Source organism: Artemia sp. Qi Xiang Cuo, chromosome 7, assembly GCF_049724085.1.
Source record: "Artemia sp. Qi Xiang Cuo chromosome 7, ASM4972408v1, whole genome shotgun sequence".
NCBI lineage: Eukaryota > Metazoa > Arthropoda > Branchiopoda > Anostraca > Artemiidae > Artemia > Artemia sp. Qi Xiang Cuo.
In genome coordinates this window covers 22,589,902-22,734,080 of record NC_142800.1, presented here as the reverse complement: position 1 = coordinate 22,734,080, position 144,179 = coordinate 22,589,902, and the positions used below count along the sequence as shown (strand labels likewise).

Here is a 144,179-nt window from a genome sequence, read left to right as displayed (position 1 = left end):
TTACATGTTATTAATCCCTCAAAGGCTCATTGGCCTGTACAAATTTGGTTCTGACGTAATTTACAAATTAACTTACATAACCCTAGTCAATACCTTGCTCTTTAACCTTAAAGTTCGAATTTTGTTACAATTCTTTAAAAAGGACCCCTTAATCACAAAGGCCGTTAATTAGAATAAATAGCTCTTATGAAAGTACTAAAACATCTTTGGCTTAAAGAGCGAGCCATTGACTAGAAGGTGAACTCAATCATATAGCTAATATTTTTTGTTCGTTTTAAGTTTTGATATTGCTCCTTACTTTCAGTTGAAAAACTTGTTTTTTTATGTTTAATTTCTGATTTTTGTTTTAAATAATGATGGGAAATCCGGCTCCCCCTTCATAGCCATGTCCCTTCCCCCATGAAAACTTCCTTCATGAAAAGATCCTCCCATATAACCTTTTAGGTTCTTTAACCTTTAAGGTTCTATAACTTTTAGGGGGTCTTTCCCCCTTTTTTCAAAAATCAGCCAAATTTTCTCAGGCGCGTAACTTTTGATGGGTAAGATGAAACTTGATGAAACTTATCAATTCTGATTTGAAATCAGAATTAAAATCTGATTCTTTTGATGTATCTATTGGTATCAAAGTTCCGTTTTTTAGAGTTTCGGTTACCATTGAGCCGGGTCGCTCCTTACTTAAAGTTCGTCATCTCGAACTGTTTGAAAGAAAAAGCACTCGAATAAAAAACATTACTTCCCTCGTTTGGAGGTTTTTGGAAAATAACAGAGGTTTTAAGAATTTTGACCCTTCCCATGTAAGCCCTTTGGAGAAAGAACGGACAGACGCTTTTAAGTTTTGTGTACCTGATCCCCACCTTGGCAAGGCTTTTTAAAAGGAACTAGACGAAAGGCCCTCAGAGCCTACTAAAAATCTGGGCTTTATAGTAACTTTCTCTAGCGTCTGTGAAGTCATTAGAAACGTAAAAAAAATACTGAAAGGGAGTTGATAATATTTGTGGCTTTCATCTGTTGAAAGGCAGTCCAATGTTCTTTTGAGCACTTAACTTTACTGTACCAAATAATATTCTCGTTTGGCTTAGTGCCCAATCCTCTTGGTATCGGTATTATAGCTCCAATTATTAAAAAGGGGAAAGACCCATTTCAGTTAATTTTCACAAGCCAATTACTGTTGCTTCGGTTCTCTGTAAAATCTTCGAAATATTAATTATTGATGAGATAAATCGAGTGTGTTACACGTAAGATAAATGAGTATCTGTTGCTATTACAGGTTTAGATGTAGATCAAGTATTCGATTCCAGTATTACTATTCAACTCCTGTTAAGCACATATAACCAAGGCCTTGACAAGTCGGTAGTTCTTACGTTCTGTGATTTTTGTCGAAAACTTACGGTGAAGACTAAAATTAGGCTACCGAGCGGGACAAAAACTCCTTCTACTATTATCCCAGTTTGAAAAGAGATTCGTCAATGAACTATCTCTTCGCCACCTCTTCTCAATAATAGTGTAGTTGAGGCTCAGCGTAATCGAGCTTTCTGCATCTTGGTCAAGATCTTTCTTTGTCGAATTATTCCTACGATATTGTGCATTCAAGTCTTTCTTATTCCGGTTTCGAAGAGAATTTTATGGCGCTGAAAATTTCATATGTGATAATAGGTCTGTCTTTCAATGAGACTAAAACGAAGTTTATTGTCTTCAATCGTAAAGGAAGTGTTCCTGCCCCAGAAGTAAAATTCTGTGACAAGAAAATAAAATATTCTTCAAGCACAGTGCAGCTTGGTCTACTTGTCTGTTGTAATGTTAAATCGACTCGCCCTTTGTTAATAAATGCTCTTACTAGTAAAGTCCGAAAAGCTTACGGTACTTTTATATCTTCGAAAGCTTCATATAGTCGACATATTAGGGCCCAGCTATTTTCGGTGATGGTTACACCCCATGTGTTGGCACTTTCTCCTTTTTGGGTTCTCTAATCTGATAAGAATAAATGCACAGCCCGTTCTTGCTACTACCATTTTCGTAAATTCTTTTGCATTTGCCTACTTAGAAGCGTAACGTAGTTATTAGTAACCAATATAACATACCGCAACCGTACATAGTTGCTTAGAAAAGACTAGAGAAGTTTTATACGTGTTTAAGGGAAAATAAACTGTGTGATGCTTTGCAATATTGGTGTCAATTTGCTGTTTTGTTTGTATATATTTGTGCATTTCTTATTTGATACTTTTTTTTTGCTATATTTGCTTTTATTTGTCGGCTAGTAGCATTATGTCTTTTTAGTGGGAAATAAAGTTTTTTCATTCATTTCATAAACAGTTTCAGCTGACAATTTTACTGTTTAAAGCTAATTCACATCAGTAGAATCGTTCTTTTTCAGGCATCGTTTAAAATACTTTACATCCCAGTCTAATTACCGTTGCCCTTGTTCATTCCCTCCAAATCATTGGAGACAAAAGGTCAGTATCATAGTCACTGCAATAGCACAGCCTAAGTAAAGAACGATGATGGCACAATGTATTATTTATTTATTTTTGGGTTTGTTTGGTTTGGTTTGTCTTAGACCAGGGCACTTCGCATCAAAGGAGTTGTCATAGAAACTTCAAAAAGGGCTCATTCGATTGGAAATTGAAAGGGCTAGTGCCATTTTTAATAGCCGAAAGTGATTGAAGGAGCCCCCCCCCCCATGCCCACCATTTTTCCAAACACATCCAATAAAATTTTTGAGATAGCCATTTTGTTTAACGTAATTGAAAGATCCGGAAATTATGTCTTTGAGGATGACACCCCCCCATATCCCTCAGAGAAATGGTTATAAGTTATACCCTGGAGGCATATAAGGTTTTTTTTTAGAAAGTGTTGCTATAGAAATTTAAAAAAGGGCTCATTCGCCTGGAAATTGAGAAGGCTAGTACCCTTTTTAATAGTTGACAATGATTGGAGGGTGAATTACCATACCATTACGCCCATCATTTCCCCAAACACTTCCGATGAACATTTTGATAAAGCCTGTTCGTTAAACGTAGTTGAAAGGTCCGGAAATTATGTCTTTGAGGATGATAACCCCCCTTCCCCCCCCCATAGCCCTCAGGGCAATGGTTGTAAATTATGCCCTGGGGGTATATAAGGTTTTTATAAAAAGTGGTGTCGTAGAAACTACAAAAAGGGTTAATTCGATTGGAAATTGAGAGGACTAGTGCCATTTTTATTAGTCGAAAGTGATAACAAGCTACATTAAATATTTAAACTAATTGGGTATCATTTTCATGTAATTGAAATACCATTGAGAATCTTGTTGCCTTAGATTTGCAATAAGAGTTATGTATGCCCCTACAATCCTTTTTTGTCTGAAGAATGGGTCTCAACTACCGTTATCGTTCTGGCGTGGAATTTTTTAACTTGCATACGATTGGGAATTAAATCTGTGAGGGCAAAAAGAACAAACACCTAGTGACTGTTCAATCAGGGCATATGCGCAGTCTCATTCGGGTCAAATTTAAGTATTCTCTGCTCACATGGAGTGATCTCCCTTGAGGAGAAGTATGTAAGGGAATTTATATCAAGTCACAGACTGCGCCCAAACCCAATAAGGAAGATCACTCCATTTTATTAAACAAAAGTAGTTGCTTGTGTTTAAGAGCTCATAAATGTTTCTTTACATTAATTAAAAAATAAACTTACCGAAAAATAAGTTTTTTAAAGAAAAGTAAAGGCTATTTTAAACTTAAGCTCAGCAGATACAAATACCTTTTAAAGTTCAAACTCAAAACGACCAAAAATTACTTTTAAAGATTAAATGACACCCAAAACGAACAGAAATTAAATAAACAATCATAGCAAAAACATACAACAAGTAGTAATATATATGAATAAATCGATCTTAAAGTGAGTAATGCTTAGATTGAATATGAAAATCAAGCTTAAGACGAAAAAAATATTTTCCTATTGAAGAACAAATGAAACTTAAAACGAACAGAAATTAAATAAGCAGTCAATGTAAACAAACATACAATAGATATTAATGTAAATAAATAAATAAATCTTAAAACGAGTGAAAATTAAATTGAATATGCAAACCAAGCTTGAGAAGAACAAAAATCACCAAAAACAAGAGTTTGTGTCACTCCGTCACTGGCGCTTTACTGAAAACCCATTTTTATTACAAATATTTTCTTTTGTGTTTAATATTGAAAGTAAACATTGAAATTATAGTAATATTTTGAACTGATGAGTTTTCAGCAATTAATATCATTATACATAAAATATTAAGTTTAATTTATTAGCTCTTTTTAAAGTTGTTAAAGACGAATATAGTTTCACTACAAACAAGTGTTTGGATACTGCCTCCTTTCCTAACTGCAAATAAAAACCAAAAACCTACTGCGTTTTTGGTGCTTAACTGAAAACGGATTATATTACAAATATTTTCTTTTCCAGTTCTTACAGCAATGAAAATAAAAATACAGTTACAGTGAAATAAATTCTTGAACTGATGGATCTTTCAACAATTAATATAATTATGCATCAAACATTTAATTTGATGTTGTTTATGCTTTCCAAGACTGTTCAAGACGCATATAGTTTTCAGTAAAGCACCAATGACGCAGTAGGTTCTAGACTTTCACAGTGAGAGAAGAAGGTCATACCTAAACTCTTGTTTGTGGTGATTTTTATTCGTTTCAAGCTTGATCTGCATATTCATTTTGAGTTTCACTCATTTTAAGATTTATTTATTAATTTACATTAATATCTATTGTATGTTTGTTTGCATTGATTGTTTATTTAATTTCTGTTCGTTTTAAGTTTCATTTGCACTTCAAAAGGAAAATATTTTTTTCGTTTTAAGCTTGATTTTCATATTCAATCTAAGCATTAATCGCTTTAAGATCTATTTATTCATTTATATTATTACTTATTTTATGTTTTTGCTATGATTGTTTATTTAATTTCTGTTCGTTTTGGGTTTCATTTATTCTTTAATAGTAATTTCTAGTCGTTTTAAATTTGAATTTCAAAAGGTATTTGTATCTGCTGAGCTTAATATTAAAATGGCCTTTACTTTTCCTTGAAAAACTTACTTTTCGGAAAGTTTTTTCTAATTAATTTTTGTTCATTTTTTATTGCAAAAAATTTAAAGTTTTTAAAATTTTATTATTTCAAAATCAAACTAAAAAAAAAAAAATCAAATATTCATCAAAGTATCAAAACTGATATCAACGTATCAATATCAAAGTGAAAAAAATGGGTTTGTGTCAACCTTGGAGTTTTTATTATCTGATGTTTGAACTATTTTTAACAAAATTGCTATCTCAAAATTTTTATCGGATGGGTTTGTGGAAAATGGTTTGGGGGACTAGATTAAGCTTCGGTCTCTTTTGACTCTTTAAAGTGAACTAGAGCTTTCTATTTTCAATCAAATGAGCCCTCTCTGAAGTCTATATAATTATTTCTTCCATAAGAAGCATTTATATCCCTAGTGTATAACTTAAAACACCTGTCTCTGGGCCCTGGGAGGTTGCGTCGACCGCGGAGTTTTAAAATCTGATGGTTGAACTATGTTTGACTAAATGGCCGACTGAAATTTATTAAGATGGGCTTATCCATCCGATACAACCAAAGACGTGAAGCGCTGGAGGGGCTAGTTGCGCTTTGATCTTTTTTCACTCTGATACAGTGAGCTGCAACTTTTAATTTCCATCCAAATGAACCCTCTCTGAAGTTTATACAAGCTCACCTTCCATAAGAGCCATATATGCCCCCAGAGCAATACTTACAAAGTCTGCTCCAGCCCTGGGGGTGGTGGTGTCGACACAGGAGTTTTTCTTATCTGACCTTTGAACTATTTTTAACTAAATGACCATACGTAAAGGAGTTTTTGTTATATGATCTTTCAACTATTTTTAACAAAATGGCTACCTCAAATTTCTTATCAGATGTATTTGGGGAAAAAGGGCTTGGGGGCCAGTTGCCCTCTGATCACTTTTGACTCTTAAAACGGGCACCAGAACTCTCGATATCCAATCGAATGAGCCCCCTTTGAAGTTTATATGACGACCCCTTCTATATGAAGTGCCTCTGGGAAAAAATATAGAGTGTGGGGGAGGCTAGCTCCCGTCCAATCACTTTTGACTCTTAAAAAGTGAATTACAACTTTCAATTTCTAATCAAATGAGCCCTCTAGGAAGTTTATACCAGCATCCCTTCCATAACAACCATATATGCCCCCAAGACATAACTTACAACGCCTCCCCATGGCCCTGGGGGGGCTGTGTCGACACCGGAATTTTTTGTTATCAGAACTTTGAACTATTTTTAACAAAATCTCTATTTCAAAAATTTTATCTGATGCATTTAGGGCGTGGAGGAGTGGGGGGGGGGGGCTAGTTGCCCTCCGATCTCTTTTGACTTTTAAAAGTGAACAAGAACTTTCAATTTCCAATCAAATGAGCCCTCTGCGAAGTTTATATGAGCATCCTTCAATAAGAACTAAATATACCCCTAGAGCATTACTCATAACGCCTACCTCCGGGCCCTGACGGGTTCCCTCGGCACAGAAATTTTTCTTATCTGATATTTGAACTATTTTTAATGAAATGGCTATACTAAATTTTATGGGATGGGCTTGGGGAAAAAAGGGTGTGTGTGGGGGGGGGGGTTGTGGCCCTTGGATGTCTTTTGACTCTTAAAAACTAGAACTTTCAATTTCCAATCAAATGAGCCCCCCTCTGAAGTTTATACGAGCATCCCTTTCATAAAATTCATATACGCCCCCAGGACAATACTAACAACGCCAATCCCCTGGGCTGTGGGGGGAGTTTTGTTATATAATTTTTGAACAATTTCCAAAACATTGGCTATCTCAAAATTTGTAGCGGAAAGGTTTGGGAAAAAAAGAGCGTTGGGGGGGGGGGCTAGTTTAACTCTCTTGACTCTTCAAAAGTGAACTAGAACTTTCAATCTCCAATAAAATGAGCCCTATATGAAGTTTATACGAGCATCCCTTTAATAAGAACCATACATGCCCTTAGGGCATAACTTAGAACGCCTTCCCCTGTGCCCTGGGGGGGTCTATTGACACCGGATTTTTTCTTATACGACCTTTGAACAATTTTGAACAAAATGTCCATCTTAAAATTTTCATCAGATCGGTTTTGAAAAAGGCGTGGGGGGGGGGGGGGGCCCAGACGCGCTGCCCACATATTTATTTTGACTATTAAAAAGTGAGCTCGAACTTCAAATATCCAATCAAATGAGCCCTCTCTGAAGTTTATGAGAGCATCCCGTTCATACGAACAATATATGCCCCAAGGCATGACTTACAACGCCTGCCCCCGGGCCGTAGGGGGGTGTGACGACACCGGAGTTTTTTGTTATCAGAACTTTAAACTATTTTTAACAAAATCTCTATTTCAAAAATTTTATCTGACGCATTTAGGGCGTGGAGGAGTGGGGGGGGGCTAGTTGCCCTCCGATCTCTTTTGACTTTTAAAAGTGAACAAGAACTTTCAATTTCCAATAAAATGAGCCCTCTGCGAAGTTTATATGAGCATCCCTTCAATAAGAACTAAATATACCCCTAGAGCATTACTCATAACGCCTACCTCCGGGCCCTGGCGGGTTCCGTCGGCACAGAAATTTTTCTTATCTGATATTTGAACTATTTTTAATGAAATGGCTATACTAAATTTTATCGGATGGGCTTGGGGAAAAAAGGGTGTGTGGGGGGGGGCTTGTGGCCCTCGGATGTCTTTTGACTCTTAAAAACTAGAACTTTCAATTTCCAATCAAATGAGCCCCCCTCTGAAGTTTATACCAGCATCCCTTTCATAAAATTCATATACGCCCCCAGGACAATACTAACAATGCCAATCCCCTGGCGTTTACATTGTTATCTCATTGGTTATCTACATTGGTTATAATAGATAACATTGGTTATCTCAAAATTTGTAGCGGAAAGGTTTGGGAAAAAAAGAGCGTGGGGGGGGCTAGTTTAACTCTCTTGACTCTTCAAAAGCGAACTAGAACTTTCAATCTCCAATAAACTGAGCCCTATATGAAGTTTATACGAGAATCCCTTTCATAAGAACCTTACATGCCCTTAGGGCATAACTTAGAATGTCTTCCCCTGGGCCCTGGGGGGTTATATTGACACCGGATTTTTCTTATACGATCTTTGAACTATTTTTAACAAAATGTCCATCTTAAAATTTTCACCAGATCGGTTTTGAAAAAGAAGGCGTGGGGGGGGGGGGCTAGCTGCCCTCATATCTCTTTTGACTCTTAAAAAGTGAACTCGAACTTTCGATTTCCAATCAAATGAGCCCTCTCTGAAGTTTATACGAGCATCCCTTTCATACGAACAATATATGCCCCAAGGCATAACTTACAACGCCTGCCCCCGGGCCGTGGGGGGTTTTGTCAACACCTGAGTTTTTGTTATCTGACTTTTGAGCAATTTTTAACTTAATGGCTATCTCAAAATTTTTATTGGATGCATTTGGGGGAAAAGGGGCGTGGGGGAGGCTATTGGCCCTACAATATCTTTTGACTCTAAAAAACTGAACTAGAACTTTCAATTTCCAATCAAATGAGCCATCTCTGAATTTTTACGAGCATCCCTTCAATAAGAACCATATATTCCCCCAGAGCATAACTTACAACACCTGCCCTCAGGCCCTGGGGGGTTGTGTTGACCCCTGAGTTTTCGTTATATGGTCCTTGGACTATTTAAAAAAAGCTATCTCAAAGCTCATATCGGATGGGTTTAAGGAAAAAAGGGCGAGGAGAGGGAGGAGAGCTAGGTGTCCTCCAATCTCTTTTGGTTCTTAAAAAGGGAACTAGAACTTTCAATTTCCAATCAGATGATCCCTTTTTGAAGTTAATACGAGCATCCCTTCCATAAGACCCATATATTCCCCCAGGGCATAACTTACAACGCCTGCTCCCGTGCCGTGGTGGGTTGTGTCGATACCAGAGTTTTGTTATATGATCTTTGAACTATTTTTAACAAAATAGCTATCTTAAAGCTTTTATTGGATGTTTTTGGGAAAAAAGGTTGGGGGGGGGGGGGCTGGTTACCCCCCAATATCTTTTGAGGCTTAGAAATTGAACTAGAACTTTCAATTTTCAATAAAATGAGCCCTCTTTGAAGTTTATACGAGCTTTCCTTCCATAAGAACCATATATGCCCCCAGGGCATAACTTATAGCCCTTGGCCCTGAGGATTGCGGGGGGAGTGCCCTGCTCAAACATATAATTTCCAGAATTTTTAATTACGTTGAAAAAAATGGCTATATCAAAATTTTTATCGGATATGTTTGGGGAAATAGTGGGTGTGGAAGGGGTGTTAGTTGCCTTAGAATCACTTTCGACTATGAAAAAGGGAAATAGACATTTAAGTTTCCAATCGAATGAGCCCTTTCTGAAGTTTCTACAATAACATTGTCTATACAAAACCTTATATGCCCCAGGACATAACTTACAACCCTTGCCCTGAGGGCTGTGGGGGTTGTCATCCTCAAAGACCTAATTTCCAGAGCTTAAAACTACGTTTAATAAAATAGCTATCTCAAAATTTTGATTGGATGTGTTTGGGGAAAAGGTGGGCTTGAGAGGGAGGTTAGTTGCCCTCCAATCACTTGCAACTATTAAAAAGGGCACTAGCCCTTTGAATTTCCAATCGAATTAGCTTTTCTGAATTTTCTACGACAACGCCTTCTATAAAAACCTTATATGCCCCCAGGGCATAACTTAAAACCCTTGCCCTGAGGGCTGTGGGGGAGTGTCCTCCCCAAAAATATATTTTCTGTCTGGAAATCAACTACGCTGAAGAAAATGGCTATCTCAAAATTTTGATTGGATCTGTTTGGGGGAATAATGGGCGTGGGGGTGGGGGGTGGGAGGGGGCTGGTTGCCATCCAATTACTTTCGACTATTAAAATGGCATTAGCCCTTTGAATTTCCAATCAAATGAGCCTTTTTTGAAGTTTCTACAACAACCCTTCTATAAAAACCTTATATGCCCCCAGGGCCTAACTTAAAACCCTTGTCCTGATGGTTGTGGGGGAGTGTCCTCCTCAAAAACATATTTTCTATCTGGAAATTAACTACCATGAACAAAATGGCTATCTCAAAATTTTGTTTGGATGTGTTTGGGAAAATGGTGTGTGTGTGGGGGGCTGATTTTCCTCCAATCACTTTTGACTAATAAAAAGGGCACTAGTCCTTTGAATTTCCAGCTGAATGAGCCTTTTTTGAAGTTTCTACGACAACGCCTTCTGTAAAAACCTTAAATGCCCCCAGGGCATAACTTAAAATCCTTGTCCTGAGGGTTTTGGGGGAGTGTCCTCCTCAAAAACATATTTTCTATCTGAAAATCAACTGCCCTTCACTCACTTTTTACTATTAAATCGGGCACTAGAACTCTCGATTTTCAATCGAATGAGCCCCCCTTTAAGTTTCTACGACGACCCCTCCCATATGAAGTGCCTCTGGGGAAAAAAATAAATAAATAAATAAACAAATCATAGGCAGCGCGATAGCGCTACCTAAGTAAAGAACGATGTGGGCACTATGTATTATTTTTTTCTTTCTCCATACCCGGGGACTTCGTATCGAAGGAGTTGTCGGATCACAATTCCAGATAGGAATTTTGTTTTTGAGGAGGACACTCCCCCACAGCCTTCAGGGCAAGGGTTGTAAGTTATGCCCTGGGGGCATATAAGGTTTTTATAGAAGGCGTTGTCGTAGAAACTTCAAAAAAGTCTCATTTGATTGGAAATTCAAAGGGATAGTGTCCTTTTTAATAGTCGAAAGTGATTGGAGGACAACTAGCCCTCACACGCTCATTATTCCCCAAAACACATCCAATCAATTTTTAGATAGCCATTTTGTTCAACGTAGTTGATTTCCGGATAGAAAATAGATTTTTGAGGAGGATACTCCCCCACAACCCTCGGGGCAAGGGTTTTAAGTTTTGCCCTTAGGGCATATAAGAACGATTTTGGCACAATGTATCATCTATTATTTTTTTGCTTTGGAGCAGGGCACTTTGTATCGAAGAAGTTGTCGTAGAAACTTCGAAAAGGGCTCATTCAATTGGAAATTGGAGTGGCTTGTGCCCTTTTTAATAGTCGAAAGTAATTGTAGGGCAACTAACACCCCTTCCACGCCCTTCCATCCCTTCCCTCTGAAGTTTTTACGACGACCCCTTCCATATGAAGTGCCTCTGTAAAAAAATAATAAATAAATAGATAAATAATAATATTTATTTATTTATTCTATATTATTTATTACTTATATTTATTTATTTATAGTATGGCCTTTACTATAGGCAACGCTATAGCGTTGCCTCTGATTCCCTGTTTCCCTGTAAAACTACAATTGATGCATCTGCTGTGAAGGGGACAATGTTGTATCAACTCTCTGCAGGATATTTATTTTATTCGATATGTAATAGTAAATGAACAATGCGGTGTAAATATGCCTAATACATTAAAATATAACAATTGTAATTCTTTAGTTTCTCAAAGTCTAATTACCATTAATTCAGACTATTGTATATCTCATTAAATCGAGAATTACTACTTGTGCACGCACTTTCATCCATGTACAGAAATTTCACTATTTTCGTGTGAATGATATGCCCTTTATCTTAACACTAAGGTCTCCGCTTATCATAGGCAGCGCCATAGCACTCCCTAAGTAAAGAAGTATGTTGGCACAATGCATTATATAATTTATTTTTTTGGGGGTTTTTTGGTTTTAGACCAGGGCACTTCGTATCGAAGGGGTTGTCGTAGAAACTTCGAAAAGGGCCCATTCGATTGGAAATTGGAAGGGCTTGTGCCCTTTTTAATTACCGAAAGTGATAGCAAGGTATCTAACACCCCTTCCACGCCCACTATTTCCCCTAACTCATCCAATCACAATTTTGAGATATCCAGTTTGTTCAACGTAGTTTAAAGATCAGGAAATTATATCTTTGAGGAGGAAACTCTCCCTACAGCCCTCAGGGCAAGGGTTTTAAGTAATGCCCTGGGGGCATATAAGATTTTTATAGAAATTGTTGTCGTAGAAACTTCAGAAAGGGCTCATTCGATTGGAAATTCAAATGACTAGTGGCGTTTTTAATAGTCAAAAGTGATTGGAAGGCAACTAACTCCCCTCTCACACCCTGCATTTCCGAAAACACATCAAAGCAAAATTTTGGGATAGCCATTTTTTCCAATGTTGTTGAAGTTCTGGAAATTAGGTCTTTGAAGATAAAAACCCTCCACAGCCCTCAGGGCAAGGGTTGTAGGTTATGCCCTGGGGCATATAAGGTTTTCATAGAAAGCGTTGTCGTAAAAACTTCAAAAAGGTCTCATTCGATTGGAAATTGAAAGGGATAGTGCCCTTTTTAATGGTTGAAAGTGATTGGAGGGCAATTAGCCCTACTTTCACGCCCACCATTTCCCCAGACACATGCAATCAAAATTTTGAGATATCCACTTTGTTCAACGTAGTTGAAAGTTCTGGAAGTTAGGTTTTTGAGGATGATAAACCCCTCAAAGCCCTTAAGGCAAGGGTTGTAAGTTATGCCCTGGGGGCATATAGGGTTTTTATATAAATTTTTGTCGAAGACAACTTCAAAAAGGGCTTATTTGATTGGAAATTGGAAGTGCTAGTGCCCTTTTTAATAGTCGAACGTAATTGGAGAGCAACTAACCCCCCTCTCACGCCCACCATTTCCTCAAACACATCCAATCAAAATTTTTAGATAGCTATTTTGTTTAACGTAGTTGAAAATTCTGGAAACTAAGTCTTTAAGGATGACAATCCCCCCACAGCCCTCAGGGTAAGAGTTGTAAGTTATGTCCTTGGGGCATATAAGTTTTTTTTACAGAAATGGCTATCGTAGAAACTTCAAAAATGGCTCATTCGATTGGAAATTGAAAGCGCTAGTGCATTTTTTAAAAGTAAAAAGTGATTGAAGGGCAATAACCCCCCTCTCACGCCCACCATTTTCCCAAAGACATCCAATATAAAATTTGAGATAGCCATTTTGTTCAACGTAGTTTAAAGTTCCGGAAACTAGGTCTTTGACGATGGCACCCCCTCCCCCCCGCAACCCTTAGGAAAAGGGTTGTAAGTTATACCCCGGGGGCATATAAGATTTTTATAGAAAGTTTTGTGGTAGAAAATAAAAAAAGGGTTCATTCGGTTGGAACTTGAAAGGGATAGTGCCCTTTTTAATAGTCGAAAGTGATTAGAGGGCAACTAACCTCCCTCTGACACCCACCATTTCCACGAACACATTCAATCAAAGTTTGGAGATAGCTATTTTGTTCAACGTAGTTGAAAGTTCTGGAGATTATGTATTTGAGGATGGCAAACCCCGCACAGCCCCCAGGCCAAAGGTTGTAAGTTACGGCCTGGGGGCATATAAGATTTTTATTGAAAGGATTGTCTTAGAAACTTCAAAAAGAGCTCATTCAATTGTGAATTGAGAGGGCTAGTGCCCTTCCTAATAGTGAAAAGCGATTGAAGGGCGAATCCCCCCCAAGCCCAGCATTTCCCCAAACACTTTTAATCAACACTTTGATATGGTCATTTTGTTGAACATAGTTGAAGGGTCTGGAAATTGTGACCCCCCCCCGCAGCCGTAAAGGCTAAGGTTGTAAGTTATACCCTGGGAGCATATAAAGTTCTTATAGAAATCGTTGTCGTAAAAACGTCAAAAACGTCCTAATAGTAAAAAGCGATGGAAGGGCGAATCCCCCCCCAAGCCCAGCATTTCCCCAAACACTTCTAATCAACACTTTGATATAGCCATTTTGTTGAACATAGTTGAAGGGTCTGGGAATTATGACCCCCCCCCCTCAAGCCCTAAAGGCTAAGGTTGTAAGTTATACCCTGGGAGCATATAAGGTTTTTTATAGAAATTGTTGTCGTAAAAACGTCAAAAAGGACTCATTGAGTTGGAAATTGTGAGGGCTATTGCCCTTTTTAATAGTCATGGAATGACTATTTTAATAGAATGGCAACCCTCCCCATGACCTTTTTAATAGAATGGCAACCCTCCCCCCATAGCCCTCGGGACAAGGATCGTAAGTTATGGTCTTGGGGTATATAAGGTTTTAATAGAAAGGATTGCCTTAGAAAATTCAAAAAGGGCTAATTCGATTGGAAATTGAGAGGACTAGTGCCTTTCTTATCAGTCGAAAGTGATCAGAGGGCAGATGCGCCCCCCCCCGACGCCCATCATTTCCCCAAACACTTCTAATAAAAATTTTGAGAGAATCGTTTTGTTCAACGTATTTGAAAGTTCTGGAAATTATGTCTTTGAGTATAACAAATCCCCCCACCCCTCAGGACAAGGGTTGTAAGTTATGCCCTGGGGGCATAGAAGGTTTTTATAGAAAACAAGGTTATATAGACTTCGGAGGGGGCTCATTGGATTGGTAATCAGACGCTCCACAACTCTTTTTAAGAGTCAAAGCGATCGGAGGGCAGTTACGCCCCCCCCCCCCCACCACTCACACTCACGCGCGTCATATTGTCTCGAAATGCTTCTAGTAGAAATTTTGAAATAGCTATTCTATTCAAAATAGTCTAAATATCATATAACAAGGCCTTTTGGGGTTAAAAAAAAAATCCAGAGATTAGGGGCAAGGGTTGTAAGTTATGCCCAGGGGATATTTAAGGTTTTTATGGAAGACATGGTTGTTTAACTTTAGAAGAGGCTCAGTCTTTTTCCACGAAAAAGACTATGTCAATATCAAACGAATAGAAATTAATTCTGTTCGTATAATAAAAATAAAAAATTTCCACAAGATAAGTCAATTTGGAACTCACCAGCAACTAAGATTAGGTTTCAACCAATTACATCGAAGATAAATGGTGAGAAATTTGACACGAATGGAGGTTGAGTAAGCGGCACAAATATGAAATGGCATAAGAGTTGATTTTCTTGGAGAACTTATTATGTATTTTGAAAAAAATATTTTTGCATGATAAGACAAATAAAACTTACAAGAATACTTCAATGAAGTAAACAATCTTCTTGGCTCTTCTTCTTCTTCTTCTTCTATTTCACAGCAGGCGGGCTTTTCAGTAGATACTATTTAGCCCTTTTCCTTTTGCTTCACTCCCTGGGCTACAGAGCTACTGGCTTGGTTGTCTATTATTTATTAGATATTCTCAGATATCTTTCAGTAGATCTTTCGACTCAAGGAGTTCAAATACAAGATGATAGATGTCGATTTCTATGCTCTGTGTGCAGGTATAGTTGGCTAGGCTCTTGGCTGATAGTGAGATTTTGTGGTGTTTGAAGAACTTTGACAGTTTACAAAGCAAGGTATGCTGTGCAGATGTCAGCATATTACATTCGAATAGGCAGTGGTCAATTGTTTCATTATACATATTACATTACCTGCAAAGAGGGGACAGGGGAACAGAACCACTTGAATTAGGAAACTGATAAGAGAATGCAAGAAAATTTAGTCCATTTGTTCCAGAACGAATTCTATGATAAATTTTAGAAATATACTTATTGGGAAAGGGGGAAAGAATAGGACTATTCTTATTAAACATAATATCTGATAGTCTCCATAGGTAAATATCTCTAATGGGGCTTGGTCTCCCACTTGGTTGGTCAATATTTATAGCATTTTTTTCTATTTCATCAACCTGATGATTACCCCTTATACCAGAGTGGCTAGGAATATACTGAAGATAAGTTCTTATGCCACTTGAGGCAAGATTATCTATAATACTAAGACAATGATAAGTGTCAATATCCAACTTATACTGAGGAGCTGAAGACAGCAACTCAGGGCTTGATAAAGAGTCAGAATAAACTATAATATTATTTGAATTAGTAATCAAAGGTTTATTTTCCATAAAGTGTTCTAATGCCATGATTATGACATTTAACTTTGCAGACATTATAGATACATTATTATACAATCTCTCACCTATTGCAATTTTCTGGTGAGTAAGGAAAGCACCTCTTGCTACCTTCTCATTCATTTTGGACCCATCAACAAATATTTGGAAATGGTTTTTGTAAGTAATTGTATTAAGTTCAGCAATTTTTTTCTGGATAAAAGCAATGGGGGTTACATCTTTAGTCCACTTTGAGAAATCAGTATTTATTATGGGGATTAACCAATTCAATGGAGGGGATGGGGAGAAAGTAGGTGCAATAGACTTTGCGGGTACAGGAAACTTCTTCTGAATATTGGCATACTCATCTGCAATGCCTCTATACATGGCTGGATTTCTTAAACAATTATGTATGGTGTGTGAGCTATTTGATTCAATTTTTGTAAGATGTTTTATCAAGAGAAAGCTGCGTCTCTCCCTTATTGTTGTTAATCCACTCTCCATAAGCAGAAACTTGGTGCTTGTGGGTTTCCTAAGACCAAATATGAGACGTATTATATCGTTTTGTATTGTTTCAATTTTTTGCATCTGGGTCTTTGCACATGCACCGTAGACGATGAGCCCATAGTCAATATGGGGTCTTATATGTGATTTATGAAACTGGAGTAAGGTTTTCTCCTTACAGCCCCAGGGTGTGGAAAGAAGTCTTTTTAGTATACTTGTTTTTCTATAACATTTTTTTTATTGTGTTTGAAATGTGGAGGTGGAAATTAAGTTTTTGGTTGAGCATGAGACCTAAGTAATTAATATGATTATCTTCTGGAATAGTTGTTCCATTTAGAGTTAGTCTTGCATTAACATGATTTCGCTTTCGTTGAAATTGGATTATTTTCGACTTGATAGGTACAATCGGTAAATCTGAATTGTAGCGATTAAAAATTTTATTGTTTGTAGGGTTGAGAAATTGGTGGGCTATACTAAGTGTGGTACTGAATACTGACCGCGTCAAAGGCAATATTATACCCAAAGGTCGTGAACTTACACCTTGTACTTTCTCCAATAGCGCCGCTTATAGCGCTGAAGATTGTGCCGACAAGGCCTGCGCCACGCTCAATTATTGGGTGAAAATAAAATGAACAGCCATGTAAACGTGACCTTTTTTTCTCGGGCTATCTGGATATCCGATTCCCTGGGAGCGTTTACCTTGGAGACATGCGAAACAATTATCTCCTATTAGGCTGGATTCAGACATATAAAATGAGATAAAAACAGAAAAAAAAGGCAATAGAATCATTGAGCTTACATACTCAGGTGCGCAGCATTGGATCACTTCAAATGACAATAACGGTGACAACGACGAAAGAATATAAGAATTTTGTCTGAATGATCTTGTCTCTCGTTTGCTAATCCTTCCAAATCTGATTTACGAATAATAGTAATAATCTCAAAAAGCACTTCTACCTTCTTATCAAACATAGCTTTTCAGTCCTGCGCCGTGAGGACTGACTCATAATTGGCCCGAGTGGTTCAAGGATGCGAACCTTTAATCCAATAAATTCTTTTAAATATTTTTGATGATTCAAGCGTTCACACGGTTTTTGCCATTTAAACTTCCTTAGAAATATTGTACGTAGCATATTTTTTATTTCTCGCTCTCTTAGCGAAATCTTAAGCCTTGATAGCGCCGTTCTTTGTCTGGGTTGACTGCACTTTTTCTCTTTGCTGATTGAGGACTTCATTTTTGAAACTAGGTTAAACTTAATTATAGGAAATCGGAATTATCTTTAGAAAGAAGGAACTTTATTTTGGTATTTTAAATACATCGCATCTCACTCGTGGTACATATCACCCTTCCCATCAATTAATGACGTCCCGTCATTAGTAACTGCTCGCCTTTGGGCTTTTAAATGTTCGCCATTTATTAACTATTTCTTTTACATAATTATTTTATATTTATGTTATGGCTTAATCAGGAGTGCTAAACATTTTCTCTATTACTTTTCTTTTTCTTTTTTTTTCTACCTCCCTATCTAAAATTCATCTACCGGACTAAGATTATTCATGGTTCTAGGCTAGCTACTATACTAAAGATTTTTTTTTTCTAAATCTAACACTGATTAATTTTATATTTCCAACAAGGTTGGGGCTCCTTTACATAAGTTTTTTTTTTTAATTCACTTTTTTTTGCTGTCTATATGGCATACTACATTCTATCTACACTACATTGAACGGATAACATGATAACACTACACCTAATTCTACTTGAACATCTAGCGGTACATACATAAATGATTTATAACAAACAATATTGGGTTTACCATATTCACTGGTAACATTAAAACACTTTCACTATTGGCATTTTTGAATTGTCAAAGTTATTAAGAAATAAAATCTGTAGATTCACCTTTATTCGTCACTTTTGAGCCTTTAGTGCGCTATATCCTGCCTTTTTAGATTATTGTCCATCATTCACTTTGAATAGTTAAAAAGATTGAAGTATGTGAGAGATGTTTTTGTCATAGAAAAGTTTGAGCCTAGCTATCATTACCCTACAAGTTTTCTCTAATAGTCAACTGGGAAATGATGTTTCCCGTTACAGGTGTTGGCATATTTCTTCTCAGCTTATCATTTTTAGGATTTTTTGAGGCACATAGAGAATGTATTCTCGCGTAAAATTGTTCATTTGTGCCTTTTATAAAATTGTTAGCTCATGGCTTGCGTCGATTAGCCTTTGCGGTGATTCCTATGTTAATCACGGGGTAATTGAAGTTTGGATTTGGAATGGGTTGTCATCAAACTATAGTGATTCTTTTAACATATTGTCTTTAACTTGAACTTCAAACATCTTCAAATATCATTTAACTTCATATATCGTTAAATATCGTTTATCTTGTACTGATCGATGGGGTTCTCAGAATTAAACTTCAAATTGTCTTTCGCTTCAACTTCAAATATCTTCAAATGTCTTTAAATATCATTTAACTTCAAATATCGTTAAATATCGTTTATCTTGTATTGATCGATGGGGTTCTCAGAATAAAACTTCAAATTGTCTCTAACCTCAGCTTCAAATATCTTTAAATGTTTTTAAATATCATTTAACTTCAAATATCTTTAAATATCGTTTATCTTGTTCTGATCGATGGGGTTCTCAGAATTAAACTTCAAATTGTCTTTAACTTCAGCTTCAAATATCTTCAAATGCCTTTAAATATCATTTAACTTCAAATATCGTTAAATATTGTTTAGCTTCAAATATCATCACTATACTGTCAAATGATTCTGGGGTCCATAACGAGTATCAAAGGCGGTATCTATGTTTATATTTTGTACTGACCGATGGGGTTCTCAGCATTTATGTGATTATATAGTTCGTTAAAGTACTGGATACTGAGATTTAAATATAGTGTTACCTGATACGTAATATGGTTCATGGTCGAAGAAACAACGATCGAAGGTAACTGATGTTTTCGTAGAAGAGGCTGGGATGAAAATTGCCTGGAGTCTATGGTGAGTACTCTTCGTTGGTTGAGATATGATGAAAATAGATGCTACTGGGTTGTATCTGTACTGGGCAGCTCATTGTAATGCTCAATAACCAATGTATCCATTTACTTCCTTTAAGAAAAGTAACGAGGCAGAATCACACATTCTTTGAAGTAAATACTCATACAATAATTCACGCATTAATTGGGTTATAATAAAACAACATACTTCCCATTGGGAAATTCAATACATAGAAGTTTCTTCTAAGTTGCTATAGCCTAACGATTTCATGAAATATTAATTCTTCAACTTTAAGTGTGGTCTCTTATTATACTTTCTAATATACACTGCTACATACACTTTATTTTAACTTCTTTCAACGCTTAGTTAATTTTACAATATATTTAAAATAATCATTTAAACAGAGTTTATGCCACATGGTTAATTTTTGAGGTCTAATTTTACAACTTATTTCATGCCTGCATTGTTCACGCAAGTCCGTGCTTTTTAAGAAACGCATGTGCAGCGTCATAACCACACAGTTTTACGTAAGTGATACTACAATGAGGGAAAAAGACATAGCGAGGACGAGTGGAGACCACTATACCCACTCGTTTTCTAATGTCTTCCCTATTTTTTGGCTTAGACGTTCTCCGGAGGCTGCGGGCTTAACCTCTTCATTTCTGCTGTTTCCCCGTGTTCTTCTCTTGGTTTTTTGTCTTCTTAATCTTAGGATTTTTCCGTAATTACAAGTCAACATTGGTGCCTCATATTTGTCTTTCGAACAAGATAATTAGATGCAGGATTTCCAAGCTTGTCCGCGTATATTCCAGTTGATGCTTGGCAAAGACTATAAGCGTAATGAAGAACCGACACCGAAGTCTTTTTAGAAGGCTATTTTTTGAGTAAACCCTTCAGCGCTAAATAAATAAATATGATATTAAAGTCTTATTAGAATCCGTTAAGCGAAAAACACCTTCACATTAATAGGGAATTCCTTGTGGGTTTTACTTAGTCGCTATTGGACATACACAGGGTTTCAATCCATATATCTTAACTGATCAAATGGTTTTAAAATTTTACATATTATTATTGAGATATAATTCCACATCCGCCGTGAAATTCTACATATAAACGTACCAATAGCCAACTATAGATAAAATTCGGATCGGATTTTTTGTATCCCTCTGTTTAAAAGTATTTCTTTTTGCCCCTAATATTGACCGATGGCCCATACATTAGGACTGCCTCTATACATTCTCCAGCTTATAATGTGTAACCCTAATGAGTCATACTTAGTTACCATTTGATGTATACAGGCTTTTCTTACGCAAACTTCAACCAATCAAATGATTTCAAAATTTAATAATCAATTCTGAGTTTTACAACAAATACCTGAATGCTCCATTTGTACTAGATTTATCTCAATTTATTATAATTAAACTGTTTTAATCAAATTCAATTCAGCTTAAAAAAAAATAAATACGTTATTTCTTATTATATAATCATTTTGTGGCCTTGGCCAAAGAAAACTGATTTGTAGGCGTAAAACATAATAAATATTTTATGATTAGATAGGTTAGGAAAGTAAAATTAGGACTCCCAAGCTTCATTCTGGTCGTGATATACCTCTATGACTGGTTGAGATATAACTTTAAAGCTTAGCTAGTAATTGTTATACAATTTAATTTTACATTTTATTTCTCGAGTGAAAAACACATGAATAAGCAAGCGTGCAGCACGTAATTACACTGGTATCCTATTTTTATGTGTAGGCCTAAAATAATTATAATCTGCACTAAGACAAAATATTTGATATAATTAGACGCTTCTGTACTGATAATTTCTTGTTTTGGATAATATACATCTCGGTTAGGACATGGGTCGATTTTTTTTTATAGAAACTCCCACGGTACCTGAGTCAGTATAAGTAAGATCTAACGTGACTGACTTGCTAAAATATGTCACAAAAATTATAGAACAACATATGTCATAGATAAACCAATGAAATTAAAGAACATTTTTTCACATAACTATAGAACGGTGATCTCTCTGTTACTGTATACGTCATAGATATAAACTAATAAAATTAAAGTTTTCGCAAAGGAGCTAAAGACATTAATGTCTCTGTTTCTCTTTGGAAGTAATGTTTAACACAGAGCTGTAGGACAGCATACGTCATAGGTATAATATAATGAAATTAAAAATCTTTTTTTTTTCGCCTCGGAGCTATAAGAAAGTAAACTCTCTGTTTCTCTTTCAAAGCATTCTGATCAAAAAAACGAAAACTTAACTAGCTCACAGAAGTTTCTATTCAACCTTTAAGTATTGTTTTGATTGTCCTTGATTGGCATAAAAATACTAATTTCTTACACTTGAAGGACTGAGAAATATCCCTTCCTACGGTCGTTTAAAAAAAATTACAAAAAACCATCATGGGCCTTGAGTTCCTCCCCGGGCTTCCCACAAGACGTGGTCCAACGCCACTTGTCGTTTTCAGTCGTCCACGATCTTCCTACCTTTGGTTATTTTGTGTTCCAACTTCTCTCTCTGATAATCAGTGTTTTTACATCAGTCTTATTATTTTTTTTTAATTAATATTGACTTGGTTAACTTTACTTGCACACTTTTAAATTTATTATGGTGTTAAATTTAACATATTTGAAATTTGTCTTTACATTAATTAGGGATATTTCCATCTATCAGGTTTTTTAACCGTTCTACCTTACTATGTCGTTATTTTCTCCTCTGTTTCTTGCGGTTTTTTCTTTTTCGGTTTTTCTAACAAAATAAGGTCAAACTTTTTGTATTGTTTTTCCAAAATTCTTGCCCCTTTAATCTTGTTTCCTTCGCTTGTGCAGCTGCTGAATTCGGTTTTGATTTCCCTATTTCTTTAACTACTATATGGTCTGATTCGTTGTCAGACTCTTCTGAACTGGTTTCCGACGAATCCGGATTAGAAATTTTAGAGGTGGCACTTTTTGAGGTATCACCTGCCCTTCCTTCGTAAATTTCTACTCCTCTGGAAGTAGAAGGTTTATTTCCTAAGTCCTCGTCTTGAGTCTTCAACTCGGGAGATTTGAAAGATTCTTGAGAGCTTTGGGAGGAATCAAGAGTGTTTGCGGGGTTCCTCCATTGTTTGAATGCCATGTCCTCAGAGGGATAGGGCATTTTTTGCACTAGGGTTTCCCTCCATGAAGTCCACTGTTTAGGTTTGACCTTAGACACAGTTATATCATGATATTGACTTTGCTGGTCATCCTTTGGAGTTTTATTCTCGGGCAATGTACTTTGACTCGTTTTTATGGGAAAATTTATGAAATCCATAGCTTCTCGCAGGTTTGTTTTAGTTAAATCTTTGGGAGGAGTTTTCTTTACAGTAATGCTGGGGGTTTCTACAGCTCTGTTTAATTTATCCAGTAAAGACATGGGCCTCTCTATTGGTGTTGCAGGGGAAACCATATCATCATGGAATCTTGGAGGAGGACATTGGGTATAAATTCGCTTGGGGGAAAATTGGGTTTTTGGAGATATTGTATAATCTAAATCTCCTGTACTCGCTGATGAAAAGTTTTTTGGACTTAATTGTGTTCTTATTTCAGGAAAAAATTCTGGTCTTGGGGGGTTCTCCTTAAGAACAATTAGATTTTCTATAGCTAAAAATTCTTCATAGTTTTGTTCATCACTGCCATTTTAAAAGTACACTTGCTTGAAATTAAAGGGTTTTAGCTCTGCCAATCTTGACCTAGGGGGCTTATTTTCTGCATCTGACGAATCAGTAGAGGAGGGATGTGATACCCATCTCTCTGGAAATTTGGCTCTTTTTATTCGGCTAACATGCGCCTTGTAAGTTCTTCCGCTATCGGGGTTCTCCATTTTAAAAGTATATTCGTTATCGTACTTTTTGACTATTCTGTACGGTCCAGAATATTTGTTGGAAAGTTTTTTGCCTTCCGTTTTTGCTTCGTTCTTTAGGTAGACGCAGTCTCCTACTTTGAAATCTATACTCCCCTTGACTTTGGGTTGGTTTCTTAGCTCTTGGTTTATTTTACATTTTTCTAACTCTTGCCTATCTATTTTATAAGTTTTCCTCATCCTATTTATGAATTCTTGTTTGTAATCTTCCGAGCTATTATAATACTGCCGAGATTCAGTAATCTCATTATACGGGATTCTAAAATCACGACCAAAAAGTAAATAAAATGGATTGTCTTTGGTTGCTTTGTAATAAGCCGTGTTGATTACGTTAGTTAAATAAGGTAAGAATTTATCCCAGTCGCTTCTATTGTTTTTTTTATAAATAATTAATAAATTAGAAAATAATTTATGCCTGTCTTATATTTTACATTAGCTTGTTTGTGGTAAAGAGCTGTCACCAATTTTTATATATTAAGAAAACTCATCAAGTCTTTTGTTTCTTTCGAAACAAAATTGCTCCCGTTGTCACTCAAAATTTTATTAGGAATGCCAAATTGTAAAAATAATTTTGCTAACGCCTTACTTGTGGCATACGCATCTTGATTTTTTAATGCTTTTGCAAAAGTAAATCCGGAAAAATGATCTATAACCGAAAGAATACAAGTATGGCCTCTGCTAGAAATAGGTAAGCCTCCACTTGTTCCGTATAGGTCATATGAGATAATATCAAAGGGGTACTTGGCTATCGGGACCCTTCCCATTGGAGGATTTGGATAAGCTGGGGGGATTTTTCTTAAGTTACATGCTTCGCATGTACTTACTAATTCTTTAAGTTTTGTCATTGCCGACGGGACGTAAAAGTATTGTTTTAACTTATGGAACGTTTTCATAACTCCTAAATGTCCACCTGTATCCGAATGAAAATATTCAAATGCAGGCCCTATCAAGTTTTGTGGTAATACAGGTATTATTGAGGTTTGGTTTCTGTTTGTCTCAGAAGTCATGATTCTACACAGTATCTCTTTATCAAGATCATAGTAAAAATTATCTATATCTTTTCTAAGAGTTTTTAATTTATCCGGTAACGCATCATCATTCACAAACTAATCAATTAGTGCTACACACATTTCGTCCTTTTTTTGCTTTCTTTTTATATTTTCCAAAGACAAGGGACAATAGTTAATGTTATTTTCTTTTACTATGTCTTTGACTTTGTTTTTCTTACATTTGTGTTTGCTTTTAGCATTGATAGCATTAACTTCATTTTTTTCAGTTTCCGACGGAATATTTTCTGGGTATCTACTCAAAAAGTCACAAGCTGCATTTTGCTTACCTTTTAAATGTTCAAATTCGTAATCTAGGTCTTGGATTTTCATAATCCATCCAGCTAGAATGCCCGTGGGGTTTTTAAATGTGCGCAGTTACTGCAAGCTTTTATGGTCTGATCGTAGTATAAATTTTCTACCAAGTAAATAATGTCTAAATTTGTCCAAGTGGTGGATAATAGATAATAATTCTAAATTTGTGGCGGAATAACTACTTTCATCTTTTGATAAAGTTTTACTCGAATACCATATAACTTTTTCTATTTGTTTTTGCTTAGGCGTTCCCTCTAGAGGATTAGGGTTTTCTACCGGGATTATTTGTGAAAGAATTGCGCCAATGCCTTTTGAACTAGCATCCGTTGTAACCACAAATCTTCCGTTTTCGAAATCAGGGAGTGCTAATATTGGTTCAGAAGTGAGTGCCTTTTTGAAACGGTCTAGGGAATTTTGAGCTTCCTGGGACCAGGTAACACTATGGGAGTTCCCTTTAGTTAATTTCGTGAGGGGTTTCGCAATTTGGGCATAGTTGCGTACGAATTTTCTAAAGTAGCCAGTAAGACCTAAAATTCCCCTTAATTCTTTCATAGTTCTGGGGGGCTTGAGGTTTTCAACACATCTTATTTTATCAGGGTCTGGGGATATCTCTCCTTGGGTTACTACTACTCCTAAGAATTTAATTTTAGGTTGAAATAAATTTACTTTCTCAGGCCGGCATTTTAAATTGCCTTGTCTGAACTTCTCGAACACCTTAGCTAACGTTGCTAAGTGTTGTTCAGTGTTTTCCCCCACGCATATAATATCATCAAAAAAATGAATTATATTCTTTAATCCTCTTAACAGGTACAATAGGGGTCTACATAGCGCGCTTGAACTTGTTTTTAGTCCGAATGGTACCCTCAAGTATTCATAAGAACCATATTCGGATGCTGAAAATGCAGTTTTATGGACATCCTTTTCGGCTATTTTCACTTGTTGGTAGCCTTGGGTAAGGTACAAAGAAGTAAAAATTTAGTTTTTGCTTGAAATTGAGTCAAGAATTTCATATATTCTTGGTAGATGAAATTTATCTCTAACTACTTGTTTGTTGAGGGCTATGTAATCTACTACGAGTCTAAGATCTCCATTCTTTTTTGTTAATAAAATCTCTGGTGCACTATACGGACTTATACTTGGGCGTATAATTTCATTTTTTCTAATTCATGGATTTTATTTTTTAACCACTCTTTGTGCTTATACGGCACGCGATATGGCTGTTTTGCTACGGGATTACCAGTCGTTAAAATTGAATGTTCATAAAATTGTATTAACCCGATGTCATCTTCAGATGCAGAAAATACATCTGTAAAATCCCATAATAATTCACATAATTTTTTCTTAAGTTCCAAGTCCGTAATATGATCCATATTAAATTTGTTTTAAAATTGTGATTTAGTTAGAGGATATTAGTTTTTTAAAGTTTTAATACCGTTAACTAGGTTTCTTTTAAAATTTTCCCATGTATTTAAATCATTCTCCGTTAAAACTTGGATTTGAACTAAACATGTCCCCTTTTTAATTGTAATTGTATCATTTTCGTGATTATTAGTTACCCAAATAAAACCTTCTCCTTTTTCATAAGATATAATCTGTTCCTCGCATAGCAGATTTTCGGGTATTTCAGATGGTGTCGCAAACCATATTTCTGATTTGCTAACCACTGGCTCAATCATTTATGATATTTGGACTTCTTTGCATCGTTTTGGGAGGGATTTTTGTTTTCCTTATTATGAATCCATATTATTTCTCTTCATTTTTATTATCTATTAGACTCATAGTGGTACTCTGCTGTGCCATTGTGGTATTTTGTAGCGTTGTGGTGGATTTTGTTATGTTTTTCCATAAGTTTACTATTTTCTTGAATTCGTTTGACCTGTGCTGTTATATATGTTCTATTTTCATTTTCGCACGTTCAATACTTTTATTATTAAAGTTTACTTCATTTCTGCAATGTCTCCAGGGTATTTAAAGAAATTTCCAATTATGCCATGTGTTTGCGAGATATGAGGTTCAAAATACTGCGACATTATACCACCAGATATTTTGTTTACTGTTACATTGTCTTCGTAACCTCTGTTACGATTTCTTAAGGTAGAAATTTCTTCCCCTACCTTAGCTGAGTAGACAAGCTTCTCGTTAGCCAGGTCTAATAGTATTCTATTAGACCTTAGGAAATTTGCGCATATAATAGCCTCATATGGGAAGTTATCGCATATTATGAAATTTGTCATAAAGGTTCTATTTTCTCTTTTTACGTTTAGGCAAATTGAACCTTTTGCATTTAAATTATGACCTGTCACACTCGTTAAATTTGGATTATTAGTGTTCCTTTGTCACCTAATATGCAGAGGCAACATATTAAATACGCAAGAGTTTATGATACTAATTTTTGCACCTGAGTCAATCAAAGCTTTAAAACAAACATTGTCTACACAGAAATCATTAAATATAGGTAACTTGTTATTAATATCACTACAAGAAGGCACTAATATTGTCTTGGACCTATTAAATATTCCTGGCACCCTCGGGGTCCAATTTATATTTCTGAGGGGCCTGAAACGTTTCCCTGAGGATTTATTTCATTTGCCGGTGCCTGTAATAGATATTGAGACGTATGAGGTTCCGTAAGCATATTTAATTGATTTACATCTGCCTGCCTTTGCCATGTATTATTATGGTAACGTGGATGTCTCGTGTCAGTGCAGTTTGCTGGCGCTGATTGCAAATGCCGTTGGTTTACAAAATTTTCATTACCTGTCGGCAAATTTTCGCGATTTCTGTATGGTATTTTTGCATTATATTGGCCATTGCAAGTATTTGGGTTTTCAAATCGGTAATTAATTTGTCTGTTGGGGGGAGGGTTATACAAATTTTGTTGGTACGCATTGTAAGGTACTGATTGGCGCAATCCCCCTGGCTATAGCCTATTGCACGACCGGTGCTAAAATTTGTTCTTCCGAAAAAATGGTTGCCATAATTTTGCGTATTTCCGACAGCAATTCTCGGTATGCGATTGGGGACATAATGGCACTCTCTCGCGATATGGCCAACACGATTACAATTATAACACCTTATTATTGTAGGGTTATTTCCGAAATTAGATTGTTTAGTAGGCTGAAAACGTCCTGTTTTCTGCCTAGCGGTTTCTGGCGTTTTATTTCTTTGTGGCACAGGGGAGTTATCCCTTGAAAAGAAATTGGGGAATGCCTGATCGCCCTTGAAAATTAGGTTCGCGTTTGAATCGCATAGGCTGTTTATTTTTGCTTTACTATGATTAGCGACCATCGTATCAACTTCTATCAATCGCTCTACCTCCTGAACTGCAAGATCCAATGTCTGAATATTTTTGGATATTACCACTCTATATAGTTTTGGGGGTAGCCCTTGCAAAAAGGTATTTAGTATGATTGTTTCATACAGTTGCCCCGAACCTCTTCCGTATTTTGCCTCTACCGAAATGCGTATATTATCAAGGTATTCTCTTATATTCTGTGAAAAGTCAAAACTCACTGCTCCGTGTTTTAATTTATTTATGGAACTGGTGTCTATAAACCTATATTTAAATGCTTTTAATAAGTCATCAACCGTATATATTGGCAAGTTGGCGTTATTGCCTTTAATCTGTTGAATCTGTTTTAGAAAGGTTAAGGCCTGGCCTTTTAATCGTAGTAGGAGCATGTCGACTAACGCTCCTAGGTCAGTTTTTGTTAGTTGTACAAACTGGGTCAATTGGATATTAAATTCGTCAATATCTGATTGACCATTGTACTCCGGGATAGATTTTGCTATTTCTATATTTTTCGCGACTAATTTCTGCACTATTAATTTTTCTTCTAAATCTTCAGACATTTTTTTGCGTTTATATCAACTTAAAATAAATTTATTATTTCACTGAACTCCATTCGGGGTAGGCTATTATCTCCTATGATATATTCTAAGGTGGTTCCCTATCGTAGCCTAGTGGCAATAGGCCTAATCACTTCATTTATATGTCTCTATCTCCCCGTCAATTAAATTCAAATTACAAAGTTTTAATAGCCTAATTAGTTTGCAGTTTTCCTCCAATTTCCGACTCGCGCCATTTGTAGCGATGAAAAATTTATTTATTTGTAGGGATGAGAAATTGGTGGGCTATACTAAGTGTGGCGCTGAATACTGACCGCGTCAAAGGCAATATTATACCCAAAGGTCGTGAACTTACACCTTGTACTTTCTCCAATAGGGCCGCTTATAGCGCTGAAGATTGTGCCAACAAGGCCTGCGCCACGCACAATTATTGGGCGAAAATAAAATGAACAACCGTGTAAACGTGACCTTTTTTTTCTCGGGCTATCTGGAGATTTGGCTCCCTGGGAGTATTTACCATGGAGACTTGCGAAACATTTATCTCCTATTAGATTAGATGCAAACATGTAAAATGAAATAAACACTGATAAAAAAGGCAATAGATTTATTGAACTTACATACTTAGGTGCACAGCAATGGGTCACTTCAAATCACAATAACGGTGACAACGACGAAAGAATATAAGAATTTTGTCTGAACGATCTTGTCTCTCGTTTACTAATCCTTCCAAATCTGATTTACGAATAATAATAATAATCTCAAAAAGCACTTCTACCCCCTTATCAAACATAGCTTTTCAGTCCTGCGCCGTGAGGACTGACTCATAATTGGCCCGAGTGGTTCAAGGATGCGAACCTTTCGTCCAATAAATTCTTTTAAATATTTTTGATGATTCAAGCGTTCACACGGTTTTTGCCATTTAAACTTCCTTAGAAATATTGTACGTAGCATATTTTTTATTTCTCACTCTCTTAGCGAAATCTAAAGCCCGGATAGCACCGTTCTTTGTCTGGGGTGACTGAACATTTTCTTTTTGCTGATTAAGGACTTCATTTTTTAAACTAGATTTAAATTAATTATAGGAAATCAGAATTATCTTTAGAAAGAAGGAACTTTATTTTGGTATTTTAAATACATAGCATCTTACTCATGGTACAGAATGTTGAGAGAATTGTTCAAATTGGAAAAGTGACTTTTGCAGCTTTGACTGTGCAATCTCAAAGGTGTTGCCAGATGACCATAGTACCAGATCATCAGCATATTGTAGATTCGTGTGGTGGAGGTTCACGTCCCAGAGATACAGGGCAAAGAGGAGGCAGGTGAGGACTGCTCTCTGAGGAAGACCTTTGGTTATTGTTTTTTGGGGTGAAGAGGCTGAACCTACACAAACAATGAAACTTCGCAATTCTATGAAAGGTTTTATAAAAGATACTAGCTTGAGGGGTAGTCCAAGGATTGTAATTTTATTTAAAAGGATTTGGTGGTTCACATTGTCATATGCCCCTTCAAAATCTAGGAAAGCTGCAACTAGGACATTATTTTTTTAGAATGATTCATTTATTGCATTTGTTAACAATATGAAAGCATCTTTTGAGGAATGGTGTTTCCTGAAAGCAGGTTGACTGTGAGGGATCATATTATTTTTTTCAACAAACCAGAGGAGTCGGTAATAGATCATTTTCTCTATTATTTTCCCCATCACAGGAGTAATCATTATGCTCCTATAAAACTCAGGGTTATTTTTTAGTTTATTTTTCTTTAGGATTGGTAAGAGGGACGAACATTTCCAGATATTGGAGAACATAGATGAAGCCCAAGCATGATTATAACAATTTAGAAGTTCCTGTTTGTATGAAGGGGTGAGATTCTTTATCCATGTAGGGTTTTTATTGTCATAGCTGCCGCTAGTCTTGGTCCTAATATGATGTATTGCGTTATTCATTTCCTGTATTGAAAATGGGCTGGTTATATACTCGGATCCTGGGCGAGGTTGGTAACTTGGGTTCATAGGAATTGGGGACATTTCCTGCAATTATTTGATGTTAGCTTATTAACAAAACGAGGGACAAATAGCTTAGATTTTTCATTATCATTGTCATAATGGGTATTGTTATGAATAAGCTCGTACAGAAGTGGGTTGGTGGAAGTTTTTTCCCCACAGATATGGCTTATAACTTTACGTGTAATTGGCTCATGTGTTTTTCTGGAGATATTACTAGCAAAATTATTGCAGTAGGTATATTTAGCATTTATTATGGTTCTTTTTAGATTAGATTCTGCTTGTAATTTTTTAAAATATATAGTAGGTGATGGTTTTTTTTAAGAATTTTCTCCAAGCCACCTTTTTTGTTCTCCATTTATTTCGACACTCATTGTTCCACCATGCTTTAGGAATGTGTTTGGAAAAGGTTTTCCTGGATGTTGTTCATGGGATAGCATGATTAGCTGTATTTATTAATAAAGAGGCCAAAACTTCAGCATGTGTGTCAGCTGTTGCGTTTGAAATGCAAGAATTTTGGGTGAAAATTGTAATTTCATAATTTAGCTTATTTTGGAACATAGACCAATTTGCTTTAATGTTGATATATTTGGAGGTATGTGATAGGGTTTCAGCAGGTTCATTTAGGGAGCAAACGTGGTCAGTACAGAGACTATCAATTTTATTTATATAAATTTTATTCAAAATATTTAAAGACACAATTTGTAGGTCAATTGTGGAGAAACTGCCACTTTTGGGGTTGAAATATGTATTCAGGTTTGAAGATTTCCTTGGTCCTTGGCTTTTTGAAGATTTCTTTGGTCCATATCCTTCTTCTTCTGTTTGTACCAGCTTGGCTTGCAATGAGCATATATAGTCCCAATCCAAAAAAAACTCCACACAAAAACGCTAAGGCCTGGACCTTTTCATACATATTTTTCAACTTCCAATTCATGTGCCAAATTCACAAGCCATGATTGGCCTGTTTCGTCAATCCAGGTTCAGGAAAGAGCGTTCTATGTGAACAAAGAAGCTTGGAACCTAGATGTGACTATAACTACGCCTAAGCCCCGTGTGAATGGCTACTTATGTTTATGAAATTGGGCAGGCTACGGCCGAATTGCATTATTATCAACTCTTTTGAAGAAACTTGGTAGACTAGTAAGTCTTTACCATTCCTTAACTTGGTTTGACAGGGAAGGAATCATTCCTTAATAAAATAAGAAAGTTTGCCTTTTTTCTTTTTTTTTTTTTTGTTAACTAACATTATTTCTTAACAAAACGTAGAAAGTGTAAAAAAAAATCTGTGACGCTTTCTTACTTTCTTAGTAAAATAGCCTTAAAAGACCTGCTTCGGAAGCTTACTGGCAACCATACAAATTACTATTCATATAGAAAAATTCCAACCAATAATAGCTGAGAAAAATGGAAGACCTTATCCAAGAAAATTGGGGAATACAGCTTGTAACACTGTACAAATTAGCAACAAAATTTTGTAAAGGTTTGTTTTTTGATATGCCAACCAGTTCATAGTTTCGTCTCTGAATAGGCTACAAACTGAATGCCAGTGGTTTCATAGGCTATCAGCTGGCCTAGGCTAAAAAACCAGTATCCAATTGAGCAAAATTATGTAAAAATAAAACCCTCACACCTTATTACCAAAGAAGATTTGAGAAGAATTGTATATATATTTATATCAATGAATAGCCTAGCTAAAAATCTAAGCTAGGCTATGCATCAAGATGGTTATTATTAAAATTGTTTAAGATCAAACTACTACTACTTCTATTATTACTAACAACTCACTGCAACAGTAAGCTGCCTGAGGCCAACACAGCTGCACAGACTCCTCCTCTATCCCAATCTATTCAAAGCCTCTCTTTTTACACCCTAGCCTAATGCTCATTTTATGACTCCCTTTTTACTAATTGTTCTTTTTATGACTGAAAAGTTCAGGGTATCAGTTATAGTAGTAGGCCTATGTGCCCCAGTAAAACTCTACTTTAGCTACTTTTGGCTGTCTTGGAAAGGGGTTATGTTAGAAAAATGAAACTTTCAGGGATGGGTCTATAGGCTACAGTATGTCTTGAAAAGATATTTTGAAGTACCTGCCTCCACTCCTTCTCCCTCCAGAGGGTCTTGAAATTTTCCTGCATGACAGGTCTATAGGGCCTACATACTGAAATTTTCACAGAACAACATTTTACCATAATTTTCAGTTATCAGTTTCTTTTTCTCTGGCTTTTAATTCTGAAAATGCAATTCCTGTTATTTGAGTAGGCTAGAATTTTAAGGCATATCAATGTTGTTTCTTCAGAATTTAGGAAATATATTTGCATATCTTTATAACCTTATAAATTAGGATTGAACAAAGTTGTGAAGCTGAAAACTATTTTGTTGTACTTTGTTTAAGCAGAAGATCTATTTTGCAAGGTTTCACTTTTATAACACACAGATTTTTAAAGGTCATCAAAGACCAGGACCCTCTAGAGGGAGATGTGTACTTCAAAATACCTTTCTGGGACATACTTTAGCCTGTAGACCCACCCCTGAAAGTTTCGTTTTCCTAACCTAACCCCTTTCCAAGATAGCCAAAAGTAGCTAAAGCAGGATTTTACCATTCAGTGTCCCAGGTAGAAATATGATGTTTTTACTAGGAGATTTTAATGCCCAGGTTGGTAGAAATAGGGATTCTAATGTAAATTTGGTGTAGGAAAAGAAAACAGTAATGGATACAGACTTTTGCAATTTTGTAGGTATAACATTCTAGTTATAACCAATATGGTGTTTGGTCATAAAATGGCTCATAAGTTAACATGGTAAGACAGCAAATCTTATTGATTATCTTATAGCAAACCAAAGACTGGTAGGATCAATACAAGATACTAGGGTGTATAGGGGTGCTGTTATTGATGTTAAAAATAAAGATCACCATCTAGTTTGAGAGAAACTTTCCAGGAACAGTTGAATACTAAACTTCAGAGTTTAAAATTTGATAATGTGGAAGATGGTTGGAATAATTTTAGAAAAATAATTTGTAAAGTTGCTGAAGGTGTCTTAGGGAAGAAAGCTAGAACTGCAGCTAATTAGTGAAAAAGCTTTATGTTTAATAGAAAGTAGAAAGGACTTGTACAAGAATTATTAGATTGATAGATCATATGAAGACAAAAGGAATGTAAAGAAAGTGGAAAAAGCATTAAAATATGAACTAAGGAGGTATGAATAAAATTGTCAATGATCTGGAAGATGCAGCTTGACGGCATAATAGTAAAATATTGTACTGGCATGTTAATAAATTGAGAGGGAGTAGTCAATCCAGACTTAGCCCAGTTACAGATAGGAATGGGGACACAATTAGTGATAAGGAAAGAATTAAAGAGAGATGGGCAGAACATTTTGAGAATTTCCTCAACTGAGATATAGTTGCAGGAAAAGATATAGAGGAAAGTAAAAAAGTTTGTGATACCTTGGATGTGAAGGGAGATTTGTTCTGTGAGGAAGACTTAGTGACAGTAGGGAGTCAAAGGGAGAGTTAGGGGGATCATACCTGTGTCATACTGAACTGTGGAAGTAAGTAAGCAAAACTAATTGGTTAAATTTGAAAAGGGTTTTTTGTCTATAAGATTTACTACTACTACTAATAACTCACTGCAACATCAAGCTGCCTGAGGCCAACAACACACACTCCTCCTCCATCCCAATCTATTCAAAGCCTTCCTCTTTTCACCCACTTAGGAACTTCCCATTTCCTTTAAATCCTTCTTTATGACATCCTCTTGCCCAAATTGTACACAAACAGCTTTCCATTTAGCATTAGACAGATGTCCAACAAGGACAATCTTTGGCAATCTGTCATCCTTCATCTGCAGCATTTTTTTTTTTTTTTTATTATTTAAGCTTGAAGTACTAAAACAATTAAAAAAGAATAAGGCTCCAGGTGCTGATGGGGTGGTAAATGAGTTTCTTAAATATGGTGGCTCTGAGGTTAGAAATAAGTTACTGAAGATTATGAATATGATTTTTGAAAAGGGGGAAGTACCTAATGATTTTAGGAAAACCTTAATTAAGCCACTTTATAAGAAAGGTGATAAAAGTGAGTGTGGTAATTATTGAGGCATTAGTCTGGTCTCTGTAGGTAGTAAATTAATTAGTAACATGATACTTTTTAGACTAAGAGATGCCATACACAAAGTCTTAAGAGATGAACAGTGCAGTTTTAGAAAAGGTAGAGGATGTATTGACCAAATTTTCACTCTTTGGTTAATAATTGAGTTGCAGGAAAAGATATAGAGGAAAGTAAAAAAGTTTGTGATACCTTGGATGTGAAGGGAGATTTTTTTTGTGAGGAAGACTTAGTGACAGTAGGGAGTCAAAGGGAGAGTTAGGGGGATCATACTTGTGTCATACTGAACTGTGGAAGTAAGTAAGCAAAACTAATTGGTTAAATTTGAAAAGGGTTTTTTGTCTATAAGATTTACTACTACTACTACTAATAATAATAACTCACTGCAACATCAAGCTGCCTGAGGTCAATGCAGCTACACACACTCCTCCTCCATCCCAATCTATTCAAAGCCTTCCTCTTTACACCCACTTAGGAACTTCCCATTTCCTTTAAATCCTTCTTTATGATATCCTCCCACCCAAATTCTACACAAACAGCTTTCCATTTAGCATTAGACAGATGTCCAACAAGGACAATCTTTGGTAATCTGTCATCCTTCATCTGCAGCATTTTTTTTTTAATTTATTTATTTAAGCTTGAAGTACTAAAAGCATTAAAAAAGAATAAGGCTTCAGGTGCTGATAGGGTGGTAAATGAGTTTCTTAAATATGGTGGCTCTGAGGTTAGAAATAAGTTACTGAAGATTATGAATATGATTTTTGAAAAGTAGGAAATACCTAATGATTTTAGGAAAACCTTAATTAAGCCACTTTATGAGAAAGGTGATAAAAGTGAGTGTGGTAATTATTGAGGCATTAGTCTGGTCTCTGTAGGTTGTAAATTACTTAGTAACATGATACTTTTTAGACTAAGAGATGCCATAGACAAAGTCTTAAGAGACGAACAGTGCAATTTTAGAAAAGGTAGAGGATGTATTGACCAAATTTTCACTCTTTGGTTAATAATTGAGAAGTGCCTGAGTTGTCACACACCTTTGGTCCTCAGTTTTATAGATTATGATTAAGTGGTTGATTCTATTGATAGAAGAGCTTTAGTAAAGGTTTTATCCTTGCATGGTATGCCAGACAAATACATTAAATTGATTGATGCTATGTACAAGAATAACACTGCTGTAGGTAAGGTAGGAACTGAGGTTAGCAGATGGTTTTGTATTAAATCAGGAGTTAAGCAGGGTTGTGTTCTATCCCCCTTTATATAGATTATTTTGATGGACTTGGTCTTAAGAAGCATAGGAATGGCAATGGGAGACCATGGAATCAAATGGGGAGGAACATTTCTCCTGGACTTATGCTGGATTATGCTGATGATTTAAGCATCCTAAATGAATGAACTTTTAGAGGTTTTGTGAGTTCAGGGTGCTAGAATAGGTTTGAAAATTAATGTTAAGAAGACTGAGTCACTAAGGCTAGGAATAAGTGAAGATGAAAAGGTGATGTTGGGTAATGAAAAGATTATGGGAAGCTTCACTTACCTTAGTAGTATTATTAGTAAAGATGGTGGGAGCAGTGAAGATGTTAGAAGTAGAATAGCCAAGGCTTAGGGTGTTTTTCACAGTTAAAAAAAGTTTGGAAGAATAGGAAGATAAGTCTGCAAACCAAGATTAGAATTTTAGAAGCTACAGTGATGAAAGTGGTCAAATATGGCTCTGAAGCATGGACACTCTGAAAAGCAGATGAAGATTTGCTAGATGTTTTCCAGTGAAATTGCTTGAGTCCAGTAAAATCGTAAAGAGCGAGGCGTTGAGGAGGGGACAGCCCCTTTCATATACAGAATAATTATTCCAAAATTATTCCGTATTTTCACTGGAAAACATCTGAAATTGCTTTGACTCCAATGGTAACTGAAACTCTATAAAACGGAATTTTGATACCAATGGATACATCAAAAGAATCATATTTTTATGCTGATTTTAAATATATAAGTTTCATCAAGTTTAATCTTACCCATCAAAAGTTACGCGCCTGAGAAAATTTGCCTGATTTTTGAGAAAAGGGGGAAAGATCCCCTAAAAGTTATAGAAGCATAATGAAAATCACACCATCAAATTCAGTGTATCAGAGAACCCTATTGTAGAGGTTTCAAGCTCCTATCTACAAAAATGTGGAATTTTGCATTTTTTGCCAGAAGAAAGATCACGGGTGCGTGTTTATTTGTTTGTTTGTTTTTTTTTTTCCCAGGGGTGATCGTATTGACCCAGTGGTCCTAGAATATCGTAGGAGAGCTCATTGGAACGGAAATTAAAAGTTTTAGCGTCCTTTTTAAGCGACCAACAGAAATGGAGAGCATCTGGGCCCCCTCCCACGCTCATTTTTTTCCCAAAGTCACCCGATCAAAACTTTGAGATAGCCATTTTGTCCAGCATAGTCGAAAATTTAATAAATACGTTTTTTAGAATGACTTAATCTCTCACAGTTCCCTGGGGAATGAATGCAAGTTATAAACTTTGCCCATTGCTTACATTTTGTATTGGTTATTGGGAAGTATAGACGTTTTCAGGAAGAAGTTTTTTCTGGTAGGGGGGGGGCTGAAAGAGGGGGTTACTCGGGAGAATATTTTCGTGGAGGATGTTTGTTTGGGGTAAGGGACATTTCTATGAAGGGGGCGCTGGATTTCCAAGCATTATTTAAAATACAATCAGAAATTAAATTTAAAAAAACAAGTTTTTTCAACTGAAAGTAAGAAGCAACATTAGAACTTAAAATGAACAGAAATTATTACGTATAAGAGGGGGTTCTCCCCCAAGTCAATACCTCGCTCTTTACGCTAATTAAGTAAAGCTAATCAGCTTTACGCTGATTAAGGGATCATTTTTAAAGAATTGGAACAAAATTTGAACTTTAGCTTAAAGAGCAAGGTATTGACTAGGGGGCAACCCCCTAATATACGTATTAAAAATATATGAATATAGAAGTTCGTTACGTAAGTTAATTCGTAAGTTACGTATATTTATTACTAATAAAAACGTTCGTAAATAAAATTCAACAAGTTTCGAGAAAGCCATTTAACCAAATAAAAGTAAAATTAATATGCAAATTTCGTTTTAATTATTCATGCACGGTGAGCCAAAATCAAAACCTGCACTAATTAAAAAAACGTTCACAAATTAAATAAAAAAAACAAGTTTTTTAAACTGAAAGTAAGGAGCGACATTAAAACTTAAAATGAACAGAAATTATTCCTTATATGAAAGGAGCTTGTCCCTCCTAAACGCCTGGCTCTGTGCGCTTAAGTTTGACTCTTACTCACAAGTCCTCTTAAAGATAACAAAAAACTTTAGCGTAAAGAGCGAGGCGTGGGGGAGGGGAACGCCCCTTCCATATGCAGAATAATTTCTGTTCGTTTTAAGTTTTAATGTTGCTTCTTACTTTCAATTTAAAAAACTTGTTTTTTTTATTTAATTATGTTTAGAGACGAATACGACAACAAAAAAATTCGAGGGCAACTTGGCCCCGTCCCACACTCATTTTTTTCCCAAAGTCACCCGATCAAAATTTTGAGATAGCCATTTTGTTCAGCATAGTCGAAAATCTAATAAATATGTCTTTGAGGCTGACTTAATCCCCAATAGTTCCCAGGGGAAGGGCTGCAAGTTATGAACTTTTCCCATTGTTTAAATGTTGCAGTGTGTATTGGGACTTGTAGTTGCATTTTGAGGAATAATTTTTATCTGGAAGGGGGGGGGGGCTGACGGATGGGCGACCATGGGAGAATCTTTCCGTGGATGAGGGTTCTTGGGGGGTGAGGCTCTTTCTATGCCGGGGACGCCGGATTTACCATAATTATTTAAAAAACAATCAGAAATTAAATTTTAAAAAACAAGTTTTTTCAACTGAAAGTAAGAAGCAACATTAGAACTTAAAATGAACAGAAATTATTACGTATATGAGGGGGTTCTCCCCCAAGTCAATACCTCGCTCTTTACGCTATAGTTTTTTTTAGTGCTTTCAAAAGAGCTATCTATTCTAATTAACGGGTGATTAAGGGGTCATTTTTAAAGAATTGGAACAAAATTTGAACTTTAGCTTAAAGAGCAAGGTATTGACTAGGGGGCAAAGTATTAAAAATATATGAATATAGAAGTTCGTTACGTAAGTTAATTCGTAGGTTACGTATATTTATTACTAATAAAAACGTTCGGAAATAAAATTAAACAACTTTCGATAAAGCCATTTAACCAAATAAAGTAAAATTAATATGCAAATTTCGTTTTTATTATTCATGCACGGTGAGCAAAAATCAGAACCTGCTTTAATTCAAAAACGTTCAGAAATTAAATAAAAACAACAAGTTTTTAACTGAAAGTAAGGAGCAACATTAAAACTTAAAACGAACAGAAATTATTCTGTATATGGAAGGGGCTTTCCCCTCCTAAACGCCTGGCTCTTTGCGCTTAAGTTTGACTCTTTCTCACAATTATTCTTTAAGATAACAAAAATCTTTAGCATAAAGAGCGAGGCGTTGAGGAGGGGAAAGCCCCTTCCATATGCAGAATAATTTCTGTTCGTTTTAAGTTTTAATGTTGCTCCTTACTTTCAGTTTAAAAAACTTGTTTTTTTTATTTAATTATGTTTAGAGACGAATACGACAACATATGGCAGTATAACTTATAGAATCAGGAGGAGTTATAGAGGTTATAAAAGTAAATGTTTTACTTTTACAACTTTTATAAATCAAATAATATTAACATTTTGATTACTAAATATCAGTATATGTATATTAAACTGACAATGCAAATTCATTTGTATTTTTCTCAGTAAAGTGTAAATTATGTTCTGGCCTTGGAAAGGCATAAGGGGTTTGAGTCCAACCTTTGTTAATTTCTGCTCGCTTCGAGTTGGACTCGGTTATTCATTGTAAGATTGTTCTGGGTACCTGGCTGACTGAAAAATGTGGTTCAATACTGCTTTCTAGGGCAATACTGACAGAAAGGTTAAGATGGCTAATGTACGTTCTGTGGATGAAGGATGGCAGATTGCTGAAGATTGCTCCGTCCAAAACAGCTCTGTTGGATTTAAGGAAAAATCTCAGTAAAGTGTAAATTATGTTCTGGCCTTGGAAAGGCATAAGGGGTTTGAGTCCAACCTTTGCTAATTTCTGCTCGCTTCGAGTTGGACTCGGTTATTCATTGTAAGATTGTTCTGGGTACCTGGCTGACTGAAAAATGTGGTTCAATACTGCTTTCTAGGGCAATACTGACAGAAAGGTTAAGATGGCTAATGTACGTTCTGTGGATGAAGGATGGCAGATTGCTGAAGATTGCTCTGTCCAAAACAGCTCTGTTGGATTTAAGGACTTTGGTGGGATGATTTTATGAGCAATGCAAGGTTACTTCTGCTCACCTTCCAAATGCTGTTCTCCATCCCGATAGCACAGCGCACTCTCAGGTGGTTTGGACACCTCCTATGTATGCCGACGACAACCCCAGCCAGAATTATTTATGATTTCGACCCAAAAGCTCATGGCTGGTCCTGCCCAAGAGGCAGACCCCGGACCAGGTGGAAGGATAGTCTCAATAAATTCCTGGAGATGGCCAACATTGCTGTCAATGAGGCCCCAATCTTGGCACCAAACCAGTCAGCCTAGAGGAGCAGAGTTGCAATGCTCTCTACACCGCCCCCAACATGGCAGGAGCCCTAAGTCAAAGTCAAGTAAGTCAATATATATATATATATATATATATATATATATATATATATATATATATATATATATATATATATATATATATATATATATATATATTATTATTTATATATAAATAGATAAGTAGATTATCCAAAGATCGAAAAATGGTTTATATATATATATATATATATATATATATATATATATATATATATTGACTTACTTGACTTTGACTTAGGGCTCCTGTCATGTTGGGGGCGGTGTAGAGAGCATTGCAACTCTGCTCCTCTAGGCTGACTGGTTTGGTGCTAAGATTGGGGCCTCATTGACAGCAATGTTGGCCATCTCCAGAAATTTATTGAGACTATCCTGTCACCTGGTCCAGGGTCTGCCCCTTGGGCAGGACCAACCATGAGCTTTTGGGTTGAAATCATAAATTATTCTTGCTGGGGTTGTTGTCAGCATACATAGGAGGTGTCCAAACCACCTGAGAGTGCGCTGTGCTATCGGGATGGAGAACAGCATTTGGAAGGTGAGCAGAAGTAACCTTGCACTGCTCATAAAATCATCCCACCAAAGTCCTTAAATCCAACAGAGCTGTTTTGGACAGAGCAATCTGCCATCCTTCATCCACAGAACGTACATTAGCCATCTTAACCTTTCTGTCAGTATTGCCCTAGAAAGCAGTATTGAACCACATTTTACAGTCAGCCAGGTACCCAGAACAATCTTTAAGCAATTTCACTGGAAAACATCTAGCAAATCTTCATCTGCTTTTCAGAGTGTCCATGCTTCAGAGCCATATTTGACCACTTTCATCACTGTAGCTTCTAAAATTCTAATCTTGGTTTGCAGACTTATCTTCCTATTCTTCCAAACTTTTTTTAACTGTGAAAAACACCCTAAGCCTTGGCTATTCTACTTCTAACATCTTCACTGCTTTCACCATCTTTACTAGTAATACTACTAAGGTAAGTGAAGCTTCCCATAATCTTTTCGTTACCCAACGTCAACTTTTCATCTTCACTTATTCCTAGCCTTAGCGACTTAGTCTTCTTAACATTAACTTTCAAACCTATTCTTGCATCCTGAACTCGCAAAACCTCTAAAAGTTCATTCATTTAGGATGCTTAAATCATCAGCATAATCCAGCATAAGTCCAGGAGAAATGTTCCTCCCCATTTTATTCCAGGGTCTCCCATTGCCTTTCCTGTGCTTCTTAAGACAAAGTCCATCAAAATAATCTATATAAAGGGGGATAGAACACAACCCTGCTTAACTCCTGATTTAATACAAAACCAGCTGCTAACCTCAGTTCCTACCTTACCTACAGCAGTGTTATTCTTGTACATAGCATTAATCAATTTAATGTATTTGTCTGGTATACCATACAAGGATAAAACCTTTACTAAAGCTCTTCTATCAACAGAATCAACCACTTAATCATGATCTATAAAACTGAGGACCAAAGGTGTTTGACAACTCAGGCACTTCTCAATTATTAACCAAAGAGTGAAAATTTGGTCAATACATCCTCTACCTTTTCTAAAATTGCACTGTTCTTCTCTGAAGACTTTGTCTATGGCATCTCTTAGTCTAAAAAGTATCATGTTACTAAGTAATTTACAACCTACAGAGACCAGACTAATGCCTCAATAATTACCACACTCACTTTTATCACCTTTCTTATAAAGTGGCTTAATTAAGGTTTTCCTAAAATCATTAGGTATTTCCTACTTTTCAAAAATCATATTCATAATCTTCAGTAACTTATTTCTAACCTCAGAGCCACCATATTTAAGAAACTCATTTACCACCCTATCAGCACCTGGAGCCTTATTCTTTTTTAATGCTTTTACTACTTCAAGCTTAAATAAATAAATTAAAAAAAAAAAAAAAAAAAATGCTGCAGATGAAGGATGACAGATTACCAAAGATTGTCCTTGTTGGACATCTGTCTAATGCTAAATGGAAAGCTGTTTGTGTAGAATTTGGGTGGGAGGATATCATAAAGAAGGATTTAAAGGAAATGGGAAGTTCCTAAGTGGGTGTAAAGAGGAAGCCGAAAAACTGATGTAGGGAGCCATTACTCCAGAATGGTAAATAAAAAAAAAACATACTTAATATCTCAAAAGAAAGCCAATGTTGTTCTTGAAACTTTATATTCTAAACATAATTGTTGTCATTTTATGGAAAACATAGCTACAACAGTCTTTAGTCCCAATAACGCGACCTGGTACCTTTAGAAGCCAGTTTGGGGTATTCTAAAAATTTTACGGGTTTTTGCATAATCTGTCTTGGAATTAACTATTTCTTATTAAAAATTATTTTGAAACTCAATTTTCAAACATAATAAGCCTTTAGTTCAAATTTAATCTTTTATTCTATGGGGATTACCTGACTAGTTTACCAAAGAAAATTCCTCTGGACAGATAAAAAGAAAAAGGAAACACAGCATTAATATTGAGCCTGGTAGACAACATCTACCAGGAAATTGGAGTCTTGGAGAAAATGAATACCCCTGAAGAAGCTGTAGAAGATCCAGGACCATCGGAAATCAAGAGGATGAAAGTTTCATTTGCAAGGGGTGTTAAAGACATTTTAAACATGAAATTGTTCGTTTTGTTAGGTTGATGTAAGTTATCTGACAGAAATGCCACAATAATTTTAATAGCTACTCTAGAAGCACTAAATCTTAACCCTCTTGAGTACAAAGTCTCAAAAACTTCATTACACCTTAAAAGGCAAATGATCAGAGAACAATATACTAAAAAAAAAAATTTATAAAGTAAATATTACTGAAAAAGAGCCCCTAGTTGTCGATGGGGGCAGTAAACTTTTACCAGGTATTTTAAAAAATGAACAATGCTAGCAAATAGCTACTGCAATATCATATGGCGAAAAGGAACAGTCGGTGGGAGTTCCTATAACAGCAAATAGCTCTGGAGAGGAGCAAGCCATAGCTGTATGTGGAATGCCTACATGAATGGGGTCTTTCCAACACATGTCAAGACAATGTGCTTCAACATTACAGCATACAACAAAGGAAGACTCAAAGGAGCATGAGTCACATTGGAGCAAATTTTAGGAAGAGAGTTGTTATACCTAACTTGCCATTATCATATCTTGGAAATTCTGTTAAGAGGCGTATTTGATACAAAAATATAATCAACTACTGGGCCTCATTCAGACATTACTAAGAGGTTCCTCACTGCATGGCCCAAGACAGACAAAGGGAAATACAACACAGGTATCAGTGACAATCTAGTACAAAAGCGGTTAAATCCAGAAGTAATTGAAAATTTAGCTGATGAGTTTGAAACTAAATTAACTGAGAGCCACCCCAGGGATGACTTTAAGGAGCTATAGCAGTTGCCTCTGGTACTTATTGGATCTTTATACTGCAATGTTGCAGGTATAAGAACTCCAGGAGCCATTCATCATGCTAGGTGGATGGCAAAAGCTATTTACTGCTTTAAGATGTTCATTTTTGACCATCAATTTAAGATATCTGAAGAAGAAGAAAGTTCTATGCGTGCCATATCTGTTTTTCTAATGAAAATTTATTGTAAAGCTTGGTTCAATGCTCCAAAGCTCATGTTGCACCACAGCAATATTTAGGTATTTTGTCTGCTAGACTATAAAGAATATGAGAACAACATTGCAGAAATAGCCCTGACCAAAATTTTAACCATTTGTGGTATTTGAATGCAGAGTTGATGGGATTATCTTTTTGATCCCACCATTACAGATGACAAAAAGTTGTTGATGGCTAATAAATTGCTCAGTAGCACTGATGAACCATCTGAGCACACTAGGATTGTGAACTGAAAAGTCAGGAAACAAAAATTAAATCAGGTAGTTGATGGAGGGTTTATAAATTTACTAACCGAAAAAACGTTTACATTTTTTACTGATTTAATATAAAAGCAGATAAAAAAACATGTAAAAATTAAAAGTAGTTAATGATATGGCTGAGCGTGGTGTTTAATTAATAAACGGCTTTAACAACCTTCTGACAAAAGATAAAGGCCAAAAGCAACAGGTCCTCCAAGTTGTGAGTAAATGCCGAGCATTACATCCTGACGTTTCAAAAACTACTTAAACAAAAGCTCTAGAATAGATTTAATAACTATGTAAAATTATCAACTCATGATTGTAGGACTACTATATCTGTATCATTTTTGGGTCTGTTTTGTGTCTATTATATACAGTACCTGACTTTTATATTTTAAAATAAAAAATGTCATTAGACTTATCAGTATAATTTTGTTTCTTATTTTTCCACTTGAAACTAAAAAATATACCAAAAAAAGCGAAATTTATCAGTTAATAACAAAATACACAAAGTGCAATCCTAGTGGTACCGGGTCATGTTTTGGGGTTAAATATTGTTGTAACTTGGTTTGACTTAAACTAACAACATTTATGCATAGAAAATGAGTTTAGAAGAACAATATTGGCTTTCTTTTGAGATATTAAGTTGATTTTTATTATTTACCATTCTGGAGCTATGGCTTGATATGTTAGCTTTTTGGCCAAAAATTTAATTTTTCCAAAATTTGAGCAACAAGCAGCATGGGTTAATGTCATTTAATCAAACTCAAATTTCTGCTATCTCAATATCTGGAAAGGGCAATTATTTTTTGGGGTTGAGACAAACGAAATTCAGAAATATTTTTCCTCCCTTTATGAGATCTGGTCACCCTAATAAGCATGTACATGTCAGATATAGACTTTTACCTTTAAAAAGCACCTCTTTAGATGAGTAGCAGTCCAATCATTAAAGAAGCTTATGTATCAAGTGTTTGAGGCTTTTGTGCAGTAATAACAGGAAATTTCACTTTAAAATATGACATCTCTATGCTTTTATATGTATTTAACCAACTTCAAAAAATAGCCAGTGTCATGTTTTACCACATACTGTATTGGTAGCTCTTGAAACTCAACATTTGAGATATGATTTCTCCAAATAATGAAAGTGTAGATATGCACTTTAACCTTAGGAGGGATGTAGTCTTTATGCAGGATAAATGTCAGTGTCCTTCGGAGAAAGAGATTGAAGTAGATGCTTCAAAACACCTTATGAGGCATAGTTTTGGCTCTAGAAACATTTCTGTAAGTTTCATCTACCTAACTTGACAACTTTCCAAGATAGCAAAAAGCCCCTAATTTATAATGGTATAAATCTAGGGAGTATCTCTTCTAAAGGAAAAAAACAGAGGTACCATTTAATTCTTCAATTGATTTTCCTTCAAAATATAGTATTTGCTACTCTGATAATACACCCCCCCCCCCATGATGGTCCAATATAAAGCCTTTAACAACACATTTATATGTTGTTTCTCATTGCTTGATGTATTGTAGCCTATGTTTTTGTAACAGGATATTCATATTCTTAACTCACTGACACCATTATTTCATTACAAAAGAATTTTCATCAGTTAGATAAGTATAATATAAAAAATAATTTAGAACTATGGATAACAATGGAAAGAAACATTACAGTCATATTAGACTAATAGAAACACGATTTCATTATGTTAGCACTGTTATCTTTTAGTTGTGTGCATAGTATATTACACTGTTTCCTTTTAGTTGTGTGTTTATATTTGAGACTATCAATGAGGGGGGGCAGAGGGAGGCATTGTCACAGTATAGCAAATATTATATTTGGAAGGAGTGTCAATTGGGGAACTGCTGCTCTCTTTATTATATGGTAGTGTTTCCTGCAGATCAGCGGCTATCCTACATTGTTTAAATACAAAAGATTCCAAAACTCAAGTAGAGACAAAGTGAGGACACCAATTGTGCTATTTTATGCTCTTTTCAAATTTAACAAATATTTAAATTTGCAAATCTAATTCCCTTTAATGAACCCTAAAGTGACATTACTTCCTTATTTTGGCACAAGAACAGTGTTTAGCAACACATAAAACAATTATAAATCAGTCCTTTTCAAGTTATATAGGTTATTCAACAGGCATTGACTAAAAACAATTAAATTACAATAAACTTAATAATTTGTAAATCTTTATTAACCCCATTTTGGACAGCTTTTGATGATGCTTTCTTTTCTTTGTGAACAGGTTATTTGACCAGTCAAGACCATTAGATCTATAAGTGACTGTAAAAGAATTTCAGATCTCTTAAGATATCAAATAATATTTAAAAATTGATTTATGAATGCAAATAACAATTAAACTAAACCTGATAATATATTTCGAGCATACAATTACTTCTTTTTCGATAGAAACACTATAAAACTCTAAGAACAGTTTTTAAGAATTCTAACATACTTACTTTTATGATTCCCAAAAGCTATTTACTTTGCTTTATCATCTCCTAACCACCCTCAACCCTAATGTATATCTACACAGCCTAAATTGTATATTTTCTATTCTTTTTTTTATTTCTTGATTTTGTTAACAGTACTATTTGAAGAAAAGTGTTACATATAGAAAAACACACAGAAAATATAAAATTTTGGATATATATTTGCATGTTAGTGGCGGTGGGGTGTAGTAAAGTGAATGAGTTTTAAAAATGATTAAGTAAGTATGTTTTAAATTTTTATAAGATTTTTTCAGAATTTTATAGCATTTCCTTCTGGGGAGGAGCAATGGTAAACTAGGGCCAACTGCCTTATGTCATTAATAAAAACATGATACATAAAGTAAGAATTTTTTTGTTTAAGAGTTTGTTTTTTAGTCTTGTATTGATTATTGGATTCAAGAATTATGTCTCCTAGTGAAACAATCAGTCTATTACGTATATTTGGAATGCACATAAAAAAAACACATTAAGTACTCTTCACCTTGCCTCTACCTCACTTATGGAGCCATGTATATATTTAACCTAAATTGTTACCTCTATAACTTTACAGATAATTGAATTTTTCATAAAATATGCTGCAACCCCTGCTGTTAGGTTAAGCAGTAGATTTGAGGTTTACAACATAATTTAGCTAGGATGAAAGTGAATAAGCTATATCTCTTGATGATATATGTCAAATACAAACTAGTCTTTGAAAGACTTGCCAATGTCAATTGGGAACAGCTTATCACCAATAATATTGATGAGAGCTAGTTTAATGTGAAAACTGTAATTGTGCATGTTGAAAAGTAGAGCACCAGAACCTTCTGAGTTAAACAGGCCAAAAGTCTACCTTTTTTAACTACTGAAACAAGTAAGCTAATTAATAGGAAACATTGAGCATGGAATAGCCTAATTAAAGGAAAAAGAAAACTTTGGAAAATGATCAACTCTTCAAAACTTTTCATAACCAGACCAACAACCATATCAAGCAGTTGAAGAGAAGGTTTGAGGAACAATTGGCTGAGGGTGTTAGGAATAATCCTAAATCTTTCTGGTGTTATGCCTCTCAAAAATCTCACAGCAGATGCACAGTCCCTGATATCCTGCACAATAGCCGATCTGATTATTGTCCCAAAAGTAAAAGGCAATCTTATAAAACATGTATCTTTAACAAAGGAGAATTGTCCTACTTTTTATTTGCTGAAGCACAGTTGTAATTTGAGTCATTATGTGATTTGAATTTGCTTTATATTACTCCATGTCTGTCTTTTCATTTTTCTACAATTACATTGTGGTGTTCTGTCTCTTGTCCCTCACCATTCTACATATTGTCCATAATCATGATAATGTTTGGATTCCATTCAGTCCATCAGTCAGTTCAGACTTCAACCTCCTGACTATATGTCTGTAATATTTTACCTGAATTGGCTAGAAAGTGTCACTTGTTTGATGCCTTTAGAAGAATTGTAAAACCATTTTTCGATCTCTGGATAATCTACTTATATATATATATATATATACATAATGTATATATATATATATATATATATATATATATATATATATATATATAAACCATTTTTCGATCTTTGGATAATCTACTTATCTATTTATATATAAATAATATATATATATATATATATATATATATATATATATATATATATATATATATATATATATATATATATATATATATATATATATATATATATATATATATATTGACTTACTTGACTTTGACTTAGGGCTCCTGCCATGTTGGGGGCGGTGTAGAGAGCATTGCAACTCTGCTCCTCTAGGCTGACTGGTTTGGTGCTAAGATTGGGGCCTCATTGACAGTAATGTTGGCCATCTCCAGAAATTTATTGAGACTATCCTGCCACCTGGTCCAGGGTCTGCCTCTTGGGCAGGACCAACCATGAGCTTTTGGGTTGAAATCATAAATTATTCTGGCTGGGGTTTTTGTCAGCATACATAGGAGGTGTCCAAACCACCTGAGAGTGCGCTGTGCTATCGGGATGGAGAACAGCATTTGGAAGGTGAGCAGAAGTAACCTTGCATTGCTCATAAAATCATCCCACCAAAGTCCTTAAATCCAACAGAGCTGTTTTGGACAGAGCAATCTTCAGCAATCTGCCATCCTTCATCCACAGAACGTACATTAGCCATCTTAACCTTTCTGTCAGTATTGCCCTAGAAAGCAGTATTGAACCACATTTTTCAGTCAGCCAGGTACCCAGAACAATCTTTAAGCAATTTCACTGGAAAACATCTAGCAAATCTTCATCTGCTTTTCAGAGTGTCCATGCTTCAGAGCCATATTTGACCACTTTCATCACTGTAGCTTCCAAAATTCTAATCTTGATTTGCAGACTTATCGTCCTATTCTTCAAACTTTATTCAACTGTGAAAAAAACACCCAAAGCCTTGGCTATTCTACTTCTAACATCTTCACTGCTCCCACCATCTTTACTAATAATACTACTAAGGTAAGTGAAGCTTCCCATAATCTTTTCATTACCCAACATCACCTTTTCATCTTCACTTATTCCTAGCCTTAGTGACTCAGTCTTCTTAACATTAATTTTCAAACCTATTCTAGCACCCTGAACTCACAAAACCTCTAAAAGTTCATTCATTTAGGATGCTTAAATCATCAGCATAATCCAGCATAAGTCCAGGAGAAATTTTCCTCCCCATTTTTTTCCAGGGTCTCCCATTGCCTTTCCTGTGCTTCTTAAGACAAAGTCCATCAAAATAATCTATATAAAGGGGGATAGAACACAACCCTGCTTAACTCCTGATTTAATACAAAACCAGCTGCTAACCTCAGTTCCTACCTTACCTACAGCAGTGTTATTCTTGTACATAGCATTAATCGATTTAATGTATTTGTCTGGTATACCATACAAGGATAAAACCTTTACTAAAGCTCTTCTATCAAGAGAATCAACCACTTAATCATAATCTATAAAACTGAGGACCAAAGGTGTTTGACAACTCAGGCACTTCTCAATTATAAACCAAAGAGTGAAAATTTGGTCAATACATCCTCTACCTTTTCTAAAACTGCACTGTTCTTCTCTTAAGACTTTGTCTATGGCATCTCTTAGTCTAAAAAGTATCATATTACTAAGTAATTTACTACCTACAGAGACCAGACTAATGCCTCAATAATTACCACACTCACTTTTATCACCTTTCTTATAAAGTGGCTTAATTAAGGTTTTCCTAAAATCATTAGGTACTTAGGTAAGTGAACTACTAAGGTAAGTGAAGCTTCTCATAATCTTTTCATTACCCAACATCACCTTTTCATCTTCACTTATTCCTAGCCTTAGTGACTCAGTCTTCTTAACATTAATTTTCAAACCTATTCTAGCACCCTGAACTCACAAAACCTCTAAAAGTTCATTCATTTAGGATGCTTAAATCATCAGCATAATCCAGCATAAGTCCAGGAGAAATGTTCCTCCCCATTTGATTCCATGGTCTTCCATTGCCTTTCCTATGCTTCTTAAGACCAAGTCCATCAAAATAATCTATATAAAGGGGGATAGAATACAACCCTGCCTAACTCCTGATTTAATACAAAACCAGCTGCTAACCTCAGTTCCTACCTTACCTACCTTACCTTACTACCTTACCTACATTTTCGATCTCTGGATAATCTACTTATCTATTTATATATATATATATATATATATATATATATATATATATATATATATATATATATATATATATATATATATATATATATATATATATATATATATATATATATATATATATTCTTCCTACATTTTATCACCGAATTTATTTGCTGGATATTTTTCAATAAAGTCCTCTGCTATAAATTTGCAGCTCAAATTGTTATATTAGAAGGCTTCAATTTAATTTGGTTGGTGGTCCTGCTACTTTATTGCCCTTTCATCGTTTAGCTCATTCCCAAGAACAGCCCTTCAAATTCTGACTTGATTTTATAATTTACTGTGATTCTTACCTAATCCTTAACAGCAGAGGAATGTAGACTTGCTACATGACAAGTTTTCAACTTTTGTGGGAAGTCTCAGGCAATTATTCACATTTCTAGGAAGGTTGAATCAAATTAAACCATATTCTAAACCAATTCTGAATTTGAACCCAATTCTGAAGGTATTTTTTCTACATGTAGCTTATGAGGCAATAGTTGTTTTTCAACTGGTTGTTGGAATTTCTACAAAGAAACAATCTTTGCTTTGATTTGTATTCTTTGCTCCAATATGTGTTGTAAATTGTCCAGGATTCTTTATTAGAAAAGTTCAGTGCCAGGTCTGTCACAAAATGGACACTTCTTAACATCTGTATCAAATTTATCTTTTTGTGAGCAAACTCGTTTTGGAGTAAGGTCAGCAGTAGATGTTCCATATTTTCAACTATTTTTCATGTCTATTTTCTCTATTGCGTTCCTCAGACCTTGTTGCTACAGCATCAAGAACAAACCCAATAATTGCACTACATTAATAGCTTTGCAAAGAGTATTCCTGACAGATGGAAATTTTTCAACGACAGAACTTCATTGAAACCTGCTATAGAAATTTTATGAGCATTCTTAGTGACATTGAACATGATGCCTCAGACTTAGACATGAGAGTAAACCCTTCTGCATCACTATATATTATTTTATGAAACATGAAGCAAGTCAGTTTAATTAAGTGAAGCTTTAAAATAAATGTCAGAAACATTCTCCTGCAATTAGAAGGGAGGTATCACTCTACAGCACCCATTTTCAGGCTTATTCTAAATGAAGGGAGATGAGAGGTTAATTTCTATGCCATCTGCACCCGTTTTTGTATTCATCTGAAGGATCATGTAGATTTAGACAATTTAGGTGTTAAACCAGTCCACACAATGGCCCACTGCCATGCTTTCATAATAGCTTATGAACAGTTATGTGTCACTTAACATAATTTTGTGAAAAATCAAGTGAATCATCTTAGTTACATCAAGCATTAAGATAAATGTGCCATTTATCTTGTATAGACTAGATGAATTTTCAGGATACCATGTGGCATTACTTCATGTGCAACTTGGAAGATCATTATAAAGTTTTTTAATACTTTTAAATCCATTAGCTGTCACGGAATTTTTCATCATTATCAACTTGGTGCCCTTTGGGGTAAAATTGTTGTTTTCAATTAAGTTCAGATCGGCTTTAATAATACATTACATTTAAACTGCTTACACTCACAAATACTTTTCAAAATAAATTCTTGCCCATAATCCATATTAATTTGGCCCTTTAGGACAATCCTGTTGAAGAACCACTAAATAAAACTGTTAATTACATCACATAGTAGTGGCCCTCCATTTGCCAGCCAGCATGAACTCAAATTGCCTCCAAACAATTCAATTGAAAACACTAAAACATAACTTAAATTTCAATCTCAATGGGAGAAAACAAGATCTGATATCTCTCTAAATTAATACTAAAATAATAAATAATTATCTTCTTTTACTTTTGTTGGATATCATTTAAATTACTTGCTTATTACTTAACGCTTCTTATTCAGATGTTTTTCTAGATTTATTTTAAATGATGCAAGACATGGTTTACTTCTAATTGCCTCTGGTAGGCCATTCCAAACTTACGAACATAAAATGTCAAGTGAAACAACTGACAGGACATATAGCGTATACAGAACAACCAACATACGTCTATCCCGTGATCTTCCCTGGCGTGTTTCAGCCGCATAAAAAATTCCTGAAAAGCAATTTGGTAGTAGAGAATGAATACATTTGTAAACAAAAACTGAGCAATTAAAAACTCCCAAACTATCTAAAGAAAATAAAGAATCTGTTTCGTTAGTTACGTTTAATGCTTTTGATTTATTTTGTTAATCATATTTGTATGGGATTTAAATGTCGCCGTCCAGAAAAGAGAGCAGTATCTGATATGGGACTGTATCAGCGAAAAATAAAAAAGATCAATGATCTTAACAGGAAAAAAGTGCTTAGGTTTTTTTTTTAATATTCCCACATTTCTAGAAATTTTTAGGCCCACCACTGCAGAATGTTGTTTAAAAGAGAAATTTTCATCAATGCACACACCCAGATACTTTACAAAGCCATTTTCTGGTCTCTGAATCATGCCTCTAGTCGTTTAGATACCTGTGAAATAGGGCTAGAGTTTTCCTTCTCGTGAAAATAGCAAAACGTGGGATTTCTTAGCATTTATAGTCACCTTGTTAGCTATCCATCCACAAGTAAACATGCTCCCTCGTCTATTGCTGTCAATAAACCAGTACATCAAAATCACCATTAGCACATCCAAAAACTGTGTCATCTGTAGGCCTAAAGCCCTGTAACATTTCGTCAGAACTCGATTCTGAACTTGGGCCAGACAATGAAATCTGAGGGCACAAATTGCAGCAACAAACTGGAGGGCGGTTAAAAATAAACTGCAAGTCGTTAATGTGAATAATAAATAAGAGAGGGCCAAGAATCGAACCTTGGGGCACTCCGCAATTCATTGTCTTTGAAGATGTATGATAATTCCCAATTATAATTACTCTGTTTTCTACGTAGATAACTTTAAAACCATAAAAAAAGATGGCCTCTCACCCCAATATGGTCTAACTTACCAAGCGGGATATCATGGGACATACAATCAAACGCCTTCTTTAGTTCCAAAAGTATTGCCATAGGAATTTTACTCTGATCCTTCATTTTATTTATAAAAAGGGAAAGCGAAGTAAGAGCATCTTCTGAACAGTGCCTGGGACTAAAGCCAAATTGTCTTGAATTTGGATATCCCTTTAGTTCCAAAAAAATCGAAAGTTGTTTATGCATTGGTTTTTAAAAAATTTAGAAAAAGTAGACGAAAATGACATCGGCCTATAATCAGATAGATCTGATGCATCTCCTCCTTTAAAAATAGGAATTACTCTTGCTTATTTTAGATCATTTGGAAAAGTACCTGTTTTGTACAAGATGTTCAACAAAAAGTAAGTGGCTCAACTAGAACTTGAGCAATTTCCTTCACAATTTTAGCATTGATTCCATCATATCCTAGAGAAGAACTGTTTTTCAGATTCTTAATTTTATTCACAACATCATAATCAAAACTGGAACGAACCCCATCAAACCCCTACAAAAAGGAGGAAGGAAATGTTTATAGCAGTGATGGGAGATTGGAACTTCATCTATCGTTTCCCTCCCAACCTCACTAAAAAAAGATGCTAAAGCCACTGGAATTTCCCTTTCATTCTCTATGCCTACACCCTTTTGGATTATTTTTTTTTGGAATATCAGAACTTTTAGAACCTGGTTCAAAACTGATTTTGTAACACTCCATATTTTCTTACCATTGTTCCCATAAATCTGGAATCTATCAAAAAAAAAAATGCTTTTCCTTTTGATTTCTTAGAATTTTACGAAGTAAGTTATTTTATTTTTTATATCCTTCCAACGTATATTTCGTTGGTTCACTTAAATAATCCTTCCACATTCTCATCTTCTTGTTTATACTGTCAAGAAGACTTTTAGAAGGCCATGGATACCAAGGGAAAAAATTTCTGGAGTTGCAGACTACACTCTCTTCACAGCATTCTTTCATTTTTTTTTTCCCTTAAAAATACGGTGAAACAACTGGAAAGCAATATCCAAATTTTTTTCTTCATACAATGACGACCAATCTATTTTACCCACTTCCTCTTTAAAAAGTTTTACATAATCATCCGATAAATTCAGAAATTTTGAATTTTGATTAATCTGGTGACTTAAAATTTCATGTTCTTGAACTGAATACGATGCCAAAATGGGGTAATGGTCAGACACATCTGAAACTAAAACAGAAGCAGAAGTTGTGAAACTTGAACAAAAAATATTGTCAATTATCGTATGAGATGTTTGCGTCACACGTGTCGGAATAGTAATAGACGGATATAATCCAGATGGAGCCATCATCAAAAGAAAATCAACTGCATCTTTTTTTAACGGAAGGCTACGATCTATGCTAAAATTGCCCATTAAGAACAACTCAATATATTCTGATTGGGGTATCCTTTCAAAAATGCTTTCCAGATGGGCAGAAAATTCCAGGATTGATCCAGAAGGAGGTCGATATATCTCACCAATTAGAACCTTTTTATTATGAACTATATTGACTTCAATAAAAAAATATTCAAAAACTCTTTCTATATTAGTCAGAAGTTTATCACTTTGAAACAAGTCTAGAGAGCCTCTTATATAAAATGCTTGCCCCCCTTTTTCTTCTATTTACGATGAAGGAATTCTGACTAATTTGGAAGATCAACCAGAGTAGACATCTGTTGTCTTAGGAATGTTTCACACAAACCAAAAATTTAAGGGTGGGGCAACCTCACTTATAAGCTGAATGTCACTCATAGAAGAGCATAGCCCTTGGCAGTTTAGTTGAACCATAGAAAAATTAGACGAATAAAGGAGGCTGGGCAATTTTAGGCTGGGCAACCTCACTTATAAGCTGAATGTCAATCATAGAAGAGCATAGCCCTTGGCAGTTTAGTTGAACCATAGAAAAATTAGACAAATAAAGGATTCTGGTATATAAATTAGACGAATAAAGGATTCTGGAAGCTGCAAAACAGTAATGGGATTTGGGATATTTCATCACCTTGAAAAATCTGAAAATTATTACCTCTAAAATTCCATATTTTAATAAGTGGGAGCTTGAAACCTCTACACAGGGTTTTTTGATATGTTGAACCTAATGGTGGGATTTTCATTATAATCAAGTACCTTTTTTGGAGGGGATGGGGGGGGGGCCCTCTTTTTCAAAAATCGGGTGAATTTTCTCAGGCCTTGAATTAATTCTTGACAGTTTCATTGTTCTCCCAACTCAACTACTTTTCAAGATAGCGAAAAACCTCTCATCTATTACTACACAAATGTCTAGTTCCAGAGGAAGCCGTTATTCAGTTGAATGGGTCCTCCCACCCCTCAGTATAGCCAGATATAGTCCAAGGCCTAGGCTGTATACACAAGTTATCAAGAAAACACTATGGTAACAAAATTTTCGCTTTATATTATGCTGAAGATTTCTATTAATCATACTTTTGGGTCCATTTTTCCAAAAGTTCTTAGGGTCGTATTTTGCTTAATAGGGGGGAGGGGGCGCGATTTTGACTTGCAATTTCTTTTCACCTTGAGTTTTATATCTGATATAAACAAATTTAGGCTAGTTTTCAATTTCAGATTTAATCTTTACCTGTTGTTATGATTTTTTTTTTTTAATTTGCTTATTTTCCAGTACACATAATTTGTGTGTATTAATACTATCAATCTTGGATGATAAGCATTGAATAATACTAGTTAATATTACTAATAGTAAAAGTTTCACAGCAGTAGTCATTGTGGGAATAGTTTTGGTAAAGCAATTGCCCTTGCATCAATCATCGTAGGAAAGGGCATAGGAAGAATCATAGTAGGAAGAGCAGTCATGTTGGAAATAGTTTAGGTAAGAGTAATTACCTTAAAAAGCTGCAATAGCTTTGACTGAATCTAAGGATTCACTAAGTGAATCTAAGGATTCCATCATTGTAATATCTTCTGTAAATCCATGATGACTTCTGTAGGTTGTTTGATGCGTTTGCTTGCTACACTTAGGTTGAGGACTCTGCAGCTTCCCAGTTGTACAAGAACTTCTGTTGTAGCCATTTTTTGTCAAGATTTTGCTTGAATCCACCAGTCAAATCAACAGTCACTGTATCTTCCGAGTGTTGATTCCACACGTTTGTTACTTGCTGGCTGAAGAAATGGTTTCTTTCTCGGATTGAGGAGTGTTTCTTGAAGATTTTCTTGGAATGCCCTCTAGTCCCAAAACGTTCCTGGGGGTAAGGAGACCAGGAAAAATAACTCTTTCGGCCATAATCATGTCGCCACGTTTCCTTCAGTATGTGAGAATAGGAAGCTTTGAATGACATAAACGCTCTTCATATGGCATTTGTTTGAGGCCTTTGACCATTTTGGTTGCTCTTTGCTGTACTTTTTCTAGTATTTCTTTGTCCTTCTTGAAGTAGGGTGACGCCAGGGACATTTTAACCTCTAGTCACGGGCGAACTAGTGCCTTGTAGAGCTTCATAAATACTTTTTGGGCGTCTGCTGGATATAGTTCTTTTGATCATTCCAAGAGCGGAGGACAGACGCCGCTACAGATTTTGCATGGGTGCTGCTTAAGTTGACGATCAACAAAGTGACTCCAAGATGTTTTTCTTCAGAAACTGGACAGAGGAGGTTACCTTGGAGATGGTTCTGCTGATGTGAATTGTGATAGCTGAAGTGGATTAAATGGCATTCATCAGTGTTGAAAGAGAGGAGTCATGTATCAGCCCAAGAATCTCAAGATCCTTTGGGATAGATTGTAGGTCACAGGGTGTAGTTGTCCTACCAACATGTTTTGAAATATCAGCTTAAAGAGGCAGGAGGTTTGAGAGAAGGTTTTTGCATCATTTATATAGAGGTTGAAGAGATTTGGTCCAAGAATGGTTTCCTGGGGAACGCTGCTTAAAACAGTTGTAGACAAGGTGAAATGAGGGGCACCTTGAGAGACATGAACTCTTACAACTCGTGTTCTTTTTGAAAGGAAACTGTATCTACTGGACGATATCATCAACAGCTGCTGCTTTTAGTTTGGTGATGAGGAATTCATGACAAACCCTGTCAAATGCTTTTAAGAGGTCCAGGAGCACCATGTCAACAGGGAAATCTTTATCCGACAATGATTTGACATTCTCATATGTCTGTATTAGGTCATTATCAATGGATCTTAAAGATTTAAAGCCAGCTTGAGTTGTAGTGATTATGTTGTTAGCTTCAAAGTAATGCTGATGGGATGGTAATTTTCTCCATGATCTTTTGGTCCTTTTTTTTGGATTGGTGTGATATAGAAAGTTTTCCAATCTGACGGTAGTTCTCCATTTTGTAGGGACAGCTGGAAGAGTTTGCACAGGGGAGAACTGAGAGCATCTCAGCACTCCTTAAGATGCCTTGGGTGTATCTCATCTGTTCCTTTCGATTGTTAGCATCAAGTTTATCAAGGCTAGTTAAGACCAATTCTTCAATAACTGACAATTCGGGTAATTGTGGCCGAAGTAGTCATGAATTGAGTTGCAGTAGTCGAAAGAAAAATTGAGCTGTAAGAAAATTTGTTTTAAGAGTAGTTCTTGTTGAAGTAGTTGTGGTAGGAGTAGGCCTAGTCATTGTAGAAATTCTGGTTTAGAAACTGGTGAGAGTGGAATGAGTTACATGCGTGGGTCGTAGTTATAGTAAAAGAGCTAGATTTATGTGCAAAGCAAAGATTCTATGACATATTGGTTGGATACTTTCTGTGAACCAAAATTTTCTGACATATATCAAGTTGTAACTTGGTTTATTGCTGCATTTGATTTAATTAAAGAATTAATTTTTAATGATGTATTTTAAACCATTTAGACTAATCCCTAAGTAATTCTAGAATGAAAAGAGTTGACAGACATGCAATATGTCTATATACATTCATTGCTCTCCTCTAAGTTTGCACTAAGACATAAGCTATGGTTAATGTTTAAACACTTAAAATTTCCAAGTTCAATAGAAATTGAACACTATTTGTCAGATATGTATTTACTGTCTCTGGCTCTTAGCGTGGCAACACCTGCCTTGTAATCAGAAAGCTTAGAAATCAATAAATACTGTCTGTGGTAAAAATTGGAAGTCATTTTAAAAAATACAGGTTACATACTGTTTTTGTTCTATCTACTTTGCATTATTAGGCTCTGATCTGTAATGAACAAGCTCACAATTCTTTAATAGCCTACTAATTGTGGTGGAAACTATAAGTTGTCTGTTGATATAGTGCAGTTTGTCTTTAGATGTCCCTGTTGCATAGCGAATGAATCTTTTTGAATTTATGAACTTAAATATCTACTTAAATACCTCTAAATATTAGCTTAAGTTGAAATCAAATACCAAGTGTCAAACAGATATTTGTCGCCTTTTAGTCTAGGACACTTGTTTGATCACTCAAGACCATTTCCTAAATGTCTCTTGAATAGCCACATGTCCAACTAGGCGCAATGTATTTTAGTTAGGTACATTATTGCCAATTTCCATAAGATTTGTGCTTTTTATGGCAAAAGCACGGAAATTGGCACACATATGTAGAAAAATACATAAAATTTGACCGGAGGCAGAACCACATTTTCCGAGCGCGTTTCACCGCGTTTTCCCGCGCGGAAAATCGTATATTTTTGAAGTGGAAGGATTTGGATGTATGAAGGGTCATTTCTATTTGATTCGGGTCTGCTGATTCTGAACGTGTGCCCACTTTTGAAATCACATCAATAGTTTCTGAGTTATCGTCATTTTCATCATCGCGGGTCGTACTCTTTTCTGTATACTGCGGTAGTGGATGCGCTTAGGGGATATTTCATGGCTAAATCGAGAATGCTGAGTCTGAAAATGTGCTTACTTGTAATATCCAACCATCCGTTACTGAGTTATCATCACTTTCATCATGTAGACTGTCTTTCATACTTTTACATTACAAACTCTGGTTCACCTTAATGTGTAAGTGGCGACTGTGGTCTGAATGAATGGACCGTTTGCGGGTTTAAAAACGCGACTAGAAATACTCCATATCGCTAGCAGGTTTAATGAAGAAAAGAAGAAAATTCACATGGCACGTACTTCTTAAAGAGAAAGCACATGAGAAGAGAACAAGTAACGTGCAATTTACCTCTAATAAGTGCTGTTTTCTTTTTTAAATGTCTTCATATCATGACAAACAATATTCAGTTTCAGTGAATACGCTCGCTCGGACTTTGCTACCTACATTAGAAAGCAACAGTCCCAAACCGACGCTCAAAGGATTGATGTCGTCTTTGACATCTACACTTACGACAGCCTAAAAAACGGATGCGTGAACACAGAGGAACTCCGTCTTATGCCGTGAAAACCACAGACCGAATCCCTGTTCCTCGGGGGAACGGGCGTGACTTTTTGAAATCAACTGAGAACAAGAGTCAACGCTTCCGTTTTTTGGTGACTATGGTAGTCCAGGAATTGCAGGACATCTTTGTTGTGGCCACTCTTGGAGACACAGTTATTTTAACGCGCGATATCGCTTTTCGCGAAGACCTAACACTTACCAACCACAAAAAAGGTGACACTTCTGAGCTGCTCCATGCCTTCCATCAGGCCCAGTGTGACTATAGCTTCATAGCCATCAGAACTGTGGATTCTGATGTAGTTGTGATTGCAACAGCTTTGTTCCAGTTCAGATTGAAAACCTGTTTGTCATCTATGGGCATGGAGCAAAGACGAAAATACTACTCATTCACGATATTACTTATGGTCTAGGACCTGCCAGGTCTCGCAGCCTTCTCTTTTTGCATGCCCTCTCTGGATGCGATATGACTTCTTTTGCTTTTCATGGAAAGTATGGTGTTTGGAAGACCTGGAAAGCTTTGGAATACATTCTTTCGACTTTCGTTACTCTGAGTACATAGGAGCCCCGCTCCTAGATTGTCACTTTACAGACATCCAGCGATTCGTCATCATTCTTTACGAAAAATCAAGTGGCTTGTCTGAAGTGAACAGTCTATGGAAGGAGCTTTTCACACGAAAAAAAAAATCCAGAATGGAAAGACTGCCCCCCACAGCGGCTGCTTTCGAGCAGCATACCAAACGCCCTTACTTGCAGGCCCAGATATGGGCATCATCGTGTTGTCCGAAACTTTCCCCACTGGGTCCAGGCTTATACGGCTGGGTGAAGCATGACGGAAACTGGGAGCCTTTCTGGACTAATATTTTTGAGGCAGCGACAATTTGCAGAGAACTGCTCAAATGTGGCTGTAAAACAAAGTGCAAAAACAGGTGCAAATGTGCAAAAGCTTCCCTTAAATGCACAGATCTCTGTTCGTGCAAAGGTTGTGATAATCAGTACAATCAGTAATTGTCAGAAGCCAATTTTGACATGTATCCTGTCCGTGAGAACCTCATTTTCTGTTTTAACAATCTTTATGATGCAACAAGTCGAAATCGGCCATTTCATTCCTATGATCCATGGGATGTTGTAACTATTTTGAAATACCTGAAGTAGTTTAGTATTCTACATTTTATCATCATAATAGTATGCTTCTTACATCCGAAGTTCCGTAAGTCAAGCTGTTTGAGTTGAATAAATATTTTTTTTTTTATTTACTGAAAGCTTATTGAGGAGATCTGAAATTGTAATTAATTACTTACAGTCAAAAACGTATGATCTCCTTCGGAGGGTTATAGGGAGGGCATGAGTTTTTGTTAGAGTATGGCATAGAAACCGGGACTATGAAACTGGTAAATCCTGAACAAAGAATCCGATTGCAAAAATAACCGTATTTTTGGAATCAGGAGACTCGAATTAGGCAGAAAAGAGATCTTTAACTCGGTCATCGCTCATTCTCAAAATTCACTTTTTTTTTCTTCGCTCAGAAAAGCGCAAAGTAGCACGGAACCGCGGAGACAAATTTGAATTTGGGACTTAGTCGATTCTTAACATTTCCTGTAACATGTTCACCAGTTTCTATGCGATTACTATGAAAATACAAAGTCAGAAAGTGGAAATTACTCAGAAGTGCATGGAGCGTAGTGATGAAAATGATGATAGCTTAGTAACCAGGTGTCGGACAAAAAAAGTACGCATATTTTTGGGATCAGGAGAGACAAATTATAGGAGGAAGGTGAGCAAGTTCAGCCTTAAGGGCCTTTCAGTTATCTTCACTAATTACTTAAAAAATTGTGAGGAATCTCAGATTGTAGGGCCAAGTATATAATCCATATTCTAGCTAAAATATTTATATCATGCCCTCTATTCTTCAAAATGTGGTCTTTGAAGCCTTTGTTTTGATATAGACTATTTGGATAATTTTGGACCCTTGTCCGGGTGGCTGCAGTCAAATATGCAGCTAAAATTGGAATTTTGATCCTATATTTCTAATTAGCAACTTCAAAAACTCTTGCATATCCATTTTTGGTTGAAATCAAGCATCAAGTGGGAAATGTTTGCCTACTCTGTTTTGATTTAGGACAGTTGTCTGATAATTTAAGACAACTAGGCTCCAAGATCGTGGAGTTTGTTGACCAAACTCTTTGCACAATTCAGATTGCAACTAGATATAGTGCCTCCAATTTCTGCTGAAACTAAAATGTCCACCTTTCTACTTTGTATTAAATTTTGGGACCCTTGCCCCCAACGTTGAAAGGATTATGTCACTTTTTGATCCATTTTCCCATGCCTCTGACTATTCTTAATGAAATGGATAGGTCTATCTTGAAACTTTGATCTGATGCCAATTGGGTCCTCAGGGGGTGCTTGGTGGCACATATGTCCTTGAATGGCTGGCTGGTTGCCCTCCAATGAGTTTTGACACTCAAGAAGGCACTAGAACTTATAATTTGCTGGTGAATCATTCTTCAATGGCAATTCATTCTACATGATCATTCTACATTTTACTTGACTTTATCACTTGCTAAATCTACAGACGGTGCATCCATTGGAGGGAAACTTGTCGACAAATTAGCGTACGCAGACGACATCGTGAAAATTAACAGTCATGAACATCTCCTCCAAACAGACACAAACGAGATAGTGTCAGCAACCCGAAGCCCTTGGGATGGTTGTCAACACAACAAAAACGAAAGTCATGCGGGTATCGAGAGACTCTGCACCCAGAGCCATACAGCTAACCATAAAAGGAGAGCAAATTGAAAATCTAGAATCTTTTGTCTACCTTGACAGTCTTGTTACCTTTAACAACGATTGCTTAAAATTGATTAGATTTACTTTCATAAACCTTTCATCGATTTGGAAAAGTAAATTACTATCAAAATCACTAATGGTCCGTCTCTTTAACTCTCTCATAATCCCCATTGCTATGTATGCAAGTTAAACATGGTCATTTAAAGCTGATAAAGAAAAGCGAGTCTCCGCATTTGAAATAAAATGTCTCCGTCGCATAGCAGGGATCACCTAAATCGACCGAGTATCTAATGAATACCTCCGGAAACTTCTCCACTGCTCATAAACTATTATGGACCAACTTAGAAGTCAGAAACTCCGCTGGCTTGGTCATATCCAACGAATGTCATCAAATCAACTCCCCAAAATCACGTTTGAAGGACGGGTACATGGCACACAACCTCGTGACCGACCTCGCAAGAGATGGTACGACAACTTAAAGGCCAGAACCTCACCCAACTCCTGTGTCTTGCACCAGATAGAACCGAATACCGTCGCCCGAAGCGACTTGTTAGTCGTTTCAACGACTAGTTAGAAGTGAAAAAGCCCCAATACAGCCACAAAGGCCGGATGGGATATAAGTCAAGTAAGTCAAGATGAGGTGAGTAAAAAAAAAATCTGTATTTGGTAAATACACTGCTCTTAATTCAATACTGTTGTGCTATCTATGATAATATTATCTGTTATTATCAGGTGACACTTATCACTGTAAATAATGGAGATAAGACACTGCAAATGTACCTGGAACCCCTCCCTGTCAAGGACTAACCTGCCCATAAAAATATTGAAAAGTGTTGGGTTAAAGTTTTCTGATTTAACCAACATCCTCTCGTGGGAAAATTCCTCTCACTCACTCTCTTAGGAATGGGCCTGTGTACACCTGTGTGTATCACCCTAAACACACTCGGATGTCACTCTAAGTGGAGATGGGTCAGAGTGGATTTTCTAAGAGAGGGGAGGAGGCTAACACATGAAAGAGGTGCATTTAAGGCATCTTTTATTTCAATGGGGACCTGATAGAATTTCCATATCCCCCTATATTTGGGTATGTATTTCACCTTTTACGATTGCAAATTAACCCTTAAATTGTATTATTTCAAGATTCACTAATTTTAGCTGTGCCTTTTTTGTGAGAAGACATTACTTTGGCTCTTGAGAGATGAGGCCCACTCTAGTTTTTCTATTTATTTTAATAAAGGTTTTACATCTTTTGCAAAATCTTGTCCTAAGTTTGTATCTGACGGTATTGTTTATTTGAATTACAGAAAAAGAAGGGAAAGCCATTCAATTGACATATCAAGAAAAGTGCCAACTTTCTGCATATGCTCAGCAAGCAGTTAATGGTAAATATATACCTGAAAAGCATGGTGTGGCTGGAGTACTTGACGTTGTTGGTCGTGATCGTCAGTAAGGATTTATATATTTTCTAGTCTTTCTTCTTTTTTTATTTAAATGCTTAAGCATAAAATATTGGTATAATAATCTCTCTAAATGGTTGTTCCTGGAAGTTTATAGAGCCTTTATCTGTACCACTGGTCACAAAGACATCCTTTGGATTTCATAGCATTTATTATCTATATTTAAGCAAATCTGGAATTCTTGTGTATATTTAAGTATAGGTCAAATCTTTAATGATGGAGGGGGGGGGGTATCAGGACGGATTTGCTGATGGTTCAAAGCACAAAAAAACTGTAATTTTCGAGGTAATGATTTTGAGGAAAGAGGGGACTATCCTCTGATGTTTAGGTACATTCTTTGCACTAGACTTCCCTTGCTTAAAACTCTTCACTTAGCTTCCCACTAAACAAAAATAATATTTTTTCATTGACCTCTTTTAACCTAGATGACATTGCTTAAGCCTTAAAATCAGCCAAAGAGTATATTCCCAGGACAAAGGATTGTCAGGTTTTAAATCGGGGCTAAAACTAGGATTTTGCTTTCTATGTTTCATGTTTTTTAACATTGTAAATTCTCAACTGGTGGAACGATATGTATTTTTTTTCTTTCTGATAATAGGCTACAAAAAAAAATCTTGCTTTTTTTAAGCGTTTGTTTCTCGTTTTTTTTCTCTCTCTTTAAACTGGGCTACCTATGTTTTTGTTTTTTCTGTCTTTGGACTCCTTTTTGTTCAGGCTTCATTTATTGTTATGTTAAATTTGTATTCTGTTGCTACCTATTCAACCAGACATGAGAACTAATATTATCTCTTAAGTGTTCCTTTTTTTAATCCAGTAGAGTAAAGAATTTGTGATCTACGACTATTTGAAGTTTTGTTTCAGTATTACTTCATTTTTAGTGTTCTTAAAATAACCAAAAATACAATAATCCATTATTTGGTCAATTTAACTTAAATCTGCAGTATCATAGTTATCATTATCCATTAATTAATAAATCCAATTAGACTTGGAAGAACTCTGCTAATACATTCTTGGTTCAAAGTAGTGCCACAAGTATGGGAAATGTCTTTTATTGGGGAGGGGGGGGGGTGGGAGAAAAAAAAAGTGTCGGCAGAGAAATGTCAGGCTGCTATTGAATCAGTGCCGATTTTTAGGGGTGGCAAGTGGTGCAACCGCACAGGGCCTTGCGCTAACAGAGCCAAATGGGTTACGAATTACAATCACGTGAGTAATTTTGCAACTTTGCTAGGGGACTCACAGAAAAATCCGGGGAATGTACGGCTGGGGTTTCCAAACTTGGCCTCCTTTATATGGTGCAAGGCCAGTGGTTGTAAAACTGTCAAAACTCCCTTTGTTAGGGACTTTTGGCCCTTGTTACCTGGCTGTACGTACGCAATACAAGGCTTGCATGTTTAAATCCGTTAAAGCGCCAATGAATGAGCATTCATAAAGAAACGGACTTATCTTAGAGAGTACAAAGTTTGCGATGCGATAGCTTTCACGCTGGAGTTTCATGTCACAAGTTAACGTTATAGAACGTTTCTGCACTTGCAATCTTAATGCTGAATTTAGCTAACTGAGTTTACATTATATCTTACTTTTGTTTTACTCCAGCGCGGAAGCGTTTTTACACGCGTAATTCATTCATTTTATATAAGGCAAGATACCGCGGTGCAAACTCAGCTGTTAGCGTGAAGGATAACTTATGAGAGATAGAACGCATGCAGGATCCTTTGTCGTTACGCGGTTATTATCTGTCGTCTTATCGAAACCACAACGTTCCTGCTGAACTCTAGGAATCACATTGTTACCGCTTCCACTGGAGGCTACATTATGTTTGCTTCTGCTACGTTATGATTACGACGTGAGGCCCGCGCGGTGGCGGATGACAAGGCCCGCGCACCAGTAAGCCCGCCTCTGTATTGGCATTCATAGTACTTAGATTAGTTTAGAGTATAAAACTTTTGTTTAGATTGCAAAAAACGGGTTGATAAAATGGATTAAAACTCACTAGGAAAGTTCTGTTCATTAATTATTGCAAATTCAAAAGGGGAGCATGTCTTTCCCATATCTTCCACGTGTCCCAGATATTTTTTTCGAACAAAAGTTTGTGAAAACAAGTCCGAAGCTGAGAAGGTGTCTTCTTGGCTTAGTTTAGGAACGTTGTTCTTTTGTTATTCTTGGCTACCTTAGCTGCAACCTGCATTTTCATATGTAATACCAGCCACTCAAGCGTGGAGCACTCCTTAGACCAAGCCTGAACCAGCAGGGGATTGGGAAAAAATGGTCAGGGAACAGTTTAAGCACACATCCAAAGAACTCTGAGTAAAAACAACGGGGTTGTGGTGTAACAGAAAGTGAAATATGCTAGCAACTCAATATGTATTACTACCTAATTTGCCATTCACTGGGAGCAGCTGAAACTTTTGCTGCCCAAGCACAAAACACTCGACATGGGTCGCAAGCGAATAGTGGGGCCAGAAGTAATAAGCTTATGAAAGTTTGAGCACCTGACCAGCTTTGGCTAGGGATTTGGCATGAGTGCAATCAGTCAAAAACTGGGGTCGACTGTGATTTATGGATGTATAAAAAAGACAGTTCGTGAAAGAGCTGTAGAAACACTGTGGTAACCTTAAAAGTCAAACAGCATCAAAAATAATTGAGGACCATAATTTGTTCTGAAAGCATCTGACCAGGCCTGTGGAAAGGACATGACAGAATGCTGGCGATATATATGAGGAAATCTAAGTGGATTACTTTGCTGCTGAATCCTCACCACTTGATCAAGGGAAAAAATTGGCCAGCTTATAATCAAGGAGCTTGATTATCTTGTATCTAGTGCAAAGTTAACCCTCCTGTATCAAAAACTATATGATCGATTATCTGCCACTTGGCTATTGACCAAATCTATGATCTAAACCAACTGAATTGTGGTTCAATGTGATTTGGACAAAAAAAAAGGTAATTCCTCATAGAATGTTTATCTATTCGATGTACTAAGGTTTAATCTCTGTGTGAAAATTTGAGCCAGTAATAGCATCATATTAGAGATTAGTTTAATTCCTGTGTGAAAATTTTAGCCAGTAATAGCGTCATATTAGAGATTAGTTTAATCCCTGTTTGGAAATTTGAGCCAGTAATAGCGTCATATCAGAGATTAGTTTAATCCTTGTGTGAAAATTTGAGCCATTAATAGCGTTATATTAGAGATTAGTTTAATCCCTGTGCGAAAATTTGAGCCAGTAATAGTGTCATAGTAGAGATTAGTTTAATTCCTGTGTGATAATTTGAGCCAGTAATAGCGTCATATTAGAGATTAGTTTAGTCCCTGTGTGAAAATTTGAGCCAGTAATAGTGTCATATTAGAGATTAGTTTAGTCCCTGTGTGAAAATTTGAGCCAGTCATAGCGTCATAATAGGGACTAGTTTAATCCCTGTGGAAATTTGAGCCAGTAATAGCGTCATATTAGAGATTAGTTTAATCCCAGTGTGAAAATTGGAGCCAGTAATAGCGTCATATCAGAGATTAGTTTAATCCCTGTGTGAAAATTGGAGCCAGTAATAGCGTCATATTAGAGATTAGTTTAATCCCTGTGTGAAATTTGAGCCAGTAATAGCGTCATATTAGAGATTAGTTTAATCACTGTGTGAAAATTTGAGCCATTTATTGCGTCATATTAGAGACTACTTTAATCCCTGTGTGAAAATTTGAGCCAGTAATAGCGTCATATTAGAGATTAGGAAAAATCGGCTAGTGAAAAGTTTTGCTGAAAAAGTAACTGATGTAAATGGAAAAGTTTCTGCTACAAGTATTGTTGTTCTCTATGCTATATGATGCTTTTATTGTTTAGGGCAGCATGGCAAATCCTGGGGGACATGACCTCAGAAGTAGCAATGAATAGTTTTGTGGAGCTTCTAAATGCCAGGTGTTCACTTTTTCGACCCTTCATTGATGCTTATGTGGCTGATCAAAAAGAGAAGGAAAGGCAAAGGTTTGTCTATTTTTTTTTTATAATTTGTGTTATTCTTGTTCTTTCTAGTTCCATTCTGGTGTTGAACGCCTATATTATTTTTTGCTAAAACTATTGTAATTTTGAAATTGTTGTTTTATATTCAAAAAATTTCGTATTCAATTTCGGTAACGACTTATACCTATTTAAGTTCTTTTTGTCAAAGCTAAAAATATGATATTTTAATAACATATTTCCTTTTCTGACGGTTTGTTGGCAAAGAACGGTGTAGGCGTTTCCCACGGGGATTCGCGAGTCTTATAGGGATGCGGAATCTCTGGATTTTAGTCCTGAAATCCTAGATATAGTCTTGAGAATATTATTAATATATTTTGTGAAATTAACGTGAAAGAGGCAAATAATTAGTGAAAGAGGAGGTTCAGTGCTACATATTTTGCAGTTTTCCAATTCGCTAATCATACCCTCATACCAGTTGGGCCGTTCGTGTAAATGTAAGTTTTTTTTACGTCTTGAAGTTTAATATACAAGTTTAATTTTTAAAAAAGCGTAAAAGGAAATTTTCCGACATTAAAAAATTCCTTCCCGGGATCCAGTCCTGGTTCTCAACAGTCCTGATGTACATGGGAGGGATTCTCTATCGAGAGGAATCAGAGGTAGAATTTCTGTGAACCCTCTGAAGGATTCACAGGGATATTTGAAGGGAAAGGGAAGGGAATTTAAGAGCGTTGCTGACGATTTCTCCTGGTACCAATTGAACATGTACCTCCAGTGGCGGATCTAGAGGGGGTGGGGGTCGCCCCCCCCCCCCCTAGCGTAGTCTAAAGTAGTGTAATTTACTTAATTAACTCAAGTTTGCGTTAATTAAACTTGCTCCTAACGCAAGTCTATTGGATTAACCTATTTTGCCCCCCCCTAAAAAATTTTTTGGGATCAACCTATTTTGTGCCCCCTCCCCCTAAAAAAAATCCTGGATCCGCCCCTGTGTACCTCTCAGATTAAAGTCATCTTGTGACTAAATACTAAACTCTCCTTTAAAAGACTTAAGTTTGCTTGATTAGGAATATTAATTATATCACCATTGAAATTAAAGATGGAATTATTCTAGACGATTATTCTAGGAAAATGATAAAACTAGAAATGTAACTACATGACGCTCCGAAACATATCCCTTTTTTTCTGACTTATTAAATTATGTCTTTGCAATTCCCTAGCATGAGCTGAATGTTGATCTCTTAATGAAGCAATAAATATAGCAAGCAAGGAAATGAAACCACTTCAACGTAACCACGGTAAGGTACCATGATAAGAAATACAGCAGAGAGGGGAAAAGAGAGAGAGAATTCATAATATCAGGTTCAAAAACCTGGTGCCCTTGTTGAGTGGCAAGACCTATTCAAGGGCACCCAACTACTATTTATGTCCTCTTGCGCCTTCATGGTCTCAAATGGTCTGACTTTCCCTGAAATATATGATAGAATTTGCATATTTTGTATCTTCTCTTTGTTCAGTAATTTGTTCTCAAATTCTGTTACCTCATTCCCCCCCCACCCAAATATTAATTAGTTTTACAATTCTTTTAATACATGTTACTCTGAATGTTTCATTGTCGCTGCAGGATATACAGTGAGGATAGTTTTTTAAAAAGAAAGATGTGAAGCAATATTTCAGTCAAAATTTTTTTTCAAAAAAGTTAGAAGGATTTGGGAGACATCTGACGGCTTTTCAAAGGGGGTGGGGGTGTGGAAAGTTCGAAAAAACAGATTTTCTCTTAGGAAATCGTAAAATCGTCCCATAACATTGCACACATTTGCACTTCTTGCATACTTTTGACTTTCCAAGCGGGGGCGGGGGGCTCCTCAGCATAATCAACTTAATTTTTTTGTTTTTTTTGTTTTAGTTATCTAGGGAGGAGGAAGTGTGATTCCCTAGCATCAGTAACTTGAAGGTCTGTTTTTTATTCAGTTTTTTTTTTAATTAAATCAAAACGCGCATACTTCAAAACCCATTCTCAATGCAACTAAACCTTGTTCTCAACTCCCGGCTTCTTAATTAGTTTAATAATTTTATTAGTAGGCTCTGCTCTGGATGTTCCTTTGTTGCTACTAGCAACTTATAATTGAGTCAAGCATTTTTTTTTCTCTGAAGCCTTTAAGTCATATTGAAGCCAAAATTGTGTTATCTGGTACGAATAATAAAAAAATTCCAATCAAGACGCCCTTTTGTTGCTGAAATTCATGCTAGTTGCTATTTAATTGTGTTACTTTAAGCTTTTATTTTGATTTTTTTACCATGGAAACTGAGTCTATTCTTTCACTTTCTTCGGCACTATATTTTAGTTTTTCTCATCTTTTTGGACAGATGTGATAGCCACGGGAAGTTGTTGAAGTATGTTTTTTTTGTATATAATAAGTTACTATGCGTTATACCAATTCAAGTTTCTCAGGGAAAAGTATTGAAGACTAATATTAAGAAATGGTGAAACGGAAATGCCAACTTACAATGTTCAGTTGAAATTCTTTTTACTTTTCGTCCCTAGTTTGATGCCGTCCCTAGTTACAAGGGCCAGATTAAGCAACTCTAATTGGGGCCGGATTAGACATTGTGATCAAAGGTGCCTCAGCATCTTCCTAATAGGGAGGGGGAGGGGCTGGATGACTAGATTTCTGGGGGATATTTCTTTATCTTATTAGAATTTTCCGTAATTCTTTACAGATAATTTCTCTAATAGGCTCTGGCAGATACCTGAGAAAGTTTCCTTAGATGTTTAGAAAATCACCATGTCTATTATATTTGGCACATTAGGAGCAGCGTAGCTTCACCGCACGATCCATGGATTTTTTTTTAATACCTCTTGAGTGTGGAGAGGTATGTTACACCTCTCCCCCCTGAACACGCTCTTTTTCAGTACCACCCGGCTAGAATTTAATTGCTTTAAAAAATATTTAATTGCTTCTTAGATAAAGCATGTTTTCTTCAATTCGGCAAAGAAAGCTTAAAAGGAACCCAAATAGAAGCCGTTGATGTAAAACCAAAGATTCATGTTAAGGCTCCTCGGGTCTTAGTATGAGATTCAAATTTGAGGTCCAAGTTACAACCATTTTTTTTTTTTCAGTTCTCATGTTCCTTGGTTTCGTTTTCTTGAAGTATGAATTTAATCTGAACTAAGTGGAATAGTCTGTGGTACAAAGTTTAAAAAACATTAACTCATTGCTTTAAAAAATACTGTATTATAAATATGAGGCCCACTCTGGCTTGGTGGCCTTATATGCTGCAACCCATAGTAGTCTATTCATAAAATTACATGGGCATTAATATGTTTTCATCAGAATTGACTATGCACATAGATATATGCATGTCGGATCCTTTGTGAGGGGTGGGGGTTCAAGGGCTTTTCTTAGAGGGGCGTTGAAATAAAAAGTTTTTTTTTTTAAACCACTAAGTTTTCTATTTATCTGGGTATCATTTGGACGCTTTTATGCATGAGTATGCTTGTTGTTGAATGAATCTAAACTTTGAATTCAATGCAGATTTGATGAGCTGAATCCCTGAATTGTGTCCCAGCATTCCAAGCTAGCCAAATAGAAATTTATTAACTGGTGAAGATGGAATTTATCATAAGGGCGTATTTCATTGATGTTACAAAGACTTAAATCCTCCGACGCCTACTGGCGTATAGTGTAGCAATGGTTGACCTCCAATTTGGACGGTCCTGAGCCAGAGACCACAGTTCTTCGAGCGATTATCGTAATATTCTTGCCTCAACTTCAAGAGAAACGCCAATGGTGATTTGTTGTCTACCACTCCTTCGGTGGTCTGGAGGATTCCAGTACCAAACGTTGCATTGCAAGTCGTCCTTGTCCCATTCGAGCCATGTGCCCCCAGTATTGCCACCTTCCAAGTTGAACTTCATCGGTTATTAGAGGCTTCTGGGTCAGAACCCTGATCCTGGTGTTGGGTACTCTATCAGCCCAACAAATAATAAGTATTCTTCGCAGGCACTTATTCTCAAATCCAAGTAGTCTTTTCTCTACGACTCTAGACAGGCTCCAGAATTTGCATCCACAGATCAATATGAATTACGTTGCTTTTAAACAGACGCAGTTTTAACTTAAGAACATGCTTGCTAGATCTCCAAATGCTATTTAATTGACAGATTGCTGCATCTGCATTTGCAATTCGAAGGATGATCTCTGCCGTACCTGCCGTTTTGAGTTAGTGTACTACCTAGATACCTGAATCCGCTGACTATCTTCAATTTACGTTTCCCCAAGCTTACGACCTCTAGATAGTGAAGTGATAACACCGTTTGGCTTTGCCTTGGTCTTGTTCGCATTAATCTGCAGGCCTGTTTGGGAGGCTTTCGAAGCTGGCTCATTAATGTTCCGTTGCCTATCTTATGTAAAATGAATAGCAAGAACTATGTTATTGGCGAAGTCGCAATTGGAAAGTTGGCTCTGTAGGTTCAACTATACCGCGCCACAGAAGTTGCAAGAATTCAGAACAAATTCGATAATTATTTCAAATAAGATTGGGGATAGGAGGCATCCTTACCTCACACCAGATTCAACAGCAAACCATTCCGTCTGCCCTTTTTCAGGCTTTACTGCGCACACTGCTCTTCGTACAGGGCTTTGATCATCTTTACAACTTTTCCAACGATTTCGTAAAACCATAGCATTTTCCACATTGCTCCATGGTGGACTGAATCAAAAGCTTTTCGAAAGTTGATGCCGATATTACCATATTTGCTTTTTGGCTATTTATTTGTGAGTGAACTTTAATTGTCAGCCTGTGACCTATTTATCTTAAATTAATTATTCTAATGTTATTCAAAACAATAGCGTTAGTTTTTATGGTGTTTTATTTTTATTTTTTGGCCGTAAGTTATCTATGAATTGCTAGTTTAGAAAGTGGCTACTGATTTCCTTAAAAAAATTTCATGTTTAATCAAAGGAAGTATTTGAAGAAGCCTGGATTTTTTTTTCTCCAAAGATTACAGAATGATAAATTTTGCTTTTAGTAGCTGGTTGGTTTTTTAAAGTGATAATTGAGTAAGATTTAAAGTCGATACCACGAGTGCTCGTGACTTGTATTTATAGGCTTACTTTTATTTACTTTTTTTTTATCTTTTTTAGACTAGAAGAAGAAGAAAAATTGAAACAAGAAGAAGAAATGAGGTTACTAGAAGAACAACGGCAGAAAGAAGAAGAAGCAGAAACCTTAAGGCAGGATGCCAAAAAGTAATGTTTAAAAATAAATATTTTCTGTTTTAGGATCTTGGAAGTGTATCATAAGCGGGTAACCAGCCAAACAATTATTCAAATTTGATGCATAATTGTCGGAAGTTGCTCCCTGTCTCCCTTCTAAACCTAGGGATTTCTGCAATTTTTATTGAAAAATGTCTAATTTTTTCTATAATTTTTGTTTCTCATTTTTGTACGTACCTGTTTGAAACAGGTACGTACACAGGGGAAGGAGGAGGGACTGGTCAGACAAATTTAAATGTACGTTACAATTTTTTTCGACACCCATTTGCTGCTCTGAATCATTGTATTCATTATTTCATTTGTTCTCTCGACAGCAGCTCGAGATTTATTTCAAACTTAAGTAAGCTCAAGTGTAAGTCTGAATTGCCACCTGGGTATTAATATTTCGAAACTATATGAATAAATTCAGCCTGTCTAAAAATCTTTGATTTTGTCATTTCGTTTTCTTAAACATTAGTCTTAAGTCTTAAGTTTTCTCAAGTCTTAAAAATAATTGTTTCCTTCAATTCTCTCTGAATACTTAAGCAATTTCTGCTTACAAATTAGAAAGTATTCAAAACCAAAGGTAATACTGGTATCTGAATATAAAATTCGATGTCTGCTGTAACCTTTATTGAAGGAGATTTAAGGCATATATTCTACATAAAAAATAAAAAGAATGCACTAATAACAAATAATAAAAGTAATAAAAAAAATATATTATAATAACGAAATAATGGAACAAAAGAATATAATATAATAACATGATGCAAATAAATTACATTTTAAATACATGTACCATTTTCTTCTAGCGTTTTGGAGCTTACTGCACGACAGACTGCTATTTGTTTTTTATTTTTGCCGAGAAGTTTGTATTTTGATGGCAACTATTTTGAATTTGCGAAATATGTGCTCTCAACGAATATATTATACCAGATCAAATCATTAACATTTAGCTCGTTCAACGAGAGAGAGTAAACTCACACCATCTACCTCAAGGAATTCCTCAGATAAAATCTTTCAGATGACTTCAAGCACTCCAAGTTCAGAAAGCTATTAGAAAACTAGAAAATTTTCAGGGCCAAAGCTGATGATATGTTTTCATGGCAACTTTACGCGATCAGTATAAATGCAATATGTGTGATTGTTTTTTTGCTTGACGAGCAGAATTCTTTCTTATAGATATAAACTAATTCTGCTTTTAAACGGAATATCATGGTATGTTTTTGGTAAACGGTTCCCAACGTGTATTTCACAGCCTGATTTTTGTTTAAACGAAATCATTTATGGCTTGTTAAACTAATTTAAAAGAATTACTTTTTAAAATAATTAATACTACTTATTTAAAACAAGCTCCAGCGATGAAAGATAGCTAAACAAGCTCCAGCGATGAAAGATAGCTCTTCTTCTATTACAAAATACTGCATTCGTCAAGTCATAATTGGCTGTTCAAACGTTCAATAAAGTGCCTAAAGTCAGTTACAAAACAGTTTTATTGGCCCTGCTAGGCCGCTCCAATGACATAAAAGAAAGACCATAAAGTAGCTCTTGAAATCATTTTTTCGGTTCTATAGGGCAACTAAATGAACGTCAAAAAGATTGTAAAGTTGTTCATGAAATCGTTTGAGTGGCCCTATCAGGCCACACAAACAGAGTCAATAAAGTGTATAAAGTCGTAAGTTAGACAGAAAGCTTTTTTACTAAGCTTTCGTATAGTTGCACCACGGCATTCCTAAAAAAGGTTGACTGTGTTTGACTTTTCCATAAGCTCAGCGAAGGTAACTCGCAGCAAAATTGAATTGAAGGAAAATTTTAAAATGGGAAAATGTGGCATTTTAAAGCTAAGCATTTGCTTTTTATCCTAATTTAAAATAAGCTTAAATTTTCGTCGGAGCAGTCACAAACCTCATGGCTTGTGCTAAATGCCGAGCTCTTTATTGCTGATAAGTATGTAATAGGTTACCTACTCTATATAAGTCTAAATATGTACACTTACCTGCGATTCGTATTTTTAGGCAGCAAATCCAAGAAGTTTTAAATAAACAAACTTATGCCCAGTTTAAAGCATATGCTGAACAGCAGTACCCAAATGATCCTGAACAAGTAAGTTTTTTTGTATACATTTCTTTTTTTATTTCTTTTCTTTTTTTTCTTCCAGTTATTTTATTTTTTTTGATGCTGTTGTTTTCACTTAAAGCAATTCCATTTCGCTGAAACACTTGGCTGCCCTTCGATCGGTTTTGGCCCTCCCTAAAAAGGGAACTAAAACCTATATTCTCCGATCGAATGGGCCCTCCCTAATTTTAACGGTCATCCGTTCTAAATAATAAGACTAGGAAAAAAGAGCAGCTAATCTGTCTTTACTAAGTCAGCATTACTGCGTTGAATAATATTATTTTAGTAATTAGCTGCTGTTGTTAAGTGATATTGCAAACTTCACACTGAGCCGTATGCTTTAATAGCTGGTTTTAGAAAGATGTTTTGCCGTTAGCTCTCGTTTATTCCTGGTGTAAAAGGGGAGGTGAAGAGTATTCCCCTGGTCTAAAGTACGGGCATACTACAGTTAGGTCATTTTAAATATTTCATTAAGTAACTATGTTTCCTGACTATTTAAATTGTGCAACAGTCAAGTAAACACACAGTTTACTTGTAACTTGTAAAATGTAGGAAGCTGGATGAATCGTCTATTCAGAAGCTGAAAGTTACACTGGAAGAACGGGGTTTTTCTGAGATGTATTCCAGTTCAAATGCTAATGAGACAGGGCAGTTTTTGTCCAAAGATTCAAGGCAGTTCTGGATGAAATGTGCCCGCTGAAACCGTTAGCGTGCCGGAAGTATAAAGTCCCGTTTAAACCGTAGATTACGAATTGAGTTTTAAAGTGATTAAAGACAAAAAATAAGTTATATGAGCGCTTTCTCCAGCATCCTTCTGATGAAAATAAACGGATATTTATAAATCATAAGAATAATGTAACAAAATTCCTCCGATCTACACATTAGATATATTACTCGAAATCTTTTGACAATGCCCAGGGATACCCTAAAGAGACATGGAATCTAATCAACTCCTGCCATGGAAAAAAATAATGACAATTCACTTCCACAGGAGATGATGTCTCCGGATGGAGTAAACAGAGATTCAGGCAAACAGGAGGTTATTAGCTTGCTGAACAGCCATTTTGTGACTATTGGCGAGAGAACTGCTACACCTTCCCCACTTTCACCATCTTCTAATTCTACAAGTGCAGAATCACATAATTTTTCTACTTACCCACCTTCCCCCAGTCAAGACTCGATGTTTCTTTCCCCGATAACAGCACAAGAACTTATTAGCATAACAAAGCTGCTAAAAAATGGAGCTCCCGAAGAAATGGATGGGTCATCAACAAAGCTGCTGAAGGCAATAATTCCCTAGGTTGCAGTTGCACTGACGCACGTGATAAATCTATGTTTTACCACTGGATCATTCCCCAGTATTTTTAAGTCGGAGGGGTGATAAAGGAGGTGACCCCCTAGACCCCACAAATTACGCCCCATATCTATCTTGTCGGCATTTTCAAAGTTGATTGAGCGGTGTCTATACAACAGGATAGTATCTTATCTGTTGGCGAAGGAATTTTTCTCCCCGTCCCAGTCGAATTTCGGAAAAACCACTCGACTTAGCACGCAATTTTAACTACTACCCAATTCCTTGTTAAAATTTATTCCTGGTTAAAAATTCACTCCCTAAAGTTGTTCAAAAGAAAAATCCTCGGTATATATTAAATAAAAGACAAGGAAGTAGTATTTCCAGAAATATTTGTCCCCAGTTTTCAACTGCCTATATTATTTACTTCCAACATTATATGGTACTGGCTTTACCACTTCCACCGATGGACGCACTTGCAGGCTTCTTTCTTGGTTGGGGTGATTTCGAGGGTAGGGGCATAATCTTCGACAAAGTGCTAAAAAAACAGGTGGATTATCTGGAAGAATTACGAGACTGTTGGTAAAACCGTGGGATTTTCAGATTTGAAGGACCATCCCTCTCCCTGCCTCTGTAATAACATTTAATGATACCGTAAATAAATGAAGGTACTCTCATGCCATTTAAATTATTCTATTAATTCTTATACGTTACTGAGTATTCGCTTGGGTAGTCGGCTGGGGTACCATATTAAGCTACTTACCTGATTTTAGAACCCAAAGGGGAATAATATTTTTTAGCCTATTTTTGATCGAAAAAAGGAAAAAAGTATGAGTTTCGTTCGCACCACGAACGTTCATAATCCAATTATAATTCATGTAAAAGTTGGCTTTAAGCTTGATGCACCTTTATGGTAATTGATCCTGATACATGGATTAATAATATCCGCTACTTAAATTTATCTTTTTTAAATGTATCGCTTTTCCAAACAGAATAATTGCTATCGTTCTCCATGCAAGTTCGTAATTTGAACTGTGATTTCTTCACAACTTGAAACTTGATTTGTATAGCCCCTTCTTGACCTATACACTTGCCATTGTTTAGAGCTATAAGTAACTAAAGACGTTAAAGCGGTTAATGATCTGCATGGCAAACAAGCTTTATTCCTTTTTCTTAGGTACTACAAGATAATTTTATTGAAATATTAATTGATTTATTTATTTAAGAGAAACTCGCTTAACAATAAGATGAAGAACAGGCGAATCATTAGACAAAAAAGCGCAAAACAACCTCTAAAGATACAAAAAAATAATATGTTTACAAGTTGCCACACAAATTGCCACTCAAACATTCAGGAGGAACTCTAAAAACACATCCCAAGTAGCTCCTACTGATTACGTCTCCAAATCAAAGATAGGTCAAACTGGGACGTCCAAACGATGTTTTCTGAAAATAAATGGATTATATAAAGAAAATGAGAGGCACAGCAAATTTCTCAAGGATTTACAATCACCTGAATAGATACGGAGCTTTTCATTGCTTGTAAGCCAAGGCCACCCAGGAGAAATGTAGTAGATATTACAAATATTACAACATTCTCATATGAAATGGTTATTACGGTTGACTTGTAACCTTTTGTTGTTAAACTTAAAACAGAAATTTTGTTTGGGTTTTAAAGAAGCACGTATCTTCTAGCGGGGGGGAGGGGGAAAATCCGAAGTTGCAAACATTTTATCACAGGATGAATGTTTGTAACTCACGTGCTTCAACAAAATGAAGATGGAGAAGTATTACCGGATATAAATTTTACCTCGATATTCGGGCGGTATTTAATTTTTAGAAAGCTAATTTAAGGTTTTCGGTATTTAAAATCGTTTCAGCCATATCTTAAACATACAAAAAAAGAATCGTACGATACTACTAATAATGCTGATCATATTATGAAAAGCAACAGTTACACCAGCAATTCTGATATAGAGAATTCAAGGTGAATTTTTTTAATTAATTGTTAAGCCTTTATAAGAAATTTAAGACAGCAACCGTATCGTTAATTGATACAGACGTTGAAACAGGGAGGAGTAGTTTTTGACTTATGATTACCCTCCTTCAGTGAAGGTTACCTGATAAAGTTAAGCTTATTACTTGGAAAAGGACACAAATCAACCTCTTATAGGAAGAATCCTCGTTTTTTACCTCATAATTCTTATTAGGTTATTTTCAGGGCTATAATTTTCTGATTTTTTCTTTTAGCAAAATGTTCTAATTAAGCAGCTTCAAGAGTATCATTATCATCAGTATATGAGTCAACTTCTTCGACAGAATACACCAATTAATCAAGCTCCTCTACCCTCACTTGATGCTGAGCAACCCATTGAAGGTTAGTTTCAGAGAATATAAGGAAGCTTATAACGCTGTGAACTTAGGGGTCGCCCAGAGACAAATCATGAATGCTATAGACAGACCTTCAATATGGCTGTAATACTGTCTATGCTTTTGGCATTTTATTTATTATTGCGATAATGCTTGCAGTACTAGTGACATCAGTTGCTTTGTTTCATTTGGCTTCAGTTGGCTTACGATTTGAAATACGGTTTAGTGTTTAGAATCGCTATAAAAAAAAACGTGTATCGAATTTGCATTTAATGTTACGAAAAACGAACAATATAGACTTGAGTAGAGAACGACTAAGTAAGAAATCAAACATATGGGACAACAGTAGGTTATGGGTGAAAAGGGGATAACTTAACATATAGCATGACTATTGCAGACATAATGTATTGAATTCGCGTTTTAGGTTAACAAAAAAAACAACAATAAAAACAATGGAATTGTGTACAGAACAATTAATGGTTAAAAAATCAAACGCATGGGATGGCACAATGGATAACAAAGGGATAAAGAATAGGAAAGGAGAGTGGGAAGGACAAAATTTAGTATATTAATAAGAATAATAATAATTCTGTTTGCTATCAATAGCTATTATTCGAAACTGCTATGGGATTGCAGAACTGTTGTTGCCCTAGTGGAGGTGGGGGGGGGGGGGAGGTCGTTCACCCCGCTTTTCATCGGTTTTTTTTATCGAGAGGGTCATTTCTCTTTTTTTTTATTGAGAGGGGGTTTTCTGGTCTTAGTATAGTGAAATTTGGATTCAGAAGTGCTTGTAATATAGGGGGTTTTGTTTTTCAACTTGCATTGCAACTATTATCAGCACTGTCTAAATTTTAACTTTCTGAGATGAATTCTAGCTGTTAGTGTTCTAAAGTTCCAGTGTTATTTTACAATAGTTTGGGAAATCTTGTAAACACATCTGTTTAACACATGTTTTGGCCGATTAGTTTGAGCTAAACATGGGGGGGGGGGTGGTATAGTGACCGTTATAGTTGATAGATTCAGCTAAATTATCGTTGTCAATCCCTATAGACCATGTTTCCATAAGTGAAGAGGGGGGGGGGAGGATAGTCAACCATCTTGATATCATCTTGTAGAGAGAAAAATTTAGCAGATTTTGGAGACGTGCTAGGAAGTGCAAGAATGAGTAATCTCCCTTTTTTGCATTCACTGAAAAACATCACAAGAGAAACAATTTTTATGATTAAAGGAAGCATAACTTCTAACAAAGGAATTGGAGCTCTTTGAAGATCGCTTTACTGGGATAGATAAAATTAAAGGAAGCATAACTTCTAACAAAGGAATTGGAGCTCTTTGAAGATTGCTTTACTGGGATAGATAAAATTAAAGGAAGCATAACTTCTAACAAAGGAATTGGAGCTCTTGGAAGATTGCTTTACTGGGGTAGATAAAATTAAAGGAAGCATAACTTCTAACAAAGGAATCGGAGCTCTTGGAAGATCGCTTTACTGGGGTAGATAAAATTGAAGGAAGCATAACTTCTAGCAAAGGAATTGGAGCTCTTGGAAGATCGCTTTACTGGGGTAGATAAAATTAAAGGAAGCATAGCTACTAGCAAAGGAATTGGAGCTCTTCGAAGATCGCTTTACCGGGGTAGACAAAATTAAAGGAAGCATAACTTCTAACAAAGGAATTGGAGCTCTTGGAAGATTGCTTTACTGGGGTAGATAAAATTAAAGGAAGCATAACTTCTAACAAAGGAATCGGAGCTCTTGGATGATCGCTTTACTGGGGTAGAGAAAATTGAAGGAAGCATAACTTCTAGCAAAGGAATTGGAGCTCTTGGAAGATCGCTTTACTGGGGTAGATAAAATTAAAGGAAGCATAACTTCTAACAAAGGAATTGGAGCTCTTGGAAGATCGCTTTACTGGGGTAGACAAAATTAAAGGAAGCATAACTTCTAGCAAAGGAATTGGAGCTCTTGGAAGATCGCTGTACTGGGGTAGATACAATTAGCACAAGAAACAGTAAATTAAGTAACAAAAAATGTATCAGTGCTTAAAGTTCAAATTTAAACATGTCTACTTTAACTCCTAAAATATTATAATACACATTTGAGAATATCTGATCTGAATTATGTGAGAGTTTTGGTGAAATTAATTCTAGTTGTGCGTGTCAGTAAATCAAATTAAATTCGACTTTACTTTAATTCCCCTTTTCCCTTCCCCTGTGATTTTATTTCTCATTTCATTTATTGAAGTCAAAAATTGGAAATACAGATCGTAATTAAATCTTTCGCATTTATTTTGTGGAGCAGAAAAATTTGAAACGTACTACATGTATTATCATGTTTGGCATATATTGTATATGTTACGTATGTACTCGGTGTATTACATGGGCTCATATATTTTACTAAATAAAAGGGCACGACAAATTTGGGCTATATATTTGCACAGTAGGGGGGTGGGGTAAAGCATAGCATATTTTAAATACGTAACCTAACTTAACCTAGGTACCTCCCCCCCCCCGAAACCCCAAAAAAGCAACTGTTTAAATATCGTAAACGCAATGAAAACTACGCTTCGCATTCCTGTTCTCAATAGCGGTGAAAATAACCCGTCTGGTGGGTTTCGTCTGCTAAATTTCTATAGAGTCTATAGCGGTGTATACCATTAAGTAAAACAGTATCTTCAAATGTCTTGAGCATTATACGCGTGGCTGTTATATTAATTCATCTTTAGTGCAAGAAATCTCGCTTTGTTTTTAAATCCTTAAGTTTTTTCTCGTCATGGTCCCTTTCTGAAGGCAGTTTCATCCATTTCATATGCTTTTCAATTGTAGTATTATAATACAAATAATATCTCTTGAAGCATTTATTCCAAGCTCTAAGCTTTCAAATGTATTAACGCAAGGATTTATTTTTTATTTATCTCTTATTTTTTTTTCTTTATTTTCTTTTATTAGCTTAGCTACATCAAGCTATTTAAGTTCATTAACCTAATTAAGTCTTTAGTAACCCAATTTGTAAAAAACTAGTTCAACCTGACACCACAGCTTTTTGATAAATAAATGGAAATAATTCTTTATATCTAAAAATGAAATTGAGATTGGAATAAAATACAATTTCATTAAAATTAACTGACATTAAAATTAAATCGAAACTAAAAATTAAATTCAAATTGAAATAAAAATTTTCTTTCTTCTTCTTTTTAGGGAGCCTAAATGGAGACACCCCTCCTGTAGATGGAGAAGGAGACGGACAAGAAGAGAATCTCAGTGAAACATCGCGTAAGTAATCAATCATTTCATTTGAAATGGTTTTTAATTCAGCTGAATTTACTTTACTATAGTTGTTTCTTGCTCACCTCGTATGGTAAACGTCCATTACTTAAAGACAAAAGTAAAGCTATAGGGTGTAAGATGTTGAATGTTTTTTTTCTCTTTTTCTATGACAACATCCATGACAACTGACCTCTGAAACTTAGGGTCTGGTGTGTTAATGTTCAATCACTTAATTATGTTTTCTTCCTAGAGTTTGTGTCTGTTGAACTTCCTTTTAAATGAATCAGCAGGCGGGTTTACAGGGATTACATCCCTCGGGAGACCATTCCAAATGTGGGAGCAGCGTGATAACCAAACTATGCTGTGGGCTAGTACAGATAGGCTAGGAGTTGTAGTCAAAATTTTACTTATGGTGTTTGGGCAACGTGAAGTGTCGTAGCAACCTTTGGTCGACTTTGCCAATGAAAGAGCTGCGGGAGCAAAATTTGATTTTGTTTCTTCGCCATCAATTAAATGGTATAGTTTGAACCATTACAAAAATATATATATATATTAATCAGAAGCGTCACGAATTGGGGGGACGCCCTCTCCCCCAATGTTTTCAGCCAGTCGGTAAAATCTATTCTCCCCCCCCCGCAAACATTTCTGCTTGTGATGTCTCTGACAATAATATTAACATTGCTCTAAGAGCACTAGGGTAAAGGCAATTCAAAATGAAAAATTATATTCTAATTAATTCACACTGCATGGACGGAATCATGAAACAAATTACAAAAATCTATACTGTGATCCGTTGCTACCAAGGTACAACAAGGTTTTTTTTTTATTAATATTTGACATGCTTATTAAAGACGGTGTAAAAACACGGTGTTTATGCTTAAAACCAACTTAATTCTGTTTCCTGACACCTAATCGATGTTGGTACTTTTAAAGTGCATCGTGTATATTTGCGAATACAAGGAAAACTCATGCGCTTAAGCGGGGGGTAAAGTAAAAAAGGGAAAAACAAAAGAATAAAACTAATATTTTTGATTTATGTTTTTATACTTAACTTAATGATTTCGCTGTATATTGCTACATGTCATTGGTTGTTTTTTTTATAGAAGACCAACTTGACATCAGCCTTTCATTCTGTTCAACTTCCTCCGGTTCAACTTCAACTTCATTCTGTTTGCAAAGGGGAGGTAGCTGGTTGGGTTTTATGGGACTACAGTTTCTCTATTCAGGCCTGAATTCATACCGAAGATCAATATTATTTTAGTATCAATTATTTAATTCTATGGATGTGGTGGTGGACTCTATTGTCCAAACCGGTGGTACTGATTTTATGGCCCTTTAGCTAAGAAATGGGGTGTGGTACAGGGTGTATTAGCAAATGCGATGGGGTGCTGGAGGCCAACTATGCTGTGCTTTCTAACACCCTCCCTGCCCTACCTTCTCCCGATTTCTCCGGGTACTCTTTAGTGCTGAGTCGACTCTGGCTAAGCTGGAAGAGTCACGCCACAATTCCAAGGAACGCCTTTAAATTTTATAAACAAATGTTTTGAATATTTGATGCTATTTTAGAAGACTTTACGAATTTTGAGGAAAACGATGAAAAGAAAGGTGTTTGGAAATGACTAGTTGCTTTCCATGTTGCTCAAACATTGTCTAAAGTTTCCAGACCTGCCGTAGGGAGCTCCAAATTTCAGTCCATGGTTGGACTGGGTCCATGATCGGAATGTCTCCATGATTGGACTGAGTCCATGATTGGAATGCCAATATAGATTATCGAAATATGCTTCGCAAAACGTGAACGTAAGCGATGCATCTAATTTCACATTTCGTGTGAATCTTACCAAAGTTTCGGAAGAGCTCAACCTGGGTCTACTATCCACAGCCCGCTAGCGATAAAAATGGACTATTGACTATACAAAAACTTAATCTTTCAATGGTCGAATAATCGTAATTATTTTCAATTTAACATCTTTTTTTCTGGCTGACCAGAAGCATCAATGTCCTGAATATATGCATATAATTATTGTCTCTAAATTGATGCTTTGGCTAGTGATTGTTTTGTTCAAGTGTCATACGGATTAACCCCATAAAAGGAGTAACGGGGAAAAGTAATAAAGAATACATTTGGTTAGCTTTGATTGCATTGTGCATTTATAGAGAGAAAAAATTCCCTTGTGTTTCCTTACATACATGAGTCAGAAGAATGGGTTCAAGCACATTTATCAGCATTGTTTGCCATTTTCAGATATCATTCTTTATCATTTCGTGACTTATATAGCCTAATTATCTTACTGCTAGAAAACTCATTTAAAAAAAACACGAATAAAGATTTTGAATTCTTTGTTTGATCGTTCTATAGTCCAGCTGATAAAGTTGTATCTCCTGAATTCTTTCTTCAGCCGTTTTTAATAGTGAAAACCAATAAACGGAATAGTTCAATTTCACTTGCATTATAATTTTGCTCTCAGGAAAAGTGATGAGATGTCGATTAAGACAAGACAGAATTTTTTTTTGTTGCTAAGCAATAAAGGGTTTTACAGAGCGCCCAAATTGATCGTTCGAAAGAGTGGAAGAAATCGTACTATCTCCCGACGACGATAGGCTGGCTAAACAAGGTTGGAACTGTTCCGATGGTGTTAGATGGTTTGGGTTCTCCGCTCCATCATAAGTTCCTTTCTCTGTCGCAATCCTTGACAGGGAATTCCTGCTTGCGTGGCACTAGGATGGACCTTTCACGAGTTTTCCTAACCACACTGTGACTACTAACAGCGCTGCAGGGTGACCTTAAGGAGTGGTGCCCCTTGAGGAAATTATAGCTTAGTATACCACACAGCGTCTGCACTGAATTCTGATTTGGTTTTCTTTTAGGTTAGTAAAATTTGGTTCTTAGGTCGCATATTGCCAACATCTTTAAGAACACAGAAAGTTAAGAGCTAGTCAAGGGTTTTCCCCCAAAATTATTAATCAATTTTGACATTGAGGGATTCCGTTTGTGAATCACTCAGTCCATCACATCTTTGGAACTGTTATGTCACACTTGTTAAGTTGCATAGGCGTTAGTATTTTTGTCTCAATTGTATATCTTATGGACAATCATTGCCATTTTCGGTACTGTTCTAAAATGTGGGAAACACGCGAGAAGTAAAGTTTGGTTAATACTAATAAAAAAAAAAAAAGGATGAAAATATAATTTTTTATGAACAAATTTTGGCTATATATTTGCACATTAGGAGGGAGGGGTGGGGGGGGGGTTAAAGCAGAGCATATATAAAATACGGAACCTAACCTAAGTACCTTTTTCTCCCTAAACCCGAAAAAGCTCAATTATATTAGATTATATTAACTTTCGCAAAACATAGTCAGAGGTACTCAAAATAAAGTTGTTGATTACTTTGTTTCGTGAGGAATAGGTCTCCTACTAGTATCATCTAGTAGCTAATAACTGAACATCATTTTTAGGCTAATTTAGCTTTAAGCTTTTCTAAGCTTAGTAACTTACATGTGCGTAGACAGCATCTTGTGTAGAGGGGGGCAGCCGCTTCTGTGATGGAGGGGGGGAGGGGTCGTACTAATACTTCCCAAGGTCCTTTGAATAAAGGTCTTTAGAAACTAGTCATTCTACATTTCGCTAAAACTCGGCATTTAACATTTTCCATGTTCTACTTTTCCTGCAACAGTATAATATAAGAGACCCACCATCCTACTTCCAATTTCCAGATAACATAAACACCATAAAAGCAATTTGACAGAAATCACATTATGGTTAGATAACAGTTTCTTCTAAGAATTCAATTCAAAAGTTTACAGTCGGGCAAAATTAAATGTCAAAATTGGTGTAGGGGAGACCGGCCCACATTTTGCCAAAGCAAACAGTTTCAATATAAAAACCTATGGGGCTTCTGGTGGATTATGAAAGCTCTGACAGATGGCAGTGTATGTTATTAAATTGTCTGACCTTAATTAATACTTTCACCAAAAGTATCAGATTGGATCAGGTTTTATGGTGATTAACTCTGAAATTTTGTTCATTTTTGTCTGGAAGCCTACGCCTAATTACGAATGCTAGAAAACTCGCGTTGTAAACTCACATTGTATTCTCTTAATATTTGCCTGTTTTTGGCAGCTTCCGAGACGTGCCATCTTCACCAGTTAGCTGTTAGTATTTTTTCATCCTGTGGGATAGTGAACTCCCGTGTTCGGCCACAATACCCAGGGTAAACTCGGCATGCCATACCAAGGTGTCCAAAAGTGGGCAATGCTTGTAAAAGCTGTGTAAACAGCATATTTAAAGGTTGAAGGCAAGCTTAAAACCCAAAACTGTGTTAATTCTGGCGTTTTTTAATCCTGTCAGAACAGGTGAACTGAAGTTCTATTTTTTCCTGTTAAATTTCATTCAAGATTAAAATGATTAAAAGTAAAACAGAAGAGAAAAGAAAGAAATGTGGCTGTGATTGAGAAAAAAATAAAATAGTAGTTTTTTCTGTCTTATTCTACAAGAAGTCAGTTGGATTCTCTGGAATCCAACTGACTAATGGGTGTCCCTAGAGGAACGCTGCAAGACTACATAAAAAAAAGTCTTGAAGCTTAATATCCCTCTAAAAAGTCTGGACCTGAATTTCTTTACACCCTGTTACAACACATGATAAATATTTACAGAGACACAAGAAAAAAGACTAAAAACTTACTTGAAAACGATAGCTGAAATGATTTCGACTGTATTCCCCTAGAAGAGTGTAAATTTGCTTACACTTATGCAATTATTAGGAGTATAAAAGTACCGGATAACGGAACTGCAAAGGCAGTGGAAACAGTGGAGGAATTACAGGTAGAGATTGGTACCGTTGTTTTATGGATTGCCTTAAGACTCCATCAGTAAGAACGCCAATAAGTACAAGCCTATGACAGACAACTGCTTTAAACTGTCAGTGTAGGAGCTTTCTTTAACAACCTGGAGCGAGGCCTATATAAACACATGTTCAGACCACAAGACATTTGAAATTTTGACGAATCAGGTCGGAAAAAATCCACAAGCCTGGTAAAATCATTGCACAGCAAGGCCAGAAGTAAGTAGGGAAGATCACGTCAGCAGAAAGAGGTCAGTTGACCACGATTTGTGCAGGTAGTTAATGTGTTGGGAACACAGTCCCTCCTCTACTCATTTCCCCACAAAAACAGTGTCTGGAAATTTTACTCAGGGGAGCTTTGCCAGGAACCATTACGATCAGCCCAGAAAATACTTCTGGCTGGATAACTGCCTCTCATTCTTTGCTTAACTTGCAGTATTTTATCAATCAAGTCAAACCCAAAAAATCAACAGGAAAGAAATATGAAAAAGTCAGAAGTGCTCACTGACACCCCTATGAAAGAATGCATTACTGCAAGGATAAAAGCTGTATCTGCCAAAAAGCTCTAGTCCTGGAACGGAAGAAAGTCAGACAAGTGAAAAGACTAAAAAGCAAAAGGTGTGTCTCTCGCTACAAGAGTTACAGTTAGAGTGACGATTCTGACGTAGATAATCCTGTATACAACAACTCTTCAGACCCCAGCATAGACATTGAAGACAAGCCCCCTACCAGCAACTTCTAATTTGACACTGAGAAAGTCAAGGCTGGTGATTATATTCTGATTGAACAGAAGTGAAAGAAAGATAATTCTGTTTATAACATCATCATTATCAAAAAGTATCAACTGAAGAACTCCAGATCCACTTTTCAAAAGAGACTGGAGCAAGAAAATTTGCGACAACTGACAAGACGGATAGTGCCTTCCATTCAGAAGTTGAAATAAAATTGCTACCACTGGAAGGTAGAACACAAAGATTAGCGGAGCAGCTTACTTTTGGTCTTGATCAGTCAATGTATAATTTGAAATTAATACTCGTTATTTTTTTTAAACCTTACTGAAATTCATATTGTAGTTTTTTATACTGACCATATTCTTTCTTAATTTTAAAGCCGAAAAACAAGTTTTAATGTTCCCCTGATTACTTTTCTTTTTCTTTTGTCCGGTGGCCAAACGTAAGCCAGAGACGACCGAACCAGTGCTGGGGTAGCCCAGGCTTGGCACTCTTGACCACTTGGATAGAGAGGCATCCAGGTGGAAAAATGGTGGGGTATTTCTAATTGTCTTTTTCAAGGATGGTATTGAATGAGTTACTTTTGCTTTGGCATGCTCAGGAAAATTCTTATCGCTTAAATCAATTCATGGAGAATTAAACAAGTCAAAATCAGCCGATCGTGGGTCAGTCTCCTATCTATATATCGGACCGAAAATCAATATTGAAGATCGAAACATAAATGTTGATATCGCAAACGATATTTGGAAATTTCTGTTTATTTCCAAATTTTTAACCATCTATCAGGTAACACCCAACAAAAAATTCCAACAAAAAAAAAGGACTCGCTAAGAACTAGAGTAAATTTGAAGTACTAGGGGGGGGGGCAGCTCCCCTTCCTGTCCCCCTTCCCTACGCCCATGGTAACTTACCATTATTTGTAAGCTAATTTAGGAAGCAACTCAACTAGCACTCATAAATAGGAATATTGATGCTCATTTTCGGATTAGAGACCAGTGAATGGGCAAAAATTACTTAATTTCAGGCATGTTAATGAACTGAAACTATGAAATTGTCAAAATGTCGAACTTGATCAATGAAACTATGAAATTGTCAAAATGTGGAACTAGATCGGCAAAATCGAAAATTTCGAACTTGATACTGAACCCACCAACTTCAAAGGAATCATCTATTTTTAGCTTTACCAGTTGATGGGGTACCAGTGAAAGAAATTCTTCCTGCCTCGATGTGGACTCGAAAAGATATCAAAGAATTCAAAGATTCGATCCGACGCGAAGAAAAAGAAAGTATCATCAAAGTAGGCCACGGCGAAATAGTTACCGTAAGTAAATAGTTACCATAAGTTACGAATAGTTAACGTAGACCTTTTTAGGGCCCTACATATTTGGTGGGACTCCAGATTTGGATATTTGGCTGGTGGATATTTGACAGACCTGTGTTTGAGTCGTTCACAAGCTAGGCCAATTAAGTCTAATATCTTTATTTTCCTGTGTTTTCCTAACGTATTCATCAAAAAGTTGTATATACAAAAATTAATATTTAAAGGATTACTATGCTGGATAATAAGCTACGATGTGTCGCTTGTTTTCAAGTTCAATGCCATAAAATTTGGGAATCTTTAAAAAAGTTTAAAGAAATATGCAAATTTCTTATTTTAGGTTTTAAGCAGAAAGGCTTAAAATGGTGGAAATCAGACACTAGATGACAATTAATTTGAATTGATTAGGCGTTCCTTCAAAAAATTTATTAACTCTCATGGAACCGAATGATATTTGTATTAAAACATTGTAAGCCCTTTTGCCAGGACAATGTTTATCACCGTTTTCATTATTAAAAATTAAGTTCATATTGTTCAGAAATACAGATTAAGAAAAATTTATTATTTTTAATTTTCATTCAAAGTTATTTATAAAATTGTAAATTTATTGAATTAATTTAATCAGTTCAACTACGATATCTAAGTCTAGCTTGTTTGATTTAAGATTTGTGAATTCTGATTAATTTAAATCTGACGACTTGAAATCTTGTGTCCGTTAAGGCAGGGGTTTGAGTCCTGGTTTCGCTAATTCTTTGGTTTATAACGGGGTCAGCGGTGTGACTTTGTAATCTTAGATAGAATCGACCCAGTTCCGAATGTGTACCTTGAGAAATCTGGGGGGGGGGCACGGGAAGTGTGGATGATTTGCCCCTAACCACGCATTGCGCTCATGACCCAAGGCAGTGAATGAGGAAATCGATACCTGCACTACACATACCATAGTTCAGCATGGGATTTTTTTTCAAGTTAATCACTTAATTTACTTATTTATTTAAACCAGTTTATCATGTAAAAATTATTCAGAATGTAATTTTAAATAGAATGGTTTCAAAATGCAAGGTGCTTTGAATGAGATAGAGTTAAAGAACAGAGAAATGGTCTGATCTGGTGCGTTTAAGGAATTTCTTACTTTTGGCTTAGAGGAAGAGGGGGGGGGGGCAATTGCCTACTAGAAATAATTTCTATTATAGAAATATTTCTATAATAGGAATAAGTTATTTTCGGTGACGCAGATATAATCTTGTATGAATAAAAGTTTGTCGCAGTCTTGTAAAATCTTTGACATGGTTCCTTTAAGAATCAAGGTCATTTTATTCTTCTTTGATATATTGTTAATATACTGATGTTTAAACTAAGTGTTAATTTATTATTGTTGTAAAGATGTCGTCCTGATGAAAGATTTCTTAATTAGGTTTTTAGTTTCCTTTCTGGGCGTTCAAAAGAGTAAAAGTAACGCCATTTTTCGGTCAGATAGAAAAATAATGAGAGAACTTTGATGATATACTCATTTGCCTTCTCTGTCTACTCTGTATCATGGATATTACTATTGATTTTTATTGCGGATGTTGTTAGGTCCGAGTACCGACTCAAGAAGAGGGATCCTGTCTTTACTGGGAGTTTGCCACTGACTCGTATGATATTGGTTTTGGGGTTCTGTTTGAGTGGACTCCTCCAACTGAAGAATCAAATGTTTCCGTTCATATATCTGATATTGAAGATGAAGAAAGTGACCCCGATGAAGCAGGTTAGTACTGCAGTTTTTCTAATATTCTAATTATTTAAAAAATAGTCATATTAGAATAGCAATTATATGAATGTATTTCTGGCACAAAAAAAAAACAACCAACTCATAGCTTCTGAATAGAAATCGTAGCCGCCGAATATTTTTCGGGCGAATATCTGACAATTTTAATAAGAAATGTCCAAACATCCAAGGAATTTTGGGGAAGGTGATCCCCGACTCTGCCCCCCTCCCGCATAATATACAAAAGATTAACAAGAATTTCTTTTTTGGGTGGTGGATATTGCTACCACATAAACAACCAAATTAGTACGCATAAACTCAATAATATTCCTTAAATATTCGTGTCAAACCCTGAAAATACATAGCCAGGGACTAGAAAGACATGTTTTCTTTGAGCTTCCAGATATTTTCCAGATAAATTGTCTACGGATTGTAGCTGTACGAAAATATGGTTCAATTTTGCTTTCTAGGCCTATAATGAAAGAAAGGTTGAGATGGCTAGGACACGTTCTGCGGATGAAGGAGGACAGAATGCCAAATATTGTCCTTGTCGGCCCACCGTCTAGGGTGAAACGAGACGCAGGTCGTCCCCGAATGGGGTGGGAGGATGTCGCAAGGAAAGATTTAAGAAGTATTCGAACTTCTTAGGAGGGTGTAAAGAGGAAGGGTTTGAATAGATTGGGATAGAGGAGGAGTGTGCGTAGCTGTGTTGGCCTCAGGAAGCTTTGTGCTGTAGTGAGTTATTATTACTAGAAAAGATCCTGTAGGTTCAGTTCCTTACGTTTAAAATATGTTTCTTAATATTTAGTGTAAAAACAAGACGACCATCAAGTTAGGATTTTGGGAATCGAAACCAAACCAAGCCTTATTTAATCGTACCAAAAATCTCTGATAAGTGATGACCCAGTTATCCCTGTTTAATTTTTCCATTTTGCTGGTGAGTAGGTAGATATGTGAATTCCTCCCTCTTCGAAAACCCCAACCAAGTTTTGAGGACTACACCTTGTCTCCATGAGCTGAAAACTTAAAAAATTATCTAAATGAAAACCTGAAAAATGAAAAGTTTATATTTTTGATATTAGGCTTTCATCCATCCCTCTTTCCTTCTCGAATGATAGAACTCCCCGAAAAAGTTCTGTGGTACAGAGTTTCAATATGATAGTAGTATTTTTTTTTAAATTGACAAGCTCTCTTTATACACCTCAATACAAATGTTTTTACTTCTTTTTTCAGTCGACGCCCAAGATATTGAATCAGGTGGTAAGGTGCGACCAACTCAAGACCAAGCCCCAATGTCAGTTATTGTGCCAATTTACAGGCGAGACTGCCATGAAGAAGTCTACGCTGGAAGCCACGCCTATCCTTCTCAGGGGGTATATCTCTTAAAATTTGACAATTCGTATAGTCTCTGGAGGTCTAAAACCCTGTATTACAGAGTCTATTATACCAAATAGGGCTTTCTTTATTGTCTATTTAATCAATTGTTTTATTCTTCTTTTTTTAAGGAGTATTTTAATCCTTTCTTCTTTGGTGTTATTTGGTTCAACTGCCGTTTAATAGGAATATTTTTTTTCTACAATCTCTCTCGAATCTTGTTAAGAAGGAATAGGGGCGGATGTAAGCAAAATTATTCTGATGAATTTTGTCAATAAATTTGTAGTTTGCTTAAAGCATTATTTTAAAAACATAATAAATGAGATGGAGTTTGCCACTTTGTACCAAGTTCCTTTTAGCTGCACTGCCGTTCTAATTAGAAACAAGAAACTCAACTTCAACATGGGTGTGGATTGCTCTGACCCTTAAGAGAGGGTTGAGGGGGGTGATCCGGCGTCTAAGAGTGTACTCTTGTGTCATTACTTTTAATGAGACGAGCTAAGTGGTCTTGCGTGGTCTTTAGGGGGGGGGGGTGGTATAGAAAACTATTAGCAGGCTTAAATATCTCTCGGGGTTATTTTATTTGAAGTTTCTGAACAATGTGCTCTTGTAATTTAAATGGGACACGAAAAACGCACAAATAATTCTGGAAAAGGTTTAATTACTTCATCACGCAAAATCTCTCAGAAATAGGATAGATGGAAAACGGCTTGTCTAACTTCAAATATAAAATTGATTTTTTTGAAAGGCATTAGGTGGTAACTTTTCAGAATAATAATCTGTCATAGAATTTGTGCTCTAAGCGCTCAAAGGTATTTTCTGGAATAATAAGACTCAAAAGACGGTTGATATATTCGGAGTAACTGATCTCAATTTTGTGGGTTTTGAATTTTTGCTCTTTTGCCATAGAAGTATTGCTGGCCATTTGCTCTTATTCTTAGATACTGAAACAAAGTTTAACTTGGATGAGGTGATGTTTAATAAGGTTAAACTTTTATTAATCGATATTTACAAAAAGTACGCATTGAAATGAAGCCATTAACGAAGCCAGAGCCATTGAAGGTCTGAATCAAATAGTATAGTGCCGCACTTTAAAGATGGAATGTTTGAAATCAAAATGGCATCTGCAATGGTACATTTGCAGATAGCTATGAAAATACTTGTCTTTTGCATTGTAAAAAAGAATTCTAATACCGTTGGATAGTTGACAACAGTCCCATACATAAAAATCCTCTAGATCCGGTGATAGCGCACACGGCATCAGTTGTCGGCTTTTGTTAGCGGGTCCTTTTTACAGGTAGCAAGCCTGTCGCCCGACCGTCCGGCAGCTGGGATGGAACTCGGGGTCCTGTATTTCTAAGTAGATATATGTTGTATATGTATATATTCTTTCATTTCCTTCACCAAGAAAAAGAGTCTTCATGCATGTAAAACCATGGCAGGAAAGCGATTACCTAAACTTTACCTCTACTTGAACAAAGGTTCGGCAGTAAGATTTTTCTATGCCAATTTTTTTATGGATAGAGAAACTGCCGTCTCCAATATTTCTGAATATGAAGTTTAACAGAAGCAAAAACGCGGCCTAGCGACGTTGCTGTGTGAATTCTGGCTGGTATCAGATTGAAAGCAAAATGCTCTACAATATCCCTATAAAAAAATCACTTGAATACCTATCTAATGTGAGTACTATTTGTTCACTCTATCAGAATGGTGTATTTAGTAGTACATCATTTAAACAATTAACAATTTTTTCTATATTTTCGCGGACCGAAAAGACACAATTTTCAACTCGTATTCGAAATAGAAGCGAAACGATCGCCCAATGAAGACTTCACTCTGTGATATTCGGCTCCCAAAGTAAAATTCAACACCTATTAAAACCTTTCTTAACCGCCACAAGGGGCAGTTTTATGGAGGTGGGGAGACAGAGGGGGCAAATGCCCCGGGCGCAGAAATTTTAGGGGCGCAAAATTTCAATAAATAATCCTAATGCTTATAATCATTTTGTAATTTTTGACATTTTATTAATAAAGTAGAGGACCTGGCAGTAAACCAGGTCGTATCCTGGGGGGGGGGCCCCCCTGAAATTTTCTTCGACTCGCAAAAACGCATCAAAAATGCCTATAAACAAATTTTGATGCATTTTAACCTTTTTTATACCCCCCCCCCCCGCCCCGAACAAAAACCCTGGATCATTTTTCCATATCTTCATCGCCATTCCTTCAAAATAAAAGTAAGTAGACCGTTTTTGATAAGTTTTAATGTTATTTTTGGATATTTTGTATGCAGATTTTGTTAATAAACGAAAGATTTTGGGAGACATGGGGGGGGGGTGGTGCTAATCAAGATTTTGCCCCGGGCGCAAGAGAGGCCAGAACTGCCACTAATTGTCATACATGCACCTGTCAATAACGCTATTTCTTAAGCGTGCTATGTTTCGGAACGTTACGTTATGTTTTCAGGTTATAAAAACTAGGAACGTACACAAGGGAAGGGGGACTCAAGGTCCGCAATCATGAATTACCCTGAATTTCTGGGCACTTCTTCAAATTTCGAAAATTAATTTGATTTTAGTATACCCCCCCCCCCCAAAAAAAAAAGAAGAAGAAAAATTTCCTACGTATGCGCTTGATAAAACCCAAAACTTTCCTAAACAAATACCCAAAGTAAATAACTCTGAGGTTAATCAAAAGCATTATTTCTTCTCTTCAATGTGATCTGCTTTTCTGCATTTTTCTTGCCGTGCACGAGGGTCACCATTATAAGTTCGCAAACGGCATTGTAATTTATATAATAGCTTCTAGAGCACTAATGAAATAAGTTTTGTGTAACCATTTCTTCGGAAAAACGTAATATATTAAAGTCTAACCAATAATTGTTTGAAAGTTACTCATCTTAAAAAATACCTGTTTATTCTTTTCTTGTCCCAAGAGAAGTTACACATTCTCGTTCGATAGGCAACTCTTCGATGGTGATAGTATTTTATTACTATCACTACTAGTATTCTATTAATATATATATATATATATATATATATATATATATATATATATATATATATATATATATATATATATGTGTATATTTTTTTTAAATGAATGATATTCTGTTAACTTTTGCTTAATTTTTTTTAGTAAATGTTAGATATGTTAAATTGAATTATATTAATATGATATTCAGTGTTTGTTATGGGCAGGCTTTGTGTTGTTTCGTTTAAAAATAAAATTTTATATGAATTTTCATGGAGTATCTCTTATAGGAATCTTCTGTTTGTTTCTGGTACGACCTCATCCAATACTCCACAGTAATTAAACAATTTTTCGAAGTCCTGTCGTACATATGCTTAGCCCATAAGCTTGGGCTGTTTTTTTAGTCTGTGCCATCTCTTCTTATTAATAGCCAACTTAGAAAGCAGGAAGAAAAAAAATATCGCGCGCTAGTTTTTTTTTTTTTTTAATAACTTCCCCAGCTACTAGAAAAGTGTGCATATATTACGGAATGATTATGACTTTAGAGGCGTAGGCTATTAGTTATTTATGAAACGCGCTTACAAAGCTAAAAACATGTTGCTACGGTCCTATCGAATATAAATTTTTACAAATCAATTTGACCGGGAGTTCCGAAAACCTAATTTTTTCGTTCTGGTAACTTCTTATTCAAATTTTTATTTTTTTTGCTATTGCCCCTACCCCCACCCCACCGAAAAAAAAGGTGTTGCTTACGTGTCCGGCCATGGATGTTAAATGAAGACAAGTAGAAAATGGTAAGTTCTGTTATGAGAAAACGGTTAAGTGACGTTGTTACAGTTGTTCTGGCTAGAGATTCTTATTGAAAACAAGACAATTTTCTCTTCCTAGAGGATAAAAAAAACTCCTTGAATACCTATCTTAAAAAGAATACCAATAGTATATGTTTACCAGTGCATAAATGGGATACTTTTCTTTATTTTAAACATGATTTTTTTTTTTTTTGCTGGTAAGACCTGTAGAGTTCAAAGGGGGAAGAGGGTCAACTGGGGCAGTCGCTGTGGCTGGAGGTCGCTCACTGATCAAGTTTTTCGCTTTAATTCGTCTTTTTTGCTTCTATTTGAGTCGAGGGGGGGGGGGAGCGCGTTAATTAATTTTGCCCTGAGCACCCCCCAACCGTGTAAGAACGGCTTTGGGTAAGACGAATTATTCAAATAGGGTCTAAAAAAGGTGATTCAAGCGTTCATCCACTTGAAGCTTTTTTTCATTGTGCGGCATGGCGAAACGAGAAAACAGAACAACGAAGAAAATGATTCAGATACCTCAACTCAAACGTCCTCAGTGCAGGAGGACGAAATATTCTGTTTTAAGGTCTCGGCCGAAATATTTACATTTTACATTTTTTCACTGTAAGTGGTTTACCTCGTGTTTCTTCGCTGTCTTACGTTTCCTCGTTTTATTTAGCTAGCGTGGTCTCAGAAATGTCCCATTGTGTGAAATAAAATTTGACTGCTGAAACCCAAATTAACACCTTTGAGAACCTGAATTCGCGGATTGGCAAAAAGATGAAAATCCTGAGATAAAATACAAATACCTAAAAACTTAGTCAAAGGGATTAAAGCAGAAGATAATAATGGTTCTAGTTTAATAACCAAAACTCTACGTTAATTATGTTTTTAAAGATGAGAAGAGCAACCAAAGAAACGAACACTTACCTGAGAAATAGAAATCGTGATCGATTTCCACAAGGATAGAAGCTTTTTTTTTCGTCAAAACTAAGCAGTGACATTTATCCTAGGATGAACCAACACATCAAGGCTCTTGCTATAAAAGCGCATAGCCTCAAGCCTAAAAAAAGCTATTCAACAATTTTGGTTAAAGATATCAAACCAATAATGGATTTGTCCCCCAGTACAACTTGGTTGCTGCAAGGGGAACCATAATCACATTTTACTGGCGACATGCCTCTGCCCCTGCTGCTTTTCTAACCTCGCCGCGTTCGTGGATCAAGAATTCTAATCGTTGAATTCAAAGGGGGGGGGGATTCATTTTGCCAGGCTTTCACGCAAAGTTAAAAATACCATCATAGGGCTTTCAGCCACAAGACATGTGATTGTACCCCTTCGTCCTCTTCTACACCTGGTGCTGAGAGGCAGACATTTTTATTTACCGTTTTTAGCTGCCATTTCGTCTCCTGATCCTCTGCCAACGTTGACTATGGGCTGCAAAATTCATCAAGGGCTCTAGATTGAAGGAATAATCCGCGGTAGCGTCTATTCTTTGGCTAATATCCCCTGTCAGCTTCTAGATTACCCAGCACTATCAAGGGTATGTCGCTAAGGGGGGCCATCATTTTCCTAAAAGGTGACATTCAGGCAAAAGGGAGAAAATGATTGCTTGTACTATCGACATGATTTTAAATCTAATACACAAATAGTTGCATGTCAACAGGGCTCTGAAATCGAACGACGCTCCTAGAAGATACTATCACTTATTACTGTTCAATTTCTGATTCTACAATGGTGTCCACGGATATAAGTAATCAGATAAAAGCCCTTTTGGTAGGTAAAGCAGAAATGGCACGTAATATAATTACTTCAATAACAAGTTATATAAGAAACGCTTTCATGTTAAAAATTGAAGCTATCCTTGGATAATTCATTTTTTAAGAGTAAATGTTTTCCCAATTTTACTGGAATCTACTGTTTTTGGACTATTCAATGTGGACCAACTCGGAGCAAAAAATGACGCAGAGCAACTTGAGGGCTTTGTATTTTTCCAGCTTAGAAACTTCGTGGTCATTAAATGTATTTTTCCACCTTTCGAGAGAGGAAATCGCTCACGAAATTTTATTTAAAATACTAACTACTAAGGACTGTGAAAATGATATATGATTATTTGAATTGGTTAAATGGAGCCTTAAGTAACTATATATTTTTAAAAATAAGGAAATTCACCCACTCAATTTTTAATGAAAAAGATCTCATTTCTCCACTAGTAGGGGCCAAGTTTAAAAAAAGAAGAAACGTGGGTGGAAAATCCCCCCCCCCGAAAAAAGTAAGCTAAAACATATGGGACCAAACAACTTAAGAAGAAGTAGCTCTCCTTTGAAAGTGTAGTTGCCTTTGGAAATCTCCAGATGGTTAATCTTTGAATCTTAAGTACGAAAAGCGTTGTGAAATTTGAAAATTTAAAAAGAGTTGTCAAGTTTTGCATTTAGTCTTTGCAACTAATTACACTGTAAATATGCGCATGGTTCAACGTAACAAAACTGACGAGAATAAGATACTGCCCTGACAACTTCATAATTTTGAAGCCACTAAAATAAAACCTTAGAAAATCGTTGTTTTCAGGCAGGGGTGTAGCGCCAGAATTTTTAATGAGGGGGGGGCAAGAATTTTATTCCAGCGATACTGAAGAAAAATTACAATTTACCGAAGACGCTACTAGGTTAAATTCAAAATATTACACAATACATAACAAACAATAAACACACATTAAATAACCATAAAATTCATTACTATGGTGATCAACCTTTTACTAAAATTAGGAGCAATGAGTTGCTACAGGCGACAGTAGTATAGTTTAAAAAAGCTTTTGCATGGACTAAGGCAAATCTCATATACATTCGGCTATTTTCAGCAGGCTTAATTATTAATGTTGCAGAACCTACCCCCCCCCCCCCTCCACTTCCCCAACCTCTCTTCCCAGCACAGGATGCTCAATCTTATAGTTGAACCAAGCAACATTCTAACAGCCCCGTGTATCGTGCTATTCAGTTGCACGCAATTTTGAACAGATTTTGACTGTAAGATAAAATTTGTTGTGCTAAACTTTTACTATGCGTGATTCATTGAAATATTATTTGTGACTTTGTATTAAATTGATTTTATTTTGGGTTCACTGCTTTATATTAATAAATAGCATTAAAATAAGTGGGCCACGTAAAACAAAAGCAAAAATACAGGATAATTCCAAGTTTTATTACATACAATTCCAAATTTGATATTATATTGTAACATGAATCTTATGATATTTCAAAATTAGACGAATTTACATATAAAATAAACCTACAATACACACTAATCCTGGAATAAAAAAAAATCAATGTTTTGGCTCTATATTACACCGACTTGTTATAAAAATTGTATTCGTCTATGTTTTTCTATATTAAATTCCTTTATCACTTTATCATGGTAAAGCTGTACTTCTCTTTCAATTGCCAAAAGTGCAAGTGAAGATAATCTTTCTTGCCCCGTGGTGTTGCGGCAGTATGTCTTCAACCATCGAAGGCAAGAAAAAGATCTTTCATACGACGCAGAATTCATAGGAAATGTTAAGTACAGTTTAAATAGATCAAATATCAGAGGAAACACACATTTCAAGCGTTTTTCAGCAAAAACAGATGCTCTTTCTAGAATGTTCTTGTTTTTCATATCCTCAACTCCGTAAAAACACTGTAGCTCAGACATACAGCGTTCGAAATCGAGCTTATAGTACTCACACACAAAGCTTACAGCGTCTTTGTTCATTTCGGTTACACCTAGCATTACGCATAAGTTGTTCAAAACGTTCAAACTGTTCTCTTATAGCCTACTTTCAATTTCTGTAGTTAGAATATCAATAACAGAATACAAGACTGTATTTTTGAAAAACTCTGGTGCTGTCTCATATGGAACTATTGTACCCCCACCGAATTTAACTGGAACTATACGTTTCCGGGGCAATTCAGGACCTTTAAAACCCCATTTATTTGCTAATTCTGAGCTGTCATTGAACAATTGGAGAAAAAGCTCTTCTGATCGAAAGGACTGTAATATTTCGAGAGTACTGATCTTGACCCTTTTTACCACTTCATAAGTCACACTTTTGGACTGTAACGTTTTCGACAATATGTCGCGTTGCATTAAAACTCTTCTTAGAAGGAGTAGGTCAAAAACAAAGCTAAAATCTTCCATACTTTTTTTCAAAGCATTGGCTTGTCCTCCAGCGTCATGGTTGGTCTCTAAAATTGCTTCTAAAGCTGCAGGAGTTTCTTCAAAGTTGTCCAGCAGTGCACGCACTGCTTCAAGTGCACGCAATGCGACAAGTCCATATGGTGTCGCTTAGTGACTTTAAAGTTGTGGTTCCCCCTGGAAAGGACTTGGAACTCTTCTGAATCTTCTCGAAAATTGCATGGCGTTTGGTTGATTTTTCAATGAAATTATAGATACTTTGAAGGACAAAGAATGTATTTCTAATTGAAGGCACTAAATTAAAGCAGCTGACAATGCATAGATTCAGTGCGTGTGCGCAGCAACGAGTATACATTGCGATTGGCTCTCCTGAAGTATTCTGGCTGCCACACCTTTATAAAGCCCTCTCATGTCTGTTAATGTCCAGGTCTAGTGAAAGAAATGTATTTTTTATTAGTGCGGCTAATGTTTTTCAGCACGACAGAAACCAACAAACGATTCGTGTTTTCATTAACATATCTCATTAACATATCAACAAACTTCTAAGTTTTCATTAACATATCTCAAGACCACTGCAACTTGCTCATGTTTTGCTGTATCTTGAGTTTCGTCCAAAATAACAGCGAATATTTTCGCTTCTTTTACTTGTTTAACTATCTGTTGTTTTATGTGATCTCCGATAGTAGATAATAATTCATTCTGGATAGTCGGTGAAATATATGAAAAATTATTTTTACGTTCAACGAAGACCTATTGAATCACATCATTCACATCATTATCCTAAGAGCGTAGTTCCATGAGCTCCAAAAAGTTCCCTCTGTTTTTTGAATCCATAGTTTCGTCATGGGCTCGTAATGCGATACCTTGTCTGATCCGCATATGGATTTTAGATACAATCGATTTTGTTGCACGTCTTGGAGTATTTAGTGTTTACTTTTCCAGCAACAGAACCAGTTGTGTTCGATTCTTTAAGAGAGACCAGTTTAACAGCATTATCCATGTGTGAGTTACACTTCTGATGGCTTTCAAATGCTTGGACGGCTTTTTTCCAATTAGAGAACCCATTCACTGTAAAAGCATCATCTGCCTTATATATTTTTACTATAACAGTAAAATGCATGGCAGGTAAAATAATATGCTTAATCATTTACTGGGCTATACTCTAACCAAGGGAATGTGCTGTACCAATCTGTTCTGAATTTTCTCCCGTTAGTCGAAGGAAAATCAAGTCTCTTTGTTGAAAGGGGCCATCACAAACATGAGCCAAAGCTGAGGCTGGACCATTAACTGGATCTCTTTTGTTTATTATTTTGGTCATAAATTGATATAAACTATATTTTCTATTATATTATAAAACACTTCAAATTTGAGAGCTGGACCTAGCTAGTTTTTAACGGAGCTGGTGAAGGAGCCGAAAGTTTGGTCATCTTACATCGCTGAGCCTACGAACGCGCTTTTTCTGAACTAATAATTTTATTGAATATATAGCAGCCCAGCTGTCCCGATTCTGGGACCACATGTACATGCCCTCTTCCACCTGATGGTGAGCAGAGGGGGGGGGGGTACCAAACGGTTAAAAAAGTAAAGATGGCCTCTTCCTTCCCTAGGTTTCCAATAGTACATTTCTCTTCAAGGGGTAGTAAAGAAAAGTTACTATTAGCAACGACGTTATTCGGTTATTTTCAAAATCTTTATACAATGCATAAATACAACTATAATTAAATGCTGACGTTCAGCTTTAACTAAAATTGTCAGCTATGAGTTGGTGGAGACGACAGTAGCATGCTGTAAACAAGCTTTGGGGTGAGTGATGGTGTATTTCGTATAAGATTGGTCTTTTTTGCCAACTTTATTTTATTAAGTATCTCCCTTCCCCTTCCTTAACTCCTGCGCGCATCACTGGATATTAAATGTCACAGTTTAACCAAGCGATATTCCAATAGCCCCGTGCATCACATCATTCAGTTGTATGTGATTTGAAAATAGCGTCTTAGCAAATCCAAAAGTGCACCCTTTAAATTCCAATTGTCGAAACCTAATACAGGAAAATTATAACCCACCTCCTTTAACAGCAAGAAATAATATTTTTTTGCATGGGCAGCAGCGATATGTCCTCTTCATTTCTTCGTTGGGATCGCGGCACTGAAACATGGCTAATTCTAATATCTTTTTTGTAAATTAGACTCGATAAAGCCGTCATGAACTACCATATTGTACTCTAAAAGTTCAATTTGGGTGACATTTTTGGAATAGAAAGGCTGGGCCAGACACATGGACATCATAGAGAGCTAATTATGGGCTCATTTATAAACAATTCTTCTTATAATTTCAACTTAATAAGGCAATCATAAAGTGCCATATGACCCCCACAATGTGTACTTTTGTCAAAAAATCATCTTTTTTATTTAATATCTTTTTTATTTAATTTGACGGGTTGAAACAAGGGTGACGCATGGCAAAATACACGGGAAACGTATAATATGGGTTATATATTTTTACACTAGGGGGGGGGGGGGTTGTGGTTAAACTATAGTGCAGCTGCAGTCAAAATCTGTCAACTACAATTATGAAGTAGGTCTAAGAATTGTTTTTTAACATATTTCCTTCTCTACCGCCTCAATCCTATACTTATAAAAAAATTAAGGAGGGGGGCAGTTTTTTTTCTTATTTTTTTTTCCATGAAAATGCCAAATAAAAATTTATTTTTGAAATCAAGGAATGGGAGAAACCCAGGAGGCAAATACCCCCGCCCCCCCCCCCCTCGTGATTGGCACCACTGGAACTAGTTTCAATAGCAACAAAATCGTAGCATCACTCAATACTCGGGATTTTAGGTTCTTTGACCTCTGTAGGCCTGAATTCCTTCGGTACTGCCCTATGGGATAGCCTAGATCAAATAACAAATAATTGCTTAATCTAGCTTAAAACAAAAAATTAACATACCATAGTCTAATTCAGACATTGAAAACAGTCGAACTTGTTAAATGTTCCTCACTATAATGTATTTCAAGCACTAGACGCGCCAACAAGAGCAAAATACTCCCTGGTTGATGTTACGCTGAGCTTGTATAAGAAGTAGATGACCTATTTCCTTGATGACAAGACTTCAAAGGCGATATATTTGCATACAAATTAATGAGGAAGCGTAATGGACCACTATTTCTCGCGTTTGTTACATTAAAAACGAGCTGGGATTAATTAAAAAAATTATCTGGTCGAAGTAAAGAGCGAATTTGAAGCCTAAAACGAGCACAGTTTAAGAGTCACTTAATGAATTATAGTTTTCTCTCCAAATTATTTGGGGGGGGGGGGAGGGACTGAATCATTGAATCATACATCTTGAATCATTGAACTTTGTAGATTTTCACTTTGTCTTTTTTTTTATTTGTACATCTTAGTATTGTGACAAAAAAGTCTCGGCTTGTTGAAGGTTTTGAGCTTTTTTAAAAACAAGAATTTGAGCTGAAATCTATCAGCAAATACATCTTTAATCGTCCAAACTTGTTGTCTGCAGGTAGCTACACAAGGGCCCAAGAAAGCCATGCTAGCGGATAAATTTCAAAACATTTGAATGTCTGATGTTTGTACAGTCCCACGTATATTTGTTCATTAGCTTTAACTTTAATTATAGAATAGAATAATGCTTTATTTTAAAACTTTTCACAAGCGATATATCGCCGAATATAAGTTCGTGTAAAAAAAATGAAGTAAACAACAACCATCAGAAGCACTTCAATGAAATTAGGTTCAGGGACAATTAAATCATTTGACAAAAGAACCGCTGGCACTATGTGTTTACATTGTAAAAACAGCATAAAATTTCCAGTAAAAACATAAATTTAATGTATTTAAGTATCGACCAATTACTAATAGTGGTCTGCTCAGTTTTAGAACATGGCTTTCAGAAGAGCAATGGGAAGATGCATTCGCTGCCGACGAATCGAATAACAAAGCCGAACTTTTCCAAGGAAAACTTATCAACAAGTGTTTACTCCATTTTCCCGAGATCAAAAAGAAAAGATGTTCTAATAATTAGCTATATAAAAGTAATACATTAAAAAGTATAATTCAACAAAAATTAATACTGTTACGCCAAGGAAAAACTGAAGAAGCTAACCTTCTGAGAAAATCTCTAAAGAAGTAGATTCGGAAAGCTTCAGCGCAGTATTACCGTAACAGAGTAAATGCACTCTTTAAAGCAAGACCGAAGCAGTGGTATAATACAGTCAAGAAAATCAGATGTAAAACAGTCAAAAATGTTGACTTTAATCTTGATGTTCCCCTTGAAACTACTGCTAATTCACTAAATACACATCTTGCCGCTCTTGTACAAACCCTCCCTGCTCTCTCATGTAATATTCCCTCCCCCCAGCACCAGACCAGTATATCCCTGTAGTACAGCCTGTTGATGTTGAGGCGAAAATACGTTAACTAAAGAGAACTTCATTATGCCCCCTTGATATTCCAATTGATTTAGTAAAAGCATTTCCTGATAAGTTATCAAAACCATTTTCAATATTTTTAACACAATAACTAGAAGTGGTTAATTCCCTAAGTGCTGGTAAAAAGGATACGTTACACTTACACCCATACAGATGAAAGGTGTTAGTCTGGATTTTTATAGAGTCCGACCAAATACCTTAACAACAATATTCTCTATACTGTATGAGAGCTTCGCAACAGATTGGCTTAAAAAGACGATCCTTGAACTTATATACTGAACAACAATTTTGGAACATGAATGGTTTGTCAACGACACATTACCTCATCATTCTCCTCGATTAAGTATACAAACTATTTGACGAGCCAAATACGTGACTGAATCTCCTTTTAATCGACCTCCAAATTGCTTTTGATCATATTAGTCATAACGTTTTAGTTGACAAATTTCTGAATGATCTTAAAGTATCTCTTATCTAGTCAGTATTATTTGCATCTTTTCTGTCGTAAAAAAGTCAAGTTTTTAAGAGTAAAAATGTCTACTCTGATTCACATCCTATTTCTTTTGGAGTTCTACAGGGTATACTTTTAAGTTTTTTACTACTTTTAGTAATGATTAATAATCTTGCTAATGAATCAGCCGATCGTTGGAAGTTTGTGGATGAAATGTCATTGCTCGAAAAGTGCAGAAGAAATATTAAGAGAAGTGCAATGGAAATTCTTGAAGACATTGCAAGTGAAGCAGCCCAGTCAAAATGAAAATGAATTCCTATAAATCTAATATTATTACCTTTAGTTTTCTTAAATCAAAACCATCATTTACAAACCCAATACGTAATGAAATAATTACAACAAAAATAAACTCTTTGGGGTCACACTGACTAGCGGTTTGAAATGGGAGGCCCACATTTGCTCTATTGTTAAACATGCTAGTGCATCTCTGTCTCTCCTTAAGCTATTTATTAAATTTGCATGTCTAAAAGCACAAATCCTTCGCCCTTATATATCTTTTATCCGTCCACAGCTTGAGTATGCTTGCCCGGTGCAGCATTTTGGTCTTACAGTGGATCAGTCCGATACGCTAGAAATGATCCAGAAAAGAGCCCTGAGAATTATATACGGCCAGGGCAGTGCCTTACATTCTCCTCCTAAAGAAATTCCGCCTCCCTATCCTGGCAGCCCGGCGTGTAACTTTTTGTACCAATTTAAGAAATAATCTGCGTCGTAACCCAAGGTTTCAATGTATACTCCCCTCATTGCCCTCCAAAGTCCCTTTTACCCCGATTAAAAGCACAGAAAATCCCGGTTTTAAATCCTATAGAACTGAGCGTTATAGAATCAGCTTTGTGCCAGCGTTCGTTGAAATCATAAATAATTGAAAACTGTAATATATCATGTTAATGTCTCATTTGTTGTGTTTTTTTTGTTTCATTTTTATTTGACAGGCCAGTTCGATTCATCGCTGTGTGTTTTTATAATGTACTCATGTTTTTACTATGCCCTCATTTTTATTCATTTTACTTATATTACTTACTTTTACTTATGTTTGTGTACTCATTTTTATTCATTCTGCTCATTTTATTTGACAGGCCAGTCGGTTCATCGCTGTAGGCTATGTTTTAATATTGCACTTAAGTACTTATGTTTTTTGTTGATATATATTTATGATTTATATATATATATATATATATATATATATATATATATATATATATATATATATATATATATATATATATATATATATATATATATATATATATATATAATGTAGGCTAGCTGACGGAGAGCGACAAGTTCGGCAGTTTTTTATGTTGTGAGAGTTTGCTTGGTAATAAAGTTCTATTCAACTGGTGACATCCAAATTTTTTCAAGAAACCCGGTATATCGATCAATTTATGAGATAAAAAGAGATTAGGAAAGCTGACCAGCATGATTTTTGCAAAGAAATCACCCACTGGACTTTAGCTTAGGCTTATTTATCCTTGAAAACAACGATTTTTTTAATGTTTTCCTTTTGGTTTGTTTCAGAATAATGAAACTTTTAAGGCATTACCACATCTCCGTCAGTGTTGCCAAATTTAACCATGAGCATAGATATATAAACATAAATATATGCCCGTACATAATTCTGAGCGTATGGAGCAGAAGATGCAAGCCATTTAGGGAGTGGAGAGTCAGTAAATCACACCATCAGGCAATAAAAAAAAAAAAAAAAAAATGTAAATTCAGCATAAAATGTGCATTAGAAAACATCTCTTAACATCTCAATTTTCTCTTTAAAGAAAGGTTGCCAGGTTTCCTCCAAAATAGCAAAAAAAAAACTAAAATAAAGTCTTGCAAAGACCAAAGAAAAACTAACATCAAATATATAACTTAAAGGAGGTGGTATATTATAAGTCAACAAATAACTATAATTTACAGCCTCATGCCACAGAACAAATATAAACCCATTTTGTTTCCAATGGTACTTCTTAATGTCTACTGCAAAACTTGATGTCTAAAGTGTTTCTGAAGTCTGTTTGCCTTCACGCCCAACTGAACATGCTTGGTGCTGACAACTCTTTTGAAGAAATTCAAATCACGGATTTTCCTCTGAATTACTTCTTTAGACGTTTGTTCATTTGTCCATCCTAGTGCCTTCATCTGAGAAATGCCATACGGTAAAGATTTTCTCTGTGGGGCTGGGCGGGGATTTGGGTTCAGCTTTTGCCTGAAAGAAAAATATTTAAGATGGTGATGTAGGGATAGATCTAGCAAGGAGGAAAAGCACTTGCTCAGCCAGAGAGTCAAAAGCTGCAGTATTTACAGGGGCGAAAAGTACGGATCGAGGAGCACAAGTTTTATTGGTGCCCCCCCCCTCCTTCAAAAAAATTTGTGATCAGGCTATAGAAATAATATCCTAACAGTTTTTGAACGAACTTAAACTTTCTATTATATACGGTTGGTTAGACTGTGTCCTGTGTCTTAGTGTTCATTTAAGTTTTTACTTGTCTTTCTTCATTATAATTAACGATAATTGTTCGTTTTTTTTTCTTGTGTGTTTGTTTTTTCTTTTTTTTTTGTTCTTTCTTTCTCTTTTTATGCTCCTCTAGTGCATTTTTGTTATATAGAAAGCGTGTAAAAATTAATTATTATTATTATAACCCTCAAAACCTTAAATACTCTTAAGAAATTGAAAAAAAAAGGAATTTATTGCTTCATTTTTATTAAATGAAATAAGATTCAATTTTTTTTTTTTTTTTTTTATTTGATTGCTTGCTTGTCTAATGTAAAATATAGCAAGCAATATTTTTGATTTGCACAAGAAATAAGTCATATCACATAATTATTTGAAAGTCTTGGACATGTGTCTCAGAAGGCGTTGCTATATAAGAAAATTGGATCATATAAAATTCATGTGGTAAAAAAAAAAAAAAAAAAAAAAAAAAAAAAAATCAGTTAGAATATTCAAACATTTAAATCATATCAAGTTTCTGAAAGGAGCTTCAGATCTGTGCTTACATTTTAAGACCTAGCAGATATTACTTCTGGCATATTATAATCCTTGAGATTTATATTAATGTAACAAATTGAATAATGAAAAATTGTTTCATCAACTTACTTTGGCTAATTTTGTTTCCGCTAATCATTTGTTTCTGAGCATGAGCCATATTGCCATCATCCTAACAAAAGTTGTTCACAACAATGTTTTCTAATGATTGTGTTTCTGTAAGCTAACAGAACAATATTATTAAGAACTGTTAGTGAATTTCTCCAACAAAACATTGTTTAGGAACATTATTGATGAACTCGAGTCCAAGATGAAAAAATTCAGAAGTTTATAATTTTTTTTTCCTTTTATGAAATAATTTAATTTTAACTTTCAGGTTTGTTTTGAAGCTTTGGAAGATGTCTTAGATTTGTGAAAAAAAATGGTGGCTTTGACCTGTTAATTTTATGAGAAGTCATATTCATCACCATTACATGTAAAGGTCGTTCTGACATTTAAAAATTTTCTGAAATAATTGCCAAAACTGTTTGCTGAGCTGCATTCAAAGAACAGACCAGTAAGGGAGTGTATGCTCAATCTCACTTCGATTCTACATTACCCTGCTGATCCTCATATTGAGAACAGCCTAGCAAACGTTTTTTTTTGCCTCAGATGTGTGAAAATGTCAGATACAACCTATAGGCATAACAGTGATATGTACCCCAATTTTGGAATTTTTTTTGTTAGTTATATTGATATTCCCACTCTCTGATCTAAAAAACATCACTGATGGGAATTATTAGCAACAGTTGGGGTGATAAACACGCTAATATTGTGAGGGTAGTCTGAAAAGGACTAGGAACGAAACTCGGACTATGTTGCTATCTACATATTTTTTTTTATGAAAATCACCGCCAAGCAAAATCCATGTGAAGCTTAGCCACACATAAGTAAAAAAAAAAATCTTTCTAGTTCGAAAGCAATAATACAACTAAAAAAGAAAGAAAAAAATATTGAACAGCTAGAAGCATTTCTACAATAAAGTCTTGACAAGGAAAATAGGAAACTGAAAGGAAGCAAATTTTACTGAAGGAAGTTTAAAATGTGTGAAACAACTAATATTCCCACTGACAGTACAGCGTTATCCAGAACCTCTCTTCCCCCTAAAAAAAAAGAAAATCAAAATAAGATTAAATTAAGTCTAATTTCAATTTAATTTATACACGTTTCAATATTAATTTCAGATAAAAGGGAGACCTATTACCATTTACCATGGGTAAACTCTTGTCTGCATGTATTATGGGTGATGGTTCTAGACAGTAATTTTTTTTTTTTTTTCCTTTTACTGTTGAATATTTATCCCATGAATTCTAAAACAAGAAAAAAACTTACTGGTAGTATCTGAATAATGACCTATGCCCAATCACAGCGCCACTAGGCAGTGTCATTTCATACCCATCGCCAATAAGTAAATCATCAGAAATTTCTTCATCAGGATCTGCCATTGCTGCATCTGGATAGCTAGAAGAATAATCATAAAAATCTTCATACTCAATCAGAGTCTCCCCTTCATGAAACAGTCTCATATGTCCTTTGTCCATCATATGCTTTTGCAAAGCCTGAACACTCTTGAATTGCCTTCCTTTGTGACCACACCAAAGACAAAGTTTCCCACTTCCAACCCTTTGACCTAAGTATGTAATAAGACCTTCAATATCACATATATACTTGTAATCAGGTAGAAAAAACGAATGGGATATTGACATATGCCTAATATTGTCTTCTGGTCCTTTGGACTGTTTCAAGCAAAAAAGGCATGTATCAGGTGTTATTTCATCTTCATCGTCCCATTCATCAGAATCAACTTCTTCAACTTCAGAATCTGTATCCTCTAGTTGTGTAGCAACTTCTTTTTGAGGCATCTCTTCTAGATTGGCATCTAATTCTTCTTGTATGCATTCTGCTTCATCGTTTTCTGATAGCAATTCTGGATTCATCTCAAGAACTCGTTTTGAATTCTCAAAATGTTTATAAGATTGAGTATGGTTTTCAAAGGATTTATTGCTACTAAATTTTTTTCTGCATGCTTCACAATATAATGCTTGTTTCTTAGTATTTAAAGCATTTTGTTGTGCGAGTGCCTTTTGTCTAAAAGTTTCAGCAGACACAGGAGGGAGCTCTGCAACTTTACGCTTCAAGTTATATCTATGCCAGTCAGTTTTAAAATGCTCTCTTTGAGCATCAGGCTCTTTAAAACCAACAAGACAGGATAGGCAGGTAAATGTTGGAATTGTCTCCTGGAACAAAAATATGATATTCATTTATTTACCATATTCATCCTAAAGCAATCTGTTTGCCAATACATAATACAAAAACAAATATAATAAAACAGGAAAAGGGAACAATAATATGACTGACACAAATAATAATAGTTTAAAAAAAACAAAGAGCACAAAGGAACAAAAAGTAAAAGTAATAAGAAAACATAATTATTTATACATTCTTTTTTTCGTCAAATTTCATGTATAGCCAATGTGATCTAACATATTTATTTCGAGCTTACAAGAAAAAATTTGACCAAAACTGTTCTATATTTTTCAATTCTGTTAAAAATCATGCAAATCTCATTTGTCAATTTAATTTTCTGAAGAACTGCTGAACGAAATGAATTCTTCCTCATTCTGTGTAATGCAATTTACATTTAGGTACAGTCTGAAGGCCTTTTTATCCAGAAAATGGATTTCAAAACAAAACAAATATTTTAAAAGACCATAGATACAAAAGAGATATCCTTTGATAAAACACCTGATCTGGAATGTTTTCTTTAACATAGTTCACCTTTTCTGCATTTTAACCAAATCTCAACATTTCTCATGTCTTTCCAAAACATTTCAAGTAACCAAAACCCACCTATTGGAAATCCACATTAGAATCTGAAAAACTGTAATGATCAAGAAAATTTATTCCTAGGTTTTGCCCTGGTCAGCTCTCAGAGACTCCATCATTCAAGGTTTTCACGCCTAAAAAGCCAAGTAACTTGTTAAAAGGGCCAAATTATGAAAGCTTAGACCAATGTAAATATCTCAGAGATTATTACAAATTGTGGAGTCCTGCATTTTTAACTCGCATGGAAAGGTCAAAAAGCCTAATTAACTGCAAGAAGAAATTGTCAGGACTATGTCAGGCCTCTTTTGCTTTTTTCTCTTCTCTTTTGCTCTTTTGCTTTTTGAAATTGTCAGGCCTCTTTTGCTTTTTTCATCTCAGTCAAAAGGGGAATAAAAATCCTCAATAGTTTAAAAGAAAAAAAAAACACAATACTCACAAAAGTAGAAAAAGGAAATACATGGACACAATAGATTATTATAAAAAAGCTTATACTCTTTTGATGGGTAAAACAACCTACAAAGCAATAAAAAGTGACCGTACAGATGAGCACACGCACATCAACTAAGAAAGGGACTGGAAATTTTAAAAGATGATAGACTACTAACTCCCTAAATGTAAAAAAAAGTTTACCTCAAAGGTTGTTATGCTCCAATATTTTACAGCCTAGCCAAAATCAATAAAAAAAGATATTCTGTAGTGTCCTATAAGGGCACAAAATAATTTTGTACAACTTGAGACATTTAATAATGATTAGAATAAGAAAGGGCTATAACACATTAAATTGATTGAAATAAAATTGAGTATCTGCTAGACAGTGCTTAAATGAACCAACACTAACTACTTCAGTAACTGAAGGCAGGTTATTCCACAGTTCAATCACATTGTGAGTAGATAAATTTTTCCCACGTTTTATTTGCTTTATAATAATGACTCAAACTAAATGAAAAGCTAGAATCAAAATTATCAAAATTTCTAATAAACTAAAATAAATCAAGTATGTCTCTCTCTCTCTTGTGATAGAAATATTTTCACCTTAGTCTGACTCAAATTTGATGATAAATTAATTTATTTTTTGTACTGTACATTTATTGATTCTCCAAAGGCTTTTGGCAAAGTTTCAATGCCTTCCAAAAGTTCAGTTACCTTGTAAATACATTGATGCTTTCCATTTTGTTTTTCTCTGGCTTACAACAATGACTTTAGCTTATTATAATGACAAACTCAATGAAAGGCTAGAATCCAAAACATCAAGATTTCTAAAAATTCAAAATACATCAACCTAATGTCTCTCTCACTCTTGTCACAGAAAAATTTTGAGCTCACCTTGACTGAAAATCCATGATAAATGAATCTGTATTTTTGCACTTGATTGTCAGAAATACATTTTTGTGCCTGAAGAGGCATTGAAACTTTGTTTAAGGTCTTTGAAAAGTCAATACAAGTATAGTTGTAAGAAAGAACAAGGTCATTATTCCCTCAGCTACTGTAGAAAAGACCGATTAATGTTCCCGATGTAGGTTATTTCGCACACTCTATGCAAAGCTGCTATTGTGTGGTTGTGTTGGCTTTAAACCACTAAGGAATGGTATCTTGGGGCCATACCTACCTTTTTGGTAACTGTTATTGTATATTTTTTTGTGATGATTATTTATTAAGCCATCCAACCTGCAAAAAAAAACACATAATAAAGCAAAAGCAAGCAGCAATAATAAAGCAAGCACTACATAAGAAAGCAACAAGCACAAAACACTACATCTCCTTTCTTCCACAGGTAATAAAAACTGTGACACACTAACAATAACAAAAGCCATTAATTATGTAATTTAAATGTCCATTATCTTCCTTGGTTTAACCACTCTGCCAGTTTTTGTTTCATATCTTTTGTTTTTGCTTCAGTTTTTGTTTCATAGAAATGGAACCGTCTCCATTTCTGTTATTACAGTCAGTTGGGGGATGGGGTGTTGGAGCTCTTGGGGTTTTGTAAGGCTGTCTTGGAAATTTTGCCCAGTACTACAGTTCATTGGAGTCTTTGGGACAGGAATTTTTGGAGAAGATGGTAGGGTCTGAGATGGGTCAACTTCGGGAGGCAGCTCCACATTACCTGTGAATACTGAAGACTGTTGGCAACAGTCTCCAGCACAGGACCATGGTTTCAAATGTGCCCAATTCCTGCAATAAAATCTACCATTTTGAGCCTGGATAAGATAAGATCTTGGGCCACGCATGATATTACTGCAGCTTTTGTCCAATGTGTAGCTTCCTTTGATAGCTTGACCCAGATGGGTGGGTTGTCTTTCAACTCCATTAGGTTCATTGAAGCCTTGTAATAGTTTTGCTTCTGTGTTTGTTGTTGTCTGGCTTTGGCTGCACAGAACTTTATCTTTGGAATAGTCTTTGGCTGCAATAGCTGCTAACTGCAGGGTAGGATGGACCTTAAACTTCTACTCATAAGGAGCTGTACAGGGGATGTAACTTCATCTATAGGAATATTCCAGTATTCCAATAGACCAAGGTTCTATGTTGGACTCTATTGCTTTTAACATGATCCTGCTGGCTATATCCACAGCCTTCTCATTATGGCCATTGGACTGTGGAAAATTTGGACTTGAAGTCAAATGCTGGATATCCCATTTCCTCAAAAAGAATTAGAATTTTTCTGATGTAAACTGTGGTCTATTATCAGACCATATTTTTTCTGGAATGCCAGTTCTGGCAAAATGAGCCTTGACCTTCTTAATGGCTTCTGCAGATGTTGTCAGTTTGACTTGATCAATTTCTATAAAGCAACTATAATGGCAAAAAATAGCAAAATAATCTTGCGAAATCAAGACCCACATATTCTCAAGGATACTGTGGGATTGGCATTTATATCAGAGGGTTCTTTCTGATTGTCTCTGAAAAACTTCCTATAAGTTTCACAGTTCCTGATCAGATCTTCAATATCTAAATTAATATTTGGCCAGTAAACAGCACTTCTGGCTCTTTGCTTGCTTTTCTCCATTCCTAGGTGTGTTATATGCAATTGCTGCAGTATGTCCCTTTACAATGCTCCAGGGATGACAACTCTACTTTATTTCAAAATGATACCATCAATGCTGGTCAACTAATCCCTAACATTCCAATAAGGTTGTACAGTGCAGAACAAAACAGCAGGTGATGGTGATTTAGCCATCCTTTTTGTATGATTGAGCCAAGTTTTATCATAACGGGGTCCCTTCTATTCTCTTTGCAGATGTTTCGTCATTTTCTTATTGCTGACAGGGATACTTCTTACAACAAAGTGGACATGGAATTGAATATCCATTGAGCATTCTTCATCAAAGTGTGGTGGATGCAGTCTTGACAGCATGTCAGGAACAGGCAAAACCAGACTCAAGCTCTGGTCCTTGAAAGAGGGTGTGGGTTAAGATCCCACTACACCATGTATAATTTTTTGTGATGATTATTTATTAAGCTAACTAAACTGCAACAAAAACACATAATAAAGTAAAAGCAAGCACAAACACAAAACACTACAGTTACCAACCCAACTTAAATTCTATACTCAAGCAAACCTCCTCCATGGCATGTCACTTGGCCAATAATACAGTGACTCTTCAAAAATTACCATAATTGACATGGAGCAGACAACTCCAGCATGGACTTCACTCCAAATGAAAACTAAGGTAAGTTAAGGTAATTGGAAATTGGCTAATAGTTCTTGAAGTTAGACTAATGTCTTTTAAAAACGTTTTATTCAACCATGTTTCCACCCATTAAGAAATTGTTAGCATGTAAGGATGCATTAATTGTGAATGCATACGGATTTAAGCCTCTGCAGCAATACATTTTATCTTGGTATTTAAAAAACTGTTCAGGTGTGTTGGATGTATTCAAATTATTCAAAACATTACCAACCACAAGAACAGAGACATTATAATCATTGTAAACCCTATTTATACAAGCAGAATGAAGCAGGAGATCACTACAGGATAAATTTTCAGAATATGGCCAAAGAGCAGCAGATCCAACAATATGATTCAATGCTTAACCAGTTTCAAAGCTAGAATGATTTTTTTCTTCAGAATTGGGGCAATTTACACACAATCACAAGGTAAATGTTAGGTTTGCAACCATTTTCATACTTCCAAAAATTTTTGTTTAATTAAGTGCTTGACTGATAAACGTCATATTCATGTTTCTTGCTATTGGCCCTCAGAAATATGCTTACATTGTTTCTTACTTGTTTACACTCAGTACACCTTTCATCTCAGTGTGAATGTTTTTCACAAAAATTTGTTGATGATGTGATGCAACTTTTAACCTTCATGAAAAAATATCATCAACTACCAAACTTCTGTGAAGAGGACCTCAAAGCACAACTGTCAAACCCATGATCTAACCATAAATCTACCCCCATACCCAAAATGGCATTAACTAATGCAGATATCTATAAATATTTATGTAAAACTGATGTGACTTAAGCAAGAGGTCTAGACGGAATCAATCCAAGGCTTCTGAAAGAAACATATTTCAGGCATCTATGAATATCATTACAGTTCTCAATGATTGGTGGACTGCTAATGTACTACCTGTATTCAAGAAAGAAAAATATGCATATGCCAAAAACTATAGACCTGTACTTAGAACTAACCTTAACCTTGGAACTAAACTTAGAATGGACAATGATAGAATATCTGCCCCCCTCCCCTGCTCAGTTTTGTAGATTCACCAAACTGAGTTGAGGCTCAGGTCACACAGCCCATTACCTCAAAAGTGCATTTTCCTCTGAGGGGGAAAGGATTGACTGAAGCCTTAAAAGTGCAGTTTTGGGCCCAAATCTTCTAATTTTTCATTGAGCATTCAGATATATGTAGAAGGTAATGGGGTGTTATGAACTCCTCCCTTTGTCCATATACTCCTTCATTCTGAGAAACATTTTTTTACTAAACCTGAAATGTATATGCTGTGTTTTGACAGCTTCACTCTTATTGGAGAACTATTTTAGGCATAACATAAAAGTTGGCATTCATATGCTTACTTATAAAGAAAGGGAAGGGGTGGGGATACTGAACAAAAACATTTGTACAAAGATCTCTCCTTGAAAAGAGAATAAAAGGGTATTTAAATGCTCTTTTTTTATTTTTTTTAACCCCCTAAGAATTCCTTAGGAGGTGTTCTTTTTCAGGGATGATTGAAGTATTGCTGTATGAACATTAAGCATGATTTAAAAAAAAGGCTGAGGGAAGGGAGAGAGCAGCAGCCTTGTTCACATTTAAGAAAACCTTGGATCAAACAGTTGATAGTAACAAGCTGTAACTAAAAAATAGCTCTTGCCAATAGAAACCAAATCTCTAAAACAGACCTTGCAATACAATATTTACTTCAGCAGAATCTACTGTTTATGCTTACATATGAATGTTTGTATAATTTTAAAAAAGAGGATTAAACAGCCACAAGACGATCACCACTGGGATCGTTTTGCAAGAGCAAGGAATAAACTGAGGCAGCTGACTAGACACTTCATAGCTGACTATGAAGATAACTTGGCAATCAACATCAACAACAACCCAAAGAGGTTCTGGAGATACATATCTGCTAAAGATAAGAGTAGACGAACTATGCCATTCCTGCTCAACCCTGAAGGAAAAAACCTGGAAGATCTAGAGAACATTGCAAGTTTGCTGAACAACACATTTGCATCCAATTTCTCAGTGGACACCACTGATAAGCCACCGTCCCCTCCCTCCAGGATGGTTGAGCACCCTATGCCAAAAATTTACGTCACAATGGACAAGATTAAGAAAAGGCTGAGTAAACTAGACCCCAACAAAGCTAAAGGTCCAGATGGTATACATCCCAGGTTCCTTAAAGAACTTGCAGATATAGTAGCCAAGCTGCTCTGTTTGGTATTCAAGCTGCCCCTTCAGACTAGTAGCCTACCTGCAGATTTGCAGACAGCCATAATTACTCCCATATTCAAGAAAGGATCTAGAACCCAGTCTGAAAAATATTGACCTATTAGCCTGACCTCAGTTGAGGCCAAACTTAATGAAGGGATAGTCAATTATGCAATTACAGCGCATATGACCAAGAATGGCTTTCTTTTTGGTGGTCAGCATGGCTTCAGGAAAGGCATGTCTATCAAAACAAATCTTATACTAGCTTATGAATCTGTAACTGATCTACTGGAGCAGAGTTTCCCAGTCGAAGTTTTCCAACTGGATCAAGCTAAGACCTTTGATAAAATGTCTCATTACTACCTGATAACCAAGCTGTCAGTATATCAGATAGACAATGATGTTGCCCAGTGGATTCAAAGCTTTTTATCCAACAGAACCCAGATTGTTGCTATATATGATAAAAGAGGTGACCTCATCTACTCCACACCAGTTCACATTGAGAATGGTGTCCCCCAAGGTACCAAATTAGGCCCAACACTGTTTAACCTTTACATAAATGATGCTCCTAAGGTGGTCAAGAATGGCTTGGAACTGTATGCAGGCAATTTCAAACTCTTTGGTCCAGCAGCCTCTATAGAAAATTGCTCTTCTCTACAAGAATATCTCAATAACCTCTGACTGTGGGTAAAAACCTAGATGCTTGAGTTCAACCTACACAGACGCAAAGTCCTGCGTCTTGGTCCAAACAATCCCTGCCATAGTTACCACATGGTTGACTCTGCAGGTGCCAATATGCCCATCAAGAGTGCTGAGGAAGAGCATGATCTTGGGGTATTAATTGACAATAAGCTGAAGTTTCGTAGTCACTGTCAGAACCAAGCAGCTAAGGCAAAAAAGGTCCTTGGTTTGATCAAGCATTCAGTAACAAGTCGCCAACCCAGAGTTATCAAGAAGCTTTACACAGCCCTTGTTTGTCCCCATCTTGAGTTTGGTATGTCAGTTGCCAACCCCCACTTTAAGTGTGACATGGAGATTCTTGAGAAGGTCCAGTGTAGAGCAACCAATCTCCCTTTTGCAAAAGAACAAATCTCCTACAAGCAACGGCTAGCAACGGCATTTAAGATGATGACCAGTGACACCATCAAGCCCATTTTTGATCATAATGAATATACTGGAACACAAGGAAATCCCATAAAACTGCATCAAAAATTTAGCAGAAAGCACAAGAAGTTCAACTTCTTCACCAATTGTGTTGTTCCACTGTGGGATTCATTCAGCAAATCTACCATGTCAGCCAGATCAGTTGATAGCTACAAGATTAGTGTTGACCATGATTGGAGCAGCAAGTCATTGAAGACATGATGGGACAAACCAGCATCATGGAGTAGGATCTATTAGATGCCACACGCCCCCTTTAACCCCCAAGTATGCCCAGCCGCCAATACATATAGTGAACCCAACAACAAAACTGTCCTGTAAATATGAAAATTCTGTTAATTGTCCTGTTGTTATGAATTGTGCTATGAACTGTTGCCCTGTATATATGTAAATAGTGATAATCCAACTGTGACATGAAGATTATCAAGTCACTTTTACCTGGCAACATCTACAGGTTCTTTAACCTTAGTTGCTAGAAAATGTGATTTAAGGTAAAAGTGGCTCTATCTTAATAAAATTATACAAAGTAATTCAAAATCTATGGCAATCCTAAAGCTATCATCTAAAAAAAAAATATGAAAATTGGAGTGATTACCATTCTCTAGTAGTTTGAAGCCAACACCTCTGCACAACAGCAACTTTGGATAGAGTATGTGACATGGTTGGGTATGACAAGCAGCATCAACCCCCTAGCAATAGATCAGGTTAAGAATACGTAAATATCTAGAATCAAGGCTCTCTAGAAGGAGACCAACTTAAACAAAAAGACTGATATTTATAAATTGTCAATTTGTTCATTTTTGTGGTTTTTACATTTTTTTGGACAATTCAACCCCCCCCCTCAAACATTTGGTACTTATGTGTTATATAATACACACCTGATAAGTGAAGTTTGGTGAATGCTAATGAAATAAAACAAAATATGATGAAAATATAATACTTTAATAACAAAATTATGAAAACTACAACAAAGAATTATGGAAGGGGGGCTGCTCAGAGTGCATTATATTAAATATGTAACCTAAACTAACCTAAAAAAAATACCAACTAAATATTTAATTAAAATATAGCTATATGTAGTTTCTCACCAAGCCAAAGCTAATTGTCTGGTATAAACACTGTGAAGACCAGATATTGTCTCATGTTTGCAGTACAAGATCTTGAGTGTGTATTATATAACACATAAGTACCAAATATTCTTATAGATTCCTAGGCTCTATAAAAAAACTAAAAAAAAAAAAAAATGATGAAACTCTTACCATCAAGGAGGCACACTTGTGCCTCTATAAAGAGGCGACCCACCACAATGTTAAGCGATTTCAGGTCCTAGAGGCCGCAGAGAGACGGCGGTAATCGCATTTTGTAGCCCAAGCTCAAACTAAGAAACTTGCAAAATTTAATCCTCCTCTGACTTTATCTTCATGGGGTAAACTGGGCCGGAATTTTCGACCCTCCCACCATAGCCCCCCTTTAAAGTTGTTCGATTGGGCTGAAATTTAGAAGTTAATCTTTACTAGGGCCCGGGAACCTATCCTCGAAATTTCAGCTCAATCCGATCACTCCTTCCCTGTTTTCAAAAAACCAAATATAGCCACTTAAAATTCATTTCTTTTTTTTTTCTTAGCCACGCCTACAGGCCACAGTTGGCAACGGATCCGGTTGAATGAGGACTCATTAGAAGCAGAATTGGACCTGTTAGGGCCTTTTGATATTTTCAGACCGAAAAAATTATCCCCCGAATTTACATTTACGAAAAACCTTGTTTTCCTATATTAGCCCATGTTAATTTTTCCGACCACAACCCCCCTTTAACGTTGTCTGATCGGGCTGAAATTTGGACGATAATCTTTCCTGGGGCCTGTGAGCTTATCCTCAAAATTTCAGATCAATTTGATCACTCCGTCCCTGTTTTCTCCAAAAACCAAATCCCTAGTTTTTAGGGAATTTGATTGCATTGAAAATAGTTTCAATAGACTACAACACAGAGACTTTTGTTTCTCTATAGTCTTGCAGTTACATGTCAGACTTTAAGTCGAAAGTTCGGATTTGGGTCACTATCTCAAGATTTTTTTCAATACTGAAGTCAACCTTTAAAAATAAACTCAGTTTCTTTTTTAAATTATTTGAAAAAAATTACGTTTTCTATAGAGTTAAAGAGGCTGAGTTACAAGGAGCAATAATAAGTAATAAACTGTACAAACACGTGCAGAAATTATTTGAAAAAAACTACGTTTTCTAAAGAGTTAAAGAGTCTGAGTTACAAGGTCGAACCTTAAACAGTACTGGGTTTTGGAGGCACTTTGGGGGGGCTTACGTGCCAAAAATCCTCAGAGTTCGCCTCAGTTAAATAAAAAAAAAAAGTTTTTAAAAATGAAAATAAGGCGAGAAAATAAATATTAAAACGAACAGAAATTATTACGTATATGAAAGGGGCTGTGCCCTCCTCAACGCCTCGCTCTTTACGCTAAAGTTTGACTTTCTCACAACTCTTTTTTTAAACAATAAAAACTTTAGCGTAAAGAGCGAGGCGTTGAGGAGGGCACAGCCTCTTTCATATACGGAATAATTTCTGTTCGTTTTAAGATTTAATGTCGCTCCTTACTTTCAGTTTAAAAAACTTTTTTTTTATTTAAAGGCTGCGAAAGCGGGGGTTTGGGGGCGGCAGCCCCCAACTGTGCCTCCTAATCCCTGTACGTTTTAAGGTTTGACCTTGTAACTCAGCCTCTTTAACTCTTTAGAAAACGTAGTTTTTTTCAAATAATACTTTACAATAGGTCTATGTTGCAAGCATCAATGAATCCAATGTTGGTTATAGGCCTCATGATATGGGGGTGGGAGGGGACAAGGTATACCATAGATTTGAAAAAATTAAAATAAGATGAATTTAATCTCAGATTTAAGAAAAACTGGGGAGAGAGGACAGCTCCCCTGCTTCCCAGACCTAGAACTGTCACTGAATTTATCACATCTTCTGTTGCTTTTTTCCATAATTATCTAGTTTTGAATTAGCCTAGTTATTATCAATTGTTATTTTAGTTTTTCCCATGGCCTAGGGCTTTATAAGACCAGTAGAGGGGCGCTGGGGACAAACTATCAAAAATATGGTAAATTTGCAGGAGGCACAATAATTTAGCTAGGACAAAAGTGAATACATCATTTGATGCCTTTTTTATGCTCTTTGATAATTCAATAATTGCTTCTGTTGCAAATTGCATCTTGAGCCCTTAAAGAGGCCCCAAAGGTATTTTATATGAATTATGAAATTGCATAAAAAAGCTCCAATGGTGTTTTCACTTTCATCTTAGCTAAATTATATGGTCCACTGCAAAGTTACCATGAAACCCCACCCCCTAATGTGCAAATACCCTGAATTGTTGAGAGCAAAGTTTTTTACCTTAATTACCTTAATTTACACTTAGGAGCAAAATAAGGTCCAATGTTGGATCTGTTTGGCTCTGTTGTTGAGGAGGCAGTTAAAAAACAAATTATACAAAAATATAAAAAGAACAGGGTTGTGTCTGTGCTTACAGCCCAGTGACACGCCTTCCACATAGAGTGTGCTAGGATAGATGCAATTTAAGCCCACTTTGTAATGGTGACCACAGATAGTTATGATTAAGGACACCATTCTTCTGTAGTTTAGAGTGTACACCACCACACAACATCAATTTCTGATAGAGTATGCGAGTTGGTTGGGTATGATAAGCAGCATCAGCATCTTAGCACAACTTTGTTGTACATGCACATATACACATCACTATTTATGAGACACCAATGATGGGCAGCTCCAGTTGTATCTTGAAGGTTTGGGTTCCCAATCTTTGTTGAGTCTTCCTTAAGAAATGTTGTCTGATTCTACTTTTAACTTGGGGCTTATGAAGCTTCTTAGAATGACCTTGTGTTTGTCTTTTGTTGGGTAACTGGTTAAAGAGCTTATTTTGGAGTTGGTTGACAAATTTATATGTGAGTAGCATGTCACTCTGCTTGCATTGGAAGGTCAAAGATGGGAGTTTTAGGTTACATAGCCTTTCACTATATGGTTTCTCACCAAGTCCAGAGATGCACTTGGTGGCCCTCCTTTGTACACCTTCAATCAACTGTATATCACCCTTGTAAAAAGGATCAGCTAGGCAGGTTCCAAAGTCAAAACTGGTCTCACAATCGCCTTGTATAGCTTCAAGAAGATTATATGTGATCAGCTAGTAAGTACTTGTTTAATTAGTCCAAGGCTAGAATTTGCTTTGGAAACGGTCTGTGCAGTGTTCATGGAACTTCAGAAGATTATCTATTGTGACTCCCAGGCCTTTGCTACTGGTGCAAGTTTGGAGGGGAATGGAGGATGATGTCTGGATATCATTCATAGTGTATTGGTGCAGAGGATTATTGTTACCAAAATGAATGGCAATGCATTTGGATATGTTGAATGGGAGAAACCACCTATCTGCTCATGCCTGAATGTTACCAAGGTCGGATTGTATTGATGGTTTATCAGGTACACCAAATAGTTTTGAGTCATCAGCATAATGGGTTAAGTGGTTGTTGACTTCAGTAATCATATCATTTATATGAAGAAGAAACAATGCGGGTCCCAAAACTGTTCCCCTACATTACAGGGCTGGAAGTAGATACATTTGCTATCTGTTGTAAAGAGCCATACAGCCTGAGATCTACCAGTCAGGAAGTTGATAATTTCTTAAACCACATTGGCCTGACATCACATAAAGAAAGAAAAGTTTTTATAGGCCAAATGACGATACTGAAAAAACAAAGCGAATATTTCGAGAGGACAAACGCCTGTCTTCTTCAGCGCGAAACGAAACGATGTATCAATAAAAGCCAAAAATTAAAAGAATTAAAACCAACTACCTAACAACCATAAAAGAGACTTATTCGCCAATATCCGCGATTTGCACAAAATCCAAAAACACATGAACTGCCATCGACGGATACTAGCGAGCAAATGATAAATGAAAGGAATCAATTCATTCACTCGAAAAAACAAAACGAACCAGCAATTAAATAAGTTGGAAAACTATGTCATTTGATTTCGGATTTTAATTAAGGCATTTCTTGCAGACACCCTTTGAGACCTAAGGGGTTGTTCACGTGTTTGATTAGATGACTGGGAAAGTGGTTCAAGGTTTATTTCAGGGATTACTAACGTATCGTAAAACCCCATTTTTGCTCGTTTTTCTTTCTTTAAGTCAGGAAGTTCATTAGCCAGTCTACTAATTCATGGTGAATTCCCACTGCTATTAGCTTAAAACCAAGCTGATTATGTGGGACCTTATCGAATGCTTTGGCTAGGTCTAAAATAATCAAATCAACAGGAAGGCCTTTGTACAGCTACTGGCTAACCTGTTTGTAAGTATCTAGAAGGTTAGTCTCTACATATTGTCCCGGGAGACAGCCGTGCTGTCTGTTGGAGATAATTTCACTAGTAACAAGGTGCTCAAGAAGCGCATCATTAAAAATTCTTCCAATGACCTTTGCAGCAGTAGACGTAAGGCTGATAGGTCTATAATTTTCAGCTTTCAATTTATCCCCCTTTTCAAAGATAGGTGTGATATAGGCTAGTTTCCATTGGGAGGTGACACACTTATGATGAAGGGGATATTGAAAAAGTAAAGATAGTGCAGGGGCAATTTCACGAGCAGCTTCTTTTAGCAGACGAGGATGAATGTTATCAAGACCAGCACTTTTATTGATGTCCAGGCTTTTGAGTTTTTTTCTACCATAAAAGTAGTAACTGCACTGCAACTCATTTGCTTCTGGATGTTGCACTGTAAGTTGGGAATGGGAACATTATCAGGTTCATTTGTGAAGACTGATGCAAATTGCTCATTTAGAAGATCTGCTATATTTTGGGTGCCAATGACTTGATTTCCATCACTTGTTGTCAAGCATTTTATGGATCTCTGCTTGATACATAATTACAGAATTTTGTAGGGTTCAACTTACTTTGGTTAGCAAGTCTTGTCTCAAAATTACAGTACAGTTGTTTGGTGAGATTCCTTAGTTTATTTTGGGCTTAGACATATTTTTCATAATGGCTTTGCTTATCCTTTTTCTCCAATGGCATTTCTTTAAGCTTTCTTTGTTGTCTTATGCCAACTGTCATGTATGGTAAGGTCTTTGGTATGGGGATAAAACTTTTTATTGTGTTCTGTTGCCAAGTTTCCATGAGTAGAGCCCAGAATTTCTCCCACTGCTCATTGATCCCACAATGGAGGGTCAACTCCCAGTTAATTTGCCTCAATGTGACCCTAATAGCCTCATTCTCTGTGACTATCTTTTTTTATGTCCATTTCTTGTTTTCTGTTTTTGGATAACTAATTCAATGGCAAGGTTGTCACTTTTACCAATAGGCGGGAGATACTTTATGCTTTGGATCAGTTCACTATTGTTAAAAAAGACTAGGTCAAGTACTATTGGTTGCTGGTGGGGGCAAAAACATGTGAGTTGGTAGATTGCTTGGAAGGCAGAGAGATCATGAATACAATCAATAAAAGGACTGATGGTGGATAAACTACAAGTAACTGGGTTATACTGAAAACCTTCCTTCACTCCTATAAGAAAATCATCTTTGAAATTTTCTATGGCTTTGCAGAACATATTTGAGAGTACATACTCAGTATCAATGGAGGAGGGTGCTGAGGGACTGCAGTATACACATCCAATCCTGGTTTGGCGTAGGTCTTGGCCTTGGTCTGTGATATCAAACCAAAGGGTCTCCACAGATGGCAGGCTAGATTATATATGAAGTTCCTGAACATATATGCTGCTTTTACATAGGCTAGGACTCCACACTTGCATTCTTTTGGTAAGAGGTTAGAGATGATTTGGTAACCAGGCAATTGAATATGTGTATCTTCTAATCTACTCTTGGTATTCTTAGGGCATGCTTTGGTAAGTAGAACCAGATCATTACCTTAAATCGCACTTGCCAGCAATAAGGACAAATCCTATAGATGCTGATCATAATCTTTACAATAACTTTATAATTAATTTATTTTGTTAGTAATTTGATCTAAGTTTTCCAATAGAAGGCAAAAGTCTGAACTTACTTTTGAGCAGCCATTGATATCTGGCTCTTATTCCTTATGTTCTGTATACATAGAATCAGTAGATTGCCAGAGAGAATCATCATTGATGCTGGACTGGCTAACTGAAGTATCTGATGTACATGTTTCAGACAAGGATAATAGAGTAGAATACGGAGACATATAAACACTTTTATCATCATCATAACTATTAATACTATTTACAACATATAGCAGCTTTACATTTGCATGGGTGGGGGGGAGGGGTGTGCATTTCTGCAACACCCAATGCTCTGTTTTTTGGAAATATTTTCCCATTACAAATAGCAAGGTCTTTTTCTCCAGCAAAACTCTTGCTTTCAGCTCTTCAACAAGTGTCTTATGTCTAGTTCTGTCTTCTCTTGACATGCTGCTATGAAACTGGATGTCTGACTTTTGCTGGGAAGACTTTTTGATAATGGTATACTTACTTACTTAGTTCCCGGCCATCCTCGTGGGATGTTTTGGGGCCACTCCTCTTGCTAGCTCATGCATAAGTGCTCGGTACATTGCTCTGTATGGGGCGATATGTGATAACTGGGCTATCTTGACGTTGTCGAAGTGGAAGTTCTCCATCCATCGTTTTTGTGGTCTGCCTCGTGGGCGAAGGCCATGGAGGGATCCTTCAAGGGCGATTTTTGGAAGGCGGCTCGGCTCCATTCGCTTGACATGGCCGAACCAGTGCAGTTGTTGCTTCTTAATTTTATTGAGTATGGTTTCAGTGGACTGGAGCCTTTGACGTACTTCCACATTTGTGATTTGGTCAGTGTATTTGATTCTAGAAATGCGATGGAGGCATCTCACCTCAAAAGCTAGAAGTTTTACTTCGTCTTCGGTTTTCAGAGTCCACGTTTCACATCCATAAATAACTATGGGGATTACTAAACTGTTGAATAGGCGCATTTTAAGTTTGTTGGATAGGTGGTTACTTTTCCAGAGGTTGGCTAGTCTTTGGAAGCTAGAGCAAGCAAGTGCAAGTCGATGTTTCATGTCAGAGCTATGGCAATTATCAGAGGAGAGTAGGCTACCAAGGTACAGGAAGTGGTCAACCGTTTCAACCTGTCTCCCGCCTATGGTGATAATGGGCGGGTTGTCTAGTTCACGTCTCGCAGTTACCATGACTTTGGTCTTGCTGGCATTGACCTCCATCCCGAACGGCTTTGTGGTATTGTAGAGTTTATCCGCTTGTGCCTGCAGTTCTTGTGTAGAGTTGGCTGGCACATCACTATCATCAGCGTAGGCAAGATTGTCTATTAGCACCCCTCCTATTGTTGCGCCATATTCCAACTGCATCATCAACAGAACGGCATTTAGAAAGAGGTTGAAGAGATGTTGTGATAAGATGCAACCCTGGAGTACTCCTGACGAAGTTGTAAACTCTTCTGACAACCCATCAACGGTTATTACTTGGCCTTGGAACTGGTCGTACAGACTCTTGATTATTTGGACTATCTCATAAGGGATACCGTAGTGAAGGAGGATATGCCATAGTCCTTCGCGCCATATCAGGTCAAATGCCTGACGGAAATCGACAAATAGTTGGTAGAGTTCTTGGTTGAATTCGATGTGTTGTTCCATGAGTTGCCGAATGACAAATATCTGATCGATTGTTGATCTTCCAGGGCGGAAGCCGGCCTGATATTCTCCAATGGCAAAGGCAGTTGTTGCTTGAACGTGACAGAGTAGGATTTTTGTCAGGACACGTGACTGACGGCTCGTGAGGCTGATCGGACGGTAGTTTCCGCACTCTTTCTTTGACCCCTTTTTGTGAATGGGTACAATGGCAGCCTTGCACCACTGACGGGGTACGTGGCCGGTTTCCCACAAAATTGTAGGCACAGTGAAAAGTAGAGGGGGAGGTCTTTGAACTGTTCCACTTGCAAAAGTTTGCTTAGGGGGTATACATTTAAGTTGGAGATAGGAACAGATGGTGGGCCATACTGGGATTCTAGAAAAGTTTTGAACATAAGTATTATCATCTGTTGTCACAGGAATGCCATAAGCAACTAGATTTTTTTTTCTGCTGCTCTCTATTTATTTCATTGCACACTAGTGTTCTTAAGTTTGTTTGCACTTGGCAGCTGATGTCTGTTCTTAGAGTCTTTGTTTCAGCCTTTACAGTATCAAGTGCAATGTCTTTAACTTTGGTGACATTGCACTTTGATAATACTGAAAGTTCAATAGTATCAACTTTGGTTTTAATTGCTTCTATGATGCTGTTCAGTCCTTCAGATAATGTGCTCATTTGCTGGGATAAATTCATTTGTAAGCATGAAATTGCATTTGTAACAATTTTGGCTACATCATCAACAGTAGCGGCAACTGAATTAACTTAGGTTTCAGCTGGATTGACTTTACATAGAACACACAACCATTGGCAACCTATTTTTGACATCCTTTTATTAAGTAGGTCATATTCTTCAGCACTTAGCTTAAGACAGGTTGCATACAGCCATCTTCCACACTTATCACAATTAATTGCCTCTTCAGCATCATCAAGGCCAATACTACAGGTTGCACAGCTATCTTTATCCTTGCATGGGCTTGCTTGCACTTGTTTATTGCCTTTGGGTGGCATTACGGCTTGATTTCTTTAATATTTGGCTTCCAACAAATAAAAATCCAATATTGGCAGAAAAAAAAGAAAAAGCAACAAACATAATGAGCACTGGCAATCCTACATGTTTCGAAGAAGGAGAAGTGCTTGATTCAATGAAACTGGAGGGTTTGTTTACATAAAAAGTAAACAAAGGAAGAACTTAACCAGGTTGAATTTTACTTTGAATACACAAAAATTTGAAATACAATCGCCGAAAAATACTCGAAACACAACTAAGCCAATGTGATCTATGGTGGTATGTAAATATATCATTTAGTTATGTTTTGCAAATGTGCATTTTTTAAATACATAACTTCAGAAGAAATAGATGCACATGAAATATCAGGTTTCTGAATTGCAAAGTCTATTGCATCTACTTTCCCCCAATCTCCTCCATGGAATTGGTCAATCCCCATAATAAATACTGATTTCTCAAAGTGGACTAAAGATTTAACCCCCATTGCTTTTGTCCAGAAAAAATTTGCTGAACTTAATGCAATTACTTACAAAAACCATTTCCAAATGTTTGTTGATGGGTCCAAAATAAATGAGAAGGTAGCAAGTGGTGCTTTCCTTCCTCACCTGAAAATTGCAATGGGTGAGAGATTGTATAATAATGTATCTATAATGTCTGCAGAGTTAAATGCCATAATCATGGCATTAGAACACCTTATGGAAAATAAACCCTTGATTGCTAATTCAAATAGTATTATAGTTTATTCTGACTCTTTATCAAGCCTTGAGTTGCTGTCTTCAGCTCCTCAGTATAAGTTGGATATTGACGCTTATCATTGTCTTAGTATTATAGATAATCTTGCTCGAAGTGGCATAAGAACTTACTTTCAGTACATTCCTAGCCACTCTGGTATAAGTGGTAATCACCAGGTTGATGAAATAGCAAAATATAATATAAATATCGACCAGCAAAGTGGGAGACCAATCCCCATTAGAGATATTTACTGATGGAGACTATCAGATATTATGTTTAATAAGAAAAGTCCTACTCTTTCCCCCTTTCCCAATAAGTACTTTTCTAAAATTTATCACAGAATTCATTCTGGAACAAATGGACTGAACTTTCTTGCATTCTCATATCAGTTTCCTAATTCAAGTGGTTCAGTTCTCCTGTCCCCTCTTTACAGGTATTGTATTGTGAATAATGAAACAATTGACTGCTGCCTATTTGAATGTAATATGCTGACGTCTGCACAGCATACCTTGCATTGTAAATTGTCAAAGTACTTCAAACACCACAAAATATCAATATCAGCCAAGAACCTAGCCGACTATTGCTACACATAGAACACAGAAATCGATATCTTTCATCTTATATTTGAACTCCTTTAGTTGAAAGATCTACTGAAATATATCTGAGAATATCTAATAAATAAGAGACAACCAAGCCTGTAGCTCTGTAGCCCACAGAGTGAAGCAAAAGGAAAAGGGCTAAATAGTATCAACTGAAAAGCCCACCTGCTGTGAAATAGAAGAAGAAGAATTGCAAAATTTGGTGCTATTTTTGTCAACAGCATTCAAAAACTTGAAACATTAGGAAAATAGTTTATATTCGTGTTGCCTAATAAACAAGGTTTGAATTGTTATAAATAAGTATTTTTGGAATATATTAGCCTACTCTTGAACAACTTTTTTATAAACTAGCCTAGTGATATGTTTTTAACAAACTTTCAAGAACTTAACCACTGTTGATAACTTCTTTCTGTGGTTACAAAAATGGGTAAATTTTTAGCAAATCATATTATTGACTTACAAATAAAGTGAATATACCACTTGATGCCCTTTTTTATGCTCTTTATGAACATGATAATCATTTTTGTTGGAAATGAATTTTAACCCCCACCCTTATATATATACCAATTCAGGGTATATATTTGCACATTAGGAGGGTGGAGGGAAAGTTTAAACTTACCTCTCATTTACATCAGAAATAAAATTTACCCCCACCCCCTGAATTGGTATAAATAGGGGTGGGGGTACAATTCATTTCCAACAAAAATAATTATTGTATTTAGAAAGAGCATAAAAAAGGCATTGAGTGGTATGTTCACTTTATTCATAAGTCAATAATATGATTCGGTAAAAATTTACTCAAAAATGAAATACCTTTGGGGCCCCTTTAAGGGCTTAAGATAGAATTTGTGACAGAACCAATTATTGAATTATGAAAGAGCATTGGAAGAAGCGTCAAATGATGTTTTGGTAAAATTCTACTTTAGTTACTTTTGAATATCTTAGAAAGGGGTTAGGTTAGGAAAATGAAACTTTCAGGGATTGGTCTACAGGCTAAAGTATGTCCCGGGAAGGTATTTTGAAGTACCTACCTCCACTCCTTCTCCCTCTAGAGGGTCCTGACCTTTGATGACCTTTAAAAATATGTGAGTTATAGAGGTGACACCTTGCAAAATAGATCTTCTGCTTAAATGAAGTATAACAAAATTGTTTTCAGCTTCACAACTTTGCTCAATCCCAATTTATAAGGTTTTAAAGATATGCAAATACATTTCCTACATTTTGGGAATAAACATTGATATGGCACAAAAATTCTGCTCAAATAAATGAAATTGCATTTTCAGAGCTAAAGCCAGAGAAAAAGAAACTGATAGCTGAAAATTAAGGTAAAATGTTGTTTTGTCAAAATTTCAATGGGTATAGACCTGTCATGTAGGCAAATTTCAGGACCCTCTAGAGGGAGACGGAGTGGAGGTAGGTACTTCAAAATACCTTCCCGGGACATACTTTAGCCTGTAGACCTATCCCTGAAAGTTTCATTTTCCTAACCTAACCCCATTCCAAGATAGCCAAAAGTAGCTAAAGTAGAATTTTACCGATGTTTTCACTTTTATCCTAGCTAAATTATTGTGCCACCTGCAAATTTAACAAAAATACAATCAAAAGCATAAAAAATAGCCTAAATGTAAAATTAGCAATCTAAAAAGTTTCTCTTTTTGCTCTAGCATGTCTCCTTCTGAAGAGCTACTATTCTAAACTTTTAACTTAAGAATACATAGCTGTTAACAGTGGGATATAGACCTACAATAATTCAAGCAATGAAAAACAATTAATAAATAGTCTAAAGATAGGCTAGACCTAGTAAATTATTTGGGGCTATCTCTGGCATCAATAGAAAGGATGAAGCTCAATTGGTGATAGGCTAAAGACTTGCTGATTTTCAAATCACTGGGAAGAACCATGTTTTAATTTTTTCAATCTATTGTTTACATAAGAGAATAAGCAACTCAGCATTAAGAAACAAAATAATACTAACCATATCCTCTACCAGCTTTTGTAAGGAATATTGGACTTCTTTCCTTTGACTTCTTCAGATAATGTTGTGCGCGTAAGCCTTTAAATAAATAGAAAATTTTCTATGCGATTATCAACTAGATAGCACTAAAGTAACTATGTGATTCTGCCAAACTCATAAGTTCCTATTCTGTCATTTACTATTTACATAGCCCGTCTTCTGTTTACTAATCCCTGTGCCAGCCTATCCAGAGCATGTCCCTAGTGAACAAACCCATAATCATAATTAGCATGTTTATAAAACGCCAAACTTTCATTCCATAGAAAAAGGGAGTCTTCATTGAAAAATATAAAGAATCGAAATTGAACCGTAAAAGAATTCTTTATTTAAACTCCCCCCTCCAATAGAAATTAAAAGGGTCTAGAGAATCATGTTTTGAACTTGAGACTTACTTGTCCAGTTTCTGTCTGGTGATTCTGGTGCTACTATTGAAGATTCGTCCAAATAACGAGACTGGTGCGTTCTGTATATAAAATTACCGTTAGTCTGGTTTCGACTAAAATAAAGTACTAAAATTTGCGTCTTGCATTTGTGTTAGTTGAGGTATTCAGATAGATCGTCACGAAAACATTTGCCATTATCTTTATGTCATTGATTCATTGGTCATCTCCAATGTGTCATTGCCACAAGTGTCATATCCACTTTTTATATAATTGGCTGAAAAGTCTTTTTTTGTATCATTTTGAAAATGATATCTATCTTCTTTTCTTGTCATTGGCCAAAATATACCATTGTAAAAAGTTTCATCGTTTTTTTTTCTTGTCATCAGACTGAATTTCATTGTTTTTATTTGTCATTGGAAGAAAAATGTTATATCTTTATATCATCGTTATGTTTGTTAAAAAAAAACTACCCCCACCCCCTACACACACACACCATCAAAGAAGGTTTTATTTAGCCAAAACTTATTGTTTTCATTGCAAGCGTGATTGCATGATTTCAGGGGAGATTGCACACAGGAAAATAGACTCCATTTAAGACTGCCAGCGCAGAGAATTGCGAATAGACGAAAAATTATAATCAGGGACTATTAACAACAGAAAATACGATCAAGTATAAAAAAAAGGCGACACCAGAACCTATTAATCATACATTAAAACGATGACACTTATACTTTCCATAATAGATAAAATGAATAAAATTTATCGATGGAGACTATCAGATACTATGTTTAATAAAAATAATCCTATCCTTTCCCCCTTTACCAATAAGTATTTTTCTAAAATTTATCATAGAATTTGTTCTGGAACAAATGGACTAAATTTTCTTGCATTCTTGTGCCAGTTCCCTAATTCAAATGGTTCAGTTCCCCTGTCCCCTCTCTGCAGGTATTGTAATATGAATAATGAAACAATTAACCACTGCCTATTTGAATGTAACATGCTGACGTCTGCACAACATACCTTGCTTTGTAAACTGTTAAATTGCTTCAAACACCACAAAGTCTCACTATCAGCCAAGAGCCTAGCCAACTATACCTGCACACAGAGCATAGAAATCGACATATATCACCCTATATTTGAACTCCTTGAGTCAAAAGATCTACTGAAAGATATCTGAGAATATCTAACAAATAAGAGACAACCAAGCCAGTAGCTCTGTAGGCCACAGAGTGAAGCAAAAGGAAAAGGGCTAAATAGTATCGACTGAAAAGCCCGCCTGCTGTGAAACAGAACAAGAAGAATAATGAATGACATTTTGTACCATGATAGAATATAATCTTGACACTTCTCGTTATGGGAGAAAAAAACAGTGACACTTTGTTTGATGACAAAAGAAAGGTAATGACATTTTCACCTTGACAAAAAACAATGACAGTAGGTCATATAACACTGATCTTCCAATGTTAATCTTAAAAGTGACCAAAAAATCGAGACAAAATGGATTCGTGGCAAAATATCATAGAAACTTTGTTGAGCACTTTCATCGTGATTAAAACCTATACCCAAGCTAAATGCATACTTAAAAGTAAAAAATATTTTGTCAGATAAAATAGAACAGTGCTTTTGCATAACGGTTCAAAGGACGTTTTATTTTTCGTCTCATTGTGTCCCAATAAAAAAAGGCAACACTTAAGATCGATTTTCCGTTTTATTCCGTGTGCCTTTCAGTTCCTAATTTATCCGTCCCAATATTACGATAATTTTCACTCCTAATAATGGTATATAGTTTGCTCCTTGAATGTGTTTCAAACTCCATAGATCTCAGCCACTTGTCAAATCTGCTATAATAAAAATACAGCACTTTTATTTCAAAATTCTTAATCTTTAGATCTAAACGCTTCTTTGCACCCAAAGAACCCATGTCTCATTTTAATTTGTGGTAGTATTGGGCTGTGCTTCTGCTCCTGGTTCCTGTCGTTTAATGTTGACATGACTTTTTGTTTAAATAATTTCTTATTGACCTATTGCAAATCTTTTAGGATGCATCAAGTTAAAAAAAAAAAAAATTCTAAATAGATTTTTTTCAGGACCTGTATAAATCCTTGAGTGCTTTAAATATTTTCGGTTGAAAACCAGAGCGAGTTCGAAATCGCGTTTACAGGGAAACTAGAAACATTATTTCCAACTATCAATTTAGCCAGTGGTGACAACTCACGGAAACTCGGGGGGAATGTGATTTTCAAAATAAAGTGGGGACAATTTTACTGCCTAAAAAAAATTTCACTGAAAATACAAAAAGCCATATTCTAATGAAAATAGAAAAAGGGCATTTTTTCAAAAGCTAGGGAGCTAAATAATCTAAGGGAACAATACCACCTCCTTCAATCGACACCACTGGTATGGCGGTATTTGTGCATTACATGCTACACACGAAAGAAGTCAAGTTTGGTCAATGCTAATGAAACAAAAGGATGAATGTGTAATAGTTTAGAAACATTTGGGCTATATATTTGCGCATTAGGGGGGTGGGGGTGTAGCATAGCATATATTAAATACGTAACCTAGCCTAACCTAGGTACCTCCCCCCCTAAACCCCGAAAAACATTCATAAGTTCATAAGTTTATTAATCCACATTCATAAACAAATAAATAAAATAAACAACACTTTCACGCTGGAGAAAACCTAAGAAGGTTTGCGATCGCGCGAAACTCCACGTAACTACTTACCTAATAACTCAACTATTTGCATAAACCTCAACTATTTAATTAAAACTGTTATAAATAAACCAAAAATCGATAAACTTTATAAACGATAAACTGCATTATATGCTAAACTGTAGCATATAATGCACCAGTACAGTAAACAAAAAGATAGGCAGTACCAGTACAGTAAACAAAAAGATAGGCAATTAGAACATCATCCCCAAAAAAAAGGTTGCAAAAATCTAGGCTCTATAGCTTTTCAAAATTATACAATTTTCTTTAAACTGCACCTAGTTTAAAAAAAACTGTACGTTTAAAGAAAAACAAGTTTAAACTGTACATGTACCTAGATAGGTCTGTGAGTAATTAGTCAATTTGTGGTTATCATTTTAAAACATGCCCTCAGTATAGAATCTAATCAAACCATTGGCAGAAATTTCTATAAATTCAAAATTTTGTCAACTTTTAATGGACAACAGTCACTGGAATAGCAAATAGGTTTGCCGCCTTGTGTGAAAGTCATAAACCACCCAGTGTGGCAGCGGAAAAGAGTACTCAACTCCTCAAGGTTTCCACCATCAGTAGGATTTTACTCGATCTTGTAAAAAAAAATCCAGTAAATTTAGAGGATCTAGTAAATTTCCCGACATCTAGTAAAAAGTCAAGATTTATAGTAAACAAAACTTTTGTTATGTTCCATGAATTCAGGGGAAAAAAATGGGTCTATTCATTACAAAATTTGATTTCGATTACGTTAGATATTATGGCTACTATTGCCTCATGTTTGTGATTTCGCGTCAACCCTAGCGCTTAAAAATCTCTACTTTTCTCTCGCCTTTATCTTGATACTCGCTTTGAAAGGCAAACTATTTAAAATCAGGACTGGTATGCCTTTCAATATATCTGAATTTTATGACCTGAAGGCCATTGATAAATTTAAAGCCGGGCTTCACCAGCAGAATTTCCAGAACCCAAGATTCCAGACTATTGTCTGACGTCTTGGATACACCGCTTCTGGAATATGAAGCCCATCCAGTAGCACATCCAAATGATAAAAAAAAAAGGATTTTTGAACTTAAAGGTTTCCGGAATTTTCAATCGTACTATGAAAACGAAAGAAAAGAGGAAAAGACAAAGAAAAGAGAAAAAAGGAAAAAAGATTGTGAAAATCTTATTGATTATCCTCCTATAGTAAAAATCGATTCTTGATGGTGCGCGTGCGGCGACAGCCGCACGCTCAAAATTTTTTTTTACCTTTTAGTAAAAACATATGCGATTTATTAAATTTTTCCTCTCAGATTTAGTGAATTCTTCCAGGGCAGGGTGGCAACACTGCTATTCAATTCCAGTAGCATAACGTTGACTGCTGTTGACTAACGTTGACTGCGATAAAAACAAATTCCACCTGTTTGCTAGTTCACGATCAATGAACTGACGAAGATGAGAATGACAAAATTCTCGAGTGATTCTGATGCTACGATAGCGGGAATTTCAAAATAAATTTATCATCCTTAAAGGGGGCTAAAAGAAACTAAACTGTGACTTTGAATGTGTTTCGTTGTACTTTTCAATTCATTTTGTTACGTTTTGGTAATTTGATTGCATACAAGTAATATTTTCATTTCTTACAATGAAGTTATTAAAATGTCAGTTGCTGGCAAGGGGGTATCCGGGACAAATGTTTGGAGGGGGGGGGGGTTAGTTTTTTATTTGGGGGGGGGGACTCTAAAAAACACTTCAAAGATTTGCTAATGTGCATTTTTGTTACGTTTTTATGAGACAGACAAAGATTTCAGTGGGGGGTTCATGCCCGGAAGCCCCCTGGATACAGCCTGTTTGCAGGCTTCTTTTTGAAGTCAGAACATTCATTTCTATGGCACTTGTTAAACTTGTCGTCTCATCATCGTAAAGTCAAGATGATTTGCCACTTTGATGAATACCAAAAAGGATGAAAAATAATCAAAAAAGGAAATCCATCTGCTGTCGGAAAATTTGATATCTAACCCCGCAAATGAAGATTTTATTATTGCCTCAATAGGCTTGAAATGAAGCCTCCAAATCGTTTTTAATACTAGGGATAAATACTTCACAAACATTTGCCTTGATCTTCAATAAAGCTATCACGCCTTACTGTTTGTTCTGCAAATATAAGCTCCAATCTTTGACTGTTCAATGCTAATTCTCCGAGAATAATTGACGTGTCATATCCTGAAGTTTCGTTATTGACAGAGCCTTTGAAAACTTATTAAAACTCGGAGGTGTCTGAAATGAGGCTTCTAAGTGGTTTAAAATGGCTGCCTGAGACTGTAAACACGAATCATTCGAGTAGGTTTTATTATATATATATGAACAAGTTTCCGGAGGTGTTAACAATGTAAAAAAAAAAAAAAAAAAAAACAACTTCCCACCTCACGGACGACTATTAGGACAACTCATCTTTGCTACTTCTAATTTGGCCCAATAAGTTTAACTTCATTTGACTTGTAGCCAACAGTCGGTTTACAACCGTTTTGTCCCGGTATATTTTCAAAAACATGAGCTATTTTTTGAAAAAAAAAACTAAATTCATGACGATTCTTTCGCCGTCCTTACGGCGCAAAGAATGTACTTGAACGGAAACTGTTTTCTTGGTGGGGTGGGGGAAGTAATAAAAAAGCAAATTTTGTTTGAGAATTTGTGTAAGATATACCTTCAGACTCAGTAATATTTGGGATGGGGGGGGGCCAAAACCCTCATTTTGCATACATCACAGGCGTGAAGTATCCTTTTTAAAGTTGAACTAAAGAAGGAACTTTTGTAATTGTCTCTTACCACAGTTTAGTAAGTTTATGAAAATGAATGAATTAATTTAAATTTAGATTTTGCCAAACTCAGAATAAATTCCTGATTGAATTTTCTATCCTGATTGAACAATACAACACTATTTAAAAAAGGAAAAAAAGACAGGTAAAATTAAGATGACGTATTAGGGATAGGTGAAATTACTCACCAAACCAATAATCACAGTTGAATAATCACACGGACAGTAAAAATGAAATACTATTGTATGAGTTAAGTGGAAACTTACACAGTAACAAATTTTTAAAATATGTGAAGAATCTGGAACCCGATCAACAAGCATTTCCTGGTAACGAAATGTAAGTAAATAGGAACTCGGCCTAAAAGTAATCGAAACCCTAAAAACCGAATTTTGATAACAATAAAAACATCAAAAGAACTGGATCTTTTATGCTGATTTCAAGCAAATAAAATTCATTGAATTCAATGTTACCCATGTAAGGCTACGGGTAAAAAAAATTGCCTGATTTTCGAAATAGGAGAGAAAAACACCCAAAAAGTCAAGATATCTGAATGAAAATCTCTCCATTAAATTTGGCATATCAGAAAACCCTTCAATAGAGGATTCTACAGTTTTTACACATGCATGTTTATTTATTTTTTTGTTCCTTTTTCTCCCAGGGGTGATCGTACTGAACCAATGGTTCCAGAAGTTCTGAAGAGGGATTATTTCATCTAAAGTCCAAAGTTCTAGTGGCCTTTTTAAGTGACTAAAAAGATTGGATGCTAACAAGCCCCCCTCCCAACCCACTTTTTTCTCAAATAAATTCGATCAAATTTTTGAGATAGTTCTTTGATTCATCGTAGTGGAAAGGTTCAGAAGCTATGCCTGTGGGAATGGCACAGTCCCCCCCCCCCCCGCCATAGTCTCTTGGGAAAGGTCTCTCTGTAAGTTGCGCAATTTGCCCATTGTTCACACTTAGTATTTGTTTTTGGGAAACATACCAGAATTTTCAGGGTGCTTTTCTTCTGGGGTGGGGGGACTTCCCCATGGGGAGAACTTTTAGAGGAGAGGAAAGTTTCCAGGGGGAATTTCTCAGAGAAAATTTTATGGAAGGCGGGAAGGGGTGATGATTTCCTGGGATGATTCAGAAAATGGTCGGAAGAAGTATCTTTAAAATCTTTAAGAATTTAGTGTAAAGAGCGAGGGTTGAGGAAGGGACAGCCCCCCTTACGTATGGAATAACTTCTGTTCCTTTAAGGTTTTGATGGTGCCCCTTACTTTTCAGTTGGAAAAAAGATTATACTTAGTAATGAGAAAGACCTCCATATGCAGATATGCAGTTTTCGTTGTAGCGTGCACCAAGTTAAAAAAAAAAAAAAAAAAAAAAAAAAAAAAACGTGGGCGAAAAAAAGAAGCTAAAAATATTTGCCACCAAACAGCTTAAGAGGGTGAGGCTTTTCGTTGAATTTGTATTTACCTATTGGAAGCAATAGATTGTTAATATCTGAATTCTTACGGACAGAAAGCGTTGTCAAATTTACTAAATTAGTTTGATTATTCATTTTTACGGCTCAACGTGGCAACATGGTGAACATCTAGTATTATCCTAAATACTTTATAATAAAACAGTTCGTGTTAACGAACTGTAAGTAAGGAGCGACCTGATTCAATAGTAACCGAAACTAAAAAACGGAATTCTGATACCAATAGATACATGAAAAGAATTGCCTTTTTATGCTGATTTCAAATACATAAATATCATTAAGTTTAGTGTTACTCATCAAAGGTTACAAGCCTGAGAAAAAAGGGGGAAACACCCCCTAAAAGTCAAGGGATGCTATTGAAAATCGCATCATCAGATTCAGCGTACCAGAGAACCCTATTTCAGATGTTTCAAGCTTCTATCTGCAAACATTTGGAATTTTGTATTTTTTGCCAGAAGATCACGGATGCCTATTTTTTTTTTTTTTTTTTTTTTTTTTGGGGGGGGGGGTGATTGTATCGACCCAATTGTCCTAGAATATTGGGAGAGGGTTCATTCGAACGGAAATTAGAAGTTCTAGTCTCCTTTTTAAATGACCAAAAAATAGGAGGGCAACTAGGCCCCCTGCCCCGCCTATTTTTTCTCCAAAATCGCTCGATCAAAATTTTGAGATAGCCGTTTTGTTCATCATAATTGAAAGGCCCAATAACTATGTTTTCTAGGATGACTTATTACCCCAAAGGTCCCGGGGGGAGGGCTGAAAGTTATGAACTTTACCCAATGTTTACATATGGTATTCGTTATTGGAAAGTATACAAGTAGAATGCTAATAATGAATTCTACGACTTTATGTTCCTTCCGGTTTTTCTGGTAGGTAATTCTATTCTACAGGGGCATTACACCCTTTCAAAGAGAGTGAGTATCCTCTCACATAGCCTTATACTTCTATGGCCCCTCCGTACCAAACAGGTTTTTCTATTAGTCCTATTCTACAGGTCATTACACCTTTCAAAGAGGAACGAGCATAACTTGATTGGTGATTAGGATTTGAATAAAAGGAATAGTTTTCTTTACAGTTCATATTAGTAAGAGAATTAAATTAAAAGCAAATATTTTTTATTTGCAAGGATATTAATGAATAAAAAAAAAGGTGTGGAACATATACATTATTGGAGATTAATTAAGGAACCGACAGCAGCAGAAGCAACGATATAAGAGTACCTAATGTAGCTGTGGAAATAACTGCTGGTTGTAGACTATGTCTTGAATAGGAAATTATCTATGCGAGATAAGTGATATTATTACGCAAATTCAAACAGGAGGAGCAGCTATGTTTTGCTGCAAAAGTAAATATTCTCAACATAAATAAACTTCGATCAGCATTAGATTTCATATAGAAATATATTGATGAGAACAAAATGCATCAGTGAATATTATTATTGTAATTATGTTCAATAAAACTGTTTCTAAATCAATGGTATTTTTTTTTCTTTCTATAGTAGACTAGCGTATATTTTTTAGAGTACAAAAAAGAAATTCTGTTTAGTCTGAAGTTGATCGTGAGAGAGTTAGGACTGAAAAAATGGATAGATTCGAGAAAGATCGAATCATGAGGAATCTAGTTCTTATGGAAGAACATTTAGTTCTATACGATGATTTTCTAGAGTTGTCTATTCAAAGGAAGATATTTTCTCGAGGAATGTTTGTCGATATAGTGAAAACCGATTATCCATCATTAGACTATTGTATAAACATTCTACATTGTGGTCCAAATGCATTTAAACGATTTATTGATATATTGATTACAAAACAGCAAAATGATATTTTGGATATGATTTTAAACATTAGTTTAGAAATTTAGGACTTTTTTTCATAAGAAAGATGGTGCTCAAGGATGATTTACTCCTCTCTCTCTCTCTCAGACAATTTTTTTTTGTTGCTAGCTCAGTTTCATTGTGGTAGTGAGAGTGTAAACACATGACAAAATGTTTCATACATGTCCGTTATGTATGTACTCACTGGGCAGCCGGTCATCATGTGAGAATTGCACAATGATTGATGAGCATGATGAAAAATGTGGATTATGCAACCCATGAAAATTGCATAGAGGGTATGCTAGACATAATGAAGGTGTTACTTCCTTTCTGAAGTAGTTCTGTGAGTCTCCTCCTATAGACCTCCTAGTAACAATTTGCCATTATGATAAATTTAATCAGTTGTAGAATAAATACCCTAGTATGATTGGAAGAAATTATGACCGTTAAGTTTTTTTACTGGTACGATATTGGTGTCGTCGTGGTTTTAGATTGTTCTGGGAGGAGAAGCCAGGTCAACGATTCAACTGTTGGAACAACAAAAGAATATGGTTTCTACGTCATTGTTGTGAAGAGACTGGGTCTTATGATTATAGAACCACTGATTTTTATTTGGCTGTGACGGAATGTGATTCGACACTTGAGGACACTGTTTGTAAAATTGCTTCAAATAGGCAAATTGAAACATGTGAATTCTATAGAATGAATGAGAATAGTATCATTGACTATACAAAGAGATATGACAAGAGTGAAGTCACACTCTACTGTAGAAAATGTGACACTGACATTGCACTACATCAGGATCAGTACACCGTGAATTCAGAAAAGCTACCTGCACTCGTTTTTGTCAACAAATACCTAGTAGTGGATGAAATCTAAAGAGTAGAAAAGTCGTTTTATCATGTATATAAATTTTTTTTATTAATAAAAAATTTCACATACAGCCTTAGAACATTTTATTCTTAGGGCACTAAAATCAATATTAAATACAGTTGTAAGTATATTCTCCACAAGAAAGTCGTTCAATCGAGGTAAGTCAACGTAGACGTCGAGAAACTTCTTGTAAGTATAGCCACGACATCTGAACATGAAAAAGAGTAGCGCATGAAAGCAACAAGTCTTAGTCACTAAATTCTATACTCTTCGTTGATTTTGAATAATGGTTTTCCCCCTGCTTTCAATAAAGTTGCTGATGTATGAAGCATAGAATTTATACGATAGGCCAAGATGATCAAAAAATTCAATATTCTTTGCTGTTTGAAAGATGCATATCCAATGACCGTTCGTCAAAGTCGATGGACTGCTATTAAAAATGAGTAGGGTATTGTTAACACTTGGAATTTTTTCAATGAAGTCCGAAGGTATGCAATAGGAGATGTAATGGGACATGTATGGATCCATACTAAATACGTTGATTATTTTTTTTGTGTTCATGGTGCTAGGTCTAGTAGAACACTGCCGTCGGGTGTGATTTCCCAATAGGTTTCAAATTGACTCAATGATATTAGCGTGATACTCTCAGTCAGAGCATTGGCAAATGTACACTCTAAACGTACATTCCCTGTTCGTACTATGGTCATATCGTGCATGCCTGACAAGTCCAAAACAATTACCCCATGATTTTTTGAAAACATTGAATGGGTTATTCCATTTTCAAATAGTTGAGAGTCATGATCTAGGGACTGCATGGTCAAATAGTACAAAGTTCTATATGATGTTTGTCAAAATATATAGTGTAGAGTGGAATACTATTCACTTTACACACAAGGCTAGATAGACCGAAAAAATTAAAATCGGGGGGGGAATCAGTCCAGGATCCAACGGCACTCCCACTCTTCACAAAGGCCAAAGCCAATTTTGATGGGATTTCTCCATTGATAAATGATGAATTGCTATAGCTACGAGAACCAGTGGCAATCTGACGTTGATTGGTGATCGTTTGGGGGACAAGAATTTTAATGTTGTTACCATTGGCTCTTAGCTTTTCCAATGCCAATGCAACAGAGCTCATAACCTGTTGTTTTAGGACGTGGAGAATTGCCGATGTGATAATAACATGTGCATTGGGTGCTGCAGGAAGTGTTTTTCTAAAAATGAAATTCAATGGGGCCATCTGTAACTTTATGTCAATCTTGACATTGGGGGGTAGCCATTGGGATATATTGAATGTCTCATGATTTAATTTTCCAACTAGATGATACTCCTGGGTGACTGCAGTAGTCAAATCACCGTCAGTATCAACACCTGATCGATATTGATAGCCCAATGATTGTCCTCTCATCTCTTTGTACGCCTTTGGCGTCATCATCATAAATTGTATGTAGCTTGCATAGTTTGATAAATTATTGCTAGTGCTCACCAATGTTCCATGAATAAATACATTAATTTGTTTGAATAGGTTGTGTAGAATACAGTTTTCATAAGAGAGACCATCGCCGGCATTTGGAGTTGTATTATCTGACTTTTTCTTCACCGCAACATTTAAATCAATAAATGTTGACGACAATTCAATGAAATAGTCTTCATTGGAAAATATTTGGAAGTGTATATTGTCCGAGAGGGGTTGTTGAGGGTGAATTTGGTCATAGTAGCCAAACTTGAAACAGACATAAATATTATGGTCATTGAACAGAGTTAGTTAGGAACAGTTCGATAGATTTGAGATTCGATGGGGGAGATAAAGCATATTAAGAGACTTAACTAGTCTTTGACCTAAAAATCTTTTTCTTTTTCTTCTTCTGCTGCTGCGGATTGATACTCGGGATGTAGTATCTCCAAGACATTTATTGTTTCATTTGATTCATTCCTGGAAAGAGACTGATTATTTAAATACGCGCACGCATCCTTTTTACTCCCTCCCCATTTTTTTGAGATTTTAGTGGCTCACCAACAACTCTTTCTAAAGATCTAATATTTTCCTTAGAAATCTCCTTGAAAATTTTGCCCGATTCCCATTCCGGTAGTGATGAGACAGAACTATTCTACGCAGCAGGTCTAAGATATTTTCTGGCAAGAAGTAGTGCAGAACTAAATAGCCGAGCAAACCAATTACCAAGTCCATAGCCAGACATTTTAGTACGCCCCTTGGAATAGTCCAATACATTGCCTATTTGACGTGGACACAAAGCACCAAGATAACAATCGATATCGGGACAGACAAATGGAATTCTTCTATTGTTCATTTTATAGGTTATTGTACCATCGTCGTTGACAATGGGTCGAAAATGACATGTAATCACTGCTAAGCCTTTTGAAATTGCTAGAGAATCACTTAATTCAGTTCTTAGTGTTAACTGACAGAGTTCCAAATAGGAATTGTTTACGGGGATATACTGAAGATGCCTTATATTGTAGTGATGAACATGTTCTTGATTGGTTTTTCGTTCAAGAACTCGTAGGAGGGAAACATTTGAGTTACCAACCCGAAATGTTTCCACAAATGAAGCGTAGAGAAATATACAAGGGTCCGTGGAGAAGGCAAGTGGGTAGTCAGCAAAAATGAAATTAGTGTTTCCAGCACTTCTCCCATTGATTATATTGAGCTTAAAGCCAAGAACGTCCTTTAAGTTATCATTGAGAATAATCTTCTCATTGGCAATAGGTGAACTAATGTAGATCTTGCCCTCCTGCTTTGAATAGTTGAAATGAAAAGCTCCTTTTTTACGAAGAGAAATTCTTTAATTGATAGTACGACATAAATCATTCATGCAGGTGAGCTCCTCGTTGGGTAATTCAATATATGGATAATCCCTCCAATTGATTTTTTGAATTTGTTCTTGATCACCTGGTGGTGGCGGCCAATCATAGGGTCTAATTTTTATTTCATATTTACGATCCTTTCTCAGGATGTCATAGGTATTTTTTAGAATACAGTCGACAAGAGCCAATTCATATGCACCGTCAAATTTAACGGCGGGGGTGAGTTTTGTCCAAAAATCACTTGTCGTATTCAAGTCATTGTAGAGAGGATCGGAAACGTTGGACATGAAAGTTACATAGAGATCATTGGGCATTGTCAATATCTTCAACACCAATCCAAGAATCAAAATCAGAGTTGTATCCTAGCCATCGAACAAGTAACTGTTTCTTACCCCTGCGAGTACGCGTTTTTAATATCTTTTCAATTTGATAGATTTCACTAGCATTTTTAAATTTTTACAATTCATAGTCAGAAAAGCCGCCGAGAATCTCTTCATCTTTGGTATCACGCAGGCGATAAGTTATGGGTT

At 36.0% G+C, this 144,179-nt stretch overlaps 2 protein-coding genes and 1 pseudogene across 4 annotated transcripts; 2 read left to right on the top strand and 1 right to left on the bottom strand.

Moving 5' to 3' along the window:
- Positions 1–31,845: 31,845 nt before the first annotated feature.
- On the top strand, positions 31,846–94,043 carry LOC148950057 (Golgi resident protein GCP60). Its single transcript, XM_089092090.1, has 10 exons — positions 31,846–31,951; positions 63,629–63,770; positions 67,612–67,752; positions 72,867–72,971; positions 74,993–75,080; positions 78,634–78,760; positions 81,947–82,021; positions 88,766–88,908; positions 90,478–90,649; positions 91,883–94,043. Exons 1-10 carry the CDS (start codon positions 31,876–31,878, stop codon positions 92,101–92,103), a joined length of 1,290 nt encoding a protein of 429 aa, XP_088948216.1. The 5' UTR covers positions 31,846–31,875; the 3' UTR covers positions 92,104–94,043.
- Positions 94,044–96,265: 2,222 nt separating this feature from the next.
- LOC148950056 (uncharacterized) lies at positions 96,266–105,957 on the top strand (annotated as a pseudogene).
- Positions 105,958–106,756: 799 nt separating this feature from the next.
- LOC148950055 (cytoplasmic 60S subunit biogenesis factor ZNF622) lies at positions 106,757–130,881 on the bottom strand. 3 transcript variants are annotated; one of them, XM_089092094.1, is made up of 3 exons: positions 130,747–130,881; positions 109,249–110,153; positions 106,757–107,097 (listed from the first exon to the last, which is right to left on the bottom strand). In XM_089092094.1, exons 1-3 carry the CDS (start codon positions 130,747–130,749, stop codon positions 106,866–106,868), a joined length of 1,140 nt encoding a protein of 379 aa, XP_088948220.1. In that variant the 5' UTR covers positions 130,750–130,881; the 3' UTR covers positions 106,757–106,865. The 3 variants fall into 3 exon arrangements, with proteins under 3 accessions (XP_088948220.1, XP_088948219.1, XP_088948218.1); XM_089092093.1 differs by lacking the exon at positions 130,747–130,881 and adding an exon at positions 127,971–127,994; XM_089092092.1 differs by lacking the exon at positions 130,747–130,881 and adding an exon at positions 112,066–112,311.
- Positions 130,882–144,179: the final 13,298 nt, after the last annotated feature.

Coding starts and splice junctions, on each gene's coding strand:
- LOC148950055 (XM_089092092.1), bottom strand. CDS start 112,146: ATGCCTCTTCAGGCACAAAAATGTATTTCTGACAATCAAGTGCAAAAA. Junction 110,154..112,065: donor ATCATGGATTTTCAGTCAAG/GTGAGCTCAAAA, acceptor TTTTTGTTCCAG/GAGACAATTCCAACATTTAC. Junction 107,098..109,248: donor TCATTATTCAGATACTACCA/GTAAGTTTTTTT, acceptor TTTTTCTTTCAG/GCAAAAGCTGAACCCAAATC.
- LOC148950057 (XM_089092090.1), top strand. CDS start 31,876: ATGGAAGACCTTATCCAAGAAAATTGGGGAATACAGCTTGTAACACTG. Junction 88,909..90,477: donor GCCACGGCGAAATAGTTACC/GTAAGTAAATAG, acceptor GGATGTTGTTAG/GTCCGAGTACCGACTCAAGA. Junction 90,650..91,882: donor AAGTGACCCCGATGAAGCAG/GTTAGTACTGCA, acceptor TTCTTTTTTCAG/TCGACGCCCAAGATATTGAA.